This window comes from Molothrus ater, chromosome 1, assembly GCF_012460135.2.
Source record: "Molothrus ater isolate BHLD 08-10-18 breed brown headed cowbird chromosome 1, BPBGC_Mater_1.1, whole genome shotgun sequence".
Lineage (NCBI taxonomy): Eukaryota > Metazoa > Chordata > Aves > Passeriformes > Icteridae > Molothrus > Molothrus ater.
Window position 1 is genome coordinate 97,862,716 of NC_050478.2, and position 144,179 is coordinate 98,006,894.

A 144,179-nucleotide genomic window follows, 5' to 3' on the forward strand; every position below is an offset into this window, starting at 1 on the left:
AAGTTACATTCTATGAAACATTGAATCATTGTGTCCACCTAGTAGGTAGAACAGTTGATTTATGTTGGGGCTTGCTATCAGAACAAATGTATTAGCATTAAAAACTTGGCTTTCAAATGCCAGGCACATCCCCAGGAAATAAGAATTGAGAATTTGCAGGCAGTGAGAACTCTTTATTGTGGAGAGAGAAAAAAAATACAGTTAACAAGAAAAATAAGTACTTAAAGCTCAGAAATCATAGTTTATCACTGCTCTTATGAACTAGTAATAATAGTCACAGACAGCTGAGTATAACCTCAGAGCTAAGATGATTCCAGCAATATCAGAGAAAGAGATCACAATGGATTTAGAGAAGAGCACAGGAATGTCAGAGATACTGGCCTGCAAACTGCTTACATTGGAAGGATCTAGGACTGCCACATCTTACAGAACAGATGTGCTACAAGACTACATATATAATTTTGTTTTTTCCTTCTAAATCCAGGGAGCTCTAAGTCTTGGTATCAATGTTCTTAGTTAGATAGAATTTAATTGCTTTAGTTACTGCCTTATTCTTCTCGGGCCTTTTCACTCATGCTGAGCAATTTGCTGAGTGCTCTTCAGCCTCTCAGTACTTGCAGACTACATTCTCTTATAGCTCAGGTCATCAAGTAAAATACCTTTTCACTAGCATTTGTCATGAATCTGTGCAATGAAAGCCTGTTCCAAAAAGATAGCACACTTCCTTTCTTTAAAAATATAGATGGCATTTTACTTCACATGTAGTTTTCTTTCTATAGATAAATTGCTCATTTTAAAATTACTGTAAACTTGTCTCCTATTTGAGTTTGTCTAGTTTTATCTTCCAGTTATTGGTCCTTGCTCTGTCCTATTCCTTAAAGAGCTCTTTATCTGTTATGAAAGTAACTACAAGTTGTGATTAAGTCACCTTTCACACCTCTTCCTCTTCCTCTTCCTCTTCCTCTTCCTCTTCCTCTTCCTCTTCCTCTTTCTTCTCCTTCTTCTCCTTCTTCTCCTTCTTCTTTGTCTTCATCTTTGTCTTCTTCATCTTCTTCTTGATAAGTGAAATCCACTAAGCACAAAAGAAGTATTCCTAAGGCACATATTCAAACTGGTATATTTCAAGTTTGATGTTAGCGATAATCTAAAACTGCTTCTTCTAACAGGAAATGTCAAACTGCCTTATCAGTTCTACTTATAATTGTACCAAGGGCAAAGTACAACTGATGTCCTCTAGAAATCACTTTTCCATACATGATCACAAGTGAATTGGTTTAATACTGATATTTAACAGTGGGAATTTAATTTCCTGACTTTCATGTATTTAATTTCCGAAACAATTATGGCTGCTTATACACTAATTTTGTGTATGCCTTTTCATTCTAGCACCAAAGAATAAATTTTATAACAAAACAAAACTATGAATGCTGGAGTAGCAATATATATATATATATATATATATATATATATATTTATAGTGACCATTTGAATGATTCCTAATAAAATGAGGGGAGGGCTGCAATTCTTATCACAGACCCAGGGATGCTGCAATACAGCGTTTTTATAATGGAAGCGACTGAATGGCTGAGGTGTATTCAAATAACTTACAGTGATAAAATAAAGGCACTTTCCAGACGTGGCTGCAATCACTGCATAAATAATTGCAGGGAAGGAATTGCATCATGTGGTCAGGTGAATACTTTGCAGTATTTCAAGAGGTAAGTCAGAAATGTTTAGGGACCCTGATCTTTTAACTTCAAAACTTCATTTCCTACCAGAGAGTAGGATATGAATGTCAGCATCAGCACTAATTTGATACCTTTTTCAGCAATTACTTATGGATATATTGCACTCCTTTGATCTATAAAAGTAAATGTGCTCAAAGGTAATTATCATGTGTTAACATTACAATAAAATCCCCAGTGTATTCTTCATCCATGTCATTAAGTCATCATTAAGTAATGATTACTCCTGATCTCAAATTGAATGTTGTTTCTTCATTATTTTGCTTTGTTTTGAGTTTTTGCATTTGCACCTATGCAAGAATCCAGGCCTCAATATTCTAGTTTATAATTACTAGCTAATATAACTAGTTACTTAATATTCTAATTTATATTAAATCATGACTCTTGCACAGCTGCTAAGTCCAATACACATTTTTCAATAAAATGAGACAAAACTTTTACAAAATGAAAATGGTATTTGTTACTGTTATGAGCCACAAAAGGAATGCATTGATTGAATAGATCTTAGAAATGCTTAAAATTATACCTAGAGGCAGAGAGCAGGCCACCTACCTACTGTGGCTAATTCACTTGGCTCATTTTACATTTCTGCAATGCTCTGGAGAGAATATGTCTTTCAGAATGGTCTTGCAGTTATTTAATTGGGACAGTCAGATTCCAGCTTCTCGCAATGGGGACTGAGTATGGTATTATCTCGGTGGATATTAATATGCCTCAACCCCAGCCAGCAACTAAGCCTCGCACAGCCACTCGCTCACTCCCGCTCAGTGATGTGGAGGAAAGAATTGGAAAGGTAAAAATGAGAAAAATTCATGGCTTGAGATAAAGACGGCTTAAGAGGTAAAGCAAAAACCACACAAAAAACCAAAGCAAAACAAAGAATTCATTTAACACTTACCCTGGCAGGCAGGTGTTCAGCCATCCCCAGGACAGCACAGATCCACCATGTCTAAGGTATATTTGGGAAGACAAATACTGTAACTTTAAAAATCCCCTCTTCCGTCTTCTTCCCCTAGCTTTATATACAGAGAATGTTACCATATGGTACAGAATAACCCCTGGTTCAGTTGGGGTCAGCTGTCCTGGCTGTGTCCCCTCCTAACCCCTTGTGCACCCCCAGCATCCTCGCTGGTGGGGTGGGGTGAGAAGCAGAAAAGGTCTTTACTCTATGTAAACTCTGCTCAGCAGTAACTGAACCATCAGTGCATTATCATTAGCCTCATTCTAAAACCAAAACACAAGACTGTATCTGCTACTAAAAACAAAATTGACTCTATGTAAGCGGGACAGGTACAGTTGTAATTTACAGCAGCACTGGAAGCAGCTCTGATTGCAGTTTCAAGTCCCTATTCTTTGATGTAAAATTGAGTAGCTATAAATACTGCTAATTTTGAAAGTGATATTTCATACTATAATATTGTCAGGACAGGTCCTTATGATTCTCATTTGCATAAAGTTTATGTTTAATCCTGTTGAGTCTTAAATAGTTTTCTTTTCATATGACTGTCAATTAGCAAGCATAGTTTAAAGTTTACAGTTGTATTTCTTATTAAAAATCTCCAAACTAATACAGACCAAGTTTTGCATTATGTCTAAAGTCAGAGTTTCCATTTAAGACTGCATGACTTGCCAAGTGATCTTGGAAGGACAAGTGAGACTTCATGAAAAGTCCATGTTTTGTTTCAAAATGCTATGAGAAAGGAATGTACAACCCCCAAATGGCCCTTCATACCATGTTAGAATTCAGAATAAGAACCACTAAACACGCATTATTGGGTAGGTGCTTCAAATATGTTCTGGACAATGGTGTCCCTCAATTTTCTGCAGTACTCCAGCCCTTTTCACTGTAGAATAACACTTCACAGGGAATTGTATTGCTCTTCTCTGACAAATTCTCAAATATTAAAAGGGCAATTATCCTAAGAGAATTATCCTGCCTAGTATCTTTCAATTATATTTAGTAAATAAGTCAGTCCAAATTTTTGGTCTTGGCTGTTTACTTTTATTTTCCTTTGGCTGCTCATACTACCTCTCATGGAACAAGGCTTTTTGCAATACCCATTTAGCTGATTTAAAATATAGTGCAGTTTTTCTTCATAGCATCTTGTTTTGGTTTGTGGCTGTAGTGAAAGCTATATTTCTTATAAGGGCTTTGGAAGGAACTGAAGCTGCCTTAAACTGCCTGGCTTATGGATTTCTTTTTGCTGTCAGCAATGCAGGAGGCAGCAGGTTATTAGGTTTTGCTCTGGCCTGTGCGTTCTGATTGATATGATTGTGTCGGGTTTAAAAATCTATCCTGTCAAGTCTTGTAATGCTTGTTGCTGCCAGACAGTTCCTTGTGTAGAGTCCAGATAAAATATATTTCAGTTCCATTTTTTTTTACCACTGAAAGTATTAATTTCAATTTTAATTTTAATTTTAATTAATTAATTAAAAAAAAGGTGGTTTGGAGTAAAAATCTGAAGGTGAAATCCTATTGAAATCGACATGAATCCCAATTTCAATGACACCTAAGAATTTTACTCTGGTAATTGATATGTTCAGTGATATTTCAAGATATTTGCCCTATTCATATTCTGCTTAATTAATCTTTTTAATTTGTATTCATTTTGGTTTTACATATGTCTTTTTTGCTATGATGCTGTGAAATTATTTACTGTGAAGTCTGTTTATACATGATTGCTTATACATAATTTACATAACTAAACCTCTATGCTTGGCATATATAAGTGACTAGAGCTTCTTGAAGTGCAGTAGGTATTCAAACTTAGGGCTCATTTATATGAATTTTGAGCTGTATTTTGGTAGACTTTCCTTCAATTAGAGTATACAAGACTTGAAAAAATGTATTCTTTGCTAAAATAAAAAAAAAAAAAACAACTTCATAGCCACTAGCATAAGCAATTTTCTGAATCAGAGAATTGAAGTAACACCTAAATTCCAATTCTCTTGACAGTTATTAGCAGACTAGATAGAAGAATCTGTTCATCTCATGAGGTAATTCTTAGGGGTAGAGAGGGGGCTTTGTGGAAAAGGTATTAAAATTATATCATATATCATATCTATTTTCTCTTTTTTCATCAAAGAAATGTTGGTCTCCCTAATGATAAAATAGTTGAAGAATGCTTGGAGAAATAATTGAGTTGCTAAAAATCCTTCATTAGTGGAAAGACTGTACCTCCTGTTCTACTTCTAAAGGTCAGAGCAAGAGTTAAGAGCTCTAAACCCTCTCATTTTAGAAGAAAGATCTTCCAGACTCCACAATGAAAAGTCCTAGAATGTAATGGCCATGAGAAAAGTCCAGTCACTTTTGAAATTGCTCATAGGCATATCCAAAAGACAGATACAACTAAAAGCTTTTTAAACTTTCAGTCTCCAAGACCTTTGAAAGAAGGAAGTGGGCAGCATGACATCTCAAATCAGTCACATTTCTTCTTCACATTCATGTTGTTATGACTTGTGATCGCCTCTTAAAATTCTCAGTACTGGTTTGTGTAGAAATAATTTCCAATAGATTTCCAAAAGCACACAATAAATAATTCACTTTGTATTGCTAACAACCTCATGGCATTGAATTGCATATTCCATTTGGAAACAAAGCAAAAACAAAACAAGAAACCCACAAAATAAAACATAAACCCCCTTGCTTTCTGCTTTTGTTCCAACTGAAATGAATTTTAGAATGTATGCCATATGCAGCTGAATATTCCAATTCAGAGTCTGAAGTAATCTCTCCTAAATGATGTAATTGAAAATTATTTGTGCTAGGTTGTGAAAAAAATGCAGGATCAGATCAAGTTTTAAGACTATTGTATGTATATAAAATTAAATAAAGGTATACATATAAATCTATATGTACATGCAAGGTCAGAACATGATAGTTTTAAAAAGTCAAGATGCATTAAGGACCCTCTGCTGAATAATTTAGAAATCCAAGACAGAAGATAGACTCAGTCACAGAAATCAGAAGAAAGCTAACCAGAGTTAGTTGATATACCATAACATTGTATAAAGCCACAGGGTAACCCCATGGGCTGTTGACCTAGATTTCAGAGCTTTTCTTCTCCAGTTAAATTAGCAATACCATGAACACACAGATTATGCCATTTCAATATCCACAGACTTTTCAGAGTTCTTTTTATACACTATGAGGTTTTGTGAAGTCATTGAGTTAGATTGTACAAATGAATATCAAACCTTTAAGACCTCTAACTCATAGCAGATTTTAGTGTTACTATGGATAAGCCTGCTTTTCTCTCCCTTTAAAATTGAATGGTCAAACATAAAAAGAAAAGGAGAAAGGAAAATATTTTTAAGCTGCATAATTCGGTGATGCCAGGTTCATTATAAAAGAAGGATTTATTGGAGAAATGGATAACATACACTAGAAAGATCCATTATGCAACTGGCCAGACACTGAGAGGAAATGGGTGTAAGAAAATAATTCCAAAATAAGCAACACAGCAACTTTTTTTTTCTTGTTTCAGTTTGTCATATCAATTCTTATAGTTTGAGTCTGCTAAAGGGTATTTTACAAGGAAGATAATTATGATTTTTATGTGTTAATGAACACATTTATTGTTTTGATCTTTGCAAGTAGATAGTCATAAATAAAAAATTTCTTCCCTCTTCTCAGCTCCTGCAAGAATATTTTTTAGGCAAAGATAGGATAATTTGTTGTCCTAATAAAATTTCTTTGGGGTTATTACCATGTATCTCATGGTAATGAGCTCATGGTCTGTTAATAGAGTTGGACAGTCTTTGCCAAACAACTGCTTAAGGGTGTGCCTGAAGCAAAGGATATTGTACTGTTTGAAACACCAGGAAGAGACTGCAAAGTCTCTATCTGCTCTTTTTCCTTTTTTATTGAACAACTTCTAATGCAGCATACTTACAAAATATTGACTGTACTCACTTATAAAATTAATGGCAATGAAAAAGATTTGAACTTTCCTTAATTGTCACCTCCTCCTCTTTCCATACTGTCAACACAGTCTTGGTTCTTCACAGCCTAAACGTGCATAATGCCCTCTCTGCCATTGGAACAGCCTTACAGTGTCTTTACTTGCAGTAATGAGTTTGGCACCTATGAGAGACTCTGCTTGCTGAAATGAACTGGGATAAGTCCTTGCTGCTTAAGAAAATTTATTTGTCTACCGGTGCTTATTTTCTAATGTGAAGGAAAACTCAGTCTTCAGATTTATACTAATATTGTATCAGTCCTTAACTAGGCTGCCATGCTAAGACAAGAGGAGAGAGGGAGATTTTTGCATACTCCCTCTTTTACCTAACAGTCTGTTATGAAGGAATAATGGCTTGGGAATAGCAGAGTATTTTTTCCATTGAAAGTGGGTTGTGAAGGAGAAATGCGAATTACAAGGGTAAAAGAACTTTTACAGATACTTGTTGCTGCGCAGAGATTGTTATTAATCATGATCCACTTTACCATGCTTGGATTCTTGTTGCACTGTAGTTTTGTTTACTTTCCTACCACTACAACCTCCACCACAAAGTATCGCTCCCTGGTATTTTTTCTTTTAATTTATGAAAAGCTGCGTATTTTTCTGTAGTGAAGGTATCAGTTTAAAAACCACACAATACTCTGAAATATTTTTTTTTTGGAATGGTAATAATCTAGTGAGAGAAAACTGAACATATAAATATGAAATGCCTGCTATGTGAAAACGCCTATAAGAAAATGCCTGCTTTGTGTTATTTTCTTCAGTAAAAAAGAACGCCAGCAATGTTTAAAAATCATGGAGATCAAATGTGCTTTCCCCAGAAAACTGAGCAGACAGCAGAGGAATACTGGATGCCAACATCCATAGCAGATAGTGACAAAAAAACCAAACCAAACCAAACAAAACCAAACAAAAACAAACAAACAAAAGACAACCTTATACTAGATTTTAAGAGCTGAGATGAAATTTGAGAAAACAAACAAACAGCTGAAAATGTGAATAAATTTCCTTGCAATAGTTCAAGATGCAGAATGCCTGTATCTGATATAGGAAAGAAAGTTGTGTCCAAGGTTGAAGCATCACTCATTTGGTTTACATCTTTCTTTGCTGTTCATTTGTTGTTATTAACAGGAGTCTTCAATGGCATTTTTCATTGCTCAATCTTCAGTAGCAAACTAATTGGGTTTAAAAGAACAGAGGAAAGAATTTTTCTAATCAGGGCAGAATTCTACTTTGCAGTGAGAGTAGTAAAAGTAATCCATTCAACCTACAACTTGTCTGTACCATAGGGCATCAGTTGCTCTTACAGGTCTCTCTCACCGTCACTTTTGTTAATAAGATGTGCATTCACAATTAACAAAACTAAAATATTGCCAGACTACATCAGGGACACTGGGACACTGGGGGAAAAAATATATATATATACACGTGCGTATATATATATACATATACGTGTGTATATATATATATATATATATGTTTAAAGACAAAACAACTTTTTTCATTCTCACTAAAACATATACTCAACATCTGCAACAGCATCTGGATACTGGACATCTGCAGGTGGCTGCAATCAAATAGTAATTTTCTTAGCCCACTATGAGCTGTCTGCATTAAAGTCTTGTTTACAGGCTTTGTTAGCCTAAAAATTATTTTATTCTTTACTGCAAAATGGCACAAAAAAAGGTAGTGTGCTCTGCCCTCCCATCACATAGAAACTCAGAACACTAGGTGTAAGAAGAAAGGTGTTCAACTCCTCTAAGGGAGAGAAAAGAACTGAACATCAAGGAGAGTTCTGAATGGAGCTGGTGAATGAACAGAAGAAAAAGCTGCTCTTTTAAAAGAAAGTGGCGATTGCTGCAACATTTTACAACGGCATGATTTGAGATTGTGTAGCAGAGCATGGCTGTGCAAGCAAGTAGGCACATAGAAAAGGCCATCCCATAGCCTTTCTTAAAAAGTGGTGATGTCAAATCTCCAAACAGAATGAAGAATATCTGGGACATTTGATGTGGAAAAAATATGATGCCAGTAAGCATCGTGAATTCAACAGATGAATTTCAAAAATAAACATTTTGAGTTAAGGTGATAGATTAATAACTTTTACATGCAGGGTTTTGAGAATCAAGAATTTCACTAGAGATGACCAAAAAAAAATCACTGTCACACTATTAATCAGAGTCTGCAGTATGTGTCATTTTGGCTTTTAGTTTGTGGGGTTTTTTTGACACCAGACTTTTTTGGTTCTTAAGAAGTAAGGGCTCATTATCTGAAAAAAAAGGCTTTCCAGAATTTAAAAATTGCCACATTTTTGCTCCTGCTCATGAAAGAAAGACTCAAGGACTCTTTAACATAAGACAAATATTCTTTTCAATTTTTTCAAAAGCACCCTTGAACTAAATTCTAAACACCATTTTCTGTCACATTTAGTATAGGTTAAAGCTGTCAATAAAGATACGACTTTAGGTTAGCAATGAATATAGCTTGTGAGGTCAGTTAGGGAAGCTCAATGATAAATACTGCTTTAATAATCTTCTGAATGTCTCAAAGTCTCAAACAGAGGAGAAGAAAATCTGACTGTTGATGGTCTATGACAAATTTTCAAGTGTAGATTTTTTTTTATTTCTTTTTTATGTCTTTATTGAGAAATTTATATGGCTAAAGTCATCACTATTAATGTGATTTTGTATTTGTTGTGAATTTCCATGGAACAAACTTTTGATATACTTTCTATATCAGTGTAATAACCTTTGTAATAATAATACAGGTTATGTATTTTTGAGTCCAGCTGTTAAAGCACCTTTTATTTGAGAGTGAATAGGAATTTAAATTTGCCTAGAAATATTCTGTAGAAGATTATTATATGGCATTATGGTATTATCAGAAGTGTCTAAAGTCATTTTTAACTTAAAATTAGATAAGAATATTTAAGCATGAGAATCTTGACATGGTTCAAGAAAGGAACGTCAAAGAACTCAGAAAAATGTTTATACTTTAAGTGTCTCCTTTATTGAATAACCCAATTTTTCAAAAGTAAATGCAAAAAGTGATAATAATAAAAATTATTATTTTTCTTTCTCTGGGATTGGAGTGAAATAAATAAACAAAGCATGGCAGAAATATGTGTGAAATTAAGTTTAGTAATAAGCATATTCATTTGGTGGATTTTACAGCTGGCAGACCAGAACTTTATTTTAAGGTCTGAGCACCTTTTATCTCAACCATCACAACTTTTAAATTATTCCTTCAGTGCTCCATGTGTGTCTGTGCCAAGATGAGATCTAAACTAGTAGCAAGTCCCAGATTAAAGCGCATTGTCTGGAACTGGAATGGTTGCAAGTGTTAATGACAATATAAAATTGAATCCTCATCTGTATGACCCATTGCCATTAAGAAACCATCAAAGGTATATTTGTTCCACAGATGATTGCTCCTTTTGAGAAATTAATAGTCTAAGGTACAGTGCTTGCTTTCATTTAGCAATGTATTTTCCTCTAAGAACTGAAAAACTGTTAAGATCTTCCCACTTCCTTTAACTGTGAGAGCATTTGTAGAATTTTTTTTAACATAAAGATGAATAGAAGTACTTGAATCAAGACATGTTGTATTGGTTCTAAATATCTTTTCTTTCAGTGTGCCTATTGAAATAAATAAATTAAGATCTGTATATTCCTCACTCAACAGCTCAGAAAAGATGAAAGTGGGAAAAATATTATTGAAACCCCCAGTCTTTGAGAACTTTTCTCCTATCTGTCACGATCAACCAAAGTTTATTGCAAGAGTGGCCTCACAATGACATCAGCCAGCACCTATAGGACTTCTGGATGAATCCCATCAAATCCCATGGATTATATGTGTGTCCCATTTGGCTATGTCTTTCCTGAATTGAACATTTTCCATTAAGTTATGCCTTTCTTTCAGCCTCCTTCCCTGGTCTCTGGGGCCCCATTTAGTTGATCTTTCTGGTTAGGTGCCCTATAGGGAACACTGACTATAATGTCACTATAATTTACATGTATTCTTTGTAACTAATGTTAAGTTATGAAGTTCTGTAACTAAATGTCCTCCTAAAATAAATGAAATACTATTCAGGGTCTTTTTTGTGCTCTATGCTGTCAATGTGCTCCAAGGAGACTGATTGATATACCTTGTTTAGTAGAAAAATACAATTATAAAAGTTGAGGTCAAGTTAATGTACTTTCCCATTATTATTTAGATTGTATTTTCACTATGAGAAATAAAGATTATTTCTTGCTCAGATTATTATCTAAGCTTTAATAAATGTTGTTGGGCTCTGTGCAATATAGGATGGGTTTCTTCATAGGGACATATGAAGTAAACACAATGCTTCTGATTTCATTCATATCTTTTTAAAGAAATCAAATTAATGTGTATGTATTTAGATGTCTGGTTTGAATATCAGGTCTAACTAGAAATCTTACCTGAAAGCTACTGAATTTCTTTGCAGGTTAATCTCTGGGCCTCTGGATTTTCTCATTAAAATGTATGTCCCTCACTGATGTATTACTCTAAAATTATGTTTCTCTGCTGGGCTATTTCCAGATTATTGCTGTTCAGTCTCCAATTCCTCTGTTTTTCATCAGTGTTGAATTACAGTTGGGTTTGCAAATCTAGCTTCTGAAACAACACCTATCCCTTTCAAATGAAATGGTTTAGCCTACTCATACTTGGTCTTTAGTGTATTCTTTGACAAAGAGATTTTCATGGCTTTTGCTTGACTGTAGTGGTGGCAATGCAAATAGGTCTTGGGGCAGGAGTCAAGGAGGGAGCACAGGAAAATAGAAGGTAATTACTATTTGTTTGGATGCAGGCATAGCATAAAGTAAGACTGTGAATCTCACAGAGTGTACCAGAGTCAAGGGCCTGTACACCAGTAGTTCTCTGCGACTGGGGATTATCCCTGAGGCCTCTTTCACAAGCACATAATAGCCCACTCCTGAAAGGTGGACACAATCTACTTCTAGTAATTCCTAAACCTAACTGATAAAGACAAAAAATTAAGCCAAAAATATGTCTTTTCCAAGCTGATTTTGGCATTTATTGCTATTCTGCCAGAACTTATGAACATACTATGTCCAAATCCACTCCAATTTTAAAAGACATTGACTGGGTTTATATATGCTCTCTCTCATGATCCCTCCCTACAAAGTAGCAATGACTCCAGTTTTTACTTTCTCTGTCATTAGGACCTTATAGAAATCATTGCGGTAACATTACTAAAAGTCAGAAGTATGGAAGAAATACTTTCAGTTTATTTTTTTTTTAATACACCCAGTTTATTTTTTTTATACACCATGCTTCTTCTTTCCTCCAAGTCTATCTCAGCCTTTGCAGAATGAGAACTGAGTCTGCTACATCTGCAGAACATTTCCTAATTCCCCCCCACAGAATCACCTCATGTACTATTTCCCTATGCCATATTCATGTTTCTGTCAATGGGGGTCCTGCAGATGGACAATGAGAGCAGAATAATCAAGAGGCCTTTAATGAAGATCAGAGTAAAAAATGCAGTTACCTACTGAGTTAATTAACATTTTCCACCTGCACTCTCAGGGGTATTCTTGTAGAGAAAAAAATGCCAGGACTTTGGTTGTACAGTTTTTAAATGTGAAGAAGTTTCAAACCTGAATGTCTTGCATAGAGTCAATATTATATCCTACATGCTATTTAGCTTTGGCCCATGAGCCATTCAGTGACCTGAAGGAAGGTAAATTAACACCCTACATGTCCCAGGCTCTCCATACATCATAAACTGAGATAAAATGAGGAGCATCTCCAACAGATTATTCAGGTCTCAGAACTTTGTAGGTCTCCATTGATGTAAAGTAAACCTTAACTTGTTAAATTCAGCCTTTGAATATTTTTAAAATAACACTAAGGAGCCACTGTGAATCACATTTATTTTCCAGTGTGGTGGTAAATGTACTGTCCCATGGGAGTTGGAGGGACTGCATGGGATGTTTATTGTATAGTTTGTCTGTTTTGATTATATTTTCCCAATGAAGGGAAGAATAAAATATAATGAAAAGCATAATGGTAGTTTCTGAATTATTTGAAATTAATATGTTGTGACACTGGATAAAACAGTGCACATTGATGCCTTTCTCGGTGAGATATTAACATATTACACAAAATGCAACATTTCAGGAGTAACAAATGAAAAATAAAGATTAAATTATACATTGATATATCTAATTCTATATAATTTTATATATATATATATTAAATTATATAAAAGCAGATATATTTTCCTTTAAAAATTCTTCTTCTTTTCCACTTTAAAATTTGGAAATTTGTCAAAATCATAATTTCCACTAAATCAGTATTTATAGTGGTAAATGTGTTAATTACACAATTTCTAATTATGTCTGTTTGTTTTCACCTCATTAGCTGCCAGCAGACTACTTTGCTGCTCAAGGGGAAAGAGAACCTTGACCAAATGAAATGAAGGCTGGAGCAATTCCATAATTGAGTGTTTGTGCTAACATATAAATCTATTTGTTCTGGCTTGATTTGCTTGCTTTCCTTTAAAGTATCTCAGATAAACAAAAATATCTTCCTTTTTAATTAATGGCAGTAAAAACTGAGCTTTAGTTAAATTCTAAAATAAATCCTTGGCATTAGTTTCAGGCTGCAGAAATACCTTTTAATTTACTGAGCTGAATGGAAAACTTATATAATTCTAGTCCTGTGGAATTTACTGCATGTAGTCTAAGCTCCTAGATCCATCTTGCAAACAGAATGTTGTTATATAGATTACTATGGATCCATTATAAGCATTCAAATTAATAAAGTGAGACATTTCAGACTTCTTTCTAGACTTTAGTCATCTGAACAAGAAGAATAATGGTTCAAATTCTATCCTTAAACATATTTCTTATTTAAAAATCCATTAGCAATTAACAGATGGATTTGGGATAAAACGAGATCTACTCAAAGACATGTTGACTTTATATCTAGCAGAGACTGAAGGAGACAGAAGAAGGCTCTTGAACTGTGTAAAGTTCAATTTAGGATACAGCTGCTGTGCTGTAAGAATAGACTAAACAGTAAAGCTGCAGTAAATACAGCAGAAAATGACCCGTAACAATAGAGAAACTAAGAGGGTTATTCAGTTTGGCTGATAGGAGAAAGCTTCAGAAAAATCTAATTGATGTAATTGAAAGGCATTTTTTTGAATCCATGAAAAGTGTAGAGTCTAAAATATTTATTCTATAATTTTGCATTAACTGATGTGAAAAACTAGGTTAAAGTTTTTGTAAATTGAGGAATCAGGAGTAATAATATCAGAAATAAAAAAAAATACCCAGACAGTAAGACAGATACAGACATATTAGGGGAAAAAATGAGCAGAGGAATAATTGCAATGATGAAGGTAATGGAAGCTGAAATAAAATCTAATATGGCCTATTGCAAAATAATTTTACTTAAATAATATGCTATGCTTCTTTGACATTATAATTGATTATTCTTAGATAAGCAAGAAAAGCTATTTCTACTGAGACTGGAAAATACTTATAATCTATAATAGTCACAGAAAAAATTTAAATTGCAGGATTACGTGTACTCTCACCTGTCTCTTTCCAAGATGGTAAATTAAAATAAGGCCAGGAAGTGCTATTTAGATGCTTAGAGTAAGAAAAGACTCATCACAAAAAAGCAACAGATGAGAAAAATTTGGCTTCTTCTGTATAACAGAACAAAAGTAGAAAACAGCTGTGATTTCTCTCTATAAATGCATATGAAAGCTAAATTCCAGGAAAGAAGAAGAAATAATGAAACTAGTAGATAAAGTCATCATAAGAAAATGTACATATGAAGCATCTTGCAGTTATTAAAGGCAAATATTAAGAGATACACAACTAATCTGGTATAGTGGAAAGGGTCCCTGTCCATTGCACACAGTTTGAAAACAGGTGATCTGTAAGGTCTCTCCCAACCCAAATCATTCTATGATTCTATGGCAAAAGTAAAACTTCATGATCACCTCACCAAAAGTGAGATTTGCAGTACCTGTGAAGACACCAGATTCTTTTCAGTTTCCATCCTTGTTGTGGTTTTATTTATTTTAAACTAAATCTTCATCTTTGAGTCAATAGTTTGTTTCCAAACCAATTTCTATGCCTTTTAGGTACTTCTTTATTTGTTAAGCTAGTCTAGAAAACAGTGCTATCTATCCAACCACTTAAAATAACCCTCTTATTATCAATGCTTGAAACTTTGGTCTTTTACTTTTCCTCTTTATGTGTTTTTAATTTCAATTAAAAAATACAACCCAAAATCCAAGTACAGAATATTAAATCTTTTTTTTTTTCATAAAAATGTATATAATTGTAGTTCTGTAAACTACAAAATTTGTCTTTCTTGCTAATGTTTAGCTTTTGTAGCACAGGCTTCTGTTTAACTTCTGTTCTGCTGAACATTGTTTTGCATGTACTTATGATCCCATTATGTTTTCTTCCTGAAGTGGTTGATGCCTGTCACAGGCTGTGCAGTTATATACTTGAATAAAAGGACAACCATATACTTTAATTCTGAGTTATTTTTTTAAATTTATTTACCTAGCCTTAAAAATATTAACTGCATTAAAAGGTCAGATGCTTCCACTTCACTAAGGCTATGTCAGTTTTCATGGTTTACAACCTGGGCCAGCATGGATATCTTATTATTTGTCCTAAAACCATGTTATTCTTTCAAGCTACTGTGAAAAATGTCAAATCTACTGTTCTTTCCCCTGGTCTCCAAAAATTTAGAAAAAATTAAAAAATTAGGAAGCAATTTTTAAATAAAATTTTAAAAAAGCAAATTATGATAGAGAGATAACTTCAATAGTCACACACACTACATCTTGTATGTGTTTTTTAAAAATTAGGGAGATAATAAAACTTCAGCCACAGAATCACAAAATGGTTGAGGTTCAAAGGGACCTTTAGAAGTCACTTTGTCCAATCTCCTTGCTCAAGTAGGGAGGCCTACAGATGATTGCCCAGGACCATGTCCAGATGGACTTGAATATCTTCAAGGATGGAAAATACACAACTGTTGTGGGCAACTTATGAGGCAACAGTGTTCAGTTGCCCTCATATTGAAAAACTTCTTCTGGATGTTTAGAGGAAGCCTCCTGTGTTTCAGCGTCTGCCTGCTTCCTGTTGTCCTCACACTGGGCACCAATTAAAAGAGCCTAGCTCCATCTTCTGCACTTCCTTCCCTCAGGAACTTATAAACAGTAATTAGATCTCCCCTAAACCTTCTCTTCTCCATGCAGAACAGCCTTTCCAACTCTCTCAGCCATTCCTCAGGACAGAGATGCTCCTGTCCCATCGTCATCCTGGTGGCACTTTGTCAGACTCTCTGGTACATCCATGTCTGTTTTGTTCTGGGGAAGCAAGAACTGGACAGAACAATCCAGATGTGATCTCACCAGTGGTAAATAGAGGGAAAGGAGCACCTCTCTTGACCTGCTGAAAATGCTTTGTCTAATACCTGCTGGGAGATAATTAACCTTTTTTTTTTGGCTCAAGGGTACATTGCTGGTTCATGTTCAGCTTGGTGTCCAGTTGCATGAGTTCACACTTCCCCTTGCTGATCTGGAGGACATTCCTCTCAGATCCGTTCTTCAAGGACCCTCTGGATGACAGCAAGGTCCTCTGTCACTTCTGTCAGTTTTGTGCCATCTGCAAACTGAGGATGAACTCTGCACTCCAATCTTTTTTGGTGATGTGGTCTCAATATTGATTTCTGGGGTACACTGCTAGCTACTGGCTTCCAACTAGACTTTGTATCTCTGATCACCATCCTCTGAGCCCAATCATTCAGGCAGTTCTAACCCACCAAACTGCTTTCTCATTCAGCTCACAGTTCATCAACTTCTCTAGGAAGATCTTAGGGGAAATTTAGGGGAAACTTCAGTCAAAAGGAAGTTTGTTGTCTGGGCTTGATTAAACAAGGTTATGATTTGGTACATTTGCAGACACAACAGTGTGAATGAACATGACATACAAAATTTCCATTTCTCTATATTTGAAGTATGTCTTTTAATTGAACAATGTTTTTAAAATATTTCAGCTAGTTTGAATTATCATTGCATAAAACATGGAAATGTATTCATCTGGGACTATACAGCACATGTTGAATCTTGTCTTAGTCACATAGATGCAGTTAAGGAAGTTGGGAATTAATCCCCTAGGCATGTTAATGTGATTTTTTGACAACTGTTATTAAATCTAACAAGATATTTAAATTGCAGATATTTTTCTGACTGAATATTCAAAAGGTACTTGACAGCCAATCACCTGTGTCCCAGATGTGTTTCCCTGTTGCAAGTGTATCCTGTGACTTTGGCTTTTAACTTAGATAGTTTATTCTACCTTTGGAACCTTGGTGTCACAGATCACAAAATGACATAATCGTTAGGGTTGGAAGGGACCTCTGGAATGCCACCTAGAATGGGTTAAACTGGTATGTGTCCAGGTGAGTTTTCAATGTCTCCAGAGAGGGAGGTTCCAGGACCTTCTTGGGCAGTCTTTTCCATAGAAAGCCTCATGAACTTCTTCCTCCTGGTCAGGCAGCCTATAGCAGATGCCCACTCATATTATCCAGTCATATTATCACCCATATTATCCAGTCCCTTACTTCTCACCCATAAGTTCTCAATTCATTTGTCTGTCCCTGGGTAGAGCTTGAGACATTCCAGATGCTCCCTCACATAAAGAGCAAATCCATCACCTCACATCTCTTACCTAAAAAGGGCAGAGCCACCCATGGCAACATTCCAGTCATGTGAGTTATCACGCCTTGTCTCTGTAACTGCAATGAAATTTCATATCAATTTTTAATTCTTCTAGTTTATTCCCCCTACTGCATACATGTGTGTACTCTTTACAGTAACAATTTGTTTTCCTCATCTTAAATTCAGCATTTGTATCAGGGAAAACCTCATTATTTGTTGAGGTTTTTTTAATAGATTTGTGTTGAATGCCTCATGTCTCAGCATAGAACTTTTTGGAACTCTGTTGGTAATATATGTTGACAATTTTCACACTACATATAAATATATATTCTTTTCTTACTTCTTGATTTAATCCACAAAATAACCTTGCTAGGCTTTAAGCATCCTTAATTGAAAAGCTTATGAGAAGAATTTTAAAAAGTAAATAATCTTGAATCTACCTTCCTAAGTGACTGCTCATGTAAGACTGCTGATTTGTTGGTGGACATTATTATTTAAAATACCTATATAGACAGTTCCTGACTAGATAATATATCTGTATGACTATTTTTTCATTCTTTGTTTTTTCCTTTTTAAATGTATTTTCATCTAATTGGTTTGATACTGAACTCTTAACCCCAAGTTACTGGCTGCTTGAATTCTTCCTGAATCCATTTCTGATGGCTGTTAACACTCCTACCATTTTTAATTTTTCCAGTAGCAAAAATTTTAGGAATCGTTGTGCAATATTCTGTCATAGAATTTTTAGTTTGGAAAATTTCAGATTTACACTTCTTTGGAAGTTTTTGCTGAATAGTAGCTGTATTTTTTCTTTGTTTTGTTTGTTTTGCCTTTGGAAGGGGTTGAGGGGGGGTCTCAGCTGTTTGGTTTTGTATAATCCTTCCTACTTAAGCTATCTCTGACACTTAAAAAAATATCCAGTCTTCTGAATCTTGCTAAACAGGTATCCTGTTTTTGCTTTTTATAGTAATTGAGTCTGTCAGGTCCACTCTAAGTTTGCAAGGTCACCCTTTCAGGAACTTACACATAAGTGGGAACAAACGCCTGGTAGCTGTGTGTGTGTGTGTGTGTGTGTGTGTGTGTGTGTGTCTATAATTAGAGAAGAGATAATGAGTTTGCAGCCTGAGATGTCTCTTGATAATTTGTTCATCCTAAATGAGGAAAACAAGAGAGAATTGAGGAAGGCAAGAGGAAAGGATGGGACTCTTTTTGGGCATCAGCAATGATTTACTGATTATTAGTGAGAGCTCTCCACTCCAGTGCTTAACCAACAAACAATGTGTGAAAGAAATACATGGACCTAACATTCACTCTACTATTGAAATTATTTTAATTAGGACTCAGCTGCTGAAGTCCACCTTCATAGATTTTTTTCTAACTGCATGTTGGGAGGAATTCACTTTGGAGAATAACCTTTTCATTTATTCAAAATATAGTGGCATGTTTACACCTAGGTAATTATAATCCAAGCTCAGTAAGCAGAGAAATAAATAAGCAAAATTATTCCATATACTAAAGGACTGTTTGTAAGCGCAATGATAAAAAGGTGGTGCAAAAAACTGCTTTATTTCTACTAGTTTTCTGGATTTTTTTTTTAAAACAGAAGCATCCCTTTATGATCTTTTTTTTCCTTTTCCTTCTCCTTTTGAAAACCTAAAGAGAGGTCTGTTACTTGGGTTTTCCTAAGACTTAGGGAATTTTGCATTTGTCCCAGAGAGACTGACTTTTTATTTAAAATTTCCTTTCATATTTTTTCTGTGTCCTGATAAAGAAAATTATAATGTAAGATATGAAATAAGATTTATCAATTGTTATTATTAACTAAAATTATGTTTTTCATGAGAAGAAACTATTTCTATTTTGTTTTTATTGTGGGAATACTATAACTAATTATTATTATACCACACAAGCTATATGACTATTGTGTGTTGTCTCACAGATTTGCTTAAGTTAATTAAACCAATGATATTGAAAAAAAAAGGTGTGGTGCAAACTGTAAATCTTCCCTAACATAAAAATTTTGATCAAACTTGATGTTCTTGTATATACTAGGAGTATACTGTTTCTGCTAGTGATCTTTTTAAAAGAATAAAGAAGAGCTGACATGTCAATGACACTTGAAATTCCTTTAAAACACATCTTAAACTAGAATCTCACACTGTCATCCATGAGAGCTTAGGGCAAGCTGTGCTGCAGCTCACTGTATAGAAACCAGAAAATGTCCTTTAAATAAATTTCATATGTACAGAGTAGTTTGATATAATTATCTATAAAAGCAAATGCCTAGAAATTGGACAAAAAATTAATTTTGAGTTACTTGAATTTCACATTTGTTGTGATTTAAGCCCTGCCAGCAATGCAGCACCAACTACTCATCCAACCCCAACCCCAGTGAAATGAGGAGGAGAATCAAAAGTTGAGATAAGAATGAACAGTCTGATAATGGAAACAAGACTAAAGAATAAATAATAAATTATTAGTATTGTTATTATTATGGGAAAAAATAAAACCAAGAAAAACCAAATTATGCACAATACAATTGCTCACCACCTGCTGACCAATGTCAGACCCCATCCCTGAACCTTGATCATTCCCCTTTCCAAGTAATTCTCCCAGTTTATATACTGGGCATAACATTCCATGGTGTAGAATATCCCCTTGGCCAGTTTGTGTCATCTGTCTCCCAGCCTTTTTTGTGTACCTTCTCACAGGCAGAGAATGAGACACAAAAGAAGTCCTTGGTTTCAGGTAAATACAACCTAGCAACAACCAAAACATCAGTGTGTTACCTACATCATTCTCATGCTGAATTCAACACACTGCACTGTACCAGCTACCCCAGCCAAAACCAGGACAACGCTGTTGCTTGTGAGCAAATAAACACCGAAAAATCATAGAATCAAATGCAAATGAAGTTAAAATCTGTGATGATGATGTTCAGGATATTATGCAGTTGATCTATAGAAGAAACTCCTTGGTTTTAGATAGGTGTAATATTTCTATAAAGAAGCAGTTATACAATATTTGTATATGAAGCAGTACTGAGATCACAAATTGTATATGAAATGCTAGAGCTGCTCACATACACAAAATTTCTCTATTTAGAGTGAGAAAATTTGCTGATAGCAATGTTTATTTGCTTTAATTACTAAAATAAAAAGGAGTCCAAAATCTCAAATGAATGCTCATTAACTTGTGCCAGGCAGTGTTAGTGATGTGATTAAATGTAATGTGTTCATTACATCATGTCAATAGTTTCTGGCTTTTTCTGAAATTAAACAAGAGAACTGCGAGAAATGAGGTTCAAATGAAAGCCTGATATTTGCTGAATCAAATCTCTATTGTCTTGTCAGCAGTATATCCATTTGATTGAAACTCAACTTTTCCTATATGTCTATTCAAATCTTATATTGGTAATACTTTCAGACTCAATCCCTAAAACAACATGGAAAAGAGACTGGAAAATAAGTGATAGTATGAAAGAGGTGAGTGGTTTCACTACTCTTGTAGAACTACTACTCGCCACAAGTTCCCATTCCTCTTTATGAGTATTCATTACTGAGCTGATCTCCAAAGAGGTGAAACCCAGTTGCTGACAAATTTGCTGAGCCAGTTAGACTCTTAAGATTTTTGTGACAGTTGACCTTGCAGTAACATTCCTGACAAAACAAAATGTGGTCCTGTCTGACCACTCTACTGGCCTTCTGTGATAGAATGACTGCATCATGGACAAGGGAAGGGCAATGGATGTCAACTGTATGGATTTCTGTAAGACCTTTGTCACTGTTCCCCATAGCATCCTTCACTCTAAATTAGAGAGAGGGATTTGATGGGTGGACAGTTCGTGGACAATGAATTGATTAGACAGTCATACCCAGAGGGTAGTGGTGAATGGTTCAATGTCCTAATGGGCACACGGGGACAAGGGTGACAAGTGGTTTCCCTCAGGGATCCATACTGGGACCACTTGCTGTTCAGTGTTTTCATCAATACATAGGGTAGGGGATCAAGTGCACCCTCAACAAGTTAACAGATGACACCATGATGAGTGGTGCAGCTGAGACATCAGAAGGAAGGGATGCCATCCAGAGGGACCTGTTCAAGCTAAAAAAGTGAGCACATGGGAACTTCATGAGGGATGTTTATTTCTTATGGAAATGACCAGCATACAGAAATAGACGATTTTGTCACTTCAGGTAACCATTTTGTATTGTTTTTCATTATCCTTGTCCCTCTCCTGATTTTTTAAAAGTCAGAGACATCAAGAAAAGGCTTTTGTGCAACAACTAAAGTATTTCTTTCCACTATGGCTCTGGACAAAACTTTCCTGCTCTTCAAGATGTTACAAGTAACAGTTGGTGATAATATCGATCTAAACAAAGAATATCCACACAGCTATCTTCTATTTCCTTTCTGTATTTTAAGAGCGTGGACTGGACATGTCCGCCCAAAAGATCCAGTGGGTTGGGAACAGTGTAATTACTTTTACTTTTTCATTCAGCTTATGGAACTGCCAAATAATAGTGTGTTTCAAATAGGTCCATCAATGGTCATTGCCTATATACACAAGGAGTCCCAAATCTGAAGAAGACATGCTGGTGGACAGCATCAGTTCTTTAATTATTCTGCTGGCGAATATAGTGCTTGCACATGTACTCTTCTGTTACTCTCACAGAATCCAGAAGTAAGGGGAAATGGGATAAGCCATGCAATTTTTTCATCATAAAAAGAGTAAATTTTTTACACAATGGTGTTTGAACTGTTTGGAAAGAATAATATACTGACTAGAAGTACTGTCAGTGTAAAGGCAATACATCATACATATAAAAATGTCAGTCAATTATATCTATAGTATAGCTTTTGAGTTCTGCTTTGTGTTGTTTCTATCCCCGGATCAGCTAAATATGTTACCCTTAAATAATAAGCTTCCTGTGAACAAGATGAAAAGAATTTGGGAGTATTGTGTTGTCGTAGTGACTCTGAAGTTACATCTCCAGGTTTGGAACAATCAGGTCAGGGTTATAGAATTCTATAAACCAACAAAAAAACTCATTTGCTCTTCTATAAGTGTTTTTCAAAACTAAAAATTAGAGAAAAAAAGAAGAGTGGTTTCAAAACTAATGTGTCTATGAGGGCATACCAAAGTTATTTTTGTGATGTTCTTCATGTCCTTTGCTAAATCTCAAGACAAAATAATCCTGAGATTTCTGTCTTCACAATGTTTTTGGTTATGGAGATAAATCTTCTACATAAATCTCAAAGACACAGTAATTCACCATCTACTTCAGTTACTGTAAACCTCCTCAGTCAACATTTAATGCATAATCAAATAATTTTGGATTATTATTAACAGTTTAAGATGCTGGTATATAGCATTCCAGCATCTTAAACTGTTGATAAGACCTGCTAGGCAGTAAATGTTTGGGGGTTTACTGTATTTACTTTGATTATCTGCTTTATTTCATTTCTAACATGCCAGTTAAAGTTCTATATTTCTGATTTTACAGTTTTGGTAACTGGAATTCTCCTAACCTTGAGAACAAAGTCAGACTTTCAGATATTTCACAGATTTTCTGTTTATCTAAATCACAGCTAATTGAAGTCACTGGGGTAATGATGATTAATGCTCAGTTACCTATATGCAGAAGTATGCCTACACTTGGGAATAAGATGTTATATTTATTTTAGCTAGGATATAAAAATAACTAGTCTTGGGCTTTTCTTGAGTAAACATCTTTATTATCTTCTTAATTAGGTATGCCATTGTGTTTTTTCAGATTGCCTGGAAGTTGTTTGTGTGTTTCTCTCTGAAGGAGAAACTCTCTGTGTAAAAGGTTTCTTTACTAAGTACACACAGCAATTCATGTACCAAGGCAGAATTCTTGCATCATGCGCATTTCCAGTCCAAAAGTTACATAAGTGTCACTCTTTGCATGCAGTGTCCCAAAATTACAGATGATATAGAAGGGTAAGGCTTGCAAACTTATACACTCAAATGAAAACTGCCCTGAGTATTTTAGTATTAGAGGTTAGGAGACAAACTATCAGACCTATTTTGAGAACCCAGCATAGTACACTGTCTCCTTTGCACACATAAAGAGAAGAAATTAGATTTTAAATCTGCTTATTTTTACTGCTTTCAAGCAAATATGGCCCCCTTTCTTATTTCAAACTAAGTAGTAATGAAAAAGTAACATCTTTGATAGCAATGAGGAAAATAGCATTAAAACTATTTGCAATTTGAAATAATTTACATGAGTTTACCTTTTATATGTTCCTTGTTTGGTTGGGCTTTTTAGTGGTTTTTGTTTGCTTGTTTGTTTTTTCTGGAGTAAAGCATGTAAAAATACTCTTTGAGGCTATATGTGTCATTATGAAGGTTCTGTATTTATTACTAGAGTATCAGCTGACAAGATGAATGACTAGTAAAGATACGTTTTTGAGCAAATGCAATAGTCTGGAATATAATCACTCTCTAAGCAAGAGGAGGGGTGCTTTAACCATCCAAAAAAGAATGTATGAAGACAAATTTTCTAATAAAATAATAAGTAAATGTGGAAACATCGAAAAATGTATGCTTTAACAGAAGTTTTAAGGGTTGGTGGGGGTCAAATGATGCATAAAGAGGTTTGCACCACTGTCTGACTTTAATATTTCCTCATTGTTACTATGGGGTTATAAATGGATTAAGTGAAAGACAAGAGAAAATACACTTGCTCCTAGAATCTTTGAGGGCAGTACATTTTAAATATGATAAAATCACTTGGGAAGTCTTGTAACCCTTTCTTCTTATTGCTCCTGCTTGGTTTTGGATTTATTTTTTTTCCCAATGGCTAATAATGGAAAGGAAATGTTTTTCAGTTGTATGGAAGGAAATATCATTGAAATCTGATTCTAGGGAATAAGTATTTCTGCAGTTACAAGTATTTCTGCAGTTACAAGTATTTCTGTAGCTAACTACAAGTTACAAAAAACGACACAGATGGTTAAAATATGCCTAGACCTTCTCAGTCCACAAGCCAAAGGGCTTTGTCATTGACTGATCTATAATCAGTGTGAGATATTCAATAGTGAGAGAGCAGGAAAACTGAGCTATTCCATTTATTCTGAGGAAACCAAGGTCAGTTTTTGAAGTAGAAGCTGATTTATGCTATGATATGGATTTCTTCCTGAAGAAAATTTGAACAAACAGGGAATCAGGCTGTTCTGCACTCCTACCTATGCTATCCTCTCATTACATGAAAAAGAAAAGTATTACAAGAGTTAAAATTTTTTGGGAGACAGGAATTGAATTTAATTTAGGGCTCTGTTCAACAGAAAATGTGCCCCACTTGTCAGTCGTTGAAATGCCCTATTTGCTATGGCAACAAAGTTCTTGTGTACATCCAGGGAATTTCTATCCTTCCTGTTTCTCATTGCTTTTTTTTAAAATAATTGTTCCCACTGGGAGAGAGCCTATTGAACACATTCTCTTTGGGCTACACTAACTTTATGACCTATACATGGAGTTGCACCTACACATGGAGTTGGAGAAAGGGCGGATGTAGACAAAACAATGTGAAGAAATTAAGAACTGTAGGGGATGATGAGTATATTTTCTTCAACAATTTGAGCATATCCAAAAAAATACTGGTTTTGCTGGCTTCTGTGTTATGATACCTTTGTGACAAAAAGGAGAGATCTACGGACCAGTATAATTGTACTATTATACACGTATTATTACAGCTTAGTTTAACAAGTGTTGTTGCTGTCCACTAAGTATCAAGTTTTTTCTTGTTTAATTTAGAAACATGGATTCAACTGAAGTCTCATCCTCAGAAAATAATTCCTAATGAGGATTTCATTATGACATAAGAAAATGACATAGCAGCCAGCATCAGATTTGATGCCACTCAAAACAGTTAATTAAAGTTAAAACTCTATATTTCTTCAGTTTCTCATTCAGCTGTTAAACTCACTCTGAAAGTGAAAATATTCTTATATCTGTGTTGCAATAGATTGCTTTGTGAGATCAAAATTATACAAATGCTTTTAAACCTATCCAGCATTATACACTTTGCATTCATATTAAATGAAGTATAATCACCTTAAATGGGTGATAATGAAATGTGTTAGCTGCAGAAATACAGGCAGCTGAATTCTACAGAGCAATGCTAAAACTTGTTGTGTTTTGTTATCTTCCTTATTTTGATACTGGGATATCAATAATACATGCACAAGCAGATTTATCTGTACTTTGCAGATATATTAAATCTAGATAGTTCTCTCTCTCTCTCTCTTCCCTAGTATTCTGACAAATAAGAAAGTGATATATATATTTAATATGGGGCACCATATTAGTGTGAAGTGTGAGCATTGCCAGCCTGGAATGTGATGTTGCCTTCAGTTATGTGACTATAGTTTTGCATTTTTTTCTATCAACAAATATCTAATATTCAGAGATTGATTCATCAGCATTCCTGAATTCTTATTTCTATTAATTATAATTAATGTTAAAAAGTGATATGGACTTAGTACACTCAGTAAAATGCCTATTACACCTTACTTGCCTAAATGCATTTTATCTTCTCTCCCATATTTAAGTTTTCAGAAGAGGTGATGTCTTAATTGTCCTTTTGCTGATCTAAAATGGACTCGTGCCTTATGTTTCATATTTAGGAATGTTCAGTGAATGAAGGAGGGAGCCAGAAAAGCTGGAATCCTGAGGAACAGCAGTGGATTATTTTGTTGCAGACTCAGCTTGTCCAAAGCACAGATGAGCAGAAGGCAGGAGCCTGTAGAGTCTTGACAATAACATAAAGAGAAACAGGCTGAGAAGAAAAGGTCATTGGAATAGAAAGGAGAGAGAGGATTTTATCAGTTGATTTAAGACCTAATCCTCTCTCACATACCAAGGCTAAATAAATGCTCCTGCTACCTCAGTGTTTAGGAGTGATGGCCTCCCCTGTGCTTGTTACCTCTCCATACTGTGGCCTTGTGCATTAAGTTAACCTTTCTTCTTAACTGCTCCTGTAATAAGCTGTAAAAATTTATGAGCCTTTTATTGTCCAAACGGCAAGGAAATTTTTTTTTTATGAATTTAAAATGAAATTTTTCTGGGTCACAATTGCAACTGTTAAAAAGATTATATTGGTATCTTTTTCAAATTATTAAAATAAATCTGCAAACTAGAAATATTCTTTTCATGGCTATACAAAGCAAGAGGACACACCTTAAACCCAGAAAGAGAGTAAGATAGATCAGTGAAACTGCCTCAGTAATTCAGTTAGAAATATTTTACTGGAGTCTTCAGAAAATTGAAAGGGCAAACAGGAATTATTATTATACTAAGCAGCATGTTTTATTTTTAAGCATGCTGAATTAACAGATTTTTTTTTAAATTATCTTGTCTTACTACTTTTTTTCAATATACAAGAGTATATCATAGCACCTGGGAATTTTGTGAAAGCACTTGTGAATCTATCTCTCTGATAATGCCTCAATTTTACGTGAGAATCTAGGCATAAAACAACTTTCATAGTTAGGAGTGAAGGCAAGCAAGCTTATTACAGAAGAGTTGGATTTGAAATGCATTAAAGCATTTTTACATACTGTTGCAGCGTGATGCCATTTCCTGTTTCACCCTATCCTAACCCCCCAGGTGTGCCAGCCTCTCCTTTCCCTCCCCCTCTGCCCTCCTGCTAAGAGCTGTCCATCAATCTTAGCATTCCAGCAGGGTCTGTGGTGTGGTTGGCAGAAGTTCAAAAGATGCCCCTCAGGTCTGGGTTCATTGGCCTGTCCAAGCAGTCTTTATCCCTTGAGCTTTCCCCTCCTCACACCTGGTTGGTGCCTCTCCTGTCCCTTCCGCTCCCCCTGTCCCCGGGCTTAAAAGGAGACGGGACCATGCGGTCAGGATTCTATTGGGAGCTGTTACAAGATTCAGAGGTCTGTCATCCTGCAATAAAACTCTGGATTAAAACCCTACAACAGAATCCTCTCCTTTTTTCTCTTCACTGTCACCTGAACCTTTTCCACCAGAGGTAAACTGAGTTCCTACTATGCCTGGATTTGTTCCAAGTGCCTAGCTGCAGCATCCAGCTGACCAAATGTATCTCTGAGGTGAAACACCACAGCTGCCGCCTTTGGTCCAGCAGCAAGGGTCAGACGGGGCCAGGCACGTCCCACCCGGAAATATTGGGATTAATATTCCAACATACAGTTCAAGCTTGATTTGTCTCCACACCTTGAGCTGCACAAGGTTTTGACCAATCTAAAGGAGACAAGGCCTATAAAACTGTACTCCAGCAACAAAGGAAGGAAAGTACTGAATTCAGAATAATGCTGGGATTCCTGTTCTGAGTTGGAGTTTTTATGTTTTAAAATTTTCTGTGCAAAATCTGTTTTCTGTTCCAATTTCCATGAACTTTTATTCTTTTGGAAGGAGTGTAGGCAATTAAAATTCTTGACTGTAATGTTGTATTGGGTTTAATTGGCAAGGTTTTGGTACCTGAGGGTGCTTCAGGGTGGCTTCTCCAGGAAGACCACATAAATTTTCCCCAGGTTAGACAAATCCAGTTCCAGCCATCTCCAAGATGGCTGGACCACCACTGGCCAAAGAGGAGCTAATCAATAAGTTTGATAGTGCCTTTGTGATAACATATGAAAAAAAGAAAAAGATGCTGCACAACAGCTGTGAGAGAGGAGTTAGAAAATGTGAGCGAAACAGCCCTGGAGACATCAGAGAGGGTCATGAGGAGATACTCCAGACAGTGAGCAGAGCTTCCCCTGCAGTCCATGGTGCAGACCATGGTGATGCTGGCTTTGCCTGTGCAGCCCATGGAGGACCATGGCAAAGCAGATATCCACACTGCAGTCCATGGAGGACTGCAAGCTGAAGCAGGTGCCTGACAGGAACTGTGACTTGTGGAGAGGAACCCACAGAGGAAGAAGTTTTCTGAAAGTAGCTGTAGCCTCATGTGGGAGTAGTATCCTCCTGAAGGACTGTACTTCCTTGAATGGGACCCAAACTGAAGTATTTCATGAAGGGCTGTCTCCCATGGAGGGATCCCATGCTGAAACAGGGGAAGAGCATGAGGAGGAAAGAGTGGAATAGATGGAGAATTATGAACTAAGTACAACTACCTTTCCTGCTCCAGATGACACGGAAGAGATAACAGGGGTCAAGAAGGTAAAAGAATTAGGGAGAAAATCAAATCTGAGAGGAAGGGAAGGATGGGTGAATTTGGGTTTGGTTTTTTTCATGTTTCTAAGTATGTCAAAGTATCCTACTCCATTACAAGAAATTGACAACAAATCAGGTTATTCTTCCTCAAATCAAGGAAGAAATCCTGTTTTGTCCATGTTGTTAATTCGTAAGTAATCTTCCTGTCCTTGTATTGACCCAAAAGAGTTTAATTTTATTTTCTCCCCCTGTTCTGTTGACGAATGGAGTGACAGACCAGCTTGGTCTGCTCCTGCCAGGCCAGCTAAGGCCTATTGACCACAAATAATTTTATGAATAATATAATCCAGTTAGGGGTCTTGGACTACAGATTAAAAATTATTTGTCTGTTTCTACAGAAAAAATATTTTTATTTTTGTAAGATGTTGCAAGCTTGTAAGTTTAAGTAGAGAACCTAGGATTTTAGCAAGTCAAATAATATCTAACAGAAAAATATTAAAAAAGTATAATAAGATGTACTGACTAGATCTATGGCTGCACAGTCTTTCTGTTTATATTAACACATTGCAAAGGGAAAGACGTTAATGGGAAAATAATAATCAGTGTTTAATCGCATTTACTCCTAAGACCATAGTGCAGTAAAAAAGTGATTTCAGATAGTAAAGATCCTGTTAATTGATTACTGCACTGATTATCTGGGTTTTTTTTGTGTGTGGTTTTTTGTGGTTTTTTTTAATATACTAATTATGTGAAGACTAAGTATAAAATGTACAAATAGTAATGTTGAAGCTTACATTTACATGTCAAAGAATGGCTTGTCAGAAGACAATCCACATATTCAGACTAGCTACAGAATTTTGAAAATGCTGCATTTGAGCAAGTTCTTGACTTAAACTGTCATAATCGTATTTCCACCAAGAAAATTGTGAGAGATAAGTAGTTATTCCATGTATCATGCAGGGAAAAATATATGTCAATCCTGCCAAATATTCAACTCACATATATTTGTTTTAGGAACAGAGTGATTAAGAAATTAATATTAACCTATACCCATGAATTTTTTTCCATTTGTCATTCACTCTCACACACACAGACACACTCCCCCCACAGGTATGAAGCTCTGTGTGTGAAAAATATTCCTGAAAAAAACAAAAACTGTAAGAGGAAGGCAAAGGAAACTGGAAACAAGAAACTCAAGGCTTCTCTAAATAGCTTCACTTGGAAATATCAGAACAATGTATGTCTACATCACAAAAATAATTTCCTAGAAGGCACCTTTTCCACGGATAAAGCATTGTAGCCACTCAAATGTGAATTAAAAATTATTTTTAAGAAATATTCAGTTTGCTGAAAAGTAAATAGGCCTTGTTAATAATTTCTTCCAGTAATAATATCTCACAGATTGCTATTTACTAAACCTAAGGTTTAGTAAACCCTTTAACTTGTGAGATTCATCTTCTCCCAACTAGATGTTATGACAGTTTATACATCTTCTAATATAAATCACTATAAATGTAAGCTAGAATCAGCAGTAGTATGAAGAATTGTGAGTAGATGGCTGTCTTTCTCATTTCCTCTCTTGTGAACCAAGATTTCTCTAATTTTGGGCTTCATCTGTGTGCCCTAACTTACTGCTTGTTTCCTTAGTCTCCAACCTATTGTATATTGTCCAATGATTTTTTTACTTCAAACACATTATTGGAAAAAATCAAGGATGTAAGACATTTGACCTTGCAGTACTTAATGAGATTTTCATAAGCTTGTGTCTCAAGAGTGTTAAGGTCCATTTGGATGGCATCAAATCCCTTCACAGTGTCAACTGCACAACTCAGCTTGGTCTCACCTGCAGAATTCCTGGGGGTGCACTCAGTTTTCTTCTCCATGTTATCAACACAGATGCCCAACAATGCCAATTCCAATACCAACCTTTGAGGAGCAATGCTCCTCACTGGTCTCCATTTGAATAACAAACTGCTGAACCACAACTATTTGAGAGCTCAGAGAGTTCAACAAGGCCTAGTCCAAGGTCCCACATCTGTGTCAGGGTATTTACAAGAACTGATATAGCCTGGATGAAGAATGGGTTTAGAGCAGCCCTGAGGAGAAGGGCTTGGTGCTGCTGGATGAGAAACTTGGCATGAGTTTGCAATGTGTGTTTGCAGCCCAGAAAGCCAATGTGAAAAGCAGCAGGGACAGCAGGGCAAGGGAGCTGATTCCACCCCTCAACTCTGCTCTGCTGAGACCCCGCCTGGAGTACTCTGTCTAGATCTAAGTCTTATAATATAAGAAGGGCGTTGACCTGTTGGAACCAGGCCAGAGGAGTGACAAAAATGATCAGAGGGCTGGAGCACCTCTCTGATGAGGATAGGTTGAGCTGGGGGTTGTTCAGCCTGGAGAATAAAATGCTACAGGGAGACCTTATGGCAGCTTTTCAGTACCTGAAGGGGGCCTACAACAAAGCTGGAGAGGGACCCTTTACAACGGTATGTAGTGACAGGAAAAGGAGGAATGGCTTCAAACTGAAAGAGGGTCAGTCTAGGTTAGCTATTAGGAAGAAATTCTTGACTGTAAGAATGGTGGGACTAAGTGATCCTTAAGGTCTCTTCAAAACAAAAATGTGCTATGATTTTAGGATGTAGGACATGGCAGAATGGTTTCAACATTTCGTTAGCTTCCAAATCCCATTTCAGTACAATGATTTAGGAAGCTCACATATGATCATTCCCACATGTTAACTTTTAATCTCCAGTCATGCATTCAGGCACCCAGAAAGAGCTTACAGCCTCATCAGTGCTACAAGGTTGATTCTTAACTGCAGGGTTATATCCTCATGTGTGTTTCTGTTATACCTGATCTCTGGTAGCTTTGCTTAACTATTGAGGGACATGCAGTGAAATTGCTTCTCACTTAGACCAGTCCTGTGAAACTTTGTCTTCCCTTTGGATATAAAGTCAAGCAAGGTATTTCAGACCACAGATGTGTCTCTCCTCTTCCCGTTCAGACATTTGTTTTCTAAAGTGAGACAGCAAGAGTGTCTGTCCCATCTAGGAGCAGTTTGTTACACACTGGACAAATAGAAGTCAGCTATTTCCCTTAAGGGAATAGAACAATGTTGTTTTACAGAGACAAATTGGTTTTCATTTATTTAAAGATCAATATGGACAGTATAGCCCCCAGGGATATAAGAAGGTATAATGATTATATTTCTATCTGTGCAGGAAGAGAGTGTGGTGCTTTGTTACATCAGTGCTTCAGCGGTTTGCGCTCTTTCTTCTAAAAACAGCTGTCAAAATAAGTTGAATTTTAAAAAAGAGAAGGAGGGAGTAAAACGTTTTTATTCTATTTAGAATGATGTCTTAAAGGTAGGTGTGTCTTAACGTAGGTAGCTCCATTGCTCTTATAGCTGCACTAGCGCAACATTGTAAGCAAGACAAACATTGCAGGAAGAGGGGATATCCTTTATGATATCAGATGATACAGATTTTTGATTTTACACATGTTTTGTGTTGGCAAGTTCTTGGGAAAGGGCTTATATGCCCTGAAAATATCTCAGTAATCTCCTTTCTACCCCTCATCAAGCAACAGAAAAAAACTTGAATTGCTGGTTGTCATACAGACATTTATCAGGATAAAATTGATCTTGCCTAGTAATTATATAGGTGAAACTGAACATCTACATGTTAGAAAGATTACATGCCTAAGATAAAGAACGTAATGGAAACATGCAGTTAATGCTAGAATAACAAAGAGCTTTTCCATCTCTAAACACTTAGGCCACTTTAAAAGATGAACCTGAGAAAATCCATGAACATCATGGTTTTATGGTGTCAAGCAGAGATATTCCATAGTATTTCCCTACTTTCACCTAATAGCTCAGTGTTCCAGGACTGATAGTTTTCTACTTGTCTCTCTCCCAATACATTTAACAAACATATCACCTCTTCCTCTGCTTCCACATCATCCTCTTCACCCATAGGAAATAGCCCTCTCATTTTTCAAATTAGTCTAACTTGCCTAATCTACTTAAATTTAGTGTAATTTCAACATCAGTGGTGCATTTCTAGTTGAGATGTAGATGAACATCTGATTTCCTCCAAAATTTACAGTGTGATCAGGAAATGGTATGCTATATTTTGTTTATGCACTATTTCTAAAACCATCATTTCACACATTTCAATTATTTAATACCTGTTTATTTCAGTTTAGTAATCTGCACTTGTTTTACTGTTAAAAGTTTTAGCAAGAATAATTTAAAACATTTAAACAATAAAGAAAACTGTTTTACTCACTGTCACTGAGACTGATATCAGCGAGTCTGCTGATTGTGTAAAAACACAAATATGAAATAAAATTACCAATTAGCACTTGGGAAAAATAGATAAAGCTGACAAATATAGCAACTATGAGTAGGGAAAGTAGACAGGAGAAAAATGCTGGTTTTCCCAGAGTCTCACGGGCTATGATAACTCCAGGAATAACTAGAAATTATGAAAGAGATTTATTAGCTGACCAAATAAATAAATTGTTTCAATAGCTTATTTGCTTGACTGAAGCATGAGTAATCTCCTAAAGAGTATGATATATTAAGCTCTCTTGCTTTGAATTTTGAGATACAGAGGGAATAAATTAATTAAAAACTGGAAACCTATCTAGAATTTTTTCCAATCAATTAAGAAAATAATTACTTTGAATAACTCACGGTATTTTCTTCTGAGGTTTTTTAGGGTTGCTAAAGGCAAGGTTGGAACAAAATTTATATCTGAAGTAATTTATTATAGAATGTGTGAGTTTTGTCATAGTAAATATTAGACATAAGAGGTGCCACAATGTATGTGAGCTTTATGGATTATATTTTTGTTTCTAAAACAGGGAGTTTTGTGAATTTTTAGTAAGATTAAGAAGTACGGAAGAAAATAAATAGAAACTGAGTTTTACTTCTATTGAATAGCTTCAGTTATAAAGGCATAATATAGGCACTGTTCATCAAATAGTTTCTCATGAATGTATAATTCATGAGAAAATATTTCTCTGAGTCACATCACTGTATATATGAGTCATAATAGTATATTCTACATGAAGTCATCTTTGACTTCTCCATAAAATATATTAAATCATCAGAATACTGGCAAAAGAGTACTTTCCTCTCAAAATTTCATATGAATTTAGGTAACTAATTTGTTTAGAACGAATAGGAAATTTTAAGTTTTAAATCAACATGTATAATGGTATTAAAATATGCACTGCAATTCTGAATGTGCACCAGGATTATTGTTTTATTATGCAAATTAATTTATAACCTTTGTTATCTTGAGATGTACTTGGAGGTTGATTTAAAAGCTGATATTAAAATGAAATATGTTTGTTGAAGCATATCAAGGACATCTAGCTGAAAGTTATACTATTTAGTACAATTGGTGACAATATCTTCCTGATGTTTCAATACTCATACCATTAATTTTCAAACTAACTGTCGAAGGAAAATTTAGTATAGGGTTATTGTTATGCGGGTGATATGTTGAGGAAGTTATTTTTTTGCTGGTTTCACATTCCACATTGAGAAGGGAAAAAGAAGAAATATTTATTTTCTCCTTTTACTTTTTTTCCATGTCTTCATTGAAGATGTTAGCCTCGTTACATGTATTCATTCTTCTTCCAAGCTTTAAATGTATACTGCTAGCAAGTTTGAAGTGAAGACAAGGTCATTTAAGTTTTTAAGGCCTATTGTTCACACTTGGTGAATCCTCTAATTTATACAGTGCTGCCTACGAGCCAAGGATGTCTTATACTGTGCTAAGGGTGAAGAACCTTAATCACATGGAAATACATGATAATGACCAACATCTGCAAGTCTTCCTGTATATATATTCTCCTGCTGAATAAGGAACACTAAGAGCAAAAAATCTTTAATACAATATTGCCTGCAAAAGTGAAAAAACTTCTGGATGCTCCCTGATAATTTCATTATATAGATGCTGTTCCAGTTAATAAGTAGTGTAAATATTTTGGAAAATGAGAGTATAATTAATAATTTTGTGACTTGACTGGATTCTTTTTTAACTTCATATTTGTGTGAAAATTATATTTTTTAAAAGATGGAACATCTATCTATGGATCTGGGTCTTAGGTTTCCCTTTATCTTTCTACTTGAATCTATTTACTTGAAGCAAAAGTTCTGGGGAATATTACAGAATTAAATTTAAATTAAGTAACATGATCTTTAATTCTAATCTATACATTGGTGGTAACTTCTTCCTAAGGAGTATAACTGGTATTACTTCAAATGAAAAATAGATTCTGTATTGTTTCTCCTACAGTAGTTTTGGGTACCCTAATCATTTCACAGATAAAAAACACTCTGATATAACAAATGTACATAAGAAATAGATAATTCCTGCATTTTATGTAAACCCATTAACACCGCTTTAGTTTTCATAGGAATTTAAAAAATCATTGAGAGCCCAATTCCTTATTCTTTGTCCACCTACAAAAATTAGTGGATTCAAAGCTAGTGGCATCTAAAAACAGAAGTAATAAGAATGGCTCCAACAATGAATCCCTTTTTCTTTATGTTAGCAAGAACTTTTATATTCATTTGAATAAGAGCACATTTAAACACAGAGTTTGCCATCAAAATGCCAAATCTGGGAATGATTTTCTGGAACTGATTGTTTTTAAAATGGGTTAACAGGTAATTGCAGCGTAAATACCAATATATTAGTGCAGACTGAAAATATTAACTCAGATTGTCCTCCACTTGAAGATGTGGATTATTGTAATGTTTAAATGTGTTTACAATAGACCAATTTACCTGAAGAATTCTAAATTTAAATCAAGTACGATTTTGTTTCAGTAAAAAGAACACAGTGTTGAGATTTTGCTTATATTCATATATATATATATATATATATATATATATATATATGTATACATACAAAGGAGAAATAAAAACATCATAAAAACTTAAGATGTATTTCTCTAATTGCTTTTTAACTCTTATTTCATTATATACTAAATCTTTGCCCTCCTCACTAAAAGAAAATTTGTTCTTGTGTTTTTGCTCCATCTGGCCCTATTAAAACTTTCATGAAAGACTGAATTACAGTGGTGTGTATATATATATATATAAAATATATATAAGCAATTTTGGAGAATAATTGAATGAAGACTTGGAATACTTTATGCAACAACTGCAACACACAAGCTTAAAAGCCTGTTCAACGAGTACCATCCCAGTTAGCTACTAGAATGTTTATATAATCTTTGCACATGATAAGAAATTAAAAATCAATGAAGTCAAGAACTATTTTGTTGAATAATTATTCTTCCTAGTGGAATTCTTCTGATACACAGTTTTCGTCGTATCTCCACTATAACACCTTTTTTTTATCTAATAAAAAGTAATCAAAAATAATCCTCCATTTTTTATTAAACACGTTATATGAATCAGTATTTGCCATTTCTGATTAAAAGTGTACAGCATATTTCTGTGTCAAAAGCTAGATATTTTAGCTTTGCTAATTAACTGTATGAACGAGAGAATGATAGAATCATAGACAAAGCTGAGTTGGAAGGAACTGATCAGGATTCTTGAATCCCATTCCTGTCCATGTGCCAGACACCCCAAAAATCACACCATGTGCCTGAGAGTGTTGTCCAAATGCTTCTTGACCTCATAGTTCTTCCCTGTAACTGTAGAAATTACAATTCTACCATATAATTTACTCCAGAAAGTAATTAAAAACCTTAAAATACAGTAAAAGAAAGAAGTCATCCATTGATATTTTCCCATCAATTAGATTGGGAACATACATTTTAACATTCATTCAATATTAATAGTTAAATTTTTTTAAGCAAATGACCATTCATGTGGAAGATTATTTCTGCAACAAAGGTCTTGAGTGTTAAATTACTTTAAATGTAATGTATATTAATTTAATTACAATCAGCTTTAGATGATGACAATAATGTTGTTTCATTATGATATATCAGGGGTATTAATCTGAAAAAAAAAAGTGTTGGTTTTTTTTTTTTAATTAAGGAAAGTACTATTTCAGTGTAATAGACTGGAATATTGCAACTGTTGTACTGAATACAGTGTATGGAAATTTTTAGTAGGTCATTACCAAGAGCAAATAGAACTCCTTCCCTCTTTTTCAGATCTCCATCCTCCTTTCTTTGCTCTAATGATAATTGGGTTTTGACTGCTCTTGTTTGTTTTGTTTTGTTCACACCTTTTTTCTTTTTGCACTTCTAATGGCCTTCCTTGCCCTTCTTCAAACTTCAATGCTTGTCACTGACAACCAGTACAAGACTTCTTAGACCATTATCAAGGTAAACCAGACGAGCTTAAAAGTGCTTTTCAGAAGGGACTTTTGTGGGATTTTTGGGATGAAATTATTCAGCCTATAGTAAAAACATTAAATCTGCACCTGAAGACTAAAAGGTTTAAAAAGATAACCAAAAGCTGTTCACTCAGTAAAAGACATCTGCATTAACATCCACTACATTTAGAAGAAATATCTGTTGATCATATTTCAAGAAGCCTGTAAAGTTTTTCATCAACGCTCACAGCTATAAATGTCCGCTTTCCGGACATTCACACAGTATTTCATTTTTATAAATTTCATTCATAGACTTGGACCAGAACATGGATCTAAATGAAATGCCTAATTGTTAAGATAAGTGCCATTGGAAACTAATTCAGATATCTAGATGAATTCATAGGGCATGTGTAAGGCAAAATACACTTTGAGGACATAAGAACTTTTGTTAGAAATAACTGTGAATCTTGAGATACGTATTGGTACAGCAAAATCTCATGCATAGTCCCTATCACCTGAACAGCAGGTCCCCTTCTTTTCATCTTAATTGTGTCATTACATTATTAATCCAGCTTTCTGAAGCTGAGTGTGCCTTGAAATGCTGAAACCATGAGGGAGCTGGCATTCAAAAGATGCTAAGAGGTAATGAGCTGCTTTTATGATGTAATTTAAAAAGGTTTACCATTATACATAGTTTTCCACTTAAAAAGTATTTTCTTGTTTGTACAGACAAGGTATAATTTTGTTTTCATTTCAAAAAGAAAGTATGGTATCACTGAATATTTTTTACTGTTGCCTCCAATATTTTTCTGTTGTTTATCATGTATTAAATGCAATACAAACCTCTATGACTTTAATATTTCAATATACTTCTCATTTTCTATTCCAACATGCAATAATAGACAGAGCTTGGCACTGTTTATTAATTGCAGCAATTGTGTGAGAGGAAACTTAAGATCTAAATCACATGGAAAATATGAACAAATCTCATAACTTTGTCATATAAAATATGCAAAATTCAGGGTTTTTCAGAGGCCAAATTTTATGCTTTTTATGGTTTAATTTGGTGTAAGAGAAATTTCAGGGAAAGGGTCATTTTCTTCTAGGCTTGGTATCTTTAACCAATACATTTAAGCCCATATATGTGTATTCATTATCATAACTGGTAAAATTAATTCACAATGCTTTTGCATAATATTTCTATTTCCAATATTAGCTCTGTTAAATATATTAAAATTAATGTAAAGATAAACCGGTCATACTTCATTTGTCCCTTGCTTGCTGTATTTCCTAAATCCCTTAAAATGATGTTCTGCATAGCAATTTTTATATATTCTTCCAAATTATTCTGAGAAATCTTGGAGTAAAAGATTTGAAAAAAATAGATGAGATTGTTTTTCTCATGAGCTTTAAGCTGGTTTTGGAGGAAAGATACAAGTTTTGAACATTCAGTGGTGCAGGAATTTTGCCAAAACAGGAGGGAGAAAAGGAAGAATAGTTTTCTTGGAGGTACTTAATCTGCATATAGATAAGCTTCTTCACTTTGCAAATCATAAATATCAATCATTCATGTTCATCAGTGTCTCATACATATTCATAAGAACAAACTGTTATGCGTGATTAAAGCTGTTACAAAATGACAATACTGTGTTTTGTTTTTATCTCAGGCCTCTGTGTACTGAAAACTCTGCTGGCTGTTTCCATCTCATAATCTGACAATATTTTCTGCTATCTACAGAGAACCAAAACTCCACATGAGCTTGCATGGATTTGTACTCTGAATCCAAACTACTTTGGACTTTTTAAGTAGTTATAAAGGGATCCTGAAGGCTTTATATTTTTTGAACCAAGATTTCAGCAGTGTTCAAAGGCAAGTTCCAAGCTTTTATGGATTAACTAGAAATAAGTGTATTTAACATGTTTATTTGCATGCAGGTACTGGGAGGAATGTTATTACACGAGAAAATGCAAGGTCATTTTCCTATTTTCCCTAAATATGTTTTGTCTTTGAAGCTGTCCTTATACTTTCTAAGCTTGAATTTCAACTTACCGACTCTGTGAGACTGCAGGAAAGAAAAAGCCCAGCCCCTTTCTTGCCTAAACACTCTTTTCCAAGGCCCTTGATTTGTTATTTCATGTCTCCAGTCAGTTGTGTAGAATATGAAGCTTTGCTGATTTTGCTAGAAGTGGAGCTGGGAAAGACATGCTTAGAAAATACATGGACAGGTTTCTGAAGCATTCAGAGTATGTTGCCCATCTCTGTTTGATCTTGGAAATTTAAAAAGCATTTGTTTAGTACCCAGGCATTTTCTGTAAGACTGCTTCTTCAAAAGATCATGGTGATTTGTTTGTCAGCTGAAAAAAGTAAGCACTTCAAATTTTGGCCTGGAGGAAAATGTTTTACACAGGCTGTCTGCTCTAGATATTCTCAAACAAAAAATTGATAATCCCCATTAAATTAGAAGTGAAAAGTAGTTTTTTATTATTACACTTGGGTGAAGAATGAAGAATACATTGAGTGACTAGTATTTCTTTGACAAAACACTTCCAATTTTTGCCATTATAATTCCATTGTAATAACCATTTGTCATCTAAAAATGGCAACAATTTTCTTAGGGAGTTAGTGAGACTAAAAAGTATGCCTTGCACTCAACTGAATCCTAGATAGTAGAATTTTTTTTTTAATATTCCAGCATTAATTGGAAAAAATATGTCTTTCTCTGTATTTCTAATCTATAAAACTGGAGCATAGATGGTAAAAATAAACTCACACAGGATTGAAAAGTAATATGGCAAGACAGAAAATACAGGTATTTTCTATGGCAATCTGCTCGAGGTGGAATCTTGTGATAATATTCCATTGTCTGTTCAACATATAACCACATCTGGCTGTCACTTGAATTTTCTACTGTGCCTAAGAAATCAGTCAGGGTTTCGCAAGCCTTTCAATGTAGAAATTTTGTTCTGAATCTAATCTAAATTTCCTTAGCTATAATATAAAACCATAATTCCTTGGACTCTCAGTTGAGCACATAAAGAGTAGCTTATGATCTAGAACTAAGAGCCTTGATTCACTCTGTCTAGACTTAAAAAGTTAAAGTCTCACAAGATTTCCTTAGTTGTCTCCTATAGATGAATGATAATTTTTCTCACTGTATTCTGGGCCTTCTTGGAAAGTTTATACCTCAAGTTGGTCACAGAACTCTAGCTACATTTTTATTAAAAAAAAAACCAAAAACCAATCCAAAACCCCAACATTTTAAGATTATTGCCAATTTTAAAAACAATGAGTTTTTCTGTACAACCTAGTATCCTATTTGTCTTTTTCATAACATTGTGGTAATACTGTTTCATACTCAAATTTAACTCTAAGATGACCTGAAGTTAATTTTTGACAACTTGGTGTCAGTCATCTTCAATCCATCCTTTAAAATAAATATTTTTATTACATGTAGGATACTGAATCTTATTGTAACTATATTTTTTTATGTTATTGCTCCAATGTATGGATACCTCTCTGAAGACTATTCCTGTCTGTCACTAAGCCTACATGGATTCACTGTCATTTGCAGATTTAATATAAGCACCACTAAGTCTTTAAAAACATTCATGACATTTTGATGCTATCAGATTTAGAATAGGAGATATTCTAAATTATTCTATATCTGCACAGTTTGTCAGGAAAAAAATACAAAATTATTTTGAATATTTTTAAAATATACTGGTCAGTAGTAACTTCAAATAATCCATGTGCTTCTAATATGCCTATGCAATCATGTGAGATACATTTTCAAAAGTGTTACTATGGAGACTATATATTAATAGCTAAGTCAATATGCATGATATCATTGTACTGTTCTATCCACAGTCTTTTATCCTCTTACAAAAAACAAAAGAGATTCTTTGGAATGTTTTGTCATTCACACTTCTCCTTATTGACTTCTAGATGTCTCTAAATTATTTCTTTCATTATGGTGAAAACTATCTTTAGGATTATACCTTTACAGCTTTGCACTTTTTAAGGTTAAACACTGTATCTCTGCTTTCCCAAAAGCTTTGTTCTTCAGCTCTCCTCATCATTTTCTCAAAGATTACAGTACACGACTTTAAGCTTAAACTCAGCCACTTCATCTCCCTAAGTATTCTAAGTTAAATTTCACAGAGACTGCCAGACACCAAAAATTGTGTTTGTATAGTTTCTAACCTTTTGCTTTAGCCTAGTCTAATTGCTTCTATGTTAAATTAAGACATTCATTATGCCTGCCCACATCACCATAATTTTTGTCAATAAACAAACAAAATGAAATGCAACTTTTCTGCCTTTTTCACTAAATAATACAAGATTTGTGTGTGCATCTCTATTGGCACAATGTTATAACTTAATGTCAATTTTATCTATGTTATATGTGGAGGAAATAGTATGTTGCCAGCTGGTACAGCTATATTTGTTTACAATACTTTTAAAGTAAATTAGAAACAAAAGTTTTAATTTGATAGCAGAATCTGTAACTTGGAAGACATGCCACCAGTTAATATTTTGTATTTAGAAGTTTTGCTCTTTCATAAATAAATTAGCCCACTAGAGCAGGTGAGGGAAATTTAAAGATGTTTGAAGCACAGTCGCATCAGAGTATTCTCTCTGGAGGACTAATTTTATTCTTCAGTCATCAAATCCTTTTCAATTTCCCTTCAGTGAAACCCAGTAAAATCTTTCTGCTCAGAGACACTCAGCAAGTCTACTTAGTTCCTTCTTAACCTCTTCTTGGTTGCACCAGAGTGGTTCAGAAAGCATGAAATATTGTGTCCATACACTACAAACCTTGAAAGGGACATCCACAGAGTCCATCCATATTATCAAGGCATTTTCTATTTGCAGCAGTCTACACATAAAGTAGAGCTCTTTCTGCACATAAAGAAGTTCCCTCTCCTTCGGCTTCAAAGACTAGGCTTAGTCCAGAAGTAAGATGCATAACTGTGAAAAGCTCTGAAACTGGGAAGGAAGCATCGATGTTATGATCCTTTAAGTAGAGAGAAAAGGAAAAAGAAAATGGGGGAAAAAAAAGAAGAGGTACTTATAAGACATTTAAAAGTTTGGCTCCTGTCTTCTCCTCAAGACACTCAAAGCCATATCTATTTTTCTCAGAAAATTTTTGAGGAGCTGTGGTATAGATTTCTTTTAGTGAGGCACTTCTATAACATTAACTCCCTTTAAGATTCATAGGAGTAAATAGATAGCAGTCTTTTATAGCCCTCTGGGTAGTTCTGTATGGAAAAATACCTGGATTCCTGACCATGCTATCATATGCCTACGATCTGTTCCAGTTTTGTTTGGTTTTGTTTTTCCTGAATGATTTAAATTAATTTGCCAGGATTTATTTAGAATAATATATGATAATATGTGATTAAATCCAGATTCCTTGCAGAAGCATGCTCCAGCTTCTAATTAAATGCAGAAAAATTTAAATAAAAATTTAATTAAAGCTTATGATGGAATTAATAAAGAGAAGTTTTGGCAGTGTTAGAGACTAATGACTATTTAACTAAAATAAAAAAGTAAAAGTGAAACAATGGGGTCATTAAAAAGGTGGATGGTGATAGGTGATGAAAAGTAGGAAAAATAGGGAGGATAAAGGAGACGTGGTTAAATGTGGGCAAATATTGGCAGAATGTGACTATGGCCACCAAATTCTTTGCAGCTCAGCACCAGGAAATTATGTGATTAAGCAGTAATCAATTAATTAGGGGTTTATAATCCATGCAATTAATTGTATAAACACACAATTAATTAAGTGGGAAAATCATGTAGGTACAGAGTCAATTAGGTTGTAAAACTCATTATAAGTAAAATACACAGGTAATGGAGTGAAATTAAACAGGCAAAGTTAAAGGATTAAAAATTAGCTGAGCAAATGAAATCAATAAATGGACAATCAACAGAAGCAGTGAATCAGTTAAGCAGCATGAAATGTAATTGCATTATTAAAAGGGTCATCAATGAATCAATAAATTTATTCTCCAGAGAGTGATGTGATCAGTAAAGTATGGACAAACAGTCCAGTCATTATCAATAGGCAGCCAACAAGGCATGAGAACAGCTAAATGGGCAAGGTTTAGTGGGTGTTCTGGGTACCATCAGCAGCCACAGGAAAGAAGATTGCAGAAACCTACCTTTCCTAATGTATTTGCCACTACAGTACGCCAGTGCACTTTGTGTGAGGAGTTATTTTTTATGGATGAAAAAAAAAGCCTTTTTAGAAGAAGAGCTGTAAGTAAAGCCCTAGTAACAGCAACAGTCCTTTGCAAATCTAAAGGCATGTAACATACAACATTTCTTATTTTGCAATAAATATATTGCAATATATATATAGACACAAAAAATTTCAGTAGTGAAATTCTACTGTAGCAGTTCTAGACAGCAGAAAGTGATAATAAATCTCAAGGTTGTTTCATGAATACTTGCTTTAGATTTTCAATCTTTTGTATTACAAACTGATTTCGCTATTTCCACTATGTAAGTAATCACCCCAGTATCTTCTTTAGTCGTTTGTAGAGAGAAAAATCATTGTGATATATTTTACATAAGCTACTAAGACTGTGGCCACTTTAACTTGTTTACAACATTTATAAGTTTGTTTAAATATTAGTAACTTTTTACAAGCCTGATTATGTCAACAAATAAATTGCATATTTAAATGATCTATTCTGCACTTTAGTTTTGTGCAAAATAAATGCATGATTTTGAAATAAACTAAGTGATCTGTGCTTTTTATGGTAGAGATAAGCATTAGAGGTTTCAAATGGACTGGAAAGGGCTGTGTAAATTCCTTCATATATCTCTTCCAGGTAATTTGATTGCCTGACTTTCAAAAGTCCTGTCATTCTCACTCTGCTCAAAACTTGTCAGTGGCACTGATTTGTGTGAAGATCTTGTAATGAGCATTAATTTCATGTTGTAATTTCTGTTCTTCTTAATGCGCACTTGAAACCTAATTTTGGAACTGAACTTCATTTGGAGAAGGTGAAGTACTTCCATATCACAATACACTGCGGTACACAAAATTGCAAATCTTGGAAATGCCCCATTAACCAGGAATTAAATCCTGGAGTACATGCCAAAAGTTCAAGTCTAGAAATACTGGAAAATGTTGCAATATTACTCAAAACATTGCATTACCAAGCTAAGGATTTAAAATTCATCATTAAAGTGAAAGATACCACAACATTATTAATGTGTGGAAATGCTGAGCTAAATCATTCAATCTAACTTGCCTTGCCATGATACCACAAGCTGCAGGTGTTCAGAAGAATGTGTACAACCTTCCAGGTTTTGCATAGGATCAGTACAGAAACAATGTGCCCAATAAGCTCCTCATTGACTGGAGGAAGACAATTCACAGCTGTCAATAAGCAAAGAAAAAGCAAACATACTGCCTCTGAAGTGCAAGGGTTATATCAAAAAAACTAAGCAGGAACAGACCCAATAAGAAAATTTGATAAATTGTCTACTAAGGAGAGTGTCATCATAAAACACCTTTGTGTTGAGTCTAAAATACAGGTAAAATTCCTCAGGTTTAAACATTCCTCAGTGTACAGGAACAAATCTTGTGTGTCTCTTTATGCTGCTCAGTATAAGGAAGGTCTGGGTTCCTTGCCCTACAAAAGTCTACCATTCCTTTGTTTATCATAGTGTAATTTATCATTATTTCTTTGAATAGCAATAAGAATATCCAGAAATACGACTGAATCGAAAACTGTCCTATATATGGAAAAACACCTATGTGTAAATGGGTGGAAAACCTTTGGGTTATAAGAGTCTTTCAAAAGAGCCAATAAATTTACACTACTAACATAGCTATAACAATAGTTTGATGCTTCATTATAAGCTGCAGGGACTGAATCTAATTTTCTGACATTTAGGTGTCCACAGCTGGTTCTAATGACAGAATTAGTGATTTGCAGAACTTCTCAGATGATTACTATTGTATCGGTTGGAGTTTGGGATATTACATTCTAAATTCTGTTCCAAAATATTATTAGGCATGATTCAGAAACAGCTTGAAAATTACTTGCAATATATTTCAGTATACTTCAAACAAGGATTGAGACATCAAAAAAGAACAAAAATTAATTAGAAAACACTTTAATCCCCCCTAGGGTTCTCATATCACTCTCCTGTGCTGGCAGAACATCTTGTGCATTACGTGCTACAGGAACAATTCCTACATTTTAAACTAACTGTAATATACTGTTCTCTTTCACATTTACTAATAACAAAGAAAAAATATAGGGCAGAAAACAAACAAACAATTCAGCATCATACTTTACTTGGCATATATAATTCGGGATATATATTACTTCACTTCTCAAGAAAGAGTGTTTCAAAAATAATTGGAGTTCATAACTTTATTCTGTCAGTTCCCAGCTCCTGGAATATTCCTCCAATCAGAATGAGGCTTAAAAAGCACTTTGACCCATCTTGGTACAATATTCTGTTCATGCTATATTCTGAATAATTTCCACAATATAAAAAGTCAATAAAAGTAAAAACTGTTTCAGATTGACAATACCAATTAGATATGCACTTAATGACACCAGTTTAAGAGAACAAAGTAAAACAATGCATAGAAAGATATGTGACTTAAAAGATTTTAAAAATAAAAGGTTGGTTTCTATGGGTTCACTCACCTCCAGTACAAATGAATAAATGTAAAACTGTGTGTAGCTAGAAATTGAAAAATTTCCCCTCGCAATTAAAGACACTATGCCACCAAGCAGGAATTTGATTACCAGCGGGGAGGTTCTCAGTTTTTGTAAGCTGTAGTAAATTCTCTGAGCAGATTTTATACTGATGTAGAAGCCAGAACTTTGAATAGCACACTTAGGCACTCTATATGGAGGGTTAACGTCCATATTTTGTTCTTTGAATGAAGATATTGTGATGTTTGTATGTTACACAATTGTTTGTATGTTATATTAAAAATTTATCATTTTTTTTTGCAATATAAAATATTGTTATATTGCTATATATTTGAGCTGTAAAATATCAAATATAGCTGTTTGAGCTATAAAAGATAAAGAAATGTTTTTGAATAATCTGAGACAAACCTGTGTGTAATAATAAAAAAAATAATAATGACTTATAGCCATAATAAATTTTCCCCTTATCTAATAGAAAGAGTATAGTGCAAGGCTTAATTATTTAGGTTTGTTTTTTCCATTTGCTTTATGGTGTCAAGGAATTTGAAGATGACTAATTATGTTGGATGAGCTGTTATACTTAGCATTAAGAGGAAACTGCCAGTTGTGGACACTAAATAGGTTTGACTAATGCTTTTTGGTGTATAAATTGTTTTTTCTTTTCAGATTGGATTCTGTCAGAATATTTAGGCACTACTCCAGCACCACACATTAGCAAGTAAATGCTCAAAATACTAGGAGAGTATTATTATCCTACATGTTTTAAGTATATTTGGCTTGTTGCAGTATAAATATATAATTTATTTATTTAATACTGCTTTTGTTTGTACTGTAAATAAATTTTCTCTAAAGTATATATTTGAGAAAACCTTAATATCATCTTCAAAAGGCATGAAAGGAGATCCAGAGAACTAAAGGTGACATGCTAGATCTGAGCCAAAAAATAATGGAATGCATCCTCCTAAAAGCTGTTTTTTGGTACCCAGTGAAAGAGAAAGTGATGAGGAGCAACCGGCAGTTTGTGTCTACCTAACCCGATAGTGCTCTGCAATGAGGTGACAGCTCCTGTGCATGAGGAGAGTAGCAGATGTTGTTTGGCCTTGACTTGATCTCCCATTCTATCTTTACAGCCAGTCAAATACAGTTTGGGAAGGGTGGCTGGCAAATGCAGTAAAAATGTGCTAAATTATTGGGTTCCAGTGCTTGAAATCAACAAGTGGTAAAAGCCAAACTTGTGGCAAGTTATAAGCTCTGCTCCTCAGGGGTCAGTTCTGTTCAGTGTCTCTAATAATGACACAGTTGGAGAGAAATAGTGCACCCTGAAGAATTTTTAAGACTGACACCAAACTGTATATGGATTGTGGATGTGTAAGAAAAAGTGATCGACTTTCTGTAGGGCAGGGCTGCTGCAGAGCAACCTTGACCCTGGTAAAACAGGCTGATAGAAACTACACCCTGGAGTTCAGCAAAGACTCATGGAAACTTCTGCTTCTGGTTTGAAATAACCAAATGTAGGCTGCACCCTGGCTGGAGACAGAATAACTCTACAAGGCTCAGAAAGCCCTTTGCAGGACTTGATAGTCATGGTAAAAAGCAAGCTGAATGTCAGCAGCATCCAGAGTGCTGTTGTTTCTTACTTTAGAGATCCCCATACAAGAAAAGATGCTTTCATACCACAGTGAGTCTGCTGGAGCACCACAGTGACAATTGGGAGGGGAACACATATTAAACAAGGAGAGGCAGAGGCAACTTGGTTTTATTCATGAGATTGGTGCAATCTGAGAGTGAAGCAGAGACTCAGAAAGGTGGTGAAGTCTACATCTTCAGAGATAAATAAAATAACCTGAAAAGCTTCTGAGGACCTTCATCTATTTGGCTCTGATTTTCCAAGGTGGTTAAACTTTCAAGGTCCCTTCTAAATTAATTAAATCTATGATTCTATGATGTCCAGGAGTTTTTAAAATAAAATTTGCATGTTACATAGAGCAAAGACGCTGAAATATTATTTTACAGAGCTGGACCAATGAAAGAACAAATGGTCTGATTCTGAATAAATAGACCCTGCTAAAAATACAACTGCTATTTTTTATGTAATGACTTTATTGAGTTGCTCTTTTTTTCTAAATGTTTACTTGAAAGTTAATAGTCTGTGCAGCATTTTACATCATCAGGCAGGTTTTATTTTCGTGTTTGAAATAGTTGTTATTGAAACCCAAAGCATAAAAAAGAGCATATGACTCACACAACCATTACTATAAGTGTTCCCAAAGTTTGAGTGCAACACTAAAAAATATTAAAAGTCTTGAGTTATAAGTTATTTGCAAAATCCTACACCATTGTGATTTGTCATACTATTGTGTTTGCCTTTACTTCTACTTTCCCCAAATATTATATAATGCCATTTTAATAGTTCTGAAAGGACTGTTAGCAGGATATTCTTTGCAATCACCTTTGAAGTTATTCCTCCTCATATATTACTATGTTTCCTGATCACAGGAAAAATCAAACATAAAACAATAGTGTATATTTGGGAAGAGAAAGAAATCCTTAAGTGCACTGAGGTTCAACATCTACACAAATACATAGAAGCTGCAATAAAATTCAATGTAAATGGTGATATTACCCCCTTCACTTATTCTACAAATTCTATTCCCATGTTTTCACCCTCAATGAGCATATGTTGATAAAAAAGTTTCTGTGCCCTTTCACAGCTTTGTTTTTTTTAAATTCATGCATGGTCAATCAGTTTTCTTCCACCTTGTTTGCTTGCAATCTATTTCTGAAGACTTCAGAAGGGTGTTTCAGTTTCTTCTTGCACTGCACAGTTAGGCTGTGACCTACATCTATACCATGAAGAATTATGAGGGAGGCTGCTTGCTAATGAATTTCACTTCCACCTGCTTCCTATTAATGAGGATTCATTCATGAATTCTCAGAGACTCTTACAAGTAATCACTTAATTTGAAATTGAGGCATTTACTTAATGCTTATTCAATTTCCTGTGTGGAATGAAAATTCACAATTTTCTTTTTTTTTTTAATCCATATTACACAATATTATTTAACCACATCCATTTTTTCCCTCTTGAGAATAGTTTCATAATAAGACTGAAGTGTAGTTATGGGCTCATCTCAATTATGGTAAAAATGCCTTTCACAGTGTAATTATTTCACATTATTTCAATTATTTAAAGTCCAACCATTTGGATTATGTCCCAAAGTGCTCAAGGCCTATTTCTTGCTTTAAGTGTTCAACTAGACTATAGAGTGCATTAATTCTGGATCATCTTTTTATTGATTTGTGGGAGGCAACAGCCAAGCAAATCATTACATTTCATTACAGAAAATACAGGAAATTAGTCATAATACTAGGATATGCAAACAACGATGCCAAACATCAACACTTATCTTAAAGTCCTGTAGTAGTCACTGTATAAAGTCAACTTTTTATGACTGTTTGCAAAGAAACAAGTACGGTTTGAACAACAAACTTTAAAAGTTGGAGCTCATATTTTGTGTTAGGCAATGTAACTGAGAAAAAGACTAAAGGTGAATAACAGGAGAATATGAATGGACATTTTTACTCCGTATAACACGGGCTAATATGGGATGATGTTACAGGCTACAAAGTGATGATCCACAGTATGATCAAATGCTGACCTACATCAATTTCATATGCAATATTTTTTATGGGAAAGAGATCAAAGCATCTATATACTGTGCAGTGTGCACTTCTTTGCTTAAAATATTCTTTCATTGAGAATAGACACATAGTTACAATGATCCAGCTATACAATACCCTCTTGTGTAATCGTCCCTGATTTTTACAGACTTCAATATTATTTGTCAGATGGAGCAATTTAAACTCTAGCTGAATGACTGAAGAAGAAAGTCACTGAAATAAAAATAGAGTCCTTGGGGTGCAAAGAAGAAAATTAGTCCCAGAATAAAAAGAGTATGACTCTACTTAAAAAACCTGAATTTTTATGAAGAAGCAAAATTTCCCAACTTCTCTCTCCTTCAAAACAAAAAAAAAATTATGTAAGAAAAACCTGAACACTTTTGAAAATATATATGGGTCTTAATTGGAGATGATGATTGAATAAAACATTGAAAAAACTGAAGTGTAAGAGGTTTGCATTATTCCTTCTATTGTTGTTACTGAATTGCAACTGTCCAAAAAGAAACAGCTTATTCAAGAGAAATGCTTGAAGAACAGTCTGAAACTGCTGTTAAAGTCAGGCTTAAGGATATAATTTTCTCATTGAAAAGTGCTATGTACTGAGCACTCTTCTTCTACTCATATTTACTTTGTTGAAAACTTCAAAAGGTTTCAAGAGCAAGTATTAACTATTTTGTTGACACTTACTGTCAAACACTTGTTGGGAGAGATTAGTTAGATGGAAAAACATTTATAAAACATAGTAAAACACTGATATTTCCATTTGAAATAGGTGCCAGAGAAGATGGGAGATCACTTGAAAACTTCAAGAACATGGTAGCTGAGTGTGGCAGGATTGATAAGTGAATAGCTGTATGGCTGATAGGAAGAGGAACTGGAGGAACAATGAAGATATAAAAAAACTTCTCCATCTGCACTTCTGGGTGCTGCCTATGTACATATACATTTTACAACTATGGAAACAAGCCCTATATTTTACAGCATATGTGCACTTGGGTCATATACAAATGTATAAACATAGTTAAAATACTGTCTAAAAATTTTATTCTCAGAATAAAACACTCTATGCTAAAGCATAACATTATATTGACATAAATCATCTTCTAAAAGGAATCAGTAATATGAGCCACAAAAACACTGTCACAGTCTGAGAACATTTCCTGGATAATGCATATTACAAATAGCTAAAAGCCATGAGGTTATCCTAACTGAATTCTTGCTTTCAGTCACTCAGGGAAAATATACATTTGGAATTTACGTTTGTTTAAAGATGAAAAAAAAGGCATTCATGCCTTCCTGACAGTGCCTCAATGAAGTGCCTCAATGATCCTGTAAAGGACTCTTTCTGCAGTAGGTGACACCGCCCTCCCTAGTGACAAATCATGTGGGTGTAAAGAGCTGGAATACCCTGGACATGTTTTTTATGGACCTGACAGAGGCACTGCTTTGTTTGTGGTGGGGTAGAGTATAATTTTTCCTTCCCTCCTAGATATCCCACTCATCCTAGAAAGCTCTGTGCATTAACACACAGAGAACTGTATAATTCAGTAGTCTAGGGCTGAAAGACTTGCACTTGCATTGTGAAAGGAAATAAAATACGCCTGTTCAACACAACAAAGACCAGGAAAAATCTGATCCTCCCAGTCATTTGCCTCTGAATAATTATTCTTCCTCTTATTAACTGTCACGTTCAAAATTATCGTCCAAGATTTTGGAAAACAAAAATTCCAGAAGTAAATCAACTTGAGCAGCAGCATGTCTTACCAGTGCTTGCTATTTCAGTCCCTGTACTCAGAACCAATATTAGGTGAGAAAATAGGGTTGTAAGGAAATAGATATGCAAGGATTTGGAATACTGTCAGGAAAGATTGAGTCTTTCAAGTACAGTAATCTTTCTGCATTATAATGAAAATGATTCTGTTTCTTTCATCTTCTTTTATTCACTTTCATCTGTCATCTTCTTCCTACCAGTAAAGAAAAAGGAAATATTCATTAAATGTATTATATGTATGTGATATAGAATTTTTTTCCCCTATTAAGTCTGATATAGATTCAGAAAAAGTTCTCTAGTATTGTGAATTCCTATGGGAAAATTACAAAAGAGAAACTTTCATAACATCTCACCTAACATCTTTTCAATTTATTCAAGTTCAAATGGTGTTTGGAAACTTTAATGGATATAAAATTCCTATTTTATTCACTATTTGTTAATCGTTAGTTTCTTTCTCTCTGATAAACAGCTATGTGAAAGTACAAAAATATTGAAAACAATTTAAAGCCCTCCATCTCTCTTTTTCTTGGTAACTATTAGGTTCTGTATCTAAACATGTCATTCTTCTTTCTTTTATCCCCATACACATCTAAAAAATAATTTTGCCATTTAACATATTCAAAATGTTATTTCCATCCTGAAGAGTTTAGGAATAGTACAGTCATGCTTAGCTGAATGAATCACTTGACTTGGACTCTGTTCTCTATCAGTTATGTGGTTTAGATAAAATTATAGATGCATTTCCTATGAAAAAAAAGATCAGTTCTTAGTTATATCTAAGCTTTCAGTATATCCAGCTGTGTAGAAGTGTTTTAACTGGAGAGCGATTCAAAGTCTAAATATTACATAGATATATAGAAAAGAATAGCAGTAATTTTGAACCAATATTGCAAAAATTTATTTTTTCTGTCTGGAATTTTTTATTTGTTATTAGATGATGAAACTTTTTTTTAAATTGCATTTGTTGAACCTATGGCAATAGAATCCAAAGGATTAAGATTCTGATATGAGCATCTAGTGAGAACAGTCTGTTGTGTAAATAAGGCTGTGGCATCATAAGCAAAATGATCACCAGAGGTTAGAGCAATAAGACTCAGAAACCATTCAAATAAAAATTTTATTTGAGTCACAGTGGTTGAAAGACAATAAGAGAATGAACTAGTTAATAAAAGTGCATTAGAGTCCATGATTTTTTCATATTTTGCATCAGCATCTGGATCTGCATTTGAGTAAAAGTTTGCTTTTGATTATGACACAATCCATACTTAAAGAATGAATTTAGAAAAAAAGAAAGGAAGAAGAATGGGTCTGCTCAAGCTACTAGAAACAAAGCAAAATTTACTTTCAGTTTTATATAAACTGAATATATATAAATATGACATTTGAATATGGTTGCTAATGAACTATGAGAAAAAATGGCAAATTACTCTTTAAGAGAACTGATATATAGCAAATATTAATAAATAACAAAATAATGCTGGCTTTATTTTTATAGCACATGCATTTTTTATATATTTTATTTAATCATTGTACACAGAAAGACAGAAGGTTGTAGACGGGTTCTTTCTGTTGTGTTCTCTTTATTATTTTCTCTGAGCATTTTCTTTTTCTCAGTGAAGAAAATAGTTGTGCAGAAGATTCCACTAATGGCTACAAAGTTTGCAGCACCGTCTAACTAGAGCATCCTCTAACTGAGGATGGTTTTGCAGATTGGTAGTTGCTGTGTTTAATGGTTAGATGGACTTACAAGTAAAAGATAAGCAGCCACATAGAAGTTAATTCTTTTTTATGTCACTATGGTTGCAAACCCTTGACCTAGGAGGAAGAAATGAGTATTTCTCATTGTTACATTTTTTAAAAGAATGACTTATTGAGATTGAGGGGGGAAAAAAAAGTGTAACATAAAATTCTGGAAAAAAAAATATCTCAAAGGACTTTGAACTAATAGAGACCAAGAGAAAGGAAAGAGCCTGACTTTTGACCCTACAAGATTAATTTGATTCTGTGCTACAACTTTAGGGTTTTTTTCTTTAGTGAGATATTGGCGGGGGGGAAGATACTTCTTTTTCCATTGAAAAAGAAGTATTCCTGCCATTTCTGAATCTGAAAATTTTGACACATTTTCAGGTTCCACAGATTTTCTTTTACATTCTAAATCAGATTGTGTGGCAAACCATAGCTTACCAGTTACAAGGCACCACATTGTCATACTGCTATTTAGTTTTCTTCTACAGCAGATATTGTACTCTAATTCTGACATTTTCTGCATAAAGTTCCTGTTGTCTCATTGTGGTTTTTTTATTTTTCCAAGATTTAAGGCAAAAAAGAATAAAGACATGAGATGAAATAAGTGGAGGCCTGGGATCCAGATTCAAATTCAAAATCATGATTGAGCCCAACCCCCCTAATTATTGTAGTGTCTAATTGCTGCTTCTCAGTTCTCTTGTATGGAATGAATAAAAGGGTTTAAAAGGGTTCTCCAATGAAGAAAACCTAATTTGGCTTCATGTTTGAATTCTACTTGTTCAGCAGCATTGAAACAGCATGCCTGAGACTTTTGTATTTGTAAAATCAAGCTAATATTCAGAAACAACAACAACGACAACAAAAATTTGGCAGAACCCAAAATTCAAAAGCAGCAGTCAAGTTTTGACTTAATTTGAATGTCTTGGAGTAAAATAATAGATCAAAGACCACATTGTTCTTTGAAAGCTGATTAAATCCTAGCTGTTCATGCACATAAATACAAAGAGAAAAATAATTCTAAGGTTTTTGCAAGAGATGCAAAGGTGCTTCAAGCTTCAAAAATGGCAATCTGCTCTAAGTATACCTTCCTTCTTTCCTTCCTTCCTTCCTTCCTTCCTTCCTTCCTTCCTTCCTTCCTTCCTTCCTTCCTTCCTTCCTTCCTTCCTTCCTTCCTTCCTTCCTTCCTTCCTTCCTTCCTTCCTTCCTTCCTTCCTTCCTTCCTTCCTTCCTTCCTTCCTTCCTTCCTTCCTTCCTTCCTTCCTTCCTTCCTTCCTTCCTTCCTTCCTTCCTTCCTTCCTTCCCAATAAAAGCATTTTTATTTTCATAGTAATTTATTCCCTCTGACTTCTCTCTTCTATTAAATTCAGAATCAATCTAAAAAATGAGGAATCTCTTTAGCAGTGCCAGCAAACCAGTAAACAGGAAATTCAGAAACTCATCTCCATAAGAGTGCTCATAAATTTAAACAACATAGTCTGATAATGGTTCAATCAACTCCTTTCATCAGCATGTCAAGGACTTAGAATAAATTGTACTGTGCTACTTCTCAGAGAACAGCCAGGAAGTTTACCTGTCTCTTAACAATGCACTTAAGGTAATTTTTGGATGTCCTCCCATAGACAACATTTCCTTCATTTTTTTATGTGTAAGATGCAAAGAAAAAAAATCTGTGAAAGATACAAAGGAAAGTGTGATGAATGTCTCCCTACACTCAATTTTGAAAGCTCAGGCTTTTTAAAATCACATTGAGAACCTTGTTTGAAAAGTCTCCTGTTAAATTATTCACTCATATTCCTAGACCAAATAGGATTTTGCTATGCTCAAGGAAGAGAATTAGTGCTGGAAAATTTCTTTGATTCCTTTTCTCAATCAACACTACCAATGTTCACTTACTAGTCTGAAACCTGGTCATAGCATTTTTATCTTCTTCTGGCTTTTTCATTTTTGTTTCTTTATTCTTTACATGGAATGCATGATCAGATAGTATTTTAACAATCATCAGTTGCTACTGGGCTATTCTGATCTCCTTCCAATTCAACATTTTATAAGGATGTCTAATATAAAATTTTGGCTTTTGAACACATTCACGTTTGGTATCACTGAAGGGAAGAATATTTAAGATAAATAAAGTCATTTGCTCATGAGTAAAAGCTTATTGAGAAAGTCTCAGTTTTTAAAGGATTTTACTTTTAATGTTCCTTTTTTTGAAGTAACACACTCTTCTATCAGTGCCAGTCTATCACACAGTTCTATTTAAAATTACAAAAAACTTCACGTCCCATGAAGTTTATAATTCATGATAAAAATACATCATAATAATGGTAATAAATATTTATCAGATTGGTTATGGTAGTTTAATTACCAATTTCCCACTTTGCAGATAGTTTGTAATTCATTATTTCTTTGTAGAGTATTTCCCAATAATTTTCATTCTAGTTTTTACATCATTTGTTACACTTCAAGTTTCCATTTGTTTCAACATTATTTTCCTGTATTTTTAAAAGATGAAAGTATTATTATTCCTTTCTTTATGAAAACTTTCTGAAGAACTACAGTATATACCACGCAAAATAATTTTTTTCTTTTTTTTCGAAGTAATTGAGTTTGTCCATTCTGCATTTGAAATCAGAGGAAGATAAAGTTAGAAGAAACTTTGACATGCTTAGATAGCTTTAATTCTCTACTATATTAACTGACAAAGGACTATGGAGAGCTCTGAGAGAAATTCAAAGACAGTAGTTTCCCAATGCAGTTATTTCAAGGCAATATGTCTTAAAGTGGTTTGTAATAGTTGAGTGTAAAAAGACTCACTGGACTTTAGGTTTTATTTTCTCTTTACTAAAAGATTAAACAAGTCTTTGCTAAACTTGAAAGCAGCAAACTCTTAAACATTGTAAGAATTCAAATGAAATGCTTTGTTGATAATAACATAGAAAACTAAGAGTCTATCTATCTATCTCTCTATCTATCTATCTGTATTCCTAAACTTTAATATAGCTGAATGGCTAAGGAAAACACATTTCTCTTCTCTTCTCTTCTCTTCTCTTCTCTTCTCTTCTCTTCTCTTCTCTTCTCTTCTCTTCTCTTCTCTTCTCTTCTCTTCTCTTCTCTTCTCTTCTCTTCTCTTCTCTCACCTCCCCCCAAGTTTTTCAAATTACTTTTTATCTTTATTAATTGTACAGATGTCAAATTGATGCATGGAATTATGGGCAGGGGTGAGGAAGGATTATATTGAACTATGAATTAATTGTAGGTTCTCAGACCCAAAGAGAAGCAAATGAACACTCTGACCTTAAATTTTATTTTTAGTTTTTGAAAATTAATTTCTATAATACCAAAACCAAAAAGTAACTGGTTTCTGTCACGTTGTCCATTTTTACAGTTAATCTGGAGTATTAATTTTTTCAGTTGTGTTTTGAAAAATGTCCTCTTAGTTGAGGAGACCATAAATCCATTGCCATTTATTTTTCAAAATTCAAAATATTTCTTAAGTATTGAAATAAGGAAAAGAAAAAATCATATGATAAATCTTCACAATAACTGTGTGAAGAATTTCAAGCATTCTGCCCATGTAAAAGGTACAAAAGAAAAAATTATTAGCTTCTGTATTGCAATATCAAGTATGTTTATTCTGTGTTCTTCCTGTAGGTTTCTTCCTTGAGCTTCCATAAGGGATTTTTAATTTTCACTTTATTTCCATCAGCTTTAATTATTTTGCATTTTCCATTTATATAGCTACTAAGGTGACTACAGTTCTAGGAATTCTTTACATTCTTGGGTAGATTTTCCTTGAAGAAAGGCACAACAAAATAAAAATGAAGAAACAAGAAAAGTTATAAAGCAAAAATCTGTTTGCAACATAGAAATTTATGCTCTGAGAAACCTGAGAATTTTTTTTGTGTTTATATTTTTAATATTTTAGTTGTATTGAGAAAATATGAGCTATGTAACTTATTAGTGTGTTATATTCATAAACTCCTATAGATTCCTAATTTATTTCCTTTTTATTTGATTGTTTTCTGCTTTACTGATGTTAGCATGGATAGGTTGAAGTTATTTTCTATTAGACAGGGACTGGCCTTAAACAAATTTTGTATGTATGTCTGGCCCATTAAAAGAAATTTTCATGATGTATTCCCATATTTTCATATGAATTAAACCATCAAGCATATGTTAAATACTCTGTTCTTCCCCCAGCCTTGAACAACATTCTGCCTAACACAGTCTCTGAAGGCAGTATTCTCCCGGCCTGCATGAATGCAAATTCGATAGACCAACTGGTCTGGATTTTTTGCATTTTACCTGGCCCTGGCTCGGTTTTTTTCTGGGGTTCATGCCGGGGAAAAGAATGTGGTCATCTCAGAAGAGTAGTCCAAATCAAGGGATGTTCCTCTGCCTTCATTCCTGGACAGTTTTCCTTTGCTAGTGCCATACTACCTTTCTAATAGAATGGGCTTTTTATACCTAAAATGCTCTTTTTAAAAAAAGATGTGTCCTGAGAATGAAGAGACTGTAATTACTGTGCTTGTTTAACTGATTGTCTTTTCCTACTGGAAACCTGTGTGCTGCTACTTGCAATCATTAGGCCACAGTAGTAGGTTTTGTTCTCATTCCTAGAGAATCACCACTTTATCCCAACTTAGAAGTGAATCTTGGGAATGTATACTTGTATTTTTCCTTTGTCTTTTGTGGTTATGGAAAGGATAAGGATATCAAGTTAATAAGCCCTCAAGTTAATTTTGGCTTTTATGCTAAAATTTAAATCTGATATGATTTTCAAATAAATAATAATGGCTGAAATTTTTGCTTTTGTTGTCAGTTATTTCCAGCCTAATATTGCTGATGCACAAAGTATTTTTTTGTTACTTTTACGCTGTTGAATTATTTCAGACCTTTAATTTCACATATATTTTGGGGTAGGTATAAATTCCCCCTTTTTTAATGGAAAAGGAAGGTCTTTATTGTATTCTACCTCTTGTTAATGGTTCTGTTCATCGGCATTACCATTAATCAATCCTTCCTCCTAGTAACAGAGACAATGATGGCATTCTCTAAAGCCAATATTTTTATTGAAATTGAGAATGAGAAAAAATTCAGATTTTATTTATGACACTACTTACTCTGGTGGTCAATATCATTAACGATGTCTGAATGCCAAAGTAAATCAAGAAGCAGAAGAGTTTTGGCTTTCTTTGTTCTATTGATGCAGACTGATGTAGCCTATTCACACTATGCCTATGAATTTCTCAGTAGGTTCTTTGTAAGAAAGCTCTATCAAAAACATTTCTTACAGTAACATCTCATAGTATCTCATCCTCATCTTCTAGGAAAACAACTTTACCAGCTCAGACAGCTTTCATGTTAGGTAAAGGGTATCTGGAGCCCTGGAAAATACAGATGATTCTTTTTTTATATACTATAGAAAGCTAAATGGTCCTTGGACTTTTCTCTGTAGGGGAAATAAGTCAAATTTGACAATAAATAACTCTAATGTACTTTACATTTAAATGTAGAAGTGTCCCTGTTGTCTGTTCTAGTTGAAATAGTATGGAAAAAGTCCCAGTATGCATATTGAGGAAATCTGCCATGAAGTGTCTTCTGTAAAAAATGAAAGTTTTTATTTTAAAGGCCAGTATAGTATATTATTATATAGTGGTTTGACTACTGATCCTGCTGTGAATTTAAGAGTGAAAATTTTTTCTTTGCCTGGCTGAGCCCGAAGTAAACTTCAGTCATATTTCTACCTACTAGGAGAGACACAGAAGTTATGTGAAAAAGTTTACAATCTGTGAAGTGATCTTTGAGTGAGATCAAATAGAAATAGGATTTAAAAGTAAAAACATCTACTTCTTGTGTACTCCATTATCAAGCATTGAACGCTCTATTATAAAATAGCAATAATTGGCACACAACATGAAGTAAAATGAATAAAAGAAATAAAAAATTTCTTTCTGACTTTTTCTTTATGTATTTTTTTAATCTATCTCTTTATAGTTTATGTTGTTATTTCTGGTTGTTTATTCTATGCAAGGTTCTTTAATATTTTTTCTCAATCCTTAGTTTTGTTGATGATTTGTACGCCACTTTCATTCACAGTATAAACATTTTTAACTCAGTGAATTGCAAATCAGCTGAGACTTTAAAGCTCAAAATATTTTTTGGGTTCCTTCACAATAATTGGTATACATTGATTTGGTTGGATATTTTGAAATACGTTCGTTAACTTCAGCAAAAGAGAATCACAGAATCAATTAGGTAGGAAAAAGACCTCAGAGACCACTGAGTTCAGCTATGAGCACGGGATTAAGTGTCACATCCAGTCTTTCCTTAAGCACCTCCAGGGGTGGTGACTCACTATGTCCCTGGGCAGCCCCTGAAAAGTTCCTTGTGGAACAGTGTGGGATAAATGTTAAATAATAGGCAGCAATGTATCCTACTTACACTGTATACTTGTTCATCTCAAACAGAACATAATTATGGTGAGAAGTTGGTTGTTTATAACTTCTCATAGCTCTATCGCTTATCCGTGGGTGAATCAGTTTCTTCCCAAGGCACTTTTACCTGTATTTTTACTTTTTGACTCTGACCATAGACCTGTCACGAATGGCATGAACCAAGCTGACAGGACAGAACCCAATGTTATGTATAAATATTTGCTACATAAAGACATACACTGCTTAATGTACAGCTTAATGTACTGAACAATGCACAGTACATAAGGACTAAACAAAAGAGTAAATATCTTCAGGTTTGTTTTTTCTCTTGAACCCTTGGTCAAATCTTTGTCCTGCACTTGCCTTTCAGCTATGTTTCTAGTTACTCAGTGTTTTGTCATAACTTTTTCCTTTGGCAGCTATTTCCAGGCTTGTTTACTCCACAAGTCTGTGCCTGAAATGCTCATGCCATCTTAGGTTGCAACGAATGTAGCGGCACATTGCCCCAAGAATACATTCTCTCTGCTGATGCTACAAAAAGACAACAAACCAAACAGGATTTGACATCCTCTCTGCAGCCATAAAATTTTTCTTCTTGACTCTGGTGGACGTGCCTGTTGCATTAATTCTTCCTGTTCACATCAGCTGTCTGCAGAGAGGCAGGCAGGTACCTGCTTTGTACATCTCTGAAGGCAAAATCTCAGATGCTTGGGTGTTGTACAGATCATACTTTCACTCCTTCTTCAACTCATGTTTTCCTTCATGACTGCTTTCCAGTAACTAGTAAATGGGTAGAGTCAGTGACCTACCTCTAGGACAGATTTGAACTTAATTAGCTCCATTCTGTCTCCCTCTGCTTAGGCCAGCCCAACACTGTCTTCATCAGCAAATGGTTGCAGTTTCATAGATCCTGTTCAATATTCAGTCAATGCATCTTTTTATGTGTAACATAAAATACCTCTTTACCTTCTGCTATGCATGTTTCATGACCTCCATAAAATCCTGGGAAGGATTTGCACTGGTTCTTTTTTTCAGTATCGTAACTTAACATCTATTTTATTTTTTTTTCTAAGAGCAATTTCTAGGCCACTATGGCAAATAATATCAGAGACACAATTAATTTCTGAGGCTATCACATTGTTTATGGTTGCTGTACTGTGATACATGGAAATTCAGTAATTCCCATCATACCAGGCATTTAACACTCTCAAGAGCAGCGGAGGGGGAGAGCTTTGGATTCACTGATGGTGTAAGAGGAAATCTATATACCAAAGTAACAAAATTTCATATATTTTTAGTATAAGCTGGACATGTTAAAAACAAAACAAAACCAAACAAATACTAGGAAACAATGTGAAACATAAATCAGATGAAACACAAAACACTTCTGCTGGGAGAGTAATTTACTAATTTTGGCTAATATGATAAACAACAGACTGCTGCTATGGCTATAAAATAAAAGAAACTATTTAACTTAAACTGAAACTACCATTTTAAGATTTTTGTTCTAATTTCTATCATTTCTGCTGCTTGATAATAGGGAAAAGAGGGAAAGAAAAACAAGTAAACAGTTTTCTAAAAGTGTTAAAATTTTACAGCTTCAACTATCAAAACTGAACTGAAAACCACTACTGTATAGGAATTCTTCTCCTGAAAGAGGAAAAGAAATAATAATTAAATAATCATCATCATCATCATCATAAGCATAATGTTTTCTGCAATGGAGATGCTATCCAGCTTTGACTCAATGCTTTTGCTTGCTTTTTTGTTTTTCTTTTCTTGCTTAGTCCAGTTTACAAAAAGTATTATTTGAAACATATTTTATTTAAAATTTATTTTAAATAATTAAGTAAAATTACTGTTTTATGTTGACAAAAATACCTAAATTCAAGCTTTTAATACTCTAATATTTATGCACTTTAAAATGCTTCAAAAATAGGCAGGTACATGGCAGGTATCAAGAAAATCCTAGCCAGTCCTGAGTAGAATATTGCTACCCACAGATCACAGAATATTTCAGAGGTAACAAAAACAACCATAAAAAAGAAAAACCCACTTTGAGTTGGACATAAAATAACTTTTTCATATCAAAAGAGCATAAAATCCAGTGAACTGAACACCTTAAATGCCACTGGCACAATGCATTCAAATACTTCCTTCAGTAGTCTAAAATCTGTTTTCAAAGAGCATGGTAGTCGCATGTCTCATAAAAGCAAAATATATTTCCATAAGAGATTATCTTTGAACTGACAGAAACATCCCCCAAACCTAAAACCATTGAATGAGCTCTAGAAATCCTAAAGAATAAAGGAAACAACAACAAAATAAAGTTAGCATTGATCTCGTTCCAAGCTATGGTACTGTTGAGGGAAAGAATTGCAGCACAAAATCTGCCATCAGTGCCTTAAGTGATCTGAGTGTGCCTAACTCCCAAGCAACTGCCTTTCTCTCTCTTGTAACTCCCATTTAAGCTTTCTTTTCAATAAGAAAAAGCCAGAGCAATAATAGGGAAATTGAAAAGAGAGACATTGGTGATGTTCCTCAGTGGATGCAGACATAAACTTGTCTTGCAGGAAAAGCAAAGACCATTATGGAAATTACAAGGTAATCACCTATCCTTGCTAACCTGAAGCAGCAATCTTAGCTTATAGGTCTGAAACATTAAATTTAACCTTAGAACATGACATTTGAAAATAGACACTTACTAAAATGTTAACTGTTTATTACATATATACCTTGTTGCTTTGTTTAAGACTAATGTGACTTTGTTTGAGATTAATTTGAGATGCAATACTGGCAGTCTGCATACTTCACTTGAACTTTTCACTAAATATAACTTTGTTGCAAAAATTATTTATATGCATAAGTTCTGAAATTTTATGATCTAAACCTGTGTTATTTCTTCTAGAAATCCATTACTGATGTTTCCAAGCAAGCATACAGCATCTAGAAACAAAGATGAAAAAAAGATCAAATCTGTGTCTTCCCATGTGCTTCTATATACTTAGATATCTGACTCTGCACAGGATTTCAGAGGTTAAAAATGTATTATGCAAATCCATGCACTTTACATACTTGGATAAATATCAATTGCAACAGTGTGAATTCAGCTGCAAGCTCAGGAAATTACTGGCTATTTCTCAAGTAAAGAAACCTGTACTAAGAAAAGAATTATCCTCTGTGTTCTCTGTTTATATTGTTATTTTCCTAAGCATTTTTCTCTACTGACTGCTGTTGGAGACTCTGAAGTGGGATGGATGGGGCTCTGTCTGGCCCATTTGCTGAGTACCACAGTCCATAGAAAGCTGTTGTTCTGTTCTGAACACTCTACTACAGCATGCCATCCTTCTGTGAATGACAACTTACCTTTGTCTTCTAAGAGGGTGAAAAACCCCAAAACACACAGAATACAGAATAAAATTCTTAAAACATATCAAATGAAGTCACAGTTGCAAAAAAGTTCTGTACTTTATATAGTATTCCTGATACTTTATGATTGCAAAGGGAAGAAAACAGAATTAGTCTAGGCAAAGACATAATTATTAAATAAACATAATTAAGACCAGAAATTAGCTATAGGTACTATATGACTGATTAAATTTCAGAGAGGAACAAAATAGAATTAAGCAATTTGTAATTAAATATATATTCTTTGTGATGTTATTTGTGGAGTATATGTATGAACATATCAAGACCCAGTTTCTCTCTCAGAAAGGTTTCAGAATAACACACTTTCAAGTGTAAATATTTTATTTTTCAAGAGATAATTAAAAAAAAAAATCAAGAAGGATCTTGCAGCTGTGGTGTGGAGTCCTCTGCTTACAGCAGCTCCATTATGTGAAGCTCACTAAAGCTGGTGTAGAATGGCTTGCTCTGAGAAAACAGGTATCTGAAATGTCAAGTGGCCACAGGGAAAGGTTAGTATAGAGGTCAGTCTTCCACTCCTCAGAAGGCTTCACCCAAACACTGGGGAAAAGAATAAGTTGCTTTTGAAAAGAAAAATAAGAATTGGTAAAGAAATATAAAACTTCCTTTGTTCATCTTAGCCTTAATGTGGGTGAAAAAACTCAACAAAACAAATAAAGAACCTCAGAGCAAAACAGTTCTCAACTTAAACTGATTTTATAAAGTTCAACTGCTTCAAAAGTTCAAATTCAAGGACATAGGCATAAAATCACTGTATTAGTTAGCCTTAACAGCAACCTTGTATCATCTCTATTATCCAGTAGATTTTTTTATGTTTCCAAAATCTTGTTGTCCTTTCAATATTACTTAGATGTTATGAAAAGTTTAAATATCTGCAGTATGCCCTTCTCATAGTAAATGTAGAGAAGGCCTACACCACCTTGAAAAATACTTGACAGTTCCTGCAGGAAGAACTCTCTGCTGGTAGCTACAGGACCTTCCTACAGGCATCAGTCCTACGTGTCACCTTCGTTGTACAAAATTTGAGGGTAATTCTGTTTAGAAACACTAAAAAAGTATTTTTTTCCCTTTTTATTTTGGTTGGGATTAGTATAATTATGGTTTTTTATGTTTCTAAAGCCATATGCAGCAAAGCTATGTCCCTAGGCCACCTAACTGGAGATGCAGCTTGTATTGATGAAGGGTGGGAGCTCCACATGTAGGCAGTGATGATCTTCTTGTATTGCTTTATTATATCCTTTCTTATGTGTGAAAAATGCTTTGGTGAATAAGTTCTTATAAGGTCCTGAATTTTTTTTGGTGTGAAATCTGATGACAATGGTATCTCTGTTTTAAGTATATGTAGAGAAGGGAAACAAAATTTTATGTATTTAATAGCTTTAAATATACAGGTTTTGCATATGTGTGTTTTATTTATGGGAAGCTTTATTAAATGTATTAGGTTTATAAAATATTTTAGACTTTAATTTGACATGAAATAGGATGTCCTGGGTGATTGGTCTAAGTGTTACATATTTTATCTATTTAATAAATTTGTTTTCATAAGATTATTTCAACTGCAGTAATTAATTCTCTGGGGCATGCTTCTTCCTGAATGCACAAATTATTTAGTCAATTTTACTTCACTATTCTAGAATCATACTATTATTGCTACATATTATTCCATTTTACTTATATATTTATTTACTGAGCTAAAATAAATCCATAAAATAGCATAGACATTTCAAATTTGGAACAATTACATATTTATTTTTTCCTTTTGAATAAAAAAGTGGCTTGTTGCAATCATTTTAGGCAGCAGGGCAGCTGTTACATATTTTAGGCTCTGTCACTGTTTCCACACCTTATTTGCTTATGTCAAATTAAATTCCGTACACAAACTTCCCTGCTTCTGTTTATGAATAAAAATAAAGTGTTTGAATGATGTCAACAGTGGCTTTCTAAAATACAGGAAAACTGGCAAAAACATTGAAGAAAATAAATTGGTTTGAGTAGAAGCCCAGTTAAGCCTGAAATCTTACCTCAAAGGCAGTTGCATGGACAGTCTGCCTCAACTCTGGAAACCCTGGTAACTATGGAATGAAGCTGAAATATTTCTATTGCTGAAAGCAGTGATCCTACACCAGTGTTTCCAAACAGTATGAGACATTGGTTTTATGAAAAAATATTGGTTATAGTTATGTGTTTGGCTTTGGAGTAATTTGCTGCTTAAGAACCATGTATGAAGTTTCTGAAAGTAACTGAAGGAGAACTGGTTTTATACTCATGTGTTATTGTTGTTTAACATTCTCTTACAATCACGGAATGGAAATTCAGTTCCCAGAGGACTCTGTAACTTTGGAACCAGAAAACAGCAATTTGAGATCCAATGTTCTTTAGCCATTACAATAATTTTCCTCTCGAGAATAATTTCCTGTTAAGTATAAATCTTACCCATTTTTCTGGCTTGAGTAAATATTTGTGTTCATATTTTTACCCTGAAATGGGAATTTCCACAAATAATTTGTGAGTGAGAGATTCATGACAGTGTCTGTGACCTTTACCAGTCATCACATCCTTAAACTCTGTTAAGCAAATATAGTTGGAAAGTAAACTTAATTAATTTTTTTCAACACATTCTTCCACTACTGTATTTAATGTGTCTTATTACAGCATATGTGCCTTACTGCTATGTGGCCACTCTTTATCACTTTTTAAAATGCAACTACTATGAAAAACATGATTATCCTTAATTTCATTTTTGTTTTGACTTTTCAAATATATATATTTCAAATATGTGTATCACACTTCAAATGTATGTGCAAACATATAGTAACATGCACGACTAGTACTTTAGTAGTATATTTATTTTCATTTCAAATACAAACACACAACACTCAGTAGCATACTTTCTGCAGACATTTTTCTTGTAATTTCTTGGCTCTGACACTGTTCAGATTTCATTGAATTGTACTCAAATATTCACTGAATCAGAAACATTTTTTTAATATTAGAGTTGGAGAACCAAGTATTTTGGAAAAAAAATCCTGTTATGAAAGATACTCTGTTTCCAAAAGTAGAATCATTCAACATTTCTTGAAGTAGACTGAATATATATGTATAACTCACTGCAAATTTCCAAGAAATTTAGATCAGCAGTAACAGGTAACTTTTAATTTCGTTTCTATACTCTTCTACTAGTCAAAGAAGAAAATAGGTTTTTTGCAAATCATAGTTTTCAAAGGAATTTGAGTCACACTTTTTAGTAGGAAAGAAACTATTACTGCCATTTATTTCGATATATTTAAATGGCCATCACTGTTAATAACATATATGACAGGATAGACATCAAGTATTGTATTATATAAAATTATTCATATTCTAATTAACTAGTATTATGATTTTTTTTTTTTTTTGTGAATAGGCCTCAGGACTTTCAGAATAAGATTTTGGTTATAGTCAGGATTTCTAGGGAAAGACTGCCTGTGTTGGCTGTTACAGTGCTTTAGCTGTTCATTTTAAAAATCCTTTATTACCTATATCTGCTCACTGCTTTTTCATATAGTAGATGGTAGAGAACATAAAATGTTTATTTTTTATACTCATCTTTTTTCAAACACATAAAGGAATTACTTTTCTTTATTGCCTTTTAAAATACCATTATACTAATTTTCTAAAACCAAAATCTGTTTCTCTCTGTATGTAGCTGTGATTTTTCTGAAGCACTTCTGGGTTTTTATTTACAAGAATTGGCTTCATCCAACCTTTCTTGATAGTATTATTTTATAAAAAACATAAGCAATAATATATGTTTGGAGTGTCTTTCTGGGGCAAAAGGTCTGGGATGCTGCTGGGGGAGGGACCAGTCTTCTCTCATAAGCTGGGGACGGGACACCTTGCATGTCACATCTTGCATGCCAGTTGCCCCCAGAACAAGTGCCTGGCTTTTATACCATTTACCCTTTGGTGGTGCTATTGAAAGTGTTGTGGTTTTCTTCTTCTAGTAACCCTAGCCACACCTTGCTTTCTTTGTGCTCTACCAGAACCCTGAGATGGAGAATCCAGAACTTATGTAAGTATAAATATACATACCCAGTACACCTATCTGTATGAGTATGTGTGTAAGTATTTAAAGGAGGGTTCACCAAGAGGAAGGATCCAGGCTCTTCTTGGTGGTGCCAGCCAACAGGGCAAGAGGAAACAGAGGAAAGCAGATGCACAGAAAATTCCACAAAATTCCACCTGAACACGAGGAAGAACTTCTTTACTGTGTGGGTGCCCAACACGTTGCCCAGAGAGGGTGTGGAGTTTCCCTCACTGGAGAGATCCAAGAACCATCTGGATGCAATTCTGCACCATGTGGTCTAGGAGGACCCTGCTTGAGCAGGGAGGTTGGACCAGATGACCCACCAACATGAATTCAAGAGGACAGATCTCTAAGTAGAACACTAGTTTTAAGAAAAAAAAAAATAGAAAAGAGCAGTCTGTGCAATTTTCTTTCCTACATGCTTTTGTCCCTTTCAATTGTAGTTTTGAGTTAGAAGCCACATCCTCCATAGGTTTTCCAGTGCTGGTGCATAGTAATTTCTTTCTATCAGTACCCAGAGATAATAACTAGGACAATCCAGATATCATGGTTTAGGAGTACAAAGGCTTGAAACTTTCCAGTCTTATGAAAATTTATTGTGACGTTTGATGTTTTCTTCAAGTTGTGAAAACGTATTCCTTCCTAAGTTGTCCGTTGTGTGTATGTATGTGCATATGTCCTAAACTGATATATAAGCAGAGCCTGCTTGTCTAAACCGTGATTTTTTGCTTCTGGAAATGATGAATGTAATAGCCAGTATTGAATCACTGTCCTAGTGATATTATCAGAAAAATATGTTATGAGAATTAGAAAAATGATAGCGATGTCTGCTCTGTGGCCATTACTGTAAGCAGGCACTGCCTGTGAGGCCTGAGGTGTACTGCCCCCTGATGTACCTTGTTTATGACTCATTACAAAAAGGGGACAGTTAGCATTTTGCTTATTAGCCTAAAACTGGGTACTATTTAATAAAAATATATAGCCCCTTCTAAGCATAGTAAATTGACTTAAAAATGTATCATGGCACAGAAACAAATACCTATGAAATGGAGACTATAATGATCATTAGTTGAAGGAGAGTATTTCTGAATAGCTTCGTGATTAGAAAAAGTATAAATGCATGGAGATGAGGAGAAGTATGGACAAATAGGAAAGAGAACAAATTCTTTTTTTCACTTTAATTACAGCTTAACAAAGTAAAACCAAAGCATGTCCAGGGTTCAGAATTCTCATGGGAATATATACATTTTACAGAAAAATATTTGTATTCTCAGACTAAATGAATGGCATCATTAGCCACAAGACAGCAAACTATGAAATGTCACTGAAGAAAAAGAATTCTTTCAAGATTCTGAGGGTGAAGTATTTTTGAAACAGCACATTAATATTTATTTATTTTCCTCAAATCTTCTTTTGTTGATGTTGTTGTTCTATTGCTTGCTGTTTCAAAAATGTGGATTTAACACGGTAGTAGTACTGCCCCTTTTTGTAGAAGATTTCTGTCAAAAACCTCATTTTCTACTAAGACTTAATTGGGCCTAAGTGGTGATCCTCTGTGTAGTTTTGTACACTTCTTCCAGAAAGTGTGATGGTCTACTCCATAAAAAGACAATTACATATGGCCCTACATTAGTTAAGAAAACACTTTTCCTTACAGTTTACACTTATAGAATTACAGGAAATGCCAACTAGATCAAATATTTTTTACTAAAAGTTTTAAGTGACCATTTCTGACTCAATTGACAGGAAACACTGACCTTTTCACCACTGGGCACATCGCAGAAGAGAGTTTTCTGGTTCAATCTTTTTTCTGAGTATGAGAAAAATAAAATATTACTATGTTTTTCCCAGATCTGCTGGAGCACCTTCTTGTGTTTTCTTAGATAATTTTCCACTTTATTTCTACTTGCCTTTCAACACAAACTGCTTTGGTTATTTTATTCTGAGTTAATAAAAGGCAGTGTAAAGGCAAACTCTTCCTACTTTGAGAATAATTTGTGTGAGAATAATACATATATTGATCATGCTAATTATTTTTCATTCTTTATATTTATAAATAAATATAAATAATAATTTATATTATTAAAGGGTATCTTATTACTACATTGCCAAATAGTTCCTTTTGAGAGGAAAAGAAAATTTATAAATAAGCTTAGATTTCTTAACATAAATGACTGTCTTTTGCAGAGCAATTTGAGACTTTTCCTATGCTGAATAAAGATGTTCTAGGGGTGTATTTTCTGGCACAGGAAGCTTTATCCTGTAGGTTCTTTAAAAACTACCTCCTTGTCAATTGGAGTCTAGGAAAAGGAAGAAGAAGAAAAGCACAAGAAAAAAACATAAAAAATTGTGCTAACTCATTCTTAGACTCATATTCAGGTATGTGTATGGTATATATCACCACAGATACATTTTTATAATGAAATTCAGACTGTTTTACACCAAAAAAGACATCCTTAATCCTGTGTTTTTCCTTTAACCTAGCTTTCCTACTCTTTGTTAATATTTTCTTTTCAGTATATCATGACAAAACACTCTCAAGATTTTGTTACAGATTGATTTTTCCAGCTCTTAAAAATATTTGCATGCTTATCTGCTGGAGTCCAATAATAGCCAGAAAGAAATACTCACTTTTAAACTCTGCTATGAAAATACCTGCAAGTAGGAAAGCAAAATTGATCATCTTTACTCCTCAGGTTTATCTTGAATTAAAGTATTGAAATTTTGTGTTTCCTTTAAACACACTCATACAAACACAGACACACACAATTTAAAAAATGCCCAACAAAGAAATTTCTAGTAGCAGAAGAACATTTTATAAGAAAAAACCCAAATTTTCTCGACTCTGTCTTACGTTGAGATATTAATATTGAATCCACCTTTCTCTTTTTTTTTGTGCTTTTTAAGGATCTTTAATTATTTAACCTACAGTATAACTTGTGTTATAAGATTTACTGCATATATATTTATGATATATACTACAGATTACAGAAATTAATTCAGAATGGGTTGGATTATTTAGTCCATAAAAGGTGCAAACCCTATATTGTCCAGTCTTTGGGCCTGTTTAGTCTCTTCCAACATCCACCCAATTTTCTTAGTCCTCTCTTTAAAATGCATCTCGCTTCCTCACTATAAAGCTAAAATTTAAGAGAATCTGTGCAAACCCACACAGCCTCTGAAGTCTTATCCTGTATTTCTAAATAGAACAGATTTTCTTTTCTACTCTCATTTCTCTTTACTCTCTGCTCCAAAGAACCTTGGCCAGAACATCATGCTGAAGCTGGCTCTGCTTTTCAGTACTTCTGCTTCTTTCTGTTCATACTTACATGCTGTAAAGAGAAAAAAGATCCAAAGAATGCAAAGCCTATGAATATTCCACAGTTAAAAGGTTCCCAAGAAATATTAGATCAATGCTGACATATGGTGATTTTCTGTTTTACTGATCCATTTTAACTTCCTAAAATATGCTTAATACTTTATGATTCTCAACCAATTGTTCTATTTACTTCATCTGGATTTTGTTTCCACTTTCTAGTCACTGGGACTTTCTGGCAGACACAAATAATTAAATAAACTTTAACTAGAATGCTCCAGGTAGGTAATGGTTCTTTATTGATGGCTCACAAACAGTGCCTTTAATAATACAAAGGACCACTAAAGGTTTGATGAAGCTTTTGTGAATTTGGGGGAAGGAGCAGGAGGAAAAAAGGTGAATATCATACATATTTTGTGTATTTTTTAAAATATATCTGTTCAACATGAATAATCTTAAAATACTGAAAGTATGTTTCCACTCCACCTTGCAATTCTGTCTAATGAAGCAGCTTTCCAATTTATTTTGGGTGCAGCTTATGCTCAGAGAAAATGAGAAGCAGAAGCAAGTAAAAATGTTTATTGCAGTTACTAGGTTCCTCAAAGAACCACATCTGATAATTGAAATTTAGCTGGTTCGACTCATCTGGCAGATGGAAGGATCAGCTGGTTCTCTTGGAGAGTGTTCAATATGCTACAAGGAGTATTGTTTTTCAAGTTCTCTATTTTCTTCTTCTTTTTCCCCCTTCACCATCTTGTGCATTCTTTCTTTTTTATTTTACTCTTTAATGTCACCACAGCCAAGTGAAATGTTCTTTACTATTAGTCTTTTTTATTTTAATGTCGCCACAACCAAGTGAAATGTTCTTTAATATTAGTCTTTTTTCCAGGAAGGATCAAAAGCCTAAATAGTGACAAAGAAGATTTTTTTTAATGAATTATTTATATTTCATGCAAAAAAATGTGAGGTTGAGATACATTACTTACTGAACAGTACTAATCTGTGATAGACTGTCCTCCTCAATAACACTCAAGCAAACTAGTCAAAAATGAAAGATGTTGCACAAAGAGCAGGGCAGGGTTTTACTCTCCTAGTCTCCCATGTAAATGTCAAGAGACAATTAACATGCTCAGAACAAATGCCAGTTGGCTGAATTTTGCAAACATGTTTTAAAATACTGAAAGTATAAAGCCTAAGGCATCAGCTAATTTTTAAAGAATTGCATAGATTTCTAAAAGGTTACTTTTTTTTTTTTTAGTTGGTTCTTTGGAACATATTTGTAGTATTTTAAGAAAAGAACATTTTCCTAATGAATAGATTGACTTAGGGCTTTATCCCCTTTAAAATTGTAAGCCTTTATTTCAAGAGTAAATGTCAATGAATCATCACTTGAGAACTATTGTTCTTCCATGTGACCTAGTGCATTTCTGCAGGTTTTTCTTGTTTGTTTTTTTTGTTGTTTATATTTTGCTTTTTTAGTTGCTTGCCTCAGTTTGGATGAATGGAAAAAGTAAATACAGTAATGCCCAGAGGAAAAATTATCCATTGAATAAGAAAGGAGCGTTTGTGCCTTCCTTGAAAAAATTCTTTCCTCTTGAAAAGAATTTTCAGAACTTTCTATGAAAGAGGTTCTTCAGGTTGCAGGGAGAAGAGAAAAAACTAATGTAGTGTTAGAAAATACAAGCATTTATATATCATATTGAGAATTTTGCCCCAAACCCAAATAGTAAAAGAGAGAGAATACAAAAGAATAGATGAAAAAAAAAATTATACTTGCCTTATTTTCAATCATGAGTTTTATCCTCCAAGAGGGACGATGGTATACACATTAAAAAAAATAAAAATCCACACTTATTTTTTCTCCTTTAGATTTTAATACACAATTCAAGTTTAAGAACATACAAAAACAAAGTAGACTGAAACTGCCAAATGGGATATTACAGCTGATTCTTAGAAAGACATTGATAATAGAGCAAATACATTACAGCCATATGTATACATTTCCTGACAGATAAAATTGTCGAGCGTCCTAGCAAGCAAGCTGAAAACACCACAGAGGTGATCTATACACTGAATGGGTATTCCTCTTTTCCTAAAGAAAAGGGAGAACTGAATGATGAATCTCATCTACTGAGCATAACTGACCAAAATTTCTGAAGAAATTGACTTCTGAGACAAAAAGGGAAAAAAATTTAAAAAAATGCAAGGGCCTTTAGAGAAAAAATTTGGATAAAAATTTCAATTCAATTGAAAAAATTATTTTTTTCTAATAGAATCCTGGGATGGGTCTCAAGGGAACAAAATATTGAAATGTAGTATTAGGAAAGCTAACTTACAGGAAGCTGAGCTATGATCTTTTAAATTCTCAATATTGGTGTATTAGTAAGAAGGTTCGTTGGTTTTTTTTTTGTTTGTTTGTTTGTTTCTGCAGGTTTTGTATGGATAAAATAAAGGTGTTTTTGTCAGAAAATAGTATTTTCAAATATTTTTAAGCTAAGAAATACAAGATGACCTAAAACACAAATTTCTCCTGATTATATGTAATAATTCACTCTTATGAGCTTTCCTTCATATGCAATCCAGCATGAATATAAGATATTTTGCTTTATTACTAATATTCCATTTCCACTGCTCTTCAGGTCAGGCAAAAATGCTCCCAATTATATGAAAGCACAGTGTTGAAGAAATAGAATGAAGGCTGACTGAAATACTTACTTTTATTATCTCATAATTCATTTTCAGCTGAATCTTCATCCCTCACCCCTAAAAATCAAAACAAACAACAAAAAGAGTGGCCCATATGATTTTTTTGGTAGTATCTAGTTTAATGAAAATAAAATAATTTAAGAGAATAATTTTCAGGATATGTTCCTACAAAGGGATCAACACAATTCTGCTAGGAATTGGAACTTGTCTAGGAATAGCAAGCAACTTTGGTGCTGCTAAACTATGACCCCAGAGGGAGATTTCTGGTCTTCAATACCCAGAGGTACACAGCAATTCTTGTTCTCATTCCTCAGCTGACAGCTGTATCTGCCTGGGGAAGACAGCTTTGATCTCATTGCATTGCTCATGGTCTGGACTCACATGGGGTGCTCTTTCTCCAGTAAGACATTTTTTGGTTTTGGTTGTTATTTTTTTTTGTCCAGTTCACAAAGTTTGAAACAGTGCATGGCCCCATGAAGGGCAATGTTTTAAACCCTTAAAGGTTAGAAATTTTACATATCTTCCCTGACATAAGGGATGAAGATGCATGGCATGAAAAGCTCAACATATGCTAAAATTCTCAAGGATGGATGACTTCATATGTAACTGCCATACGTTGTGGGACTGTGTTCAAAGTATCTGTTGGGATTTCTCCATAAACAGAACTTTTCCCAGAACTATTCCTACATGAACTGGAACTCCAAAAAAAGGAGACTACACACAGACTCAGCCATCTGAGGTATAAATGCCCTGGGATCCTGGAAATGAAATTGGAAATGACTTTTTTTTTTAATTTTTTGAAGTATACATGGACAAGTAGCTCAGCTTTATAAGAGCTAATGTGATTCTCGTAACAAGCAGTTCTTCAAGGTCTAGAGTCTGTTGAAACTATTCGGAAACTGATAAAGGTGTCAGGTTCTCTAGAGTTCCCAATTGCTAATTTCTCTTACTAAAAACAGAGATGACTGAACTAAAGTCATATTGAATCAATGTGTATTTCCTACACAGATACTACAGAGAAAGTTTTAAATGGAAAGATTAAAAAATGGAGCTAGTCAATTATTTTTTCACTTCTAATGACTGTGATCATTATTCTAAACTGGGTAGGAGAAGAAAAGCTTTAAATGAAATTTCTACAGACAGATAAGAAATAGATTCAATAGATTAAAACATTAACACCTTCTAAAGTTGAAAATAAATTTAGGCATTGCTCAGTGTGAGGATAAAAGAAGTCAGACCTCAAAGAACATAAACTAGGACTGAAGGGCCCATTCTCCTTCACTCCAGATTTTCATTATGTTAATCCTTGCTCAACACTCTCCTAACCCTGACTCTTATGGAAAACAAAGTTTATACTTTTACAGGGAGATTTCTGAAGTAACACGAATCCTGAATATGTAAAATTGTCTCATTTTTGGATGTGATGAGTAACTCAATATCTAACCCCATACCTGAGTGCTCCCATGATCTAGACATTGCTATTATACTATACCTTGCTTGATCTCCTATATGCACACAGAGAACTTAGGAGACAATATGTTTTCACAATTTACCACATTTTGTATTTTAAGGGACTTTGAGAAATTTGCAGATGTCTGGAAAATTTCAAGCATTTAAACTTCTAAAACATGAAATCAGAATTGTCTCAGTAACAATCAGTGAGTCCAGATGTACAGAAATGAACCAGTGAGAGAACCAGTGCAGAAAGTGACTCCTAACTCGAAGCTACAATAAAAGTTAAAAAAACAAACAAAAAAAACCCCAGAAAACAAAAAAAGGACAGAAAAGAAAACAAAACAAAAAAAAAAAAAAGAGGGAAAATTAGGAAAATTCAGATGTTTGGTGTTTCTTTTTATACAAGCTGCATGGTCACTTTCCGTAGGTCACTACAGCAAGATTGTGATAATGGCATTTGGGTTGCTGCTGCTGAAATTTTTTATGAGTATTTATCACCTTGCAGTTGAGTTGATTGACTGATTGATTGATTGAAATTATTTTCTGTAACCACTTAGCAGGGGTTTGGTCAGGATATCCTGGCTTGAATGATGATGGCCACCCTCTTGGGCTTGATATGGGACCTTCAAAGTAAGTGTTTTCCTGATGTAGTGTTCTCATGTTTCAGGATAAGAAAGTGTTTCCTTGGCCAGATGTCAAATTGGACTCTTAGCAATTTAAAGTTCAGTGCTCAGCTTTTTTTCTAGATATAGAAGATGATATGCTCTTACTGATACCTTTCAGTAACTACAATAGCATGAAGCCATGACCTAGTTTGCTGTTAAGAAAGAAACAGCCTGGTAATGTGCATTTCCCTTCAATACACAAATTCATGTATTCTGTGTGTGCATTCATAAGAGGTCCTGAAACCCTCTGACAGTCAGTTTCTGCTTCTCCGTTGTCTATCATGAAAAGCCTAGATGCTTTTGCTCATTTTGTGGGCAGGAGCATAGGTATGGGTGGTGATTTGGAATTGAAAGGTAAAGAAGGAATTTAGCTAATTGCACTAGTACTGGGCTTTGGAAGGAGACAGAAAATCAAGAGCAGCTGGTGCAAGATTCTGGTTCCTATCTGTAAAAAAGCGTGAAATAGTTGTACCCGAGGCTCCTGTCTATTAACAATCATCAATGTAGGAAGTAAAAGAAGTTCCTCTATTCAACTGTAAACTTCTCAAGCATTGAATTAGGCATCCTTTTACCTTCTTTCTTAAAATTGCCCCATGAACCTTGAACAAAAAGGCTTGAGAGCCCCATTCTTTACTGATTAGATACTCTCCCTAGAGGGTACAAATACAGATCCATATCTGTTTAGACAAAGAAACAACTACAGTTAGTGTTTACAACATTCTGAATGAGTGCTCTTATCCTCCAAAGACACCTCTCACCATGGCATTTTGAAAGAAAGCTGGACTCTTTACCTCTTGCTAAAAGAAGTCAAGATTCCAGAATCCAAATGAGGTTTCTAAATCCTCAGTGACGCACCACATCCTCAAACACATCACAAAGTGAGGCACTTCTATCATCAAGAAAAGAAAGAATTCATTTAAGCCAAATCCTTCCCCACAGAGGTTGTGCACAGCAGGCTATGTGTTGTGATGTATTTTAATATCTGCAGTTGTTTCTAAGGCAGGTACAGCTATCACAGGTTGTAATGGGAATATTAAGAAATAATTACAAGCAAGAAAGCAAACAAAAGCAAACCTACAACGACAATAAAATCCTTTGACAGAGATTGAAGAGGAGAAAAGTCATACTAGTATTATCTAATCTAGGGAGTTGGGTGTCCGCTTTGGGAATATGGATTTCATATCCAAAGCCAGTTAGAATTGTTATTAATTTGATTGTTAAGGTGAATTAAACCTACTTTATAAATTAAACCATAAGCTTCACATAGATTTTGCTTCTGTGTACTTAGTATATTTTAAATGGCTTAAGGGGCCTACTTAAATGGCTTAACAGGTTTAGAGTTACTTAGACCTTACAATACATTGGTAAATTCTTTCAGAAACTTTGGATCTCAGTTTCTAGAAAGCATTTGTAAACCTTCAGTAAATGGAATAAATAAAGGAAGTCAGGGGGCTTTAATGTATACCTAAAATTAAGATTCTAAATCTGTACTATGCTGCCCTGCAGTAGGGCAGTTAAACAGCTTGGTTTTTAGAGCATTGGAACCTCAGAATTCTTTTGGATAACAACAGAATGATCGTATGTTTTCTTCTGGGTAAAAGTAAAGTTCTGCAAATAATTGCACCATGTCTTTGCTGTAAACAGTACTATACTGCCTGTTGAGAAGCATATGTTCAACACAGTGCAGAGTTCTATTAATGCAGAGCCAATGTCAAAGATTTGGCTGCTTCCCAGAATTAGCTGACAGCATTGTCTGGGCTCCGTGCACTTCACAGAGTCTCTACACCCTCCAAGGAATTTGTGATTTGAAGTGATTTGAGAGAAGGAGCTACTGCAAATCTCAATATCCATCTTCCCAACAATAAGGCAAAAACAAGTGTAATCTTGTAATTTTACATCTGGTAAAATACCTTTTTCTTTTTTTTTTTAAATGAAGTGGCACAGAAAGATACAACATGTTGACATTTAAGTTAACTTGCAAGCTTGGATTTTTTGGCATCAGCCTCTGCCAGCTGAAATGATTTACACTGCTATAGCTGTCTGCAGCTAGGTATACCTTTCCATTTTGAATATTTCATCTTTTCTATTTATTTTGCTTAATTGTATACTGCAGGATATGGCAGTCACAGTTTTTCCTACTGTAAATATTTTTTGGAAAATGCATAAGCATTAGATAAATATAAGAAGGCAGATTTTATTTTTCTGGATGTTTTTCACATTTCTTTTCCCTTTATACACTACAGTTTCAGAGTCTAAGCTCTTCTTTCCCAGAAAAGTAGCTGATGTCTTTCACAAAGGAAAACTACATGTCTTCAGCTCTCTAATGAGAGACTTTGGCTGATATCACAGTTTAGAAATATTCACTGTTGGTAAACCATAGGCTAAAGGATAGTGTAAACCTTTTGCATTCCCTTGCTGTCGATCATTCGGAACTGTTAGTGAAAAACTTTTAATCTTAATTTTTTATTTACCCTGATGTATTAAAAAACTAGCATAGATGGGACCTAAAGACATTTTTTATGCCACTTTTTCTACCAGAAAACGAATGATTCTTCATTGCTATCTCTAAAATAATGACTTAGTGGAAACCTTTGTCTAGTCAGTTCTTTAAGGGCAAACAAGATATTCCGTTGTGATAGTGCTTAGATCTTAATTGAAGCTAGAGACAACTCCTTTGGTGAGGAAGAAACCCACAAAATACTATCTAAATCTAAAGACTTCTTGTGAGAAATTCAATGTATCTATTTGATTTGATATAGTAAGGAGTTTCCCTACACCATGGTTCAACTCCACCTGGCAATTAAGTACCATACAGACATGCACTCATTCACTGGTGGAACGGCGAGCAGAATCTGAGAAATGCAAAATCCAGGGCCTGAGATAAGAACATTTTAATAATTGAAATGAAGTACTACTCCTACTACTAAAAATAGTTCTAATTAAAATTGATATAACAAAGAGAGAGAGAGAAATAAAACTCAAGAAAAAAAAAAAAAAACAAAGCCAAAACCAAGTGATGCACAATAGCATTGCTTACCACCCACTGACTGATGCCTGGCCTGTCCCTGAGCAGCAATCGGTGGCTCTTGATCATCTGCCCCATTTTATACACTGAGCATGACATTCAGTAGTCTGGAATACTCCTTTGGCCAATTTGAATCAGCTGCCCTGGCCATGCTCTATCACAGCTTCTTGTGCAAGTCTTCACTGACAGCATGTGGTACTGAAAAAAACTTGATTTAGTGTGAGCACTACTTAGTAACAACCAAAACATCAGTGTGTTATCAGCACTACTCTCATAGGAATCCAAAACAGAGCATCAGTTACTAAGCAGAAAATTAACTCTATTTCAGCTAAAACCAAATGAGAGTTTTTTTCAACTAAAGATGTTCTGCTTGGCTTTTTGTTGCAATGTGAATGGTTGAAATGTGTTATAGCCTTTCTATAACCTGCATTTATCCCAAACATTCTGACTGGTATGAAAATAATAAAGAAGGATGCTCACTTTAGAGAGAACTACCTTGCCAACCAATATAGCTGCAGAAGCATGTCATCCTAGGAAGAGCCATGAAGTATGGAACAAAGCTGTCAAAGAATCAGCTCAATGCCTGTGGCTTAAGCAGCATCTTTTCCTTTTGTAACACTATCTGGATGTCAACTAATGTAGTCAGTCATGTATCTTGTATGATAAAAGCCTGTGCTCTAAGCCTGAGGCATTATCCTTATAGGATATGATGGAGATTTTTCTGATCATATTTTTCTGTCTTAAGAACTAATAAGTTGAGTTAAATTTATACCAGAGGATATTATTTACATCAGAACTGTTTCCCAGCTTCAGGAACAGCCAGGTGTTTTGTAAGTGCCACAACTCCCTTAGGTTCTGCCTTGCAGGAGGCAGAAGCAGCAGAAGGCTGCTCTGAGTGACTCAGAGGGATTTTGTTAGGGCAGACCTTCCTTCACCATTCCTTCCAGTGTGATAGAAGCAGTAGTAACCTCTCTCTCTCTGGGGAGGTTTATTACCAGATGTAGAACAGGCATTTGACTCTTTGCACAGTACTTCTTCCCTAACAGAGATTTTCCTTTCTGTGGGGAAAAGACAGATGGGGAAGATTCCTATGGGTTTATGTCAGCTCATGATGCAACATTTGGATCACTCCAACTCTGGCTGCAAGGGAAGCACTTGAAATTCTGAAATACTGGATGTTATATTCTTTACACTGGCTGAAAAAGCCTCTTTGGTTGCAAGCACAATACGAACTTTCTATTGACATTTTGTTGGATATTTTTTATTGGAACACATGAATTACTAGAGTACCTAAGAGGGGATGCAAATACAGACTTAATGGAGACTGCAGAAGCAAATATGAAACTGCATTTCCTGTCTCTCTGTTTAACTACAAATCAAAAGTAATGTTTTTTCAACCAGCTTTTTGTGGGTTGTTTCTGGTTTTTTGCTTGGTTTTTCCTGGTGGTTTTTTTTTTTTTTTAATCTAGTGTAGATATATATTTTAAAAAGCAGGTTATAACACCTAAGAGACAAAGTAATGGAATGAAAAATACCAAATAACATTGCTTGATTTCAAAAATTGATTTGACCATAATTTGCAAAGTTATCAGTGCTGACTGCTGTTTCTATTAATTTTATTTTTATTATGAGCTTTGGGGAAAAAATGACAATGTAACAGGACTTGTTAAATAACAAAGATATATCGAACTATATGTGTAGATTAAAATATCATAAGACCCAAAATATAATTCCTTGTAAAATCTGGATTCAGCATACAACTGGACAGTTGAGACACAAGATAAAAACTAAACAGAAAGCATGGAGGAATTGGAAGGAAATGTGCCTGGTCTTCAGCCCAGAAATCAATCACAGTTGAATATACAACTGCAGATATACTTTAAAACTTGGGCGAGTTTGAGAAAATTAAAACAGTAATATTTCATTTTTAGAAGACTCAACATCAGGCCCAACATGCAAAATATTCTAACAATTGCAATTTTATGACTAAAACAGCAAACAGATACTTCAGTCTCACCTATTATTGGAAAGGAAATTTAAAAAATAAACAAAACCCCCAAAACCAAACAAAAAACCACAACAAAAACAATACAAAAAACCCTACCCACAAAAAGCACAAACAAAAGCCAAACAAACAGAGAAAACTAGATGATTCTGTTTGTTTAGTTCCACTTGCATATGTACCCACCACTGACAAAGGGCAGCAAGGAAATGATAATGATATGTTTGTACTGAAGGCTTCCTCTGTTTGGATCTGGATCAAGGTAAAATATCTGACAGCTTCCCTTGGCTTGTCAGACCATAATAGCAGCTTACAGAAACAAAGCCTTGCTTGAAAAGAGACTTGGAATCACAGCAGAGAAAGCTGCTGTGTAAAACAGAGATGAAGCGAACCTAGGAAAGGTGGGAGACTCCACAATATTTTAATGCAGTGTTTGAATTTCAAGCTTCATTACTAGTATCTCTGAAGTCAAAATAGTTCAGTCTCTGAGGAGCTCTGAGCTCTGTCAACTCATTTTTAAAAACGTTTTCTGATTGATACGAAGGAAGCTTATTTCATATTCATGGAAAGCCTTTTAAGAAACACAAGAGAAAACAAATAAAGAAAATAAGCACGCATTCAAGCACTGTCATAGGCCCTAACACTGACTACAGTCAAGGGACATTGCCCAGTTTCCACTGTTGTTCAGATATAATTTTTTTTGCTCAGATCATCTCCCCTGATCAATTATTAAAGCATTAATTAATTATTAAACAGTAGTTAATCAAATATTAAGTATCTGGACATTTTTGAGCCCATTGTTATCAGCTGAATTTACATACAAATCTAAATATGATTGAATCTTCTTACCTAATTGGAATGGCTACTGCCAAGTCTGCATTAGGGAACAGTTCCTGGTGGCAGAGATTCCCAAATCATGACAACCACAGGGTCAGTGAAGACAGACAGCTTAGTTGTGAAAGTTGAAAAAGCCTTGTTTGCATGGCCCTGTGCTGAAATCCCACCATCTTGCTACCAAGCTTTCACTCTTGCAGCTACCACAGGAAAGCTCAGAAACCCCTGCTGTCATGATGCAGACATGGCCTCAAAAACATGGCAGGAGGGGGAAAGACAGGTCCTGAGCCACATATAATTAGATAGGAAAACAATTGCACAGATTTACCTCCAGAAATAAATGGGAAGTGAGTACAGTATCTGGAAAGCGAGAATGTAAAGCTCTATGTAATAATTAAGAATTATGTAAGATTAAAACTAGATTAAAAAAAAACCACATCAAAGCATTATGAAATGGTGTTTTCAAGATGCAATGTTATATTGAGTTTTATATCTGCAAATAAATGTAGTTTTAGTACTACCAGCATGATAAAAACCCCCAAAACATACTGTTGTTTTCCTTTATTAAGGAAACATTAGGCATCTTGATCCTACTCACCATCACATAAGATTAAAAATCTAAGTATTTCAACAAAATTTTGTGATGATTATTAGACTAAATTTTGGAAAAATAATCCTGGTAGCTTTTTACCTAAGAAAGCTGAAATGACAAGTTGACAAGATCCCTTGGTGTGAGGAATAGTGTCTCTGTCAAATGTTTATCAGATTGGTAATTTTGTGACAGTGAATGCTGCTTTGCCTTCCTTTCCATTTGATATGACTTCCTGATAGTAGACTTTGTGACCCTAGAGCTCTCAGTAAAGACTGCAGCTTGATATTCATGCATTAAACCAAGAAAACTATAATTGATTTTCATATTACAGGACGTGCTTGCAGGATAACCAACTGGAAAAAAAAGTAATTTGGAGAGATATGTTGATGGATTTTTGATTGTTTGTTTTCACAGGTGACTTAATTTTGTTAATGAGTTTATGAATTTTAGCTTTTTTAATTATTTCTACATACATAAAAGGAAAAGATGGTTTATTGCCAAAAAAATTCAAGCGTAGATTTTGACTTTTTTACCCACTTTTTCTCAGGGTGAGCAGGAAAAAAAAAGTTTTACAGTCTTCTTTATGTGACAATAAAAATGCATTTCAAAATTTATCTATGTAATTGCTTTCCTACCATTTTAAATATTTGCTGTCAGAAGAAGAAGCATTGATAAAGAAACAGTATATATTTTGCTTTGGATAAACATTCCATAATAAAAACATAACAAGGTGGGGGCTTTTGTTATTACAATTCATTTTTACACAAGTGACCTATCAGTAACGACCTTGACTCAGGACCATTTATTAGAAAATAAACAAATAGATGGAATAAATGACTTGTGGAAAAGACTTGGGCTATGAACTCTCCCAGATGGTCATTAATCCCCCAAGAAATGCTACAGACCCTGATTATTGAGACATAATAAATGTATTAATACAGTGTCTAAATGCTGAACTGCATTTTCTTTTTGTTTAATTAACCTTTTGGAAATTATTTAGTAATGGAAAAGGGCAATATCTGTTTGCCATGGAGATGCCACATTATTTTTTTTATTCACAGCAAACACAAATAAATTATGGAAAGCTCTTCATGTGTTTGTACACTTCACACTTCACACAGCTGAGAGCTGTTGACTATTGGAAATGAAGGGCAGGGGCATGATTAGAAAGACCCATTATGCACTGGCTCAATACTTTGGTGCTATTCTTCATGAATGTGCTTAGCACTCAGAGCAGACTATGAATTCTCAGCAGGGCAGGCAAAATTGAATTTTGCTGTTCTGTCACAGGGAAGCTAAAGGGCAGAGGAAAAGGGCAAAGCTAAGATGATTGATCAGGGAAAAGATTCTTGGATACCCAGGCTTCCTTTTTCTGTAGTTACTTGGGAATGCATTTCTAGGGAACTGTCATGGACATTGCCAGTGATTGCCATACTTATGAGTGGGGAATACTCCTGCTGTTTTGGCTGCCTGACTACACAGAGTGAGTGCTCCTGACATGCCAGGACACTTGATTCCTCAATGGCAACACCAGGAGCAAGACTGGTTTTCCAGAGTTCTTGAAGAAACTGAGATATAAAGTCAACAAGAACTGTCATAAACATTAATTTCCTACCAGCATTGCCAACATGATGTGGTGCTAGTCATTTGGAACATCCATCTGATCTTGCAATTTCTAAAGCTGATTAAGGATTGTACACATTCATCCTCAATTAAGGAGCTCTTGATTCCCCTGTTAGCAAGATTTTGAAAATTTGATGTTTATATCTGATTCATAACCAATTAACCACACAATGGATGTCCGAAGACACGTCATTTATAGATGCCTACTAATATTTATTATTCTTAAGGAATATGGTACAAAATGTTTCTATTTTATAAGTGGGGGTGCTTTTTTCTATGTATCTCCAGGTACTCTCACAGATTTCAGATTAATAACTCAACTGCATTTTGAGCATCCACCTGCCTCTCAAACATGCATATTTAAATATAAACATGATGCACTATTTTGACATAGACTATTTTAATTTTAACAGTTATTACGTACTAAGTAAAAGCTTCTCCTTTCTTGTTTAAAAATCAATTGATCAACACAGCTTGAGACAAATTCTCAGCTATGAATTACTTCCATTATATCAAGAAAAGTCTTTCCAAGCAGTTCCCAAGTTTTTAGAAAAAAAAACATTGGTAAACAGTTAGTTCATGCTTATCATCTTCCTTTCATTTAAGACTATAAATTCAATCAAAAATTCTGAAAATATTACTTTGTCAGGTATGTATTTACTTTGGAACAAGGGACAATGTATTCAACCAGGTTAATGGAAAACATGGAAGAAAGATAATTTAATGTTTAGTTTAGCCTTTTATCTGATTTATCCTGCAATTTTCAGTTTTATTCTCCCAGTTTATTAAATAATTTATTAAATACAGTTCCTTTACTCGCGCCTATAGGAGCAAAAAATTAGACAGGAACTTGATAATGCATAACAAGTACACGAGAACATATGTTATGGTCACTAACAACTATAACTTCACAACAGTCTGAAATAAATTACTTATTCTACCATTAGAGTTGTGAGGTAGAAATCAATCCCCTTACAGTGAGCAAAAGTTGGCCTATAACTGGTTGGGAACATGTTTTTGTGGGGAGGGGGGGCATTGGCTTTTTTTGGGGTTTGGGGTTTGTTGTTGTTGTTGTTTTGTATGTTTGTTTGCTTGTTTGTTTTTGGGCTGATTTTTTTTCCTTACTTGTGTTTTCCACATTTTAAAAAGCTAAAAAAAAGCCAAGCAAAAATCAATCACATCCCAGCTTTATTCCTACAGCTATGGAAACTGGAGGACCCTAAAGTAATATTCAATAATCTGTGGAAAAAGAATAGTGGAGAAAAGTTCAAATTAATTCATGACCCTAAAACAGTTACATCTCATTTGTATTTAATTGTTGTGAGGTTCCAGTGCCTATAAGACTCTATCTGCACTTTTTCATAATCACTGAACTTAAACATCCGTTCCAAAAGGTGTTTATGGGAGGAGTCTGCCTCAGGCTGAGTATTTTGGGTGAGCCTTAAGCTAAAATAGCCTATTAAAAAAAAAAAAAAAAAGAAAAAGAAAAAAAAAGTTGATGCTAAAAATGTCCATTATAAAACTCTGCCATTTCCTTTCTTTTGCACAAAGAAAAGGAATTCACTATGACTGAGACAGTGCTCTCTGTCTAGTATGATTATTCTGTCCTTTCACATGGGAATTTAAAGGCTGGACTAACCTTACATGGGTCAGAGGAAACACAAGAGCAAAAGAATGATTGCAAAAAATGGATTTTTTCATATATTAAGTTGAAACTGCAGAGCACTTAGCTTCTGTAATAAGAGGAGCAAAGGCAGAAGTTTGTCTGGAATGCCAAATAAAAATCAAGACTACAAACACGGAGCTTTTGCCTTCTGCTTAACCTGCACTTCCCCCTGCCGATGTCCTGCTGAGGAGGAGGAAGTGGAATGGAAATAAATGAATAGCCTGGAGGGAAAGAGGGAAAGTGGGAGAGTGCAAGGTCAAGAAACAAAAAGCAGATGTTATGATGTTGGAAAATAGGACCCTAGAGGAACAGAAGACAACAGGGTTAGGTAAGAGCTATGAAATTGGAATAAAAACTAATTTATCTCCACACCATGCCACTGCATGTTTTTTCTCTCTAGTGCCAAGGGTAGAGGGGGAAGGAAAGAACAAACTCATTCCATGCAAGAGGGAACCTTAAAATACATTAATTGTAAAATGGAACCTTTTGTTAGCATCTGATACCTTTTTCCTCATGCTTGTTAATGCCATCATTTTGTTCTTGTGCTTATTGTTGTCTGAATGCAGATTCTAACCTTCAGACTGAAAGCTCTGAGGGACGCTCTCTCAAGAGTCCAGCATTATGGAGAATATTTCAGACATCTATTACCAAATGTATTCACAAGACTGGGAAATTTCTAAAGAAACAATAGAGTAATTAGCTTGACAGAGAAACCTAATGGCAGAAATAAAGTATGAAAATCTGTGTGTAGCAGTTTATATCTTGGTGAAGTAATTTAAATACATACATATATATATATATATATATATATATATATATATATGTATGTATAGTGACCACTCTTTTAATGCTGATTTTGTTTTCTTGAAAGTTATTATTGTAGCCTCTTCATTTTGATGCATGACCATATCTTATCTGGGATACTTCAGAAGTCATTTTGGAACAGCAGGGCACATTTGGTTCTAGAGTAAAATGTAGGGGGAAAATTTTGATATACATATTTAGACATATCTTTCCAGAAAGTAGTTGTGTGGAAAAATAAATATAAAATTGCTGCAAATTTCTTCAATATCTGTTTGCAGAGATGCTATAAAGGATAGAGAAATGCTATCTCTCAATAGTATCCATCTTCAGGAAGAAATGAACTTGGCTTTGTGCCTTAATCACACATTACAAACCCTCTGGAAATTCACTCCTCATTTCAATAATAGACTGAATTGGATTAATTTCTGTGTTAAATTAGAATGCTTCAAAGTCCACTACAAAACTGCAGTGTAGTTAATAAATGCTTACTAAGACAAAGCTCCAGCCATACCAAAGCCTTCACGTAAGTGGAAACAAGCTCCACTTCAGGAAAGCCATTGCAATTCACTTTTGAAACATCATAGCAAACTCTCTGCTTCTGCCCTTTGGTTGGAATTTCAGAACAAAAAATACAGAAGTGCTCTTCAGAGAGCTGACTGTACAAGTCAGTGTAATGAACAACAGGTGCTTCCTCTTTCAGAAGAATATGCTACCTTATTTTTCTTTCTCCCAGTGGTACTCAACTTGAAAAGCAGAGAAACTTGCCTATGAAGAAGGCTGATGGTTTAGCTTTTGGTTTGGTAGTTTGTTTTTTTTTCACATATACTGAGAAAACTATGATTTACCCTTGCTCCTCAATTTCAGTCAAATAAAATCCACAGGTAATGGAGATTTACCACCTACACACTTATGAATGAAAATGTCCTATATTTAAAGCAATCAAATGATAAATTTAAATCCATGTATGTGGGAGAGGATATACAGCTTTTTTTGTATATGTTATAACTGATTTTTACTCTAGTCTCTGCTACAATTCAGCATTTTTATTAAAGAATTCTTTCCAACATTTTTACCTTCTCTTTTTCCTGCCTTTTTCTCATATGGGTTATAGAGCTGTCGCTGAAGGGTACTTAGCAAATCTCACAGCCCCAAATAAAGCTGTGTTTGAAAATAATAATGGTGATGGTCACCCATTACATCACCACAATTTTATATCTTTTTACTGCAGTCTCATGTTATTGTTAGGATGAAAACAAACTACTTTTATGGTAGTATATTTCTCTTACTCTTCAATTTTTAAAATAAATTTGCTGCAGATGTCAAGAAAACCTTTAAAATACTGCACTGTGTATGACTGATGTACTGCATTATTTTACCAAATCTCTGATGCTACAGAAATCCCACTGCTACAGACTAGCTTGTATTTTTACACACATTTTGAATCTTTTATGTTTTTTCTAAAAAGATATTGTACATTCAAATGTTAATATCACAAGATTGAAATTGACATTGATTTGCTTTGTGGTTAATGACCAAGGGGTTAATTTAACATCTGAGAAGTAGAAATTAAATTCTTCTTGATTTCAGAATTCAGATAGTGCCAGACTGGGAACCAGATATTGGATTAATCTCCATCTAAACCCACATATCTAAACCAGTAACCTATATCTCAACTTGTTACATAGGCTTCTTCAACTGATCAAAAGAGGTGTTTATTGTATACTGTTTAACATATTCTAAGATAGATGACTTAGGAGACATATCTGTCAGCACCCTTTCCTATTTACCTTTTTTTGTTCCTTTTTTAGAGCAGGCCTTTGGACACAGAACAAAATATTAATACATCAAGGTTTGAGGAAAGCTTTCCAGTTTAAAACAAAAGATAAATATGCTTTGAAATATTAAAATTGCTTAATGTTTGACATAATTAGATATGAAACTTTTGGTATTTTTTTTCTGACAATGGTTGTATGCTTTATATTTTGAAGGCATGTCTTTTGATTTTTTGATATTTTTAGTAATACATGTTTGAATTATGGAAATAATACATATTTTTATTTAATTTGTCCACTTTGATGTTCCCAGGCAACCTAATGTGTTGAAGCCTAAAAAAAAGGGCTTATTCTGTGGCAGAACAAAGATAGAAAAACTGCTTGAAGAGGTTTGTGCTATTTTCTACTATATTCAAAGCACTCATGCTAATTTAACAGCAGTCTAAAATATTTTATTTTCTTATTCATTCGGTTGCTAAGGAATCAGAGGTTAAGAGAAGGTAGGGCACCTTACTCCTGACAAGTGAACTGCCAAGGAGATGAGGAATATAAGTGCTAAGATGACTAGAAATTTTGTCAGTTATTGTCACAGTTTCAAAAGATTTGATATGTTAATTCAAACATTTCGATCCCACCAATCAGTAATATCAATAAATCATTTACTTCTACAAAGAAATGTCAGGAAATTTTTGAACAATTCTCAATAATTCTCAATAGGCAGCTGCAGTGCCAATCTGTCACAAGCCTAATGAGCTCTGGGCTGTAGTAACTGGAACTTGTATAGTTTTCTCTGCATATTGCAAAACAATGTGGATTTGTGAGGAAGAAGGAAAGCTATAGAGCTATGCCAGAGGTAATCCCATGTCTGTGGGAGAGGCATAGTTCGGCAGATGCAATTGAACTCGTCTTGGTTTTTGACACACCTTGTCTGTATGTTTGCTTACTGCTCTTACGATTGTAAATATATTACAAATGATCTAAAGATAGATGTTTTTGTGCACTAGAAAAGCAAAGGGGGGAAAATATTAGAAACTGAAGGCTCCATTTTTGTTGACAATTAGAAGAGAAATCTATCAATTGTCATGTTTTCTGGAAATGAAAAAATGCTGGAAATGTGCTGACTGATGAATTTTTCTTTGAAGCGTTTGTAATGGCAAGTATCTCACATTAAATGGATGAATTTTTTTTTGTTCTTACATTTATTGCTTTTCAGTAGTGCTATTTAGAAAGCACTCAAGTGCACTTATCTTTCTGTAAATACTTCAGTCCTGTGAGTCAAAACAATACTGTTCACATGTGCCAAGGATACCTATTGTATGTATTATGAAAAAACATTTGTCAGTTGACATGCAACACATCCGTATAGAAGTTTGTCACCCCATAAAGCCCCCTAAACAAAACAAAGTCTTTATGACACAAATGAATTGTTGAAATTAGACTGCAGATTGTTATGGAAGCCCTCATAATGGTTACTAAGGTGGGATTCTGAATAAGCCCAAGACAGATCAACAAATCACTGGTATTGTCAGGGCCAACTTCAGGCATTTAAGTAGAGGCGGTTGCTTAGGCAATAAAACGGTTATGGACAAGAAAATATCCATAGTTTAATTATCTTCTTTAAGCAGATCTTTAATTACTATACCTTCCTGTAGCTATGCTACATGACTGGAAAGACATTTGGGTTGGCTAATATAAGATCAGTGTGCATGAGCTAGGAGTTACTGCTATGCAGAAGCCAGGGCAGGAGAAAAGAGGCAATAAGACTGACATGAAATTCTGTTGTCATATTTCAGCCCTACTTCTTGTCCCCGTGCCTTCTTTTACTGCCAGACTTGCCTCCCCCCACTCAGAAGTGCAAAAATTATTTTTTGTCATGTGTTCCTGAGAGGTCTTGAGCTGCTCCCTAAACCAGTTATGTTGGCAGAACAGAAAGCAATTCAATTGCCATTATAAGAAACCTATTTATATGACCTTTATAAATGTCCACTGTACTTTTCCACTTTTGTAGATGAATGAATGTCGTAAAAGAAAGTCTGATGTGATGAAAAATTCATATTTTAAGACCTCTGAATTTCTCTTGATAGTCTCTTTTAGCACCAAATCTGACAATATCTTTTGAGAAGTACATCTGGTCTTAATTAAAGACTCCAATTACAGCTAATCCATCATATACTTTGAAAAACTTTTCCAGTCTTAATTACAAACACTGTTAATAATGTAAAACTCATATATCATTAAAGTTCAAGCTTCAGGTTTCAGCTATCTGATAATTTCATTCCTCTTGCTATTAATATGTAAACCCTCTGGTGTGAGCTGTCTGTGTAGGTAATCTATAGACTGATTACCTTGCATCCTAACTTTATCCTCCAAAATTTAAATAAGAGTCTTCTCTTTAATATGGGTCAGCTAAGAACCATCCACTGCCCTGAAGTAATATTCAGGCAAATTTTTGATGCATCAGCTTAGATCCCAGGAGGAACAGCCTCATTTATAGAGCATGTTATCTATTCCAGGTAGCTAGGCTTGTTAAAACTGGCTTGGGTACCTGTGTGCAGAGGTACACAGTGTCATGTAGACATAATCGGCCTCTCTGGCAGCATTAACAAGTTAAAAAAAATATATATATAACAAAGGTACTTAGAATAACAGATGGAAATGATACATTAAAAGAAACCTACAGGCCAAAATATGTTAGCAGGGAAAATGGCAATAAAAGTGGAAACTTCCTAAAATTTAGTGTTTGAATGATCTTGGTGAAATTCAAAGGAATTTAATGCAAACCCTGTGTTCTAGGTTGTGAGAGTCACTGTGCTGTCCATAATCCAGCCTAACTCACTGGTATATCTACTGGCATATTGTTATGATGTTAGTATTTCTGCACTACTTTCCTGACATGACTCAAAGAAGCGCAGGGACAATCTAAAGAACATTTAGCAAAACAAATGTTAGAATTGACTGGTAACTCTAAGAACTTGAGAATGTAACTTTTGCAATAACATAGAAAAGTATTTGCAACAATGAGCTCTTACTTCAAAGGTTTGATAGTATATCTTTTCAACATTTTCATGCCTGACACTCAAATTTTTCATGTTCCCTTGGATGATTAAAAATATTTAGCATTCTAGACCTCTCCTCCTACAGAGCAAAACATCAGAATTAAGAGTGGAAGGATTCAACCAAGCTACAAAATTGTTTACCTTAAAGAAGCCTCCAAGATGTGTTCTTTACTACTGCCTACCTTCAGATATGTTATTTTCTATGCCAGCTGAACTAAACTGAGGGAGATTTTCTAGCTGAAATCTTGTAGTTATTTTGACAGGTAAGATTTTTGAAAAACCAGTCCCCTAACCTGGTTCATCACAGATATCTAATCCTTGGAAAAGGGGGAGATGGGAATAGTCAGCCAGGTATGACAAAAGTGGCAGATCACCTCATCATCAATGTTAAAATTCTTGTAGAAACACACTTTTCCATTAAGTAGTACTTCATTGTAATTTTATTAAATCTCATAGGACTGTGTAAAGTAAGATATCCCACTGCAGTGGACGAATGTGGCCTTTATTGACATGAAATCACTTCGGATATTTAGGCAGAATAGGTTAAGTATAATTTGAATTCAGGGTGCTGTGCTGCACACTGAGATATCCCATTTTAACCTGAGACCTTGCCTGTTTCCCTGTGATAATGACTGAACTAATACATGCTACTTTGTCTGACATTCCTTATAATATACTGTGCTTTGTTCAAGTAAATACAGTGTTTGAATTCTTTGTGACGTAAATCATCTTAATATCTGCCTTAAATATTGTTTAATTTAAAAAAAGCAAACCCAGGAGATACTATTAATCACTGCTGCCAACCTGAGCATACCCATATGGGTTGTAATCTGTAGCTTTCCTGTTTTCTAATGCTTCTAAAGCTGCTAAATATAAGCCTGTACATTAGTATAATGAATAAAACTACAAAAAATATGCTTGGTTAAGATTTGTAGTTGTACCTTTTAACTATAATGTATAATTTAGTATCTCCTTAACCATATAATTTGGAGACAATGGTGTAGATCATAAGAGTTTCTGTTTTCAGTCTTATGATTTAATTGCTGCCTCTGAAGGTTCTGCTTGTCCAGTAAGAACATTTTTCATATACATTCCTCATGGGCTGGATAATATATTTAAAAATATATTTGGGCTAATTCTAATTTATGGTTACTTGTGAGTAAGAATACTGTATTAGTAACTGCTGGTGAAAGGAGCCCCAGTGATGGGGTACTGGGATTCAGGCCCAAATACAGAGCTTATGAAGTCAGTAGAAAGGCATGCACATCATCAATGGAGCTTATATTAGGATTGCAAAACTACAGCTGAGAAATCTCTGCTGAAATGAATTTAAAAAATGGGATTTTTTTACCAGTACTCGTTACCTTAATACCAAAATCAACGGAGAGTTATGTCTCCATGCATTGATTCTTCACATGTGATCTCTACCTGCAGTCCAAGGATAGAACCCTATTTACAGCAATATTATATAAACCTTATCTACCTCAGAAGATTCTAATGTTAAGCGTTTCTCTGATCCAGACTGATCATGCATATGTCTGGTGAATGTACCACACTGAGGTTCAAAACTTAACGCCTGGTAAACTTAGTGTTTTTATGTTGGTCTGTTTCCTTGAGTTTTCTTTGGCAGTGGAGAGTTAAATGTCAAGAACTTTATAGATTGTCAAGACACCAAGTCAATGAAAAGGAGGCTCTTTCATCTCCACTCTTTTGGGTTTTGTGTTATGACTAATTTACCTACATACTGTGCTTAATATGTCAATATCTAGCAGGTTGAAAAACACAATCAGCAAGCCTTGAATACTTAAATGCTTCCACAAATACAACATTTATAGCATTAATCTTCTTTCTCTGCCTGCTGATGAGTTCTCATAGTGAAATATTTGCTTTGATGTAGATCTGCACAGATGTTATTCCAATGAATTTGATACCCTAAGAATTCGGCTTTGTGCTGCTCTGACCTACTGCTGAGAACCTTCTCGAGATCCCACCACTGTACACAGCATCATCGCTGATGCTTTTAAACCACTTCCACTGAAGATTGTTTGATTAAAATGCTAATAAATACAAATGGTCCTATTTGCTTCATACATAGCATCTGAGGTACTCACAAATGGATTTAAAATCACCCCTGTATGCAGCTGACATTTCTAAGGGGCAGTTTAGCATCTACTTAAGCTGGCCTAAAACTGCTATCCCGTTGAGTCTGCAGCACCAGTTGTGTAGCAAAGAGACTGCCTACTGCTCTGACACAAAGAGGCTGGCAGGAGCACACAGCTGGGACAGAGGAAGAGTGCAGCACCACAGCTTTTGGCAGCTGCTCCATCCTCCTCTCGGCTGACTGTGACATCAGACACTTTTCAGCTCTTCAGTCATACAGTGATGGAGAACTGCACAAGAGTATTTGCAATATGGAAAAACATGTCATTGCCTTTTGTACTTTGTTTGAATGGTGTGACAAACATGTTAATTTTCAGTTTTAATAAAACCACATATTCTTGCCTGCCTTTTTGTGTTTTTTTGCTATTGCTTATAGCTAGTTACCAATCCCAAATGCAAAAAACAAAAAAAATCTTAAATAAAATAGCAGTAGAGTATAAAAATAAAGAGTGTCACACACGCTCTTTTCCATGTACTCTATTCTCCATTTTCCCTGAAACCACTTGGTCCCCAAAAGACAGAAACTTTGCTATCAATTATTTATATACTTTATCCTTCACCCCCTTTATTTGCCACACGTTCATCAGTAACAGCAGATTTCTCCCTCCAAAACTAGTGGTCTCACAACGTGGAGTTTGTAATTTTTCCTCTCAGGTGGGGTAATACAAAGAGGAAATAGACCTGCAAAAAAAGTGTCATAGTCAAGCAAGAGACACAATTTGGAGGAATGGTCTTTTCTCTGAGAATGTGGTATACATTTCGTTCCAATCCCTGTTTATTATAAAACATGTGAGCTACTCGTGGGTGGCAGAGGGTCTAACTTCTTCCCTCTAACACAATTCATTTATGTGTGCAAGTTTCTATGTGTGATTACATTTTTGAAAGATGACATGATTTCACAGGACGCCCTTTTTTGTTTGAAACAAAAAGATCCTGTTTGCTGAAACAGACAAGAGACTAGGTCATTTGAGAGTTGAGAAATTGTGGTTATCATCCTTAAAGGGGAACAGTCCATTTCACCCATGTTTTCTTTGTGAAAGGTGAGTTCTTCTGACAACAGACTAATGCTTTAAACTGGATCCTTATCACCACTGCATTATTTTCCAATGTTTTTTCATTTGTCTGTTGTAAAAGAAGGGATTGTGCATGAGTGTTTCAAAAATTCATAGTGAATTAGGTCTTTGAGTAGATTTAGATTCAGAAAAGTCTATCTTTCCATCTGTAGTGGGGTTGAGTAGTGAAATAAGCACCAAGCCCTGCCAATATGGAAAGACTTCCAAGTGGTCAAGAACTCTCACCCAAACTTGTGATGCCTCTTCAATAAAACCTCTACTTTAAACTTAGGAATTTATGTACTGGTGCTGCCTGGGGAGTTAGAAGTTTGAAGAGTTCACCAGCCACTGGAACCTGATTATCTCAATCCAGATCCTTCCTAAATACCTGGCTCTTTTTGTGAATGTTGATTAATGTCTCATATTTGACAGCAGCACCTCATTCATGCATGAACTTCTGAACTATTATTCTATTTGACACTGGCAAGTATTTTGTTGCAGTCCAGCTGACTGTTCTACTCTTCACTCCCATCTGTTAGCACTTGGCCTGTACTCGAGGAAAATAGCACTACTAGCATTTTCAAGATCATTCAGATGGATGATGTTGGTATCAGCGCAGAATGCTATCCCTGGAGCAGTACACCACAGTGTATCACCAACAATGACCCATGATTTCTTGCATTAAGAAATTGATGTGACAGTGAGGTCACTTTCCCATGACTTAAAACTTATTTCTCTGTTACAGTAACTTTTTCTTGCTGATAGCCCATAAACCTTGCTTTTCAGCTATTCATAGTTATGAAGTATATTTGAAAATGTTAGTAATATAATGCAATTGGTTACCAGATGGTCAGTGTCTCTACAAATAAAAATGTACATGGTAACTATTAAGCTACTTTCACAATTAACAGTTGTTCTGGAAGTGACTCTGTTTTAGTGACCACTCTTTAAACAGCATTATGCAATTATTAGGAAAGGTGAAATGCCAATATAACTCAGACTCATTTTGAGCAAAAGAGTTGGTTACAAAGCAGAGTCACTATTTCTAATTACCTAAATCCACCTCCTTTGAAGTTTGCTTTACTTAATTGTTTATCCTTGGTACCAGTTGTATCCAAATTTTTGTTTTTGTTCTTGAGTTGTAGTATAGTTACTATGTGTCTCTGTTGACTATTGAAAACTACCAATAGAAAAAAAAAAAAAAGAACACTATTTTTTACCACTACTGGTTTTTGGTTTTGTCTGAACTTGCATTTTGTGGTGTTTTTTGGTTGAGTTTTTGTGTCTTTTTGGTTTTTTTGGGGTTTTTTTTGATGGGTTGTATTCGAAGCAAAGTAGCTTGAAAATGATAGACACTAAGTAGCCTAAACCATTTGAAATCACACATGGTTAAAGACACCCCTGCTTTGCAATTTGCTTAGCAAAAAATGAGTTGAACTATTTTGCCAGTGCATCTTTGTTAATGTGAAAAAAGCTGCCACAGAAAAAGCGAAATGCCATACAAATGCCTTCACTGCCTTATTTATAAGACTTTTTCTAAATGGTACCATTTGTGAATATATGGGGCAAGTCAGTAAATCATGTTCATGTTTTTCCACAAATATCACACTGCAGTTGAACACTGTACATGTAATGATCTCAGCACAGGTCCCAGGGAGTGAGAAAAGCTCTTGGGAGAGCTTTACTCTTGCTTTTAACCTAAGTCTTACACATACTCTGCTCATTCTGAATTGCCTGACAATTTATGGGAAAAGTCATTCTCTGAAACTTTAATATTTTCCAGAATGGGCCAGCCTTGGGGAAAAATGTAATTGGTACAATGAGAATAGAAGGAAAGATTTGGGAGGTTTTCATTTGTAGTGTATTCCACTCAGTTTCTACATACTTAAAGGGGGATGTGGCCTCTATTGTTGCTTTACATTTCCTTTTGCTTTCCTCCTGGAATAACTTCTCTGGTAGCATAAAAAGGCACAGCTGTAAAAGATTCAAGGTCAGGGAATTATGTGCTGATCTTTGTTCATTATGCAAATTTCTTCTGATGGGAAGATATGATCCAGGCAATAATCAGTATTTTTCCCTTTTAAGCCAAGTCTATAGGGCACATCTGAGACATTAGAATCGTTCCAGGCACAGTTCATCACTAATGTAAATGTGCATAATTTAATAATTTAATCCTTCTGAGCTGCACTCTGTAGCACAAAGAAACAGAATCAGTATCCATAATGTATGGCCTTTATATATTCATATTTTCATTTCAATATAGTTACACATTGTGTAGCTTGAGCAATACTTAAATATGCAACAGCATTTCTAGGTATGGGGGCAAATAAAAAAAAGAAGAATACAGGCCTTGGAAAAATTTATGCTTATTGAGATGATTAAACTCCACATCCTTTGAAGTACAGATTATAAACACAGTAAGAGGTAACACACCCAAAATCTCACAGCCTTTTGTTTCCTGCACTCGACTACAGAAGAGCAGTTGATCACAAACATCAGTTCACGAAATCAGGCTCTGAAAGTCATCACTGTCAACCCAAACTGATTCCAACCCGACAACGGTGCTATACATCTTGGATTTTGTGGGCTGACAACAGCACCAGGGGGGCAGGCCAATATTTTCTGCTGGCCCTTCAGCGCACCACTGACCATGACCACCGAGCGGCAGAGGATTTTACTCCTCATGACGCCTTTGTACTTTACTTCAGAAGCCTTCAGCTAAAACTGAATGAGAATCATTTTAATGCATCGCATAAAAAACGAAGAGCCAGCGCAGGAGCGCTGTTAATAAAGGAGTGTGACGGCCACAAACAAAAGCGGATGGTGCGCATCCCCGCGGTCCCTGAGACACGGGCACTGCTAGGTAGTTATTCCGTTCTCACAAAGTTGTCACCCACAGCAGCGGCGGCTCCTGACGCCCTGCCCAGCCCAGCCCAGCCCAGCCCAGCCCAGCCCAGCCCAGCCCTGCCCTGACGAGCTCGCCGGTGTCCGGGCCGCTGCCGCTACAGCGTCCCTGACACTGCCCCGGCCGGGAGCTGCGGGGGCCGGTCCGCGGCTGTCGGGGCCACGGGGGTGACCCACCGCGGCAGCTTTTCTTTTCTTCCACGAACCCCCTCGTACCTCCCCAGCTACCGCTCCCGCTCCCCGCACCGAGACCCGCTGCACCGGCTCCCCGCGGTCTCTCGCCTCCCCCCGTCCTGCGCCGCTTCCAGCCGCGGCCCCCCCGCTCCGGCCCCGGCCCTGCCCCTGGGCGCTCCCGCCGAGCCCGGCTCCGCTCCGCCGGCAGCCCCGGCGCGGTGGCATCCTCGGCCGGGAGCGGGGCTGGGCGCCGGGAGCAGCGGGGCAGCGCAGGCAGCCGCAGGGAAGAGCCGCCGGGAGCCACAGCGGGACCGGCAGCCTGCCCGCCGCCGAGATCGGCGCGGAGGATCGGCACATCCCCGTTCCGCCGGGGGCGGCTCTGTCAACCCCCCCCCCCCGCCCCCCCCCGCCGCTTCTCCGCCTCCCTCCCACCCTCCTTCCCTGCCTCCTTCCCTGCCTCCTTCCTTGCCTCCCCGCCCCTTCGGAGCGACATCCCTGCGAGTTTGCCTGGCTGCCCGCGCCCGTCGCTGGGCGCTCGCCGCCGCATCTCCCTCTCCATCAACTCCTGGGAGCCGCCGGCGGAGGGCAGGGACCAGAAGTTGCGGCCAGCCCGGGTGGAAAAGTAGCGGCAAGAGCGGAAGAGGCCGGAACCGAACGCAGCCCGGCCCAGCCGAGCGGGGCCGGCACGGCGGCCGCCACCCGCAGCCCCCAGCCGGGGCCGGCCCCGCGCCCCGGGCCGCGCCGGCCGGGACAGAGCGACGCAGCCCCGCGGGCGCCGGCGCGGAGCCGCCGCGGTAAGACGGGCCTGGGCTCGGGGGCGGCGGCCCCGCGGTCCGCGCCGAAACTTGTCCAAGTTGTGCGGCCCCGGCGGCGCGGGCAGGGGCGCGGCGGCGGCGGGCGCCCTCTGGCGGGCGCGGTGCGGGCGGCGCGGCGGGGCTCCCGCTCGGTGATCCCGGCTGCCGGGTTTCCTGTTTCCCGCCGCCCTTCCGCACGCTGAGCCGCTCGCGTGGTAAAAAACACGCGTGTGCTCTTATTTTAATTGGAGGTGAATTGAATTTCGGTGGCGTGCGTCAGATTTATTTCTATGAGTAGCTCCTGGTAGCGTAACTGGAATTTATTCCCCGAGACCTCATGTTCGCGCTGGAAATGGTGAAATAAAGTGAGCTTGAGTAGCCAATCTGAATTAATTGCTCTTTTGCCGAGGGTAAATTTTGTGGATGTTTGAAATGCTCCTTCTTTTATTTCTTGATTTCTTTAAAATTCCTTGATTTCCTTCATCTTTCCTCTAAACTTAGCAGCAGTTTGTTAACCAAAGTACTTTCAATATGTTCTGACATCTGCACAGCTTCAGAGAACTTTTGTTTCTGTTTCCACAGAAAGAACCTACATATGAAGTGAAAGGAAACCTGAAACTAGTCTTCTTACAAGAAAGTATTGGCTTTCTGCATCTTTCACGTGTTTTCTTTTTGCATCATAATGGAAGAAGCAGGATTTTTTTAATCATCGAGGCCAAATTTGGGCATCACTAGCTGAAGAGAAGATTAAAAACGACTTGAAAATATGTCAATATGACTCTTAATTCAGGCGCATCTTTCACAAACAGAGAGGAATAGTGGTTAAAATCACTGCAGTTTCATCAAAAGGATCTAATGGAGGATCTATGTTGATTTTTTTTAATTAATTGTTTTCCTTCCTGTCCCTCCATGATTCCCAAAAGAGAAAGATGGAAAGAGTGTGTAAGGAAATTGAAAAAAGGCAACGACTGAAGACAGTAACTTCAATTTTGGAGTCTATTTTCCAAGCGTTCTATATTCCCTATTTTATCAAATATAACACATTGTTTGGAATAAATGATATAATTTTGTGATCAGTGGAGTTTTTGTCAGCTCTAAAAGTGGAATTTGGTCTGAATGAAAGCTTTTTAAAAAAGCAAACATATTACTCCAGTTTCCTTTTCAGATCATGCTTTTCAAGTTACCAAGAGATAGTGTTTCAGTCTGTTACTGTGCAGTCGACCTGTGCTTTATATGCATATCGTAGAGATTTTACTTTGACCCTGATTTTAGTGCTTATGCTTGTAGTGTTGTATTTGAGAAAAGTGTGAACAGACAAGGCACCTGAGATTTAATTTTTCAAGAGCCTTGTCATTTCAATGTTGTATCTCAGATTACAAGTAGTCTGAGCCTTTGTTGTAATGCACAGTATACAATAAGTCTTTTCTCATAAAAATATGCCTTAAGATACTATTTTTTTAACAAACTGGATGAAAGTTTGATATCTGAACACTGTTTTGTGAAGAAATGTATGTCTGGGGAAGAGGAGCTGCCTAATGGATCATGGCTCTGATGTTCACGGGGCATATTCTATTTCTAGCATTAATGGTGTTTGATGTCTTCACTTTCGAAGAATCTGTAAGCAATTACTCTGATTGGGTGACTTTCATAGAAAATGTAGATCAATATGAAAAACAACAACTTGAAGGTCTTAGTGCTGAGCAGAAGCTGAAAAGAACAGTTCTTCATCCAAGCTTGTATTTCGACCCTCAGGATGTTCAGGCACTGAGGCAAAAGGCTCGTACAAGCCATTTGCATCTCTTCAGAGCCATTAGAAGTGCAGTGATGGTTATGCTGTCCAACCCTTTATACTACCTACCTCCACCCAAGCACATTGATTTTGCAGCCAAGTGGAATGAGATTTATGGTAACAACCTGCCCCCTCTAGCATTCTACTGTTTGCTGTGCCCCGAAGATAAAGCTGCGTTTGATTTTGCCCTAGAGTATATGGATAGAATGGCTGGCTACAAAAACTGGTTGGTTGAGAATGCTCCTGGAGATGAAGTGCCACTCGGACACTCCCTGACAGGATTTGCCACTGCTTTTGACTTCTTGTATAATTCACTGGAAAATGAGAGAAGGCAAAAATACCTGGAGAAGATATGGTCCGTAAGCGAGGAGATGTATGAGTACTCCAAGGTTCGTTCCTGGGGAAAGCAGCTTCTCCATAATCACCAAGCAACCAATATGCTTGCTCTGCTAATTGGGGCTTTAGTTGCCGGAGTGGACAAAGGATCTCAGGCCAATGTTTGGAAACACACTGTGGTTGACGTGATGGAGAAAACAATGTTTCTCCTCAATCATATTGTAGATGGGTCTCTGGATGAGGGAGTAGCTTACGGTAGTTACACAGCCAAGTCAGTAACACAGTACGTTTTCCTGGCCCAGCGCCACTTCGGTATTAACAACTTGGAGAATAACTGGCTGAAAATGCACTTCTGGTTTTACTATGCCACCCTACTGCCAGGCTTCCAGAGGACTGTGGGTGTTGCGGATTCTAATTACAACTGGTTTTATGGTCCTGAGAGCCAACTGGTTTTCTTGGATAAGTTCATAATGAAGAATGGAGCTGGTAACTGGCTGGCACAGCAAATTAGAAAACACAGACCCAAGGATGGGCCAATGGTGCCATCCACTGCACAGAGGTGGAGTACATTACATACAGAATTTATATGGTATGCTGCTGAAATCACTCCTCAGCCACCTCCTGACTATGGTACTGCTAAAATGCATGTGTTTCCCAACTGGGGAGTTGTTACTTACGGGGCTGGATTGCCAAACAGTCAGACAAACACCTTTGTATCCTTCAAGTCTGGGAAACTCGGTGGACGTGCTGTCTATGATATTGTTCACTTTCAACCCTACAGATGGATTGATGGGTGGAGAAGTTTCAATCCGGGGCATGAACATCCCGATCAGAATTCCTTCACTTTTGCTCCCAATGGACAGGTGTTTGTATCTGAGGCTCTTTATGGACCTAAACTCAGCCACCTGAACAATGTCTTGGTGTTTGCTCCATCTCCTACAAGCCAGTGCAACCAGCCTTGGGAAGGACAGCTTGGTGAGTGCGCCCAGTGGCTGAAGTGGATTGGTGACGAGGTTGGAGACTCAACTGGAGAAATTATAACAGCCTCCCAGGCTGGTGATATGATGTTTGTGAGTGGTGAGGCGGTATCTGCTTACACATCAGCAATGAAACTGAAAAGTGTGTATCGCGTTTTGCTGCTCTTAAATTCTCAGACCTTGTTGGTGGTTGACCATATCGAGAAGGAGGAAGACTCTCCTGTTAATTCAGTCAGTGCCTTTTTTCATAATCTTGACATTGATTTTAAATACATACCCTATAAGTTTAACAACAAGTACAATGGAGCTATGATGGATGTGTGGGATGCCCACTACAAGATGTTTTGGTTTGATCATCGTGGGAGTAGTCCTGTTGCTAGGATACAGGAGGCTGAACAAGCTGCTGAATTCAAAAAGCGATGGACTCAGTTTGTAAATGTTACCTTTCCAATGAAAAACATGCTTACGAGGATTGTCTACCTTTTCTATGGCCCATATGTCAATGTTTCTAACTGTAGACTCACAGATAATGCAAAATCTGGATTTCAGATTTCGCTCAGTGTCAACAACACTGAAAATACCATCTCTGTTGTGACTGACTATCAGAATTTAAAGGCAAGGTTTGATTACTTGGGATTTGGTGGTTTTGCTAAAGTAGTTCATGAGAATAAAGTGACCAAGTTTGGTCTTGGTACTGAATCCGTGAAAAAAGATATAAAAAATAATAGGGTAGTTTTCCCATTTGGATTCAAAGTGAACATAATTGCAGGGTTAATTTTGGGTGTCAGTTTGGTCATACTGGCTTTTCAGTGGCGCTTTTACATATCCTTCGGCAAAATGTTGCGTTGGATCCTGATCCTGGTTGTTACACTGTGGCTTATTGAATTGGTGGATGTGTGGAGCATGTGTACTAAGCCCATCTGTGCAAAGTGGAGCACTGACGTGGCAAGGCTAGAACGTGAAAAAGGCAATAAAGCCAAACAATTAGAAGGAAACCCTGTTGTTTTGCCAGATGTTATCATTACTTCACTTCCCACTTCTGGTGCAGAAATTTTAAAACAGCTGTTTTTCAATACCAGTGACTTTTTATACATCAGGATACCTACACCCTATCTTGAAATTCCTGAGACTGAATTGGAAATTGATTCCTTTGTAGATCCATGCGAATGGAGGGTTTCTGATGTCCAGAATGGTAATTTTCGTCTTATCCAAGGTTGGCTCCAGTCCCTAGTTCAAGACACAAAGTTGCATTTACAAAACATTCATTTATATGAAGCTAGCAGAAGTAAAATTGCTCAGCATTCTGCATTAAGCAAAGACAAAAAGAAAAGGTCCAAAAAGAGAGAATCCCTGTTAGAGCAAAGAAGCAGGGCAAGAGGAAGTCAAGAAAAAGATGCTGAATATATTAGGGAACTGAGAAGACACCTTGTCTATTATCCTAATGCACGACCTGTACTTAGTTTTACCAGTGGGAGCTGGACATTAAAGCTTCCCTTCTTTCAGGAAATCTTAGGACCATCAATGAGAGCGTTATATGTAGTGAGGGACCCACGGGCATGGGTCTATTCAATGTTGTACAAAAATAAGCCGAGCCTCTACTCCTTGAAAAATATTCCACAACGCTTGGCTGCAATGTTTAAAGGGGAGAATGGTAAAGAAAAATGTAGTTTAAATGAAGGCTATGCCTCTGAGTTTGAATCACTGAGAAAAGAAATTTCAAATTCTAATTCAAATGCTATTTCTGTGTTGTCTTATTTATGGCTAGCAAACACAGCAGCAGCGATGAGGATAAACAGGGACTTGCTGCCAACAAATTATCAGCTGGTCAAGTTTGAAGATATTGTGAGCTTTCCTCAGAAGACTGCTGAAACAATTTTTGCCTTTCTTGGTATTCCTCTTCCTCCTGCTAGCTTAAACCAAATATTATTTGCCACCTCCACCAGTCTTTTCTATCTTCCTTATGAAGGGGAGATTTCACCAAGTAGCATTCATGCCTGGAAACAAAACATGCCCCATGAAGAGATTAGACAGATTGAAGATATCTGTTGTTCACTGATGGACCACTTAGGATACCCAAAGTTTATAGAATAACTGCTGCTGGTCAGCAGAAATTTGCACTAATGATCTCTGAGTCCCAATTTGTGGATAAATATTAGATAAGTTTGTTTATTCTTGTAAAATGTGTACAGTCTGCTACTTTCAGAGAGATTATTTTAAGAAAAATGTAACTGTTCTTGAAACTGTGGAAGGGGTTTTTTTGTTTTGATTTTGTTTACTTTAAGAAGATATTGTAACTATTTTTGTGGCCTTTCAAAAAAAGCTGTGTGAACCTTTGCAGAAGCACCAGCTGGGGCCTCTATAGCTCAGGGGATTAGTAATAGAACAGAGAGCTTTTCACCTCCGGCTCACCAGTTTGACTCCAGCCCAAATGGTTAATTCCAGAAAGTATTTACCATTTGATGATTGTATATGATGGTTTATATGAAATTATACTTGTCAAACTGGTCCTGTTCCCAATGGTCATTATTGGCCCCCTTGGACGAGTTTACTGATGCATTCTGTCGATGTCTCACTGGTCACTGTGGTGGTACAAAATAAATATAAGCTGAGATTTAGGGCTGTTCAGCATCCCTTTAGTGGGAGGAAACAGAACATTTAAGTAAATCTAGTTTCCTATTTACAATTTAAGCAGACAGGTCCAGGACTGGGATGGACTTGGATATTAAATCTCGTTCTCGTTTCTGCATGCCAGAAATGTGGTACTTAAATTTGGGGTTGATGTTTCACAAAAGAGAAATATTAATTCTCCATTCCTGACAATGTGGCACCCTTTGTGAGCTTGAAGTAAATTATATGGAGGAAGAGAAATGGGATGAAATCTAAGAAACTAGCAAGATCCCTCAAATAAGCAGTTAAATTTGTGTAGTTTTAACCTGCCTCAATGTAATTTTGAATGTTGTTAACATATTGACTTCTTGATCTCTTTTATTCTATACCTCTTGTCTTAGAGGTTCTGCAAGGATATTCTCTTTTTGAGTGAGACTCTTCCATCCTTTGTTGTAACACATTTCTTTGCTGATTTTTGTGCATAATTACCCTGGGACCAGTGCAGCTATGGGATGCCATTGGCAATGGCTTATTGTTGATGTCTGCATAAAATGCAATCTAAGATTTAGAAAACGTCAAATAAATCTCTAGCCCTGTGTTGCCATGGGATGTTTTGCTTGTCTGTATAATGAATTTCTGAAGGACAGCCATTGCTAACCTCAGGTCTTCCATCAGAGAGGGGAGAGATCTGAAAATCACCTGACCCTCAGCCACCTCACATTTGAGTGATGTTTCCCTGCAGCAAACTATTTCCAAAGTTATCTGGCTAGTGTTTCTTTAACATAATGCTGTGATATGATATTTGTTTGAAAACAGATAGGCCTGATAGGATAGTTGCATCTTTGTCACAGCTTATTCTTTTCTTGAATCACATTCTTTGTTTGAGCATGCCCATTAAGAAAAAAATTCCCATTTCCCAATTTAAGTTGCTCAGCATTCTCTGGAAATGCATGCATATTGTAAATGTCTGCAGATGTGTATATCAGATCACAAAGAGACATCTATTTCCTTGACCATCTGTTTTTTATTATAAGTGGAATTGTGTTGAAATATGCTTCATTTGGTTTGTGGGAGCTGAAATCAGAGTTTATTATATTAAAATATGTGTGTAATTGTTATTTATTTGGGCGGTAAGCGTTGGGCAATGTCAAAAGTGCAGTGAGTTTATAGGGATTACAGATACCCTTGCTGAATTTTAATATAAAGGAGTTGTTCTTTTTTCTTCCAATGTTACCATTATGTCCCTGTCCTACCCAGCTGTTTTGTCCCTCCCACATGTACATTTCATATCCTTGAGATAGCTCATTGCAACCTAGATAAAAGTACCTCTTTCAGAGACAGTCATTAGTATGGCAAAACAGGCCTCTACCATGATAAAGCTATTGATAATTTGTGGTTTTACTCACAGTAAATTACCTGCCATTTACTAGCAGTAGCTGTATTTTCCCCTTCAAGCCTGTGTTTCACCTTTAGCTTGGTAGAGTGCCATGTTAAAAGAAATATTAAACAAGTTAATATGCATTGACATTTTAGTGAAACTTTGTTTCCAAGTATCATTCTCTCAAATTGCCTTCTCTCTGCTGCCATTTTTGATGGTATGTTAAAAGAAAGTATCGATGTCTGTACAGTTTGTACTTGACAGAATAATTTTCAGCATTTACTTTCTATTTCCAAGATTTACAGTCTAGAATCAGAACAAATAAAAAGGCTTTTCTCTGTCAGAAGTTTTAGGGCAGCTGAAGGTAAGATTTTGTGGTTATACAGAGTTGTTCTCTAAAATTCCCTTCTGTTACTGGTATTCAGAAGAAGAATGTTCACTACACCGACACAAACATTGATCTCCCCTTTCTCCATATAGTAATGTTTAAGACTGTCAATAAACTTGAGAATCGTTTGAACTTTTTGAAAAGAATATCTGCTTAGGTACATTGTGTTGAAAAGTGTTCTGACACTTTCATTTACACTTTCATAAATACACTAATGAAAACTTAGTCTCAGTACTTTATCTTCTTTTCCTTCTTTCTCTCCCTCTATTAAATGTTGATAATTATTTGTACTGTATTGTAGTTTGAACTGTCCAGTAATGACACAGCTAAGATTCTAATGTATTTTTAAAAAGGCAGTTTTTATTTAAATTCTTGCCTCTAAATCATATTTGGAAGCATAAAAAAAGTAAATACCAAGGAAAACATTTCAGTTATTTACTTTGTAGGTAAGTGACATCGGCCTTGGGGAGATGCACATAGGTCTTGGCATTCAGAATTCTATCAGACAGGATAAATCTGTAGTCTCTGAGCACATCTAAATGCCTCTAGTGCTCCCAGTAGGCTTTTTCCAAGAGCAATGTCTGTGGAGCTGATCATCAGTATCATGGTCAGGCTGGTTCCTTCACCCTTTTTGCATGCAGCTGGCATTCAGCTCTCAACAGATTTATGCTTGAACTTGCCAGATCCAGAGTTTAATTTCTGCACAAGATCCTCAATTATGTAAAATATATGGCACAACTCATTTGACAGTGTAATACTATTCTGTTAGTGCTAGAATCAATTCGTATAAAAATTGCTTTTCAGATTCTGTAAAGTTATTGTTAACTGATTTGTAAAGCTTCAATTATGGATCAGAATTTTTTTGAAACTGTAAAAATGGTTTTATTTGCTGTTGAAACAATATGATATTATTAGTAGCTAACTCCTGTCCATCCTACAGCCAATTACTAGCATTAAAGACACTATTTATTTGATAAATGTAAACATACATTAACTGGAACATAATGCTGCATTTCCTGAAAACATTTGAAGTGCACAGTTCAAGATAAAGGATGAAAACATGTTATCAATATTTCTGTAAGTTCCAAAAATGATCCCTTTTGCAAGTGGCCCATATGTTGGGTTCCATATGCTAGAATATTTTGTAATTAGAAGCTGTGATACTTGTTTAGGTGACTTAGTAATTTATAAAAATTATTTCTTTTTATTTACATATAAATTTTCTTCAAGAGGATAAGTACTGGATCCTTACAGTTCTATGGTCAGGGCAAAAGCTTTCATTTTTTCTGTACTCCTTTATTAGATTTGGTTCAGACTAAAACCTGATTTGCTTAAATCTCATGAGGAATGGGCTGTTTTCCAAGTGAAGAGTCTGTCTGGAGACTTACAGTCTCAAATACCATATTTCAGTGTGGAATATGGACCATGAATTATGGATCAAATCTGTAAATTGTGAGCTGTTCATAACTGGACCATAAGTGGCATGATGCCTTGGTGACCTCAGTGAATGTTGTGCCCTTGCTTTCAACAGGAACAAAATACTGTCATCTACTGTCATAAAATTACTATCAACTAGTTAGACTGAATATTCCAAAACAGAAGAAATTGCAGGAAATAAATACTGTAAGTGATCATTTAAGATTATTCTTCTTGATATTTGGTGGCAAAAGGAAGGGTATTCTAATATTTTAAAAAATATAAATTGCTCTGTAAGTCTAATCAAAGGCTGTAGGCTGCCTGATAAATTTATAAGCCCATAAAAGGAGGTATAGAAACAAACGTATATTCAAAATAATCTACAAAGCACAATTTTCAAATGTCAGGACTCTGATTTTCTTTAGTGAGGAAACATTTGCTGGTGTGTGATCAACGCTATTCTCATAAGGGATGTGAACGGATAATCTCACGCTGTCTCTGAAAATACCTAATAATGGGAAAGTGCTGTTTCATGTGGCTGAAATGATGCTGTTTCAAATTAAACTATACATCTTTTGAGCAGGCAATGTGCTGAGAGTTATTTGTGATGGAGGAGAACAAAGACAGTCTGATCTCATTCACACAGAATAATTTCTGAAAGCTTAATTTATGGTGGTATAAATTCAACACTTTGTTTACTGCCTTTACTGAGAAAGGTATTGTGGAGTTTTAAGAACATGACCTGAATTAATCTATGTCACATTAGGTAATTTAACTTTCACATCTAAATAAGGAGTCTTGTCAGCCTAGAATCAGTGGAAAATGAGTGTTGCCCTCAAAGGTAAATCAGACATTGCTGCTATCTTTTTAAATACTCAAAAGCCAGGATTGGTGTAACCCTTAATTTAGATGCCCACTGACAGGCCTCAGATGAAGTAGGATGAATTTGGATTTAAATGTGTATGGTCTTACATTTCAGTAGATACCTATGTCTAAACAATTCCAGTGTATACACTGTCCTAACAAAATTTTCTGAAACATCCTGCATAAAATAAAACTATTGTTAGTAAAACAATGTGTTTGTGTTATCTCCTTTTTTTTCTTCTATGTTATTTTGCCACTTCATATTTCACAAAACTTTGTGATGCAGTCAAGTGTTCATATTTCAAATTTTAAAATCCTGCTATTCTTGTTTGGAATATGGAAACCATTGTTACCTTTCACAAAGTATTGGTAGCCAGACCCGATTCTGTCTGCCTTTGAAAGCACAGTAAGTACATTTGGTATTAAGTGAAAGACTAAAAAATAGCTATATTCCTAGAACAGAAAAGATGATTTCTCATCCAGATTTTTGGGAACTAGACAGCTGGTACAATCTGTAAATTTGAAGTCTCTTACTCTGTAGATACTACTTGCAAACCGTATTTAGAGTAGTCCTCTTCCAGTTCCTGGACTATACACAGGAGTTTTTTCAGAGACAGATATTTGGCCTAGAAACCATTCTTAAATGTAAGGAGGCAAGCAAATTGCAGCAGCCATGGATGTTCCCATGTGTTTATTTCTCTTTTTAAAGACACATAAGTCTAATAAATGAAGCCCTCTGGATATCTTTTGCTGGATGTGGGCTGGCACAGGCAGCATCTATCAGATCTAGAGGCACAAGCAGTTCAGCCTCCTTATTGCTGCAAAGACCTGTAGCCCATGGGAGGTGCAGCTGAGCTGCATCTAGTGTTCTGCAGCTGAGTTTTGCAGGTTTAACTTGGTTTTTTTGTTCATTTAGTTTTTCAGTTTGTGCTTGTGTTTGGTAACTTACAGGAGCAAGAACCTGATTCTGTTTATCCTATGAAATTCAGCTTTCAGTTATAAAGAAAAGGTTTGTGTGTTTTTCAGTCTTTTTCACATGATATTTTAACTGTGAAGCAGGTAAATTTTTTTGTTTGTTTTGGAGTTGGGTTTTTTGTGGGTTTCTTTTTTGGGTTTTTTTGTTTGGTTGTTTTCTGGTGTTTTTTTTCGTTGTTGTTTTTGTTTGGTTGCTTTTTTTTCCTGTAGGGTTTACCCCAGTGCCTTTTCTGAATGACTTTGCAGTGAGTAGTATGTGCTTATGCTTTGTAGTTCATCATAGGTCATGTCACTACTTGTACAAGTAATTTTTTTTTTTTAACCTTCTAAATCTTGACCCCAACCTTGGCTTTTAAGAAAATTATGTGGAAAATGCCTGTTATGATAGGAAAAAAAATGTGTTTTCTAAAAAAACAAGTTGCTGTTTATTGCAAATTCTTTGACAATATTTGTCTCCAGCTATTTTCTGAAAGGTTGTTCAAAGTGAATATATGCTGTGTACAAAGCTGAGAGAAAACTAATACCAGAAGCATGATAAAAGGCAGGCTGTCAGAGATAATAAATGCACACTTGTATCTGTGAAAGTCATTAATATTTTCACTCTTAATTGATTTTCTAAGAGGCTAGTTGCTTATACTTCCTTTGTTTTTTTATTTTTAACTTTTTTCTGTTTTCATCCTATATCTTGCCAAAATAAACTTTTTTCTATGTTTTCTGGATTTTAGTTCGAAATGTTGATTTTGCATTTTCTTGAACCTTTTGTTGTGTTTCAGGATTTTCAAATTTGTTCTCTTTATAAATTGCATCCTACAGCTGCCACTTGATTTCAAGAAACATAATCTCAAAGGTAGTGGGATATAGGTACACAGAAATGAACCGAGAAACAGAAGAAACAAAATGTTGCATTGCTGAAGAGAACAGGCTTTACCATGTGTGTTGGAGTATTTAGATCTTAATGAGCTAACAAATCATAGCCTGAATAATAGACTTTATTATTCACTTTAACTGATCAGATGAATATTGTCTATTTCAAATTACCATATGAGTAACTGAGTACCATATGAAGCTGATGGAAGGTGAAGTTAAAAGGAAGTTTTGTTTGTGCATATATATTTTTTTTTCTTCAAAACAGTGCTATTCTTTTGTATTCCCAAGATGTGTTCATTTGCAACAAAATAGCTATTAACCAATGCAGCTCTACAACAAAATTGTTGATACCAGAGGATGCTGTTCAATGATAGAGGCAGCTTTACCTGCTGGGTATAGATTCAATATTGATGGTTTCTCAACTGCCAGCATCCTTTGGTGACACATTTAGAGAAAAGTTTACTTCTGTAAAAATGAATTATTTCATGTTAAAAAATGGACCACGTTGTTGCTGATCAAAATGAGGTGACACGAGAAACTGCATATTACAGACAGAATATGATCAGTTAGTCATGATTAAACCAGTCACATAATAATCAGATCTTTAAAAGTATGGATGTAGCTCTCATCTATTCCTCAACCTAATTACTAACCTCCATGATGTTCTTATTTGCAGGCCAGGCTAAGATGAATTTCCTTCTATCTGGTGAAATAAAAGAGCAAGCCTACATGAAGATGCCCTGCTTTGTTGATATGCTAGGGTTTTTTGAAGTTTCTGTCACTTGAATGTATGTCTGTATCTCTCAATCACTCTAGGGTACATTTTTGCAAATCCTATGTAATGAATGATTCTGTTGATTTCAGCATGCAGAATTTACCTATTTGTATTCTGTCCTTTTCTGACAACAGCCATGTCTTAGTACCCTTAACAGATTAAGTGAATAGAATGATTAGTAAAGAGCCAGGCTAGACAATAAACAAAGATTTCTGGATTTCATGGTTCACACCTTGTTGGGAGTGTTTGCCAGCATTCTGCTTCATCTGCATTTAGCTCAGCTGGCTCTGCATAGCAACAGACTCATAGCACCCTTTGAAGAATTTCCCCTGAGAAATGTATAAGTTAAAGGTATAGTTTTAAACAGCTAAATGTGTTTATCATTCCTTTAGGGCCTCTTAAATTAATGTAGGTGAAGTTTTGTTTCGGATTTAAAGGTGCAAGGAAAATGAAAGGGAAAAAAATAACATTTCCTTTAAGGTTAATAAAGATATAATTTCTTTAAAAAATACTCAGATGTTATTAAATAATAGAAAAAAATCTGTAGGGTCAATTTGGCAAAACTGCTATCAATTGTGTTGTTTAATTATTCCTCTTTATGCTCTATAATGTGTCCTGCCAGACAGATACACACATGACCAATGTTGAAGTAGGTCTTCACAGAAAATGTATGTAGTCAAGTGCAGAGAGATTTGAAGGTGATGAAGGCTCTCAGCAAATACACTAAATTTGTTCTGAATTCAGAGCTTAAAACAGGCTCTGATATTTGAAGCTTACTGGGAGGTGTTTGGGTTGAGGCTCACTTTCCTTGCACATCAAGCACTTCTTTTTTCTTAGTGGGGCATTTTAGCTGAAAGTTTTCTGAGATTGATCATATATGTTAATCTTCTTTTTTCATGATATGTAGTTTCCCTATAAGACTTCTATTTATCTATTTTAGAAAGATATATTTGTTTATTAAGAGTGAATTTGATGAACTGTTTCATTAGTTTTTCCTTCTGTTCCTTTAAAAATATAAATCTTACTTTCAGGCATTTTGTGAAGGAACCCATCAGAATTTCTGTAAGTCAGAAATTAGAGAAAACAGTCAGAATATGACTGTGGTTGCAAACTCCACAAGCATTTCAAAATGTCATGTTATACCAACAAAAAGAAGCATAAGCATTAACTTTATTTTCTCTGCTTCTACTTTAGGGGTACAATTGTATCATCTATGTTGAAAGTACATCCTTTTTATTTAAAATAAATATTGTCTTCATCAAAACAAGTACATACAGTTCACATTTTATTTATTATATTATGAATAGCTTGTAGCTGGAATTCTGTGGTAGACCAAATCTGCAATATCTCTTGTACCCTTTGTGAATTCATCTGCCACAAAAGTTACTTAACTGGTCCCTTGCTCTAAGGCAAAATCTGTTCATAGCACTTAAAACACTGGAAAACACATCTAGAAAAAATAATTAACCATATTTTATCATATTTTAGTCTTGTGGATCTTGTTTGCAAGTGAGGATTGAATATTCTGCTTTCATTTTGATATAAAATGCACTCATCTAAGTAAGCTCTCCTGTAAATTTGCATATCTATTCCCCTCCAGATTTTGCAGAGACAGATTTCTAATATGGCTCTTTTCTTCTTTCAGTAAAGTATAATTTTGACTAATTGGTTAGAGAATGTGGAATTTAAATAAATGAGTGTTGAACTATTTTAATTTTTTTTTTGCAAGTGGCCTGTACTGATTGCATCTCTTTTGACTTTGAGTTACAAGCATACCCCTCAAAAAACAAATTCTCAAAAGTGGTACCTCAAATCTGTCTCATTGACCATTCAATTCTTACTGCAAAATGGTTGTAAAAAAGCTGTACAATGTTTGCCCAGGATATTAGTAAATTAAAAAAAGTTGCTTTTCACATCAAACTGAGAACTCTTCTTGGACCATGAATATCAAGGCACAACATGACTTCTCATCCTGCTGTTATGTGATTGTCTTTTTAGGATGAAGTGATATGATGTTCTTTGATGCCCTGATACCAATAAAAAAGCTGTCTCAAGAATCAAAGATAGTAGTTTTAATCAATATGTAGTGATATTTCTTGCCTGAATGTATATAGAATCACATTTTGCTTGAATCTGTCTTTTTAACTGAGGTCAGTATCTTCTGGCCCTAGGACAACGTGATGATATGCTAGCTCATATTATGCATTGACAGAAGTAGTCAATGCAGGATGGTCTATAGCCTAGAGTCTTATTGTTGCATTTTAGTGTTGCCAAAAGTATACTGTAAATAGGATTTTTTTTTTATTTTCCTCACAGGGCATACTGCAAGCTGTGGAAAGAATTATTCTTTTCTTCATTGAAAGGCTAAGCAGAATTTTTTGTGCCATGTCTTTCACTGCTGCCAGAACAGCAGAGCAAAAGGACATAGCTGGAAGAGAAGATGCATGCCAGGATGTCCCTGCAATGTGATGGCCCTCAGAAGTGTCACCTTGGCTGTGCAGCCACAAATGAAAAACAGAAGCCTATTGCTTCTTCCTAACTCATGGATAAATTCTTGGAAGTCTCTTACTTTTGAGCACCCTACAGACTCAGAAATGATAAGGCATTTAAAAAAATGACCCTTGAAATTACTTTTAATGTTATGATGTCTGAGATAATCACACAACTTCTGTGACCTTGACTGATGCTCTTAAGAGATTGAAAATGCCCAGATGGGGGTATACAGTCATGTAAAAGAAAAATTTCCTGGAATGTAAGAAACACAATATTTAGATCATCAGGCTCTAAGTGTATGACACAGCATAACTCAGGAGTAGGCAAGTAAATTGAGAGCACAGATTTCTGGACAGCTTGTAGTGCTGGTTCAGACTGATCTGAACTGTGGCTGGAGTCAGCACAGAGGCTGGGCACTGATTAAGATACTGATCTAAACCAATGCTGTTGTGTGGCCTCATTCAGATATCATAAGAGGGTAGAGGCTTCACTCCCTTAATTGCCCATGTTGGTCAAAAATGCTGTTGTAGGTCCTCAGTGCATCTGTTCTGAGTGACATCTGCTGAGATATGTGCAAGGGATGGCACGTACAAGGGCATGTTCAGGAATAGGGCTGGCAGTGGGGATGGGAGGAAGGAAGCATGTAGTGCAGATGAAAAGGCAGTGACAGCTTGAGATGAACAACAGGAAGGAAAAATGGTGAGATGTGAATAATTTGTAGACGTCTGGAGATTCCAGGCATCTGCAAGGAGGCAAAAGTTTGGCATTTTAGGAAGTGCCTATTGCAATTCTTGTAATGATACTACTTCTCTACATTCACTTCTGTGGAATGTGCTATCATTTCAGATTTCTGCATGGTTCTGTAAAGAAACCTCATTTAATTTTATAATTAAGCACATTTTACAAAACTGACAATTACTAGCATCATACTTTTTTTGTTTAGCGACGAATTAGATCTCAGAATGTAATATCTTGAGAGTTAGTTTTTGTTTTAATTTATTTTTTTTAATCACAGATTTCCATTAGGAATAGATAAATAAAATAAATACCTCAGTGAACTGCTAAAAATAATATGCAACAGTGAGGGATATGAGAGCTTTGCTATTTCCAAGCATTTCAAATGAAATACTTTAAAACTGGGATGCCATTTGCAAAATCTCTAGGTCTCCTGCCTCAGTACTATGAATTAGATTGTAGCAAAATCCTACTATGTCTCATCATGTGTATTCTTTATTTTCAGTTTTGTCATTTATCTTTATCATTGGGGGTTTTATTTGTTTTCTATGAATAAACACTGAATAGTTATATTTATGTATCCTTAAAAACCACTGTAAATTAGCATAGTAGCACTGAAGATAATGAAGCTGAGCAGGGCTGTAACAGCTGAGATTAGATAGCCTTCTTTGTGCAAAAGAAATGTCAGTGTGGGACAGGAACTTCATCTTGATGAGAGAGTGGCGTAACGTTTTGGGATGTGAGCCAGAAGACAACCAGTGTAAAACTGAGCCTGTGCAATGCATTATATTCCCTCCATATCCTCTCTGCTTTTTCCCTTCTGTAGCTGAAAAAGAAGCACTGTCCACAGCCCCATTACAACCGGAAAAGAGATGTCTTTAAAGATTTAACCTGTTGTTTTTTCTGCATGTTGGTTTCTGTTCATTTAGATAAATAAATAAAAGCTCCCATTAGTGTTGTGTAATCAGCCTGCAATCAGAAACACAAAAGGAAAATACTGACTGACTTGAACTACATGTTCTCTCTACAAGTTCTCAAAGCATTACATGTTCTTTGTTCTCTTACAAGGCAGTATGGCAGTCCCTGGTATGGTAATAAATAAAAAAGGATATTGAATCTTTATCTGAAAGCTGTGCAAGAACTAGCTGTGTACCTATTTCTGTGCTTTGGGTACCTGAATTGTGAAAAACCTATTGATAGCAAAATAGATCACAAAGGTTTAAAAGATTGAAAGATAGGAAAGTAGTTGCTAAGCTTTAGATTTACAGTTGTCTTTGAAGACCTGACTGAAATCATAATGATAAAGGATTTTTGCTTAGCATGCCTGCTATGGTTTTGTCAGACATCAAGTATTTTAGGCTGTGTCTATACCTGTGTGCTAAACTCATGGCAGCATACTCCTGGGGCTGGTTTCTATCCACTTGCCAACAGTAGAGGTATTTTGTTTTACAAAGGAGTACAAGAAAGGATGATACCTGTTCTTTTTCTAAATGGTGAAATCAAGAAACACCAGCAGTTTCAACTCAGTTTAATTTAGAAATAATAATCTTGAATTTGAAACACAAGTGAAATTGAAATAAATATTTAAATCAGACAGTATCAAAGTTGATTGCTATTCTGTATGTTAGAAAGTAAAGGTAAGGTAGTTTGACAAGTAGTCACAGTTTGTTGTCTTTACCAATTGGTTCATTTCCTTTTTTCTTTTAAATTGCACTGCAGCCCATGGCTGCCATTTCTGCTTCACGAACACACAGTGCTGCTTGTGCTTCAGCACAGGCCAGCTGAACAGAACATCTAGTTAAGATCAACAGTGAGATTAGGTCTCATTTAGAAAGCATCATCTAAACCAGCCAAGTAAGCCAAACAGACAAAAGTAATGTGAACAAAAAACCGTGACCTGAACTCACAGTGATCTTTCAAGCAAGATAAGAGAATGAATTAATTAGCCTAACCTTTAGGTGGGATTGCAAAGCATTTACCTACATAAAACTGCATGGCTCTTGTCTATGTGGAAACAGTTAACTCCTTAGTGAGGGCTGAGATGTTCTGAAAGAGGCATTCTTTGTGTATATTCTCGAATCTGTAGACACATCAGCTGCTGATTTCCTATCACAGGCTTACTTTATGATACTGGCACCTGAAATACAGGATTCTGAATTGCATCAAACAACGTAAGATTTCCTTACTCTTGGCAATTTTTCTGTAGCAGATGTTAGAGAAATTACAATGCAACAAAATTACAGATGTTCTTCTGTTCTGCCCAAATTTGATATTGACTTTTTAGAACTCAGTCCCCAGAGACTCAATGAATAGGCGCTTTTCAAAAACAGTAGAGCTTCTCCCTGGCTCTTAAAGCTAATCTATGTCTGTTTTAATGGGCATGAGCTAGCTTATAGCTCTCTTGCCTCCAGCCTTCTAGAGCTAACATTAGGCCATCAGCAAGAAGAGTGAGTATGAGAAAATTACTTTTGAGATCCCTAAAGTTATAAATTCTATCCCATTTGATAAACAGAGCTGAGATTACAGGTCTGAGGGACGTGTATCTTAGCCTGTTTTTCCCCAAGCAGATACCTTAACAGAGATGAATTAGGGCATGACATTTTGGAGCCCCACAGATGCCACATTTCCTCTGGAATTCCTCCTCCAAATTAATAGTTTGGAGAAGGGGGAAAAAAGAAGAAGAAGAAAATAAAAAAGAGGAGTTAAAAGAAATGCCTGACTTTCTATTGGTGACTTGTCCTTAAAGAATGAAATTATCCCATCAGGATGTAAGGAAAAAAATAAGATTTCAGGTATTGTAGAGATATGAGTTTGTTTAAGCTCCTATTGTAACTTGGTGCAAAATAAGTTTCCCACAGAACACAAAGGAAAGAAGAGTGAATTTGAGATTATAAGTAAAAAAGGCTGTACTTGACTGGAGCAAAAGACCATTCAACGCAGTGTGCTGTTTCCAGTAGTTGCAGCATATAAGCACTTAGGTAAGAGTACAAACAGTGTAAAAATAGGATTCTTCCTCTAATCACTTTCTCTGCCTCAGGACTGAGCTAGATGCATTGAGCAAATTTAAATAGATTTCTTTTCCATTAGGTTTTTCAGTCTTCCCCAGAGTCCATGTAAAATTTAGAATCTATTATGTCCTCTGGCAAGGAGTTCAACAAGGTTGTTACTCCTTATTTTAGGTGCCATCTTTTAGCATTTGTTTTCACCCTGCCTCCTGTCATCTATTTTCTAAACTGAAAAGTCCTCTTTTACTTAGTTACTCTATGCTTGAAAGAATTCCCCTCCTGTAATCATCTTCACTTCCCTTATCTGATATTTTGTTATATTTGTTAGGCGGGCAAGAGCTGCTCATAGTGTTGAAGATAGGGACAAACATAAGTTTAGGTACTAACTTATGACTCTAAGTTTGTGTAATCATATTTTAAAGGTGCTTACCTTTTTCTGCAGCTGTAACCAGTTCTGTTTCGTTCTCTGATTCTCAGAGAGAGATTTTGAAGTTTGCATTTGAAGCACAGAAATGTTATAAATAAATTACGAGCATATTAACTGAGTGTTTACAAGTCATAGCAAAAATCTTCAGATGCTGTTCTACAGAGCAAAGCCTCTGTTTACAAAGAAGAAGCACTCCATTGAAATTTTGTCAACATCAAGTTTATTTTTTTCTTAGAATCAAAACTTGTTACTAGTTTTCAACTTGTCACAGAGAAGAATAGGCAAATTTTCAAGACAAAATAGGGAATGAATAGCTTGTAAGCCGATACAAATACTAACATAGCAGAAGCAGCTTCTCTATTCTGACATTAGGGCAACTTGGCTTCAAAGTCAGCTGTGTACTTCTGAAATTTTTACACTGTTTTTTAATCTGCACAAGATGTTGCTGGCTAAATCTGAAAGTAGAATCACCTCCGGATTTTGTATGGCATCGCGCAAAGACAAACAGGATAAAAAAAGGGTACGAGAAGGTCTAAATAACTCTTTAAATATTCAAGAGCTCTTACATAGCTTCAGGAATATATGAAATGCTGTGTACTGCAGAGATTTGCACTCTCTGTCTCTGTTTCTCTCTTTATAGAAAGGTTTCTCACACACAGGTGGGTAAAATACACTTGATGTTAAGATTCCTTGTTTATGCAAATATGAATATGCTTTGAGAAGGAACATTTTCTGCTTAGAATGCTCTTCTGGAGCTCTTAGTGTTGTTTCCTGTGTAATCATCTGGTGTAATCATCCTATATCAAGAAGAAAAGAAATCAGTCTAGTTTCTGAATGCATAACTGTATGTCTGTCAATAGAAAGGAGGATTATACAAAGGAGAGGGTATGCTCCCTAAAAATTGCTTTATCACTTGGTAGACTTTGGTGAACACCTGAAAAGATTCACTTTTTAAAGTTACCTATGTACAGCTTTTCCTCAGTTGTTTAGCTTAGATGTTTAAGTCCCATTTCCAATCAAAGCAGTTCAATGGATGCACTTGATTCTGTTAAATAGTTAAACATCTAGTCCACATTCCCTGGCTGTGCACAGCTGAGTCATACGTACTCATAGTGTGTCATGAGAATTACAGTAAGGAGGGGAATGCAGAAATCTCTGCATTCATCATACAAGGTAAGCTTGTATGATGCCATGAAAGACAGATCCTTGAGTAATCTGAGTTTTTCACATTGGCTTGAAGTTCTTGGCTCTCTGACATACAGTTGACAAGACATCACAGAATGAGACCCTCTGTTTTTTAATCATATGAAAACCCTGTATCCCAAACAAACTAAACTCTCTAGGTCACAAGAAGGATGCATGGTTGCCAAATTTACAAATCATCCATCCACACAATTATAGTAGTCTATATGCATTTGACAACCTTCAGCCTTCAAAGAGCCTACCAGATTCAAGAAAGCCGAAGGATCCATCTGTGATATGGCTGTCAAAGTGGTGTAGTGGCTAGGGTTCATGCTCTGACTGATCATCACATAAGCATTCTCACCCCATATGAGTCGTTAACATAGCAAACACATTGAATTTACTGTTGCTGTACCACTGGTTTTGACCACAGTAACAAATCACATCTGCTGCTTAACTGCATGTGTGAAGATAGAGCTGAGTTCTGGCTCAACAGGGAATGATAGAGTGTTTCAAGTCTCTGCACATCATTTTTCAAGTTGCACACAGTGATAAGGAGGACCCTAACTTCTTCAATGTAAGGGATGAAACAGCAAAGAAATTGCTAATTATAGAAAACAGAACTTCTCAGTTCCTGCTAGCAGGATTGGGGAAGGCTTCAGTCAGGGCAGAGGGAAAAGACTGAAAAATCCAGAATCAAATATGGGATTAGAAGAAAGAGGTAAGAAAGGATATTGCTTGGGTAACAGTCTCTTAGAAAACTCCATAAATGTGTCTCTGTTTTATGTCTGACACTGTACAGCTTGTTCCCCCACTCAGGTTGGGAGTAAAAGATGCCAGATTTCTACTGTGAAATTGCAATGAATGGAGGATGTATGCATATATCACAAAGTGAGGTATACGTATATTTTCAATATGGACCTTCCAGCATGAAAGTCCAGGATAAAATTCATTACCATAAGTATCTCTTTCAAAGTATATTAGAAATTCTATTTTCAGAGTGCAAAACAGCAATAAAAAGCCATTTCCCAAGCAATTTCCCCTGTGTTTTATTGAGAGTAGGAATGAATGTTTTTTTCTGTTCGGGATATTGAAGGAACAGCTCATGTCTCCAGAGGTGATTGAAGCATTGGAATTTATTCTGAAGTAATGAGCTTGGAAGAAAAAGATGGAGAGAGAGTTCTGTCATAGTTGAAGTCTTATAGAAGGAGGGGAGTATGCTGAGAGTTGAAGAAAAAGTGATACTGCCAGCAAAAGCAAAGGCAGCATCCTGTCTGGCCTTTCCTTCATGATCAGTGGGACATCTTCTCAGAGTGTTGTATTCTGCTTTTTATATTTTAGAGCTCCCTCCACCATCCAGTGCCCTCTTGCCTCCCCCGCTGTTCTCTGTAGCAATTTATTGTCCCAGGGAGAAAACCAAAGAACAGCAGGGAGACAGTGTTTGGTGAATTGTGGGATCCAGTGTCTTCCATACTGAAGTAAGTGTTAAGAGCATGGTGGGTTCTTCTGGATGTGTCTTACACACTGTGATCTCTGTAATTCCCAGCATCTTGTTTATAAAAGTACTGTTTTTTTCCCCAGGTTATTAATGTTATACTTTAATTATAAGCTCTTCAAAAATGTAGGCTAAGGTCACTAGCTAATTTTCTTTGACAATGCTAGATGGTACAATAACAATTTGAGGTGGCCTACTAATGTTCAATTACAGTTATTTGTTTCATCAGCTGAAATGCACCATTAGGGGAAAAAAGTGTTTTTCCTTTATGCTCATGTTTGTGAATTGCTAATAACAATTTTACAGTTCAGAACTACTTTCTTCAGTCTTCTATATTGTCTTATGCTTCTTCTTGTGACTGTCCCTATCATATTAATTTCAGAAAATTAAAATTCTTAAGAAGTTTCATGCATACTTTAGTTCTGAAATGGTTGACATCCTAAATTGGGTAGGAAAAAAAAAGAAATGTAATATCTTGCTCAGGGCCAGATTATTATATTTTAAAATTATTATCTAGTGTCAAAGAAGCAAAGAAATTAGCATTCCTTGCTTAAAAGAAGCCAATGATTATTTGCAGGACTCAAGCATGTCCCTTTTATCTGGTGATTTCAGTGTTCAGATCTGAGCAACAGCTAGTGCATCACTCCTTTGGGAATGATTGGTGGTTAGAAACAAGATTTAACAAAAATTAACTGCAGAAATAATCCTCTTGCAAAATGTATTTAACAATATTTGTATATGCAAGTACATGATCACTCTCCAACTTACTAATACTGCAAAGATAGAGTTAAATTTTAGAGTTGCTGTTAAAAGCCCTTCTGGAAAATATGGTCCTAAGTACTTAAAGAAAACACAGATTATTAAGGTAGCATTCTTAATTTCTGAAATGAAGCTCTTTAAGCAAAGTCTGTGTAAACAGAACACATTATGTACAGAGAACCACCCCAGCAGTGTGACTTGCATAACTGAATAACTAAATCATTGTTTCTCAGCTGGCAATATTTTTTTACTTTAAATGTATCTCTTCTCCCATTTACAAGCACAAGAGTGTCTGAATGGTTACCACCACCCTGTAATACATTTGTGTGAAAGGCATCAAATATCAGTGTTAGAGGGTCACGCCTCTTGACTTGACCCAAAGATGTAATGTTAAACGATTTTCATCTTCTTTCTTCCTAGGAATATGAATTCAGCTAGTGGGGGAGTTTGGCTCTGTATGGTTCTATGTGCAACATCAGGATGACTTGGATAGGAAGCAAAGAACACTGCTGGGAACACTTTTGTATATGTTCTTAATGGGGAAAATAAGTGTTTGCTTATCTGCTGTGTTTAATTGAGTTGGGATTATAATTGCTCAAGTTTCCATTCCCGACTGCTTTTGTAATGGGAACAGTGTTTGCAGTGTGTTTTAGTCTTCCTGGGCTTCACTGTGTGCATTAATCTAGCTTTATGAAGGATTTACATTTTATATTTTCTCATCGTATTTTTTTTATAAGAAGCAAAAAGCTTCCCAAGTAAGCCCATCAGGCAAGGCTATGGACATTTAAAAGGAAAGGATAGCTGTCAGAGTAAGGATTTGTAAATTGAGTGTAGCAAGGTTGGCAACAAAAGTTAGAAAACTATGCTCTCAAAGGGTAACTAACGGTTTAATAGTAGATGGCCTGAAGAAAATAAGTGATGTAAAAGTTTACAAGATGTTTTTATTCCCAGTGAAAACCATAGAAAAAGAAAAAAAAAAAAAAGAGGCCAAAAAGTATGAAAATAGCTTTAAAGATAGAAAAATATACATCAGGGAAAAGAGGAATTATGCCACTTTTTTAAAAGACTGAGAAGATTTCACTTGACTTGTGACCTTTTGACACAAGCCAGGATTTTTGTACAGGCTTTCTATTTTGGATAATAAATGTATGTTGGACAAGTTCAAATGCCTCTTGTATCTAGATACAAATGCCTATTTTATAGTGGAAAATGTAGCAGGTTATGTATAGTAGTGGTTGTTGATATCAATGGATAAAAATAAATTGATTAGTTCTGAAAATTATGGTGGTGTTATGGAAATATCCTGGGAAATCATGAACTGAAGGGATGTGGAATGGATCCACATGTGGAACAAACTGAAATATGACTTTTTAAATTATTTAGCTGGATTCCTCTATCTCCTTTCCTATCTATCTATACAAACATAAGCACATACAATATTAAAGAAAGAGGGAGAGTCCAGAGTTTAAGGAAAATCTCCCATGGTCATAAACTAACCTGTAGCACTGGAAAAATAGGGAGAAATATTCCTCAAGGAAAAACTATTCTGTAAATAACTAATACATAGTGCTGCATCTTTTGCTGAAACTGTTACTGGCTGTAACTGCTGCAGAACCTGCACTAGATGGGCAGAACACTTAGGGGTTTCATCTTTCTTACAGTGTTCTGATTGTTTTTTTAAATTTTTTTGAGACATTTTGTAGTTCACATTTTTGATATTTCCCACATTTAATTTCTATCTAACTGAAGCATGAGCCTTGAAAGTTGCATTTGCTAAGGCATTGATTATTTCCTTTCTAACAAACAGAAAAATACATCATCTATCACTGATATTCACAGAACATTAACTAAGTTTTAGTTTATCCAAATTTATCCTGAGGTGCAAGTCATTCTTACACCCTGTACTAGTCAATCAAATCCACCTTAATATTCAGATCATCCATTTTACAGGTTTCCCTTGGTGCTATTTGTCAGAAGATTTAAAGTCACCTGAAAATTTGTACACCATTGTAAGCCTCAGTTATCAATTGCCATTTTTTCTTTTCTGTGTCTTTTTTCCCCTATACAGTCATTCTCTTTTCTATACTTACTTGCTTCTTCTTGATATGATTCATGATGACTATTTTTAAAACATATGGTGATCATTGTGCATCATGAAGATGAGGTCCTTTACCCACTTTTAAGATTATGAAATGTTTTGAGAAAAGCTCTTATTCTTTCTCTGTATCAGTAAATCTCCCATGTCACTTCCACAAACACATGCATCTCCTCACATCTCAATGCTTCTAGGACCTTTGGAGCCAAAGTGCTATGCAGACTTACACCAACTGTAAAAGCAAAATGATTTAATCTTTTTACTTTAATTTATTGTAAAATATTTTAATCTATTGATAAGAAGATCCAAAGAATGGATCTTACCCATTTTTCCCCCTAAAGTCAAATTGAGTGTATCTTATATTGAATGTTTCCAGCAACTTATTTTGAATCTATGTATGCTTTCAAAGGACTATTACTTATAAAAAAAAAGGTTTCTTACTTTGCTAGTTTTTATAATGGATCGGGGTGTAGAAATATTGAGGATGTATAGGAAATTGGGCTACCTGCTGCCTGGGAAGCAATCCATATTAACTACTGTCTACTTCATCTCCTCTTATTGTTTGGAGTGGAAATTAACTCTCCAATACCTACAGTGCCACGGAAAACATAATCTACTTTTTTAATAGCTTGTAGATCAAATAGCTCAACTCTGGTAAATGGGTTCCAATAAATGCTCCATTTTTTTATGCTGGGCAGCAAATCCATATTATGGAAGCTATCTTCATTATTCATTGGCATTTTCCTAACTTAAAGTTTCCTTCAAGTAGTGTTAACATTTGATGATGGAAAATGAAGGCCAATAAGCTGTACAGGGTACGTGCTTTGTAAAATGAATTGGCCTCTTGGGAACAGAAGAGCTACAACTTCAGTGATAACAATTATGTTTTTATGGCCCAAGACAGAAATAAAATGTTGAAATGGGAAATTAATGCAAAAGCTTAGTAGGAAAATTATCAAAAGCGTAGAATCAGAGCATGTAAAAATCATTGTAATATATCAAAGAATCTGTTTATGAATGATCAGTTACAGAGAAGCTGAGAGTTATAAATAAAGTTATACTTTCCCATTCTTCTAACATCAAATACAAGCTAAAGAATCTTTTTAATAAAAATGTGCTTTATGTGGGTTTTACTTCCTTTTTTCTCAGGTTCAATTTTCTTTCTTGCTTTAGGTAATAATTGAATAAAGAACAATTCATAAGTCAAAGACTACTTCAATTTCTAGTTTAATGATGGATAGACAATGATAGAACTTATGAATATGAGGGCACATTATTTGGACACTGTAAGCTTCACAGTCATTTATGATGCAGTATTAGATGTGATACTTCTGTTGTCAGTCTGCAGAAGTTGTCATAGCAAGAAAACAAAAATCAGCATGAGATGAGAGTGGGTTCCTGTCTCAGATATCTTTTCATTAAAATCCTTTCATTAGGATTTTTCCTGCTGAGAAGTTTCAGCAACAAGATGTAAACAATGGTTATCTACTGCTGTGGAATGCAACAAGTCCATCTGTGATTGGCCCATCTTAGATGTTTATAATTAAGGGCCAATCAAGGCCGAGCTATCTCAGACAGAGTCCGAGAGAGCTGCCCTTTGTTATCATTCTTTTCTATTCTATTCTTAGCTAGCCTTCTGAGGAAACCTTTCCTTCTATTTCTTTTTAGTATAGTTATAATGTAATATATATATATCATAAAATAATAAATCAAGCCTTCTGAACATAGAGTCAACATTCTCGTCTCTTGCTTCATCCAAGAACCCCTGTGAACACTGTCACAGGTTCCTAAAAAATCCTTAAAAAAAGTCTGCAAATCCTTATTGTGGTAATGCTCAAAAATTTATATAACTCTCATCTGGTCAGTGCTGGCTAGTGTCACTTTGCTTTTTTTTTTTTTCCCCATTTGTTATTCTGTTGTTCATTTGTTATGGTGGCTTGCAGCAGTTAGGAGGAGTGTATACAAGGATGCAATATGCTTCATAACCTTTATTAAGAAAGGCTTCCATAAAATCCAAAATTGCATTAAAAATTCCCAGTTAACTCACTGCCCATAGGAATTAACTTAATCCTTTTATAGGTTTATTTAATCTGATTAAACTTTTCATGCTTTAGTATCTGCATGCATATTTCCATGTGCAGTGTGTGCATATGCCATGTGCAGGATAGAAAACCCATTTTTAAGCAATTTTAAGCTTCCAGTTACTGAGAGCCAAACTTTTGGTTTCCATAAATGCATAGCAGGTGCCATTCACTTGTGTATATCTGACTTTATATATGTGCTGGAAAGAGTCTAGTTAGTGTGTATTAGAATGGACAGAAAAATATTAATTTTTTCAGAAAGCTCCCATCTCAACTCGGGGTGACACTAGTGTATTCTATTTTGTATGAGCACATTAAATCAAATAAACATCTAGACAATCTTTCATCCTACTTAAAATATTTAGAAGTATGAATGATAGGATTAAAAGATGCTGTGTCTTCCCAAGGTCTGGCAGAATGTTTGTGTCAAAGTGAGAATCTGAAGACAGACATATCAATAGCTCCTTACACTTCAGCATTGCAACAGCATATGAATAGTAAAGAAATATTTTTCAGGGAAAGACAGTTCCTACAAAATTTTAAGGGTATAAAGACGGCCCAGAGATTTTAGGCTTTCTGGAAAGTGCCTGGGGAAAGATAAGCACTTTCAAACAAGATCCACTTGAGTCAGCAAAATGAGTGAGGAGCTGCCAGAAGCCAATTCTTGCTTATTGTCCATTAGACATGTAATAGGTGGTGGGAAGTGTTGAGACGGCGAACTCATTTTAAAACTCAAATGTTAGAACTTCACAGGGAGTCCCTTGAAATCCTCAGCCTGATATGTTGCTTCATTAATAGATATCTACATAGACTCTCTGAAAAACAGTTTTCAAAAAAATTGAGGTGGTTTCTTTTGTTTCTATTCAGTGTGCAGCTGCAGTCTCTTAATTCACATTTTCAGGCTAAGAGTGATTCTTTTCACAACATAAGGTGACTAAATTCTGCTCAGATCCCTTCAGACACATGAAGGCCAGGGAAATTTAGGGTTTACTTGTGAAGTGTCCCCTTTCTCTTCTTAAAGGAAAGATACAAGAGTAAGTTAAAGTCCCATACCCCTGTCTTTAGTCATTTTTCTATCTCTTATGCAGTCCTAAGCACTGATTGCTAGAGAGTTTTTTTACCAGTAGGGAGGCTGTGGGTAGTTTAGGGAGTTGGTGTAAGAGATTTTTCTTTAATACTGCTAGCTGAGAACTCTGCTTATTCAAGAGAATAAAGAAACATGGTATTAACTTCGCAGTAAAACAGGAACTGCTGCTGATAATTGCCAGTTGAGCAGTGGCCAGCCCAGTTTGTCAGAAGGCAGATGTTCTTGATTTGTCAAGAGCCAGATTAATGTTATTTTTGTGGGAAATTTTTCATTTATATAGTTTCTTATTTTGCATGTGGTTCACAGAAAAAAAAAGAAAGAGAGAGCTATAAGAAGATACAGTAGAATACCTGATCAATAGGTGGAAAATAGCATCCCCCCAGCATGGATATATTCAGCATTATGTGTTTAATAGGAAGCTGTTACTATTGATTCATTTTTAAATTCACCATCCATTAAAATGGTTTGCCTTTGTATAATGCTTTTTCTTTTTTTGTCAATATGTTTCAGCAAGCTCCTTTTATCTGATCCGTGCAATAGCTGGTGCTAACACAGATCAAAGTGTATCAGATGTTTCACAGGGCACAGTTTAATGAAATGTGACTGACTTAATTTTTAGCAATTTAAGCACCCAGCAAAGTGTCATCCAGGGGTGTTTGTGTCAGCTATTCAGGTGGAACACTGAGCACATCTCACTGAGATCTTTGAAAGAAGGGTTAGGGCCACCCTCCCTTGTGGAACGTGAAGGGCTGGCTCATGCAGCCACATGTACACCAGCCCACTGAGGTGGAATGAAAATATCTGATTTTGAGATGTAGGAGCATTTAAGGCTTTTGTCTCCTACCTAAAGGCTAAGTGATAGAAATCCATTACATTTCATGGAGCCAGCTCCAACCATCTCTCATTCTCAAAAGTGCCCAATGTTATCATGGTTGCCCTGATTATCTCCTATGGCTTTGAGAGAAAAGTGTGAGAGCATATTATTTTGTTCTTCTTTTGTTGTGTTTTAACCATGAGACAAAATCTTTAGCACTAATTATTTATCTCAGTGGAAGTTATGTTGGCCTTAACATAACTTCCACCATAACGCTGTCTGCCAGCCCTCCCATAGAGCAGCAGTGGAGGACTTAGTCTATTACTTAAAGGATGAGAGGAGATATGTTTCTTTTTGTCTTGCTTTTTTTTGTCTTAGGTGGTTTCATTTTGCTGTGCATTTTCTATGCTAGTTCAAGAACCCTCGAGAAACAACCCTATTCTTCACTTCAAATCACTTCTTAAACACAGAAGAAGTTATCTTTTTGTGACAATGTGGGTTTGCTCTTGCCTGTGAGTTGACTGTTAATGGCCAGGCTGTTCATTTCTGATGGCTTCACAACCAACCTAATCAGTTCATTACTGAGCTTAACTAAAGTGTTCTCATCCACTCTGCAAGAAAAATACTTCTGAAGCAAGCAGATGGGCACTTGACTGCCTTTGCTCTCAATGTGTACTGTGTGCTGCACTTTAGATGGATGGCTGGCAGGGATCCCAGCCTCTTCCCTTCCTGAGATCCTGTATTGCTACATTTCATGTTCTTGGCTACTGAGGTTTTACATGTTCATTAAATAATGCAAGACATTTATGCATGCAGACACAGAACCTTAAAAAAAAAAGGGTTCTTACAGTGGTTTAATTTTTAGTACTATTGAGCAAACGAAGACTGAAAGCAAAACACTTGCTGGAGAAAAAATGTAAGGATAAACTAAATATTTTTATCAGTTTTTCTCTGCTTTCTAGGTCAGCATCTCATACAGGAGACTAAATCATTATGACAAGTGAATGCATTTTGCCATCTAATTGTTTGAAAGAGCATGATCGCAGCCATGTTTCTACAATAAACTTGCTTTGATGACTGAACTAGATCTATTTTTATCACTGCAATATTAGCCTCTAGAAATTGTCCCTCCCTCATTGAATAGAATTTCAGTATTCTTTCCTCACTCATTTAAAAACAAAACAAAGCAACTCTATGAATCCTTTCACACACATACACCTACATCTGCAGGAAATATCTAAACAACAAAATATTATTGTTATTTTATAAAAAATATATATCTAGGTCAAAAGACCAGTAATCACCACCTGTGGATTCAAGTCCAGCATTCTTACTTTGTTGCTCTGATGTTTGATATGCTTCCATTAATTAATGAGGAGTAACTGTAAAAAAAAGATCAGTTTTATTTCAGTATCTGCAAGCTACTTTTTAGACAAACAGTGTTAAAAATGTTTTAGCATTGATACAGTATACTGTTTTATCAGTAATGCAGTTTTTGTTCATCAAGGAGATTCAGAGTCTCAGAGTTTGCATTTTGATGAACCTGGAGGTCTTTTCCCACCTTAATGGTTCTATGATTCTATGTAAGCAAATGCTACAAACAAGGGAAAAAGAGATTACATCCTCTGTCTATTGCTTCAGAATTTTTGCCATTGAAAGCTGCTTCATATCTAGTGTAAGGAAGAACTTGCAGGTAAATATATTATCAAGCAATACAGGAGTTTATAATGGCATAAGGTGTATCACTTCAGCTGGTAATTCTTTCATTTTCACAGTAATGATGTAGGTAAAAGAATAACAGTAATAAAAAATAGGACTGTTAGCAGAACTACTGTTTCATACATAGTGTAAGGAATAAAAGCTCACTATTCTTTGTTTAGAAAGGAAAAGACCTTTAGAAACATGTCTGTTTCCTAACTTTCAAGGCATTAGGAAAAGATATTCTGAAAAAGTCAAAATGAAACTATCAGAACATTTCAGAATGAAATATTGAAATTTTTGGTACAGAATTTCTTAGAATTATTTTACTATTATGCAATACAAGACACAACAGCTTCACAGCCTCATGCTTCTGTCAGATTTTGAGTGTCCCCTACATTTTTTTTTATAATGGAAAACCTTTTACTACAAGTAAGTAAGAAATACAGCAGCTGCAGGCAAATGCTTTCAGTCAAACAAAATGTGGTTTTTAGTGTAGTCCATCATCCTGACCTGGAAAAAGTATTTGAATGTGAATTCTTCTTCAGAGAAGCTCTGTTTATTGCTCTATAGATCAGCTTCATTATCTTTCATCATTTAAGATCCAACCCAGAGGTCCTAGCATTCAACAGAAGTATTTATTCAGGCTTCCATGGGCTTTGGATCACAAGGTGAAAAGGAGTTGCAAGTCTCATTATTCAGTGAAAACTAGTGGAGTTTGTTTCAAAAGTGAAAGCAGATATTGATCTGCTGTGTGAAACTATTACATGGTCTTCTAAACATTTGGACTAAGATCTGGAATTGTTTTACATGGTTCTGGCTGAATATGCAAGTCACATTGGCTAACCAAGTGTGAACCTAAAAATCCACTGAAATTTTATAGCCTAAAAAATTCTGGCTAACCTCCTTACCCTTATTTCATGCCTGGCTAATCAATAAATATTGTGATAGTGTACTTTTGGGGTTTTTTTGGTGATAGATTCTATTAGGTGTTAAGGTGAAATGTTCCAGTGTGCCTACCCAGAGAAAGCAGTTTCAGAAGTTTCAGAATCAGTCTGGAGTGGCTCCAGTATAAACACCTTGACCCCTTGACTCAAGGCTTCTCCACAGTGTAGTGTGAGAATGTAATTTTTCAAGGCTGAGAGTGAGAAGTGGAATCTAGTCTGGACTTGGGTTTTTCTTGATATGGGAAGGGGAGAGAAATGGCAGAGCTGCCTACAAAACAAGGACGAGATTGGAGAATGATGGCTTTGGTGCTTCTGCTGCCCTGCAATAAGGTTGATGTGTCAGCTGTGTCTGCTGGTTTGAGGGGGGGCTGGAAGTAGGTGCCCTGGATCACAGCCTAACCCCTACCTCATCCTCAGCAGTGACAGTAGCAAACCTTTTTATGTCCAAGGTTTGCTGCCAGTACAGATGATGTTTGTACCATGGGCATGGTTGTTTTCTCATCTGTTGTCTGAAGCAGCCACCCGCTTTGTCTGTGCCTAAAGTTTACTCTGTTCTTCCAACACTAATTCCTTTTTTGTTTTGTTTTGCTTTGAGAGATAATCAACACTCATTTATTTCCTGGCAAACTCAGTTGAAAAGACACATGGTTTTTTAAAGGCCTTAAAAATACTTTCTGGGGATTGATTGTGACATTTCAACTGTTCCTCCTATACTAACATTGTAATTACACTGCTGGGTGTAGGAAAAATAAAATAAAATTTAAAAAAAATCAGTGTGGTTAAGAGATCTTGAAGTTCACCAAAGATTTCTGAGAGTTTTAGCTCCAGAAAATCTGGGAAAGTTTGCATGAAAAAGTCTAAAATAAAAACCATTTTACAAAGAATCAGCAACAACTTAATCCACATTAATTAGGACGTTAGGACAGCAACATTATAAGCATAATTATGTAGTGGTGTTAAGTATGAAAGCTTCTTAACATTTTGCTTGGATTTTGTTGAATAATGATGTACTTAAATAATGTTTATTTGACTCAGTAAACATTTCTTCATTTTACAGGATTACATCTATGAAGCATGGAAGGTAAAAAGTACTTAACATTAAACTCTATCACAAAATCTTAATTTGCAAAGGACTAAGGTTTTCTTTAAATTTTCTTTTTAGAATAATTTCTAAATAATTCATATATCTTTGAAGTAACTGTTTTTTATTTATGTTCACATTTGTTTCCATGAAAAATTTCGAGCATAATAAAATATTTTCTAGGACTTTTATTTCTTTATATCTTTATAGTGGTATATGGTCAATTTCCAGAGAAATCTTGTCTTTTCTATAGAGAGAAAATGTTTGATGTCACAATAGGTCATCTTCCTTCCTAAAAATATAAATTTGCCATGAAAACCAAACCTTTGTCTAACCAGGATATTTTGACAATTCTAATTGTTCAAAACAATGATAGTAAGTAGATGTCACGCAGGTATAGCAAAATTATTTTTTTCTTCATTCATTGCATAGGAAAGAATTAGAAAAATAAAAGCTAGGAAGATTGATTTTTCTGCTGTCTGTGATGCAGTAATTCACTAAAATTGAAATCTGACATTTGTTGACTTAAGATTAGTAGCAGTCAGGGACAGGAGAAAACAATGCATTATACAATTTTCTTTCTGACTTATGTTCCTAATCCCTGTAAAATGTCAAATTGAAGGTGAGAAAGAGCAAATCTCCTGTGCAAGAATGTAACGAGAGAAACTCTTGCCATGTGACCAACTCTTGCCATGAGTACTTGCAGAACATCATTTTTGCTGACAGTGGAGCAGTGGTGTTGTTTTCACGCTGGTAAATCTGAACACACCAAATGAATTCTGGTGACATTTACTGCCCAGGTCTCAGCTTTTCTTCTTCTAGTCTCATGCGTAATACTCTTCCTGATTCCCTGTTCCGAGGCAACATACAGTGCAGATGCACTGAAGTGTGCTATTTGGGCAACTTCTTTCAGGCTGAGTCCCTCAAGAATAGCTGCCAGACAGCTTGTGATTCATTGCTTAGTTATAAAATGCAGCACACACTGTATGTGGCCAGAAGAAACAAAAAAAAAAAATATTAGCTAAATAAACTGTCATATAAGCTTTTGAATCCCCCTTCCCACCAATTTTTTGCTCGAGGCAAACTGCCTAATGAAAATTAAACTGCCCTGGAAATATGAACCTACATCGACATCATCCAAGTGCCATCACAAAATTGATGCAGGTTATGCAGTTCTTATGATCTGCTGGATATTAATGTATTTTGAATGTAGGATAGAGCAGTTCACTCAGCAAGTCTGTTTTTTACTTTGTCCTACCTTTCTGTTTGCTCAATGTGAAAGAAAAAATTCTTTATTGTTTTTTTTTCTTTCAAAACCAGCTGCAAAAGCAGTGTGCTTTTGAATTCCTCTTGCTTGTTTACATCTTCCTTTTTACACTTAGTATGATTTGGATAGACAGCATATTTTCAACATCATGATGTATTTACATGTTAGTGGACGTTTGTGAAAAGGCTGACTTTAATGCTGCTTTAATTTAATGCTGCTTTAAATACCTTTTCTCCTTATTGTTGTGAGAACTCTTAATTTTTGCCAGAAAAGAAGGGGCAAACTTTACAAACCCAGCTTTTCTTCAAGTTAAATCCTAGGTTTCTGCTGAGAAATCTATTCCAAGAAAAGCAAACTCTTTCCACGGAAATTCACCTTACCAAAACCACAGTTATTCATCAGAAAAGGTTTGGATGGAAACGTTTCATCCAATCTCATTTCCTTCTGTATTAACAGCTATCTTCAACGCACAGATCTTTGAATGCCTTCCAGTTATATCCCTCAAAGATGAGAGATGTACCCCTCCCTAACAGTTGCCTCATTTGCAATTTCCTGATCAGACCTCAGCCCTCAAGCACAAGTTCAGTGTTTCATAACATTAATTTCTTATAGCCAACTTAAAATCTTGGAAAATTGAAGACATTCTGTTGGAGCAGCAATGATATAGCATCCATTACTTGTATATTTTTTATGTTCTTCGTTATCTTATTAGTTTATAAAAAAAATTAGCAATGAGGGAACATATTTAATGGTGCTTTGATGTGTTACTCTTCGAGCCAGGTCCTATGAGCTCTCAGAGAAACTCATCACATCCGTGAGAGCTCAGCTACCTGGAATGGCATAAAATTAGCAGGATGGCTTCTGAGGTAGTGTTGAAAACAGAAAAAGGTTTAATAAAAAGCAAAATAGCAAACCTCTTAAAAGAGAGAGTTTTTCTCTTTTCTTAAAGAGAAAAACCGAGCCAGGGGCAAGAGGTCCTTGCTCCTGCTAAAACACCCCACAAAAGCGATTATTTCCTTTGTTCTCTTCTTTTTCTAGTGAATTACCTAGGCAGGACCTCTTGGCCTCTGTCCAATTGAGCTGCCCCCAGGTCTGAGGTGAAGTCCCAAGGGTCCTATGAGGTGTCTTTGTACCAAACTGGGGAAAGAATCTTCTGAGCTTTTTGCCTTTTTAAGCAGACAATGAATAATTTAGCCACACCATCAACAGGGGGAACATTCCTACATGCTTGCCTTTTTTCTCTTCCTCACAACCCTTCTTTCAAATTTCTATTTTTATTATTTTAATGCATTAATTTTATTTATTGCAAGTTTAATATTTACATAATTTTGCAATATTATAGCTAACAGAAACTACATAACTAATTCTTTGTTGCAGCCATCTATCATGCAATTATATACACACTCTTCATTGTGCACACTTCAATAGGGAGATAGTACAAAATTATAAGACATGCATGACTTTGAATGATGTTTTTACTAGTGGCTAGTGTGGTATTCTTTGTGGTAATGAAATATTATTTTTAAATACTGTGTTCATGGTGTAAGGTTGTTACTGGCATGTAAGAATGCAAGAATAATAGGGATAAAAATGACAAGCAGGACAATCCTCATCAAGAAATTGATTATGTTTGAGGAAAATGCTTTTACTTCTAATTGATAGATTTTAAAGCACCTGTTTTCTAAAATAGCTATAAGAAATACAGCAAAAGGGAAGAGTAGAAACTACTGTTGCTAAAGCCAAATGCAGTAAGTTAGATCTGTGGCTTAGTAATCAGCACTGGAATCTTTTAGCAATATGCAGAAAATTACAGATTCTGTGCAGGTTCCTCAGCTTTGTCTCATTCAGCCTGGAAGGGCATTTCAAAACGCAAATAATTAGAATTTCTATTCCTGGCTATTTTTACTTTTTGAGATATCCATTTCTGCCTCAGTTATCATGTCGTAAGTGTAGTTCTTTGATAAAAGTCTCTGGCAAATTTCATGATATTCATAACGAGTGTATGACTCAGTGAGACTGTATACCCCTGAAAAATAAAGGACAGAATCACACAGAAGATACAGATGTTTGATCACATTTTTCATGCATACAGAGCAGGGAAGAAACATTGCACTGGGCAGAACTGTTTGAACACCATTTTGAACCCAAATGAACTTGTGCTATTGAGTGGTATGATGTACTACTTTGAGGATTTTAGTGCTTTCGTGTGCTATGTGACTGTCATCTCATGTAGAGGTGGAGCAGAAAAGGTGGATGACCATGAACACATTTTCTGAGGTTTCTCTGCAGAGTTAGCAGGCTTTCTACTAATTGATACCTTTGCTCTTAGTGGCAAGGAGAGTGATTAATCTTTGCACTAAATTGCTATGGCACGCCCCCACCTTTAAATTTAACATACTTTGAGAGACAGTATTTCTAAAGAATAGCATTACTCAGTGATCAGTCAGGGCTCGTTACATTTGGAATAAAAGTTTCATCAAAAGTTCAAGACTTTTGCTAAGTCTGGACCTCAAGAGACATGAGACTGGCAGGAGAAGTAACTACTGCCATATGAAATACCATGGCTTGTACAGCTAGAAAAAAAAAAAAAGAATTAAAATTCTAGCTTAATGACTGACAGAAAAGAAATACCAAGTCTTGTAAAGGATGAGAAAGGGTAGGCACCATCTGCTACTCTGTGGAGTAGGATTATAAAATACGTCAGTCATGCCATCGATGAGAAAAGCAGAGAAAGTGCTGCATGTCATGGCATCTGTTATCACAGGTAGAACTTTCAGGGAAGAAAAAAATGCCTGATATAGTGCAGAGAAGCTGCTGGTGGTGGTTATGTGACTCTCAGCACTTCTGAATGTTCAAGCTCTAGATTCCAGGGATATTCTCCATTCTGATGGAGGAAGAAGCATACAGAGAAACGCAAGGGATATCTAACATTTATCTTAGTCTTTGTCAATAGAGAAAACATCAAATATTTCTACTGTAAGAATTTATTTTTCCCATGTAATGTCATATCCATCCTATTTCTAAACTAATGGCTTTATGTGAAAAATTTGAAAGCTCCTTGACTTAAAAGTTTGACAAATGTTGAAAAAGTTATTAATTCTGCATCTACTCAGAAAGGCAGATATTTGATCGCCATGACATTCAAGTTCTCAAGAGAAATGAATTTAACACAGCAGCAGAGTTGTTTCTAGCATGCTTTTTGCCAAAGACAGTCTGGTCAAGGTCAGAGGACAGAAGGACAGATCTTCCAGTGACCAACAGTTGCATGTGCAGAGAATAGGGCAGATTAAAGGGGCTGGGGTGCTCAGTACAAAGGTGCAGGTGAAATACAGGTGAGTCCTCTCAGTGCTCTAGAAATGGGCTACCTATTTTATGCTTCTTCTATAAAGCCTGGATTAGTGATGCCAGATTGTTGAGTTAATATTGGAACAACTGAAAGGTGGAGATAATAATAATAATATCAATCTGGTTTCCTACTGCAGTTTAGAGTCCTTTAAGGGATGCAATTTGGAGTACTTATGTAGGATGCTTTGTACATATCTTGTCATCTTGTTTTCTAGCCTCCTACTGTGTAGATATCTTTATAAAGGACTATTTGATTAAATTTTTGAGGTTCCAGAAATATTATTTTACTGAACACTTGTAAGAATGTGGGTTGTCTGGGTTGTCTTCTTCCCTCAGTTCTTAGTGAATGATAGAGATTCATGAGAAGTCAAAGGAGAGGTACTATCCTCACTTTTGGTTGTGGCAGAGACATTGGTTCATGTTGTAAGCTTCATAAGTTTGGGAATGCTAAAAGAAAAAAAGGACAAACCTTTAAATGATTTTTTTCCTGTTGAACATTTTAGTTTTATCTTCGATCACAAATTTAGCATATTCAAACCAGAGATAATTTTCTAAAGAAATACCAGTTCCTGATGGTATTTACAGAACATCTATAATTTTTAGAGATTTAGTTCCATGTGAACCCATGGCAAGAGCACTGCTGATCAGATCCTGGCTGTGTATTGCCATTTATATTGATGTCATGTATCAGAGCTCAGAAACATGTCTATCCACATGATCACTGCAACCCATTTTTCATTAATGTGAGTCAGCAACAGACCTGAAATCATTTGACTCATTGAACAGTGGGTAACATATGTGTTTTGAAATAGGAGATTTGATTGTCTTTCCCTTGACCCTGCCTTTGCCCTTTTAAATATTTGATTTTATTTTGTTGCAATTGCTCTGTACACTTCTGATTCTGTCTGCTAGTTCTATAAAAGCAGTTTCTACAGTAAACCAAACTTAATTTTGACATAGATTCATATAAGCCAATTCAAGAAAAAAATACCATTTCCACATCAATGTAGATTTGTTTACTGATCTTAGAACAATAATACATAAGACCTAAGAGATATTTTGACATATGAATAAGAAAGAAACTCCTGGTCCCATTCTTAATGAGACAAGAGGTGAAATAATAAAAAACTGCCAAAAAATAAGAAAAACAATCAAACAATCCTCAAAATGAAAGACCTTTTGAATTTTTTAAAATTTATGTACATGCACATATATTATGCATGCTTCTATTATATGTATTTTATATACCTGATGAAAAAATCTGTAAAATCTGCTAGGAGAATTTGGCAAATTTACAACTATTCATTCACAAATTGCCAGGAAATTTCTGACTGTACTCTGTGTTTTTCTTGAAAGAAAAAAATATTCTGCCTTTCAGATCCCAGAACTACAGCTGGTCAAAAAAATGCTTTCTTTTCAGTAGAAAATAAATCATAATTTATATGGCATTCACTAAGAGGACATAAATATGGAAAGCTAAGTTACCACTTCTTTGAAAAATCCATAATTTGAAAGCCATATTTTTTTCAGTGACTTGTATCTCAGTAGGAAAGAATATCACATTGAAAAGAAGAATCTCATTCTAACAGATTTAATTGGACTATATTAGATTTCAAAGAGTATTTTGTTAATTTTATTCTGCAGTAATATCCTTATTGCTTAGATATACAGATATTTAGAGAAAACAATGCACAATTTGCTTATATTAGAATTCAGCTTTAGCAAATAAGTTGTGAGAGCATCTGCAAAGTGAAAATCTAAGGGAATAGGAATTCTGTAATAAATACTGAAGTTTATTTTATCAATTTTGGGTGGCGTTGTCACTTTTTCCAGTGAATTAGAATAATAAATGATAACAATTTTTCTATTTGAGAGATAGAAAATACAGGTTACAATGGAAATTTAATGGAGGAAAAGAACAGTTGAAAAAGAAAACCAAATAATTTATTGTCTGTATTTTATATTAAAGATTTGACAACTAATAATGACCATGATGGCTATCATGTGGATAAACATGATGATCCCTTAGCAGCATTTTCTAATCCTTTGAACAAATATTAGGACCTTTTTGACAGAAGAAAATCATTCTAAGCAATTATCTACTAGCACAAACCGCAAATTTTGTCTTGATATTTGGAGTTTGAACATTTGATTTGACTTGGCCATGACTGTTGAAGACACCTCCATACTTCTTGTATGTGCGCAGAGAAGATATGGGACTGACGGATCCTGCAAGAAAGAAGGAGAACAACTGTTTACAAGGGCATGCAGTGGCAGGACAAGGGGGGATGGATTCTTACAGAAATAAAGTAGGTTTAGATTAGGCGATAGGAAGAAATTATTCATCACTATGAGGGTGATGAAGCACTGGAATGGAAAAAGTTGTCCAGAGAAGTTGTGGATGCCCCATCCCTGGAACTGTTCCAGGTTGGATAGGGCTCTAAGCAACCTGGTCTAGTGAAAGATGCCTCTGCCCATATCAGATGTTGAAAATAGATGATCTTTAAAGGTCCCATCTGACCCAAGCCATTCCATGATTCCATGTATAATTCTCAAAAGCACCTTTCAGCAGCCTTTGCAGAATTAATTATATTCTTCACATTGCTGATTTTGTTAATTTTTTATTATATTTGCCACACCAGAGCAGTGAAAAATAAAAACTGAGAGCACAGATATGGTATTTCCTGTGTTGTCTGTGATCAGTCGGGAGGCAAGTCTTAATACACAGCTACTTGTACTAAATTACCTCATTATAAAAATATATTTATATCTATATGTATATCATCTAAGAGACATAAAAAACCAAAGAGAGACATTGTAGAGTATTAGGAGGGTAAATAAAGAAAATGCATATGAACAGGTACATATGCATATATACACACATTTATTTAGAATATGCAGCCACATAAATGCAGCTTGGGTTGTGTTGTTCTCAGTACTGATCATATTTCCAGTAATAGACACTTTTACCCACCAATTTATTTCCTATATGAAATTGTTAGATGTGTAGTCAAAGGAAAGGAAACCGACATTGCAGCAAATTACCTTGCTCAGAGTCGTGCAGAAGGTTCGTGATTGATTGGTGTTCCCTTTCATAGTCAGACCAGTGATGTGTCCTTTATGTAGCAATGCTTCCTCCCCAGGAATTATAAGAAGGAAAATATCCACAGTTCTGAAGGGAAGTGTTTAAAAATGGAGCTGTTTATTTATGGGTTTTGTAAATGAATGCCACCTATTTTAATTTTTATGATTTATGAAGAAAAGGCTGTGAACCGAGTAAAAAAAGTTTCAAGCAACAAGCTGAAAAACTAAATAGAGATGTCAGTCCACTGGAAGTAGGCTCTTAAAGTCCAGGTAAGCAGCATAGGAGAGTAATAAGAACTGGTATCATGAGGATCCTTTAAATGGCCCTCATTTGGAAACTTCATTGCTTTATAAGAAACAATTTGCTTTCAGGAATAATATAAAGAATCATTTATATCTCCTATACTTTTGCTATCAGTGTATACCTTCCTTTGTATACTCTTGATAGATGTTACTAAATTGCCTTTATTTTGCTTAGCTATTATAGACAAGAATTCCTTTAATACTGTTGCAGTTTATTCTAGAAAGTCTTTACGAACTATCAAAAAATTAGTATTTTCATGTCTTTTTTTCTGGAAATTGTATTTCTCAGTTACTGGGAGTACTCATAATGATGTCATGAGAGGGGCTTCTCTATTTATTTACTGGTAAGTTTTATGTCACATTATGACATTACAGTGTCTTATCACCTGGGTGAATTACACCATTTTTTGGTGAATGGCGGCAGCCTCAAATATGAGAAGGAATCTACTGTTACTCTGCAGTTGCATTGCTGTTGAGGTTTGTCAAAGTCCACAGGTGCTTATTGAAATATTCTTGTAATGCAGAGCTCTTAGTGGAACAGGACTTACTTTACTAAGATGTTGTTCAAATATTTGGTGGCCTTTCTGCTTTAAAGTAGGACTTTTTTCAGAATTTTTGATAATAAATATTAAAAATAAAACTTTAGAAAAATTTGGATATATAAGATCATACAAAATATCAAAATGATACCTGCCCCCAAATTAATACTGTTTGATTTACTTACTGTATATTTAGAGGATAAAAAAAAATAGTTTCAAAGGCACTTTTGCTTTTGTAAGATAGAAAAGAGCTTAAATTGTTGTGGGTTTCTTTTTCCATAAACAGAACTATTTGTATAGACTATTTAGGAAAGCAAGACAACCTCTCAGAGTATTTATCACCCCATTGCTCCTTAATAAAAGATGTGGGAAGATTTGGAGTAGGCAGTTGAGGTCTGTAGGGCACCATAATCTGAGCTGTCAGGTGTAAAGTATTGTTTTACAACCTGCTCTTCACAGTTCATATTTCCAGGAATGAGCTGAAACTCTCACAACTGAAATTTCTTTCTACCTTTGTAGATAATTTCATTTACAGACACAAACAATATTAGAATTTATTTTATATTTTAAGAAAAAATAAATTAAGTAAATTAAAGCTTTATATTAATTTCACTGGATAGGTTCTTATGCCAGAAACAGCCTAAATACCAAACAGAGACTTCTTAAGAAATAATTAATTACCGAGCATCAAGTCATAAACTGGTCCTCTACATCTAAGTAAGGAGTTTTACTAGATCACATGGATGGTCATATTCAGAAACATGGGTGCCACTTCACAAGTGGCTCCAAAGGCAGTCAGGGAATGAAGTATTCTTGTGAAATAGCTTTATACATGTGTACCAATTGTCATGTGATGCACACAAAACCGCCTGACATTGATAAACTGACAGATGCTAAGCTACTGACTTTACTTCTTGTGGAAGCCCAAAGCAGTGCTAGAAATGCTCATGATGCAGGATTTAGTTGCTCCCTGAGCATACTTCAGAGATAAGAGAAGCTGCTCATGGCTTCTTCAAATCTTTATTCAAGGTCCTACTTGAATCACTAACGTATCCTCTGAGGAGAATGAATATCTACTATCAGCAAGAATTGTGGTTATAACTTAGCACTGACAAGTGACTCTCTTCAAATTCCTAACATTCCTATGAGTGTGTAAGTTTGAACACAATTCTTCTATTTGGCCCAGGCTAAATGGGTGGGGTTTTGTTTTTGTTTTTTTTTGAGAAATGAGAATATTTTCTATAAGAAGGAATGAGATAGTGGAGGGATTGTGCACTTCAGCTGAGGTACTCAGAATGTACAGCCTTGGAAAGTAAAACATCACGTGTCTAGCAAGCTCATGACAGCACTGAGGTACCTCTATGTATACAGTCTGTCATAAAAGTTTACCAAAACTTCCATTTTTTTGGAAGCCCCTTGCCAGACACTTGCCTCATGTACACAAAAGAAATCAACGACATTATCCCATAACTATAGTTTGACTTTTTCCTATGGATTTCCACAATGTCTAGTTGAAGATGCAGCAATCTTCTTGCAGATGGAGGCTATGGATAGTATATTACAAGACTCCAGAGGAAGTGAACACATACATTTTCCTCTTTCGGTAACTGCCTATGGCGTGGAGATGATTTTTTAGAACCATCACTGATTATCTGTAAACTAAAAGAAGCTGGAAGTGGAAATAGCATATGCTCTGAAATAAATTAATTGCTTACAATGGGCAGTATAGCAAACTGACTGTGATTTTTATATTGATTCTCTCAAAGCTTTTTATGGTTAATAAGCTGAGAATGACAAGTACAAGGAATAGTATTCACATAATTAATTGTGATTTAGAGAGTCTTTATCCATAATTATGTTTGTGTTGAACCTTCCCAAGCAGTATTGAACAAAGAACCGAAGGCTGTGTTTGAGCAAAATTGTATTGATTGTCCCCAATTGTATCTTTGTCCGAGGTCAGTGTTCTTCACTGCTTTTTAATTATATTACTGACTTTTTTCTGTTGTTCTCTGCATAAAATTGCACTGTTACTACGTCTATACAAAACAAAAACAGTTGAAGCCCAAAAGCCCTGACTAAAACTATATAAAACTATATCTGTATAAATTAGGGTAGGTTCTGAAATAAAAAGTCCATAAGAAGGTCTTCAGTGTGCTGAGAATACAATGAGAAGTGATTTCCCCACTCTCTAGAGGAGTACATCTAAAGCACAACTAAATTTAATTTGGATAAAATAGTGTTCAGGCTCACTAAATACTCACCCAAAATAGATGTATGCTTAAAACAGGGAATTATCTTGGCATCTGTGAAGCAATTACTTGGTCTGCAATGAACTTTCAGCTGTATGTTGAGAAAGGCCTCTTTCTTCTCAGTACTCTTCTGGTAATATGGAGGATTACATAGCTCTCCTACCTAACAATGCTGACAAATACTATTGCAAAATGTTAAATTGTCAAATACAGTTGTTGTCAATGACACTACAATAAGTTGTCAATGACAACTTAGGACTAGAGCTTTGTACAGTCTCAAAAATGCACCAGGAAAATGTTCAACATATTTTGAGAAGAATAAGAATGTCCCAAACGTCTTTGCTGCTTACATACAGCGACACCTTTACATTTTATCCTGCATAGTTGAAAGGATTACATATTTAAATGTTTCCAGTATGCAGTTTTCAATGCTTGCATTGTGGTGAATGGGGAAGAATAATTTAATTTTAGCTAGGTATGTATATATTTATTCATTGATTTACTTATTTACTTGAATACTACCTAAGCCTATTGCAATATGCCAAATGAGATGGTTTTCCCCCTCAAAGATTTTCTATATATAATGATATATAACCTATTCTGTATATAATTCTCTATATAAGAATATATAACCTATCTTCACTCATCGGAATTCCACCTTCCATGCTGAATTTTATCACAGTGACTTCCATAAGCAATGTAAAGAAACAAGTGTGGAACTCCTGAGAGGATGACGCTTCTTTACAGAAAATACTAACTTTCATCAGCAAAAATCATCCATGCTTACTAAAAGGTAGAGTTCTAAGGCTGAGGGAGAAGCAGTTAATACATAAGCAAACCCCAAGTATTACCATTCAAAAGTGGAAAAATAGCACTAAAACTTGTTAACTGCAGCCTGTAGAATAAGGTTCTTTATGCACTGTTCTTCTGTGATACCAGAATTTACTTTTCCTTTTTCTTTCACTTGGACTAGTTAAGATGTCTGGGAAAAAATACAAATAAAAGAGTAAGGAGTTGAAAATATCCTCAATAACTTCTGTGAATGTGAGGGTTAATTAGGCCTACGTAGTAGCTATGTCTAAGACATTTTATAGAGATGTTGAGTAATAAAAGCTATCATATTTGTAAAATTAGACAGTTGGTGAATAATACTTCCAGAAGAAGGCCGAAGGATCTAATAAAACAGGTCAATTTGAATATACTATGGATAATTAACTACTCTCATATCAGTCTGGTACCTCTTTTGATATTTTGATATTAATACTTGTTTTAAGCTAAACATCATTTGACCCAAGCTATATACTGCTTGGTATTGAAAACACAAAAGAAACATAATCTCTAAATAAATAAATGAATCAAAATGCTTGTACTTTGGAAAAATTGCTTTTTTGATTTTGCCTCCTCTATCATAAATGTGAAAGATGTGGTTTATAGAAGAGAAAGTACTGAAACAAACAATATATAATGAAAAAACCACACATGCAGAAAAAAACCCCATAATTGGCAGGAAAGCATATTAATCACATACATAAGCAAGCACATATAGAGCAAGTGATTTGAAACCAATGTGTTGAGTTGTACCAAATTTTCTACAAAATATGAAAACCAAAAATAAATCAGTGTTCTTTAAAGGGGCAAATATGCAAGTGTAGTTGTTAGTGAGGTACTATTTTGTCTTTAACTGTATTCTCTTTATCTTTCTATGTTTTCTACTTTGGGAACCTCAAGTGACATCATGCAGGCAAAATCAGCAATGAATAATGTACTTTTACGCAGTTCTTTCCTTTGAAGAATCCAATGTTGAAATATTAATTAGTTTTCTGTGTAAGTCCCAGATAGCTTTTCCACAGCAAAGCCTTTACAGAACAAGGGAAAAGAAGATTTATCCCCCACCATGCTAAAACTCTAAGTAGAACAGGCAGTAAATGGCAACAACACATTTTGAACTAACTAACTAAAAAAAAAAAGCATATGATTAAGTCCAAGTAGAATTTCAGTCTGCAAATACTCACCAGTCTCTGCGCCTCCTATGTGAGGTGAAGATTCATTTCTGGGCTAATTTTTGTTAGCGTTTGGAATCAGAAAAACCTTGCTTGCAGGATTAGCTTTTTTTATGAGTTACACACAACTCAAATATTAAATATTTCCATGACTTCTAATCTCTTTCTGTGACATGCAAATTGTAAATTGCTAGAAAAAAATTATTAAACCTTTATATTAACTCTCATTAAAATAGCACTGGTCAATATTTTAAAATTTCATCCACATCAGATTTGGAAATGTACATATGTGCACACCCTTTCCTAGATTTGGACAGAAATTAAAAACTGCAAGCTTTATGAGGGGATGATGGAGGTTTCATTTCTTATAATTAAGAGCTAAACATTTTGTTTGCTTCTGGATGTTTCCTTTTAAAAAATGATATTGTAGAATCCAGATGGATTCCCTTCTGAAAAGTCAAAGTCTCAGCGAAGGCAAGGAAAAAGCACAGAATTGTAATTTCACATCAATTTCTTGGTCTTTATTATGCAGTCAACAGGAAAAACTAAGGGGTAATACTCTTCTTAGTTCAAGACTGTTTTTTACTTTTTATTATTATCTATTACCTGAATTAAGTCTGACAAGTTTCTACATGCTTTGGAATTCATTGCATATTTCAAATGGTTTAATTGTAATTGAGTCTTTTTCCATTAATTTACTGTCTTGATGCTAAACTGTTGGATGCTTTTCATCAGGTATTATATCAATCTATCAAAATCATATAAATATATAAAAATGCAATAATGTGAGAAGTATTCTTTTAAAATATGCTGTTTAAAAATCCTTAAGAACCTTCAGAAAAGCTGTATCTTCAGCATCAGAAGATCTATATCTTTTTAAAGTTGCCAGGGCCTCTTTTACACAAAGTTGGCTTTTTAAAACATGCATTTAAGTGTCTATGAATATTACACGTTACGCAGATTTCATTACTGTTATTTTATTTTACTTAAGCAGGAAAACATTGCCATTTTTATCTGACATGTTTTGGTTTAACTGCACACTTATGCAGGCATTTGCAAAGGCAGGCAAGCACTCGTCCTAATTGAGCACTAAGAATAGGATGCACTTTGAAAACACGAGCATGTGTTCTTGGCAGGTTGCTGAAACAGGGAAATGTCATCGCTGTAATTTGCAGTCAGTGCTGTTCTATACCACACTCCTTAAACACCATTCCATACTGTCGTGTCTCAACTCAGTCAGGGGTTTAACAAGGAAATGGAGGAAGGAGAAGGGGAAGGGGAAGGGGAAGGGGAAGGGGAAGGGGAAGGGGAAGGGGAAGGGGAAGGGAAGGGAAGGGAAGGGAAGGGAAGGGAAGGGAAGGGAAGGGAAGGGAAGGGAAGGGAAGGGAAGGGAAGGGAAGGGAAGGGAAGGGAAGGGAAGGGAAGGGAAGGGAAGGGAAGGGAAGGGAAGGGAAGGGAAGGGAAGGAAAGGAAAGGAAAGGAAAGGAAAGGAAAGGAAAGGAAAGGAAAGGAAAGGAAAGGAAAGGAAAGGAAAGGAAAGGAAAGGAAAGGAAAGGAAAGGAAAGGAAAGGAAAGGAAAGGAAAGGAAAGGAAAGGAAAGGAAAGGAAAGGAAAGGAAAGGAAAGGAAAGGAAAGGAAAGGAAAGGAAAGGAAAGGAAAGGAAAGGAAAGGAAAGGAAAGGAAAGGAAAGGAAAGGAAAGGAAAGGAAAGGAAAGGAAAGGAAAGGAAAGGAAAGGAAAGGAAAGGAAAGGAAAGGAAAGGA

The 144,179-nt window shown here is 35.5% G+C and overlaps 2 protein-coding genes across 2 annotated transcripts; both read left to right on the forward strand.

Moving 5' to 3' along the window:
- The first annotated feature begins 2,415 nt into the window (after nucleotides 1-2,415).
- On the forward strand, nucleotides 2,416-98,435 carry LOC118699627 (translation initiation factor IF-2). Its single transcript, XM_036403728.2, has 4 exons — nucleotides 2,416-2,538; nucleotides 96,125-96,350; nucleotides 96,465-97,359; nucleotides 97,942-98,435. Exons 1-4 carry the CDS (start codon nucleotides 2,416-2,418, stop codon nucleotides 97,961-97,963), a joined length of 1,266 nt encoding a protein of 421 aa, XP_036259621.2. The 3' UTR covers nucleotides 97,964-98,435.
- On the forward strand, nucleotides 97,992-107,325 carry DSEL (dermatan sulfate epimerase like). The gene has a single exon (XM_054514733.1). The coding sequence runs from the start codon at nucleotides 98,902-98,904 to the stop codon at nucleotides 102,550-102,552; it is 3,651 nt and encodes a 1,216-aa protein (XP_054370708.1). The 5' UTR covers nucleotides 97,992-98,901; the 3' UTR covers nucleotides 102,553-107,325.
- The last annotated feature ends 36,854 nt before the right edge of the window (nucleotides 107,326-144,179 follow it).

Coding starts and splice junctions, on each gene's coding strand:
- LOC118699627 (XM_036403728.2), top strand. CDS start 2,416: ATGGGGACTGAGTATGGTATTATCTCGGTGGATATTAATATGCCTCAA. Junction 2,539..96,124: donor TGGAGGAAAGAATTGGAAAG/GTAAAAATGAGA, acceptor CTGGCCCTTCAG/CGCACCACTGACCATGACCA. Junction 97,360..97,941: donor GCCGGCGCGGAGCCGCCGCG/GTAAGACGGGCC, acceptor CTGTTTCCACAG/AAAGAACCTACATATGAAGT.
- DSEL (XM_054514733.1), top strand. CDS start 98,902: ATGGCTCTGATGTTCACGGGGCATATTCTATTTCTAGCATTAATGGTG.